The 143,721-nt window shown below is 34.7% G+C and overlaps 6 protein-coding genes, 3 long non-coding RNA genes and 1 pseudogene across 14 annotated transcripts; 7 read left to right on the forward strand and 3 right to left on the reverse strand.

The window, feature by feature from the left end:
• The first annotated feature begins 593 nt into the window (after positions 1-593).
• Positions 594-13,149, forward strand: LOC138328260 (uncharacterized). Of its 2 annotated transcripts, none has more exons than XM_069274988.1 (14): positions 594-661; positions 4,084-4,218; positions 4,856-4,935; positions 5,419-5,490; positions 5,871-6,030; positions 6,709-6,855; positions 7,356-7,429; positions 7,794-7,865; positions 9,413-9,515; positions 10,008-10,169; positions 10,469-10,501; positions 11,968-12,120; positions 12,740-12,777; positions 13,036-13,149. In XM_069274988.1, exons 2-13 carry the CDS (start codon positions 4,146-4,148, stop codon positions 12,775-12,777), a joined length of 1,167 nt encoding a protein of 388 aa, XP_069131089.1. In that variant the 5' UTR covers positions 594-661; positions 4,084-4,145; the 3' UTR covers positions 13,036-13,149. The 2 variants fall into 2 exon arrangements, with proteins under 2 accessions (XP_069131089.1, XP_069131080.1); XM_069274979.1 differs by lacking the exon at positions 594-661 and adding an exon at positions 1,877-1,986.
• A 2,856-nt stretch (positions 13,150-16,005) lies between these two features.
• LOC138326273 (uncharacterized) lies at positions 16,006-19,877 on the reverse strand (annotated as a pseudogene).
• Positions 19,878-22,620: 2,743 nt separating this feature from the next.
• On the forward strand, positions 22,621-28,405 carry LOC138310488 (uncharacterized). The gene is made up of 11 exons (XM_069251727.1): positions 22,621-22,805; positions 23,106-23,255; positions 23,563-23,642; positions 24,060-24,131; positions 24,631-25,111; positions 25,552-25,625; positions 25,984-26,055; positions 26,331-26,637; positions 27,491-27,652; positions 27,897-27,934; positions 28,332-28,405. Exons 1-10 carry the CDS (start codon positions 22,787-22,789, stop codon positions 27,932-27,934), a joined length of 1,455 nt encoding a protein of 484 aa, XP_069107828.1. The 5' UTR covers positions 22,621-22,786; the 3' UTR covers positions 28,332-28,405.
• A 1,158-nt stretch (positions 28,406-29,563) lies between these two features.
• Positions 29,564-42,410, forward strand: LOC138328270 (uncharacterized). 2 transcript variants are annotated; one of them, XM_069275009.1, is made up of 11 exons: positions 29,564-29,702; positions 33,600-33,746; positions 36,191-36,270; positions 37,059-37,130; positions 37,414-37,852; positions 38,802-38,875; positions 39,400-39,471; positions 39,640-39,823; positions 40,204-40,310; positions 40,741-40,849; positions 42,167-42,410. In XM_069275009.1, exons 2-11 carry the CDS (start codon positions 33,668-33,670, stop codon positions 42,388-42,390), a joined length of 1,440 nt encoding a protein of 479 aa, XP_069131110.1. In that variant the 5' UTR covers positions 29,564-29,702; positions 33,600-33,667; the 3' UTR covers positions 42,391-42,410. The 2 variants fall into 2 exon arrangements, with proteins under 2 accessions (XP_069131110.1, XP_069131101.1); XM_069275000.1 differs by lacking the exon at positions 29,564-29,702 and adding an exon at positions 32,494-32,634.
• A 6,053-nt stretch (positions 42,411-48,463) lies between these two features.
• LOC138328279 (mucin-2-like) lies at positions 48,464-55,948 on the forward strand. Its single transcript, XM_069275022.1, has 11 exons — positions 48,464-48,531; positions 48,941-49,099; positions 49,439-49,518; positions 49,811-49,882; positions 50,025-50,994; positions 51,889-51,962; positions 52,713-52,784; positions 53,265-53,487; positions 53,651-53,751; positions 54,593-54,704; positions 55,025-55,948. The coding sequence occupies exons 1-11, from the start codon at positions 48,516-48,518 to the stop codon at positions 55,264-55,266; spliced, it is 2,121 nt and encodes a 706-aa protein (XP_069131123.1). The 5' UTR covers positions 48,464-48,515; the 3' UTR covers positions 55,267-55,948.
• Positions 55,949-57,409: 1,461 nt separating this feature from the next.
• LOC138328288 (uncharacterized) lies at positions 57,410-68,986 on the forward strand. The gene is made up of 11 exons (XM_069275033.1): positions 57,410-57,498; positions 57,682-57,840; positions 58,133-58,212; positions 59,295-59,366; positions 59,548-59,911; positions 60,330-60,403; positions 61,303-61,374; positions 64,595-64,790; positions 67,114-67,214; positions 67,766-67,877; positions 68,713-68,986. Exons 1-11 carry the CDS (start codon positions 57,483-57,485, stop codon positions 68,949-68,951), a joined length of 1,485 nt encoding a protein of 494 aa, XP_069131134.1. The 5' UTR covers positions 57,410-57,482; the 3' UTR covers positions 68,952-68,986.
• Positions 68,987-82,368: 13,382 nt separating this feature from the next.
• LOC138328296 (uncharacterized) lies at positions 82,369-93,935 on the forward strand. Its single transcript, XR_011209182.1, has 3 exons — positions 82,369-82,598; positions 92,243-92,432; positions 93,712-93,935. It is a non-coding gene; the product is annotated as an uncharacterized lncRNA (long non-coding RNA).
• Positions 93,936-101,249: 7,314 nt separating this feature from the next.
• Positions 101,250-112,932, forward strand: LOC138328303 (uncharacterized). 4 transcript variants are annotated; one of them, XR_011209183.1, is made up of 6 exons: positions 101,250-101,431; positions 101,664-101,749; positions 104,669-106,425; positions 110,130-110,601; positions 111,601-111,715; positions 111,995-112,932. It is a non-coding gene; the product is annotated as an uncharacterized lncRNA (long non-coding RNA). The 4 variants fall into 4 exon arrangements; XR_011209184.1 differs by having other exon boundaries at positions 101,250-101,426; XR_011209185.1 differs by lacking the exon at positions 104,669-106,425 and having other exon boundaries at positions 101,255-101,431; positions 110,412-110,601.
• Positions 112,933-117,639: 4,707 nt separating this feature from the next.
• Positions 117,640-120,365, reverse strand: LOC138310496 (uncharacterized). The gene is made up of 2 exons (XM_069251740.1): positions 119,337-120,365; positions 117,640-119,253 (listed from the first exon to the last, which is right to left on the reverse strand). The coding sequence occupies exons 1-2, from the start codon at positions 119,570-119,572 to the stop codon at positions 118,626-118,628; spliced, it is 864 nt and encodes a 287-aa protein (XP_069107841.1). The 5' UTR covers positions 119,573-120,365; the 3' UTR covers positions 117,640-118,625.
• A 692-nt stretch (positions 120,366-121,057) lies between these two features.
• Positions 121,058-139,586, reverse strand: LOC138328316 (uncharacterized). The gene is made up of 3 exons (XR_011209189.1): positions 139,403-139,586; positions 134,874-135,002; positions 121,058-121,138 (listed from the first exon to the last, which is right to left on the reverse strand). It is a non-coding gene; the product is annotated as an uncharacterized lncRNA (long non-coding RNA).
• Positions 139,587-143,721: the final 4,135 nt, after the last annotated feature.

Genomic DNA, 143,721 nt, shown 5'->3' on the forward strand with positions numbered 1-143,721 from the left:
AATAAGATGTAGTGATATCTTCATCAGTAAAAAGGCACTAATGATTATTCAAAAGTCGTATTTTGATGAAGAAGCAATTGATTATCAAATTATTCTAATTGGGAAAATCTTTAGGATGAAATATTTCTCATTTAACGTTTTATTATTGTATAATTTTTCAATGTTGCTTCAACAATATACATTGTCGGACTATAAAAAAGCATGCGCATGGCAAGACCGTGCCGTCTGCTTCCCGCCAAATAATCATCAAGCCATTGTGATCAAGTTCGAGTCCGTTAAAGACTCGTTAAATCTAAAAATAACCAGTAAATTCCATTTCCTTTAAAACGAGTTACACAGATAATCATATACCACGCATAAAAAGTCACTAAGAACGACCACGTCTCACACATGTTCTGTATGACGACACTAGATTATTGATGACGTTGACAAATGATGACGTGGCACTGCGGAATAAGCAGTTCGGTCAAAGTTCAACGTGTTTGACAATCAGAATGCGTACAGAGTTTATACCACGTGTGGTATTATATAAATACTACCTGCATTACAGGGTGATAGTGCCTAGTGTCACCCCGATGATATCAATGTCACCCGAGGCGAAGCCGAGGTTGACAGTGATATTCCGAGGGGTGACACTAGGCACTGTTACCCTCTAATGCAGGTAGTATTTATTTTATTATACCAAAAGTCTAGAAACAAAACAAGTTTTCAAGTATTTGCAATCTATTAAAACATTGATTTTAGCAAAAGTCGAACAGTCACCGTCGGCAGTAGAATAGCATATCAGTTTCTACTCAGTAGCGCTAACTATCATTGCATTATAAAAAAAAGAATACTCACAATAAGCATATAGTGGAAATTCTTGTTGTCTTGTCTCCTGCGTTTGTTTTAATCTTAACGTTTTTGCAAATATCAATGAATTTTGGTTTCGTCCCGTCGTCGGTTTATAACATTAGCAACGTCACGAAGACGCTTGAAATCGCATGTCTTCCGTTCATCTAATCACCGACTGGTTCATAAAAACCAACATATACGGTAAGCGAAAAGAGATGAACGGAAAGCTCCGTCCTTAATATGTTTTTTTTTTATTGATAAACAGACAAATTTGGCAAAACTATTATTAAATAGCTCCAGATAAATTTTGAAGCGTCGCTTCAAAAAACAAAGATCTATAGCGTCGAAAAAAGAAACGAGTGCGCATCTTTTTCGGGAGGTTAATATTTTGCACTTGCTACGAACGTGTCTATTGTTTACTATTGTTCTAATGTTACCCGCCGTGTGATAGTGTAAAATACAAAATATCTCCCGACCAATCAGAATGCAGGATTCTCACTTGAGGTATAATAAAAACAAATTGTTAATTAACAGCAGCTTTGTTTATTTGATACACCAAGAGTTAAATAACACCGCCTATTGTGGTAGAAAAGAAGTTAAACAGTTTTGGCAAGAATGTTCGCATTCGTTATGTTTCTTGTGTATGAACATTAGATAATACTATATTAGCCAGTAGGGGTAGGATTATATGAAAAATATGAAATATTATCTAGGTTCATACTTTTCCCAAAAAACAATCGCAAAAAACCCACGTGATTGAAAAATTACAGTGGCTTATAATGAAGTTCTCTTTCCGTTGTTCATTGTAGAAATAATAATATGTGTAAACTCGCGATATCTATTATAGTTGATTTAACAAATTCCGGCAAAATCTTTATTTTTGGTATGTTTGTTTTATTTTACAGTTTTTCTTACTGTTTTTAACTGTTTTTACATACTATTTGATACTAATGATATTCAGTTAATTGTGGTCACGATGTCAGTTGACCAGATATAATATTATATCATAATGTATCGTGTATAAGTGACGTCAGTGATAAAGGCCTAATGCATATGTCGGTGTTCACACGAAGGATAACCACATAGTGTTGGAATTCTCCCTGATGATACGCCTGGAAATGTATACTAAAACACTAGTCCTTCTGGTTGTCCGTAAGTACACTATTCATGTATGTTCAAATAGTATGTATTGTTCATTCAAAATACAATCAAAATAAACGAACAAGATCATGTCATTTCGCTTTAGTAAAGTAAGTAGATGATAACAACCATGACTGAAATACGAACCATAGTATATCATCAACAACCACGCATGGTACAATTGTGTACAATACAATGCTAATTATCCGTCACTAAGGAAGCTGCTCAGTTTCAACCATATATGGTATGGTTTTGTTATCGTATTTGCTTACTCAGTCGTATGTTAAACTGCAGTATAAATATTGTACTAATGATTTTAATGAAAATTGCCCTAACAGGATGGATATCCTTGACATAAAGTTAATTATGCATTCACTTGTAAAAATTATATGGGTCCGGGCAAGATGTCCCGACATATTATCAAACTATCTCCACCTTTCGGTTGCTGGTTTAAATCCCATGTAGGACAGTTGCTAAGAACGGACCTCTTGTCGCTAGTTTTTCTCCGGGTACTCCTACCTTTATCAACCAAGAAACACGATATGTCCTGAAATGACCCTGGCGGTTAATAGGACGTTAAATTGATCAAGCCAAAAACGAAGTAATGCATATATGTTGGACAAAACTAGCGGTTTCAGGGGATGTTACAAGCGTTAACTGAAATAAAGACGACTCTCGTTTATGGACTTCCTTCCTACCTACCATCTATTAGAACCCCATCTTTAGATCTATTAAATCACCCACTTTCTCGGTTATAAAAAATTTATATGGTTTTGGCTAATCACCACAATGTAAAATCTAATAATGGATTGATATGAAAGGAAAGTAAAAAAAAGGAAGGAAAATAGGTAAGAATACTAAACATGCAATTTGAAATATTGAATTTGAGTAAAATCAGATTAACAAGGTGTACCTGTTTGCATTAAAAGCAGGTCAGCATTACCTTCATTTAAAACTTTGACCTACATGAACATCACGTACATTCCTTAACTGAGCCCTATCCATAGAATTTGAAGCTTAAATTTATATTTTAATCATGAGTTCACCTAAAAAGTAGTCTTACTAATTGAAGGCAACTTTGTTACATTTGGATTCTTGAATGTATCGCAAAAATGTCTTAATATTTAGCTGTGTTATATTGTATCGCGGTTTTAGTCCCAATGATACAACACATAATTATTATATGTATATTATATCGTATTGCCGATTTGGCATCGTCCTGTGACTATTGGTGCACTCGTAATTGATTGATTTTTTTAAATAAATTAACGTCCTGCTAACAGTCAGGGTCATCTACGGACGCTGTATGTGGTGTGTTGTGTGTATGAAGTGCGAGGTGCGTGTTCTGGGAGACTGCGGTATATTCTTGTTGTGTCTTCTTGTATAGAGGAACTCTTGACCTTTTTCGCTAATGACACCAATTATTTGTTACTTGATATTTCTATAATAAGTTAAAACCTCTGTAATTAGGATGAGGTTATGGTAGTTTAGTATGTTCTGTGATCAAATTAGAAATAATCCATTGGTTTCGATAGTACAATATACGTGGCTGTCAATTAATTTATACTCATTGAGTTGAAAGATAAAGGTTATATAAGGTAAATATAAATACTGTGGTCAGAGATCAGATAATTGGGTCATCAAAACAAAATCAGGGACATGTTATTTTACTCCATTTCATCTCTTAATATAATTATAATTATTTCTTCTAATTTCTTCCGCCACAAACATTCAAGGAGTTGTCTCAGAAGGTACTTAAATAATCAGTATGAAACTTAGCAGGCATTTTCCAAAGAGGGTGTGTATGCATAAGGACATACTTCAGATTTCGGTCTTCGGTTTAAATAGAAAAATCATTCATAGGGGTTTACAAAGATACAGAACAACATACAGATATTTCCGAAAGATATTAACGAATTGAAAGCCTCTGATTGGTAGAAATTTTTTTTGTAGAAAATAGAAAAATTGGTACATAAAGAATAAGAGAAACACTGAACACACGAACACAGTTGTGTAACGATCTGTTGCCATGGCAGCAAAACGTAAACCTCTGGTTGGTTACAAGTTTGATGTTTTAGATAAAGATTAAAATTGGTAATCTGTATTCAGTTATAACCGTTGTGGTTGGAGACACCTGCCATGATAAGGATGCTGCAGCATGTACGGCTTTGATGGGAACTGTCAAGGACATGTGTACCGAGCCTTGTATTGCCGACCTCTGTAGAGCTACATGTGGTCTTTGTCGTAAGTATATAAGTCTTAGTGGGATACCAGAACGTACAAAAAACGCCTTCTGTCATTTTACCGAATAACATTATTTACTCAGAAATTGTGTACTCCAGACAAAAATTTTTTTCGTGACTAATAAATTTTGCGATTTATATATCAAAACATGGTCACGAATATTAATTTTAGCCGATTCAAAAACAGAATGTAATTAACTTTTAATGATAATAAGGAATATATTTATAAGCCGAGAAAAACTTTACGAATTTAGCTTAATTACAAAAGCGAAAGTAAATCGCACCCGAAGGAAGGCTGGTTTACAGTAAGGTAAAACATCAGCCAGTGGAAGTCAACAGAACCAGGCAAAATATTGGACTCATACGATGGATCAACGCAACCGCATTTCTATGTTTCATTGGAGGATGCGAATATGACCTTTACATGAATCCAAGATTGGAAGCGGATATATAAATATATTGGCTTGTGTTTTTCTGTAATGCAATGGTTTGGAATAACCTTCTCCGCTTTGTAAAAGTAGGCATAGTACAAACACTATACTTTAGTGTGGGAATATAATGTTTACATATTATTAGAAAAAAACCCAGAGAGAAATAGATTTTTGAGATATTTTTTAAGACAATGAGTGTTATTTCAGCACTGACATGTTACACCTGCGCGGATGAACTTTATCCAGAGGAATGCAACAAATCTAGTCAGTGCAATAGTGTTCACGAGGTATGTCTAATGTACAACATTAAACTTCAAAAGTATAACTTTCAACAACCGAACACATTACATAAACTATACACGTATTTTAAGAAAACATATAAAATAAAAAAAAAAATGCTTTATTCTTCATTGAACAAGTCAGATATTTTCTTTGATGATAAATTGCTGTGAGACATATTTACTAAATTTAGGAATTACACAAGAAACGTTTCATTGCATAAGAATACTACAGTTTGTACCGATTTATCGCCACAATAAGAGCAGCAAGTTCGTATCATCATCTTGGTTTTTTTGACGTCACACAATAAGAGCAGCAAGTACGTATGGTCATCTTGTTTTGTTCTGAGAGGATGCCCATTTCCTACTACAACATTGCCACATCAACCAATGGTTTAATCATTGCCACATCAACCAATGGTTTAATCGAAATTTTACTCAATGCCAGCAGAATAATCTAATAAAAGACTGGTGGTGTTTTGTATATTTCAGTACTGTGTTTCCATACAAGAACTCAACAGCAATTTGATACCTTTGTTTCAATCTGGATGTGCCGATGTTGATGTGAGTATCCTACATTAAGTGTAGCTGTCCGATCTTGCTCTATTACACCATTAAATGAAATAAAACACCAGAACGAGTTAATCCAGTAAAAGTTGAAACATGAAGAAAAACGAGATTTATTTCAATAGTATACTCGACGAGCACGGTCACTTTTCATAATTCATGATTCAAGCATATATCGAACACTGGAGCTAAAACAGCTTTTATCTTCTTTATCTAAAATAATTAAATAAATGTTTATTATCGCTACTTTAAAATTGTAATATAAAGATTCGCTTTGAATTTCGCCACGTTATTCAATTAGTATAAGAAATTCCTTGTTATGGATTTTGGTTTCTTTATATGAAAAGCGACATATGAAGTGATTTTTTTATTTGCAGAGATGTTTGAGCATATTTGGCGAGATTAATACAAAGAGGACACTTCAAACTAGAGGCTACACTTTAAAAGGAGGATGTTGTGATCACAACAATTGTAACTACCACGATCCTTCGCTGAGACCAATCGACCCATCCCCAGGAACAATTACACGGCCTGTCTGTAAGCTTGATTCGGAAATTGAAATTCTGAACTTTGTTAAGGGTCGTACGTTGTTCCCTGTAGAGTATTAGTTTGAGACAAACATTTTAACAGAGATTTTTTTTTTGAAATAGTCACTTCTACTCCTTTTTTGGTCTCTCGGAGAGTCACACAACCTTATGGTCACCATTTGTGATTTTATTTAGGCCACAGAAGTTTGTGAATTTGAATCGATAGAGATTTAGATCGGAAATGTAAAATTGCTTACGGAAACATGATATATGACGTGCGAGGGACGACGACGAACAAAAGACGATTATGCACGTTAGACGACCTTAAATGACATTAAAAGAAAGAAATAAGACAAAATTCGTGTTAGTCATAACCTTCTTCTACAAGAGTTGGTAAGAATGGTTTGCCAAAATGTTTGAAACTATTGTGTTAAGGATGTGGAGAACATCGGAATGTTATCAGTATCCAACAACTGCTATGAATTAGAAACACAGTTTTGAGTTTTAGAAGCAACATGTTGGAACACTTTAGACCAACGATCACTACAGTCAATAACTTGATGTCTGACCTTTATTTAACCATGTATCCGGGAATTGTCCGTTGAACATTTATTTTTAATTAGTGTTATGAGAAAAAGTAAATACTGCATTCTTACTCAATTATATCTGGTTATTATTTTTATAACAGATCCTAACGGCGCTCTGAATCCTGATGTGTGTAGTGAACGCGATATTGATACTGATTTCTGTACAGCTATCATGAAGGCTGACCCAAATATCTGTAATAGCACGTGTGTTGCTAACAATCTTTGTGCAGCATCCTGTCAAACCTGTAGTACGTACATGTATATGAATTCTTTAACGCATTTTTTTTATTTATATTGTATATTGTTTGAAATAAATAAAATCGTGGATAATGCATAAATAATATATGAACTGTTATTGTATAATGATATCGAATGTTCTTTTGTGGCCGGTATACCTGAATTGTTTGTAACTATAGGAACCTGTTTTTCAGGTAAAATATTAATGAATCGGGATCGATTGTCCCGACCTTCTTGTTGACAAGACATTAAGAGAAGAAGCGTGTTATTTTACTAATGATCTTCTCAAGTGAGATTTTAGAATCTCGTTTAACATTCATACTTATCGGACAACCCAGATAATACTTTAGGCTTAGCGCTTTAAGCTTTCCATTATGAATAATAAGTCATAAAATGTATGCATTCTCAGCAGAGTCTATGATTCAAACCTATGTTGACTATGAAGTTATTGATAACTATTTCATTATTATATCGCCTTTTGGGTTTTTTATGTAAAACTTTTCTCTTACAGGAAAATGTTACAGCTGTCAAGGTGTTAAAAATAAAGATGACTGCTTAATTGGCGCGACATGCAGAAAAAACCAGGTATCGTATTGTAATTGATTTCAGAAGTAAAATACAACACCCGTATCAACACAATATCTTGGTATTGTTTCCATTTATCCGGTAATTAGGATAGGGTTAAAGATAAATAATCGAAGTGTATCTTCCTTATCCTAATGTATATAGCGTCTAATATACATGTACATTAGAGGATGGTTTAATAATCACTATCGTTGTTCTGACAATGCGTGTAACAAAATACCTTAAAAGAACACAAATATAAAAACCGCCAAAGAACAACAAGTGAATGTTAGGCCAAATCATACAATCATTTTTTGCATAATCTATTTGTAGAAGGAAGGGCAAGTTTTTTTATATAAAAATCCGTAATTGATATGTTTTGCAGGCTTGTGTTACCGTACAAAGTCTTGGTGCCAACTTTGAATTAGAATACCGATTGGGCTGTATGAATAGGACGGTTTGTATCAGGAATTCAATTTATCAAACAAAACATCCTCCTTACAATGCAATATAACATTGTTTTGGTAAATAATTCCTAATCATAACACACTTCTATACAAAGTGTTCCCTTTGTTTGATAAGGATACGATATGCCATACTCGATGGTGATCTGTTATTGGTTTGTCAATAATATAAAAGGCACGCTACATTTTCGAAAATTATTTTAAGAATAAGAAGAATATTAAATTACTCAATATATGTACTTTCTTAGCTATTTGATTAGAATTAATGAAATGTGAATTGTGAACGGGTCGTTTTATGGTTCCGGCCGTCTTACTATACTATACCGCGCTTAGATGACTATTACTGCGCATGACAGCAAAATGAATCTTCACTGTTCAAGCTGAAAATGCAAGTTAAAAAGCATGCGTTTGAAAAAAGCAAAAATAATGATTTTGGTTTTTTTTTGGAAAGCTGTTTCATGAGACATTCCCCAGTTATGACAGTGTCGTATCCAAGGAAGTGGCAGCCAGTGGTACTAGACACACGTGCGTCATTACATGCCCCGATATTGCAAATAACAATGTCAAACTGAAAATAAACACTGCACTCACCTGACAAGGTTTCATTGAAATAATACACGAATGTGTTGTCAGCTAAATCCCAAATAATATCCAAAACGAGCTAATGAAACACTTCAATATACATTAGGTTTTACAAGTACACCGACACGTGTGTGTCCTTGGTACAGTAGATGTCGCTTGTTCGGGACAGGTAGTCACGTGCACATGGCCAGTCGAGTACATCGATTACGACAACATACGTGGAGATATGTGGACGGTTTTTGGATCATTTGTGTGGAAATTTTATTTTGACAAACTTGTAAATGACAGCTTAGAGGATTTGATGTATTTTGTTGCCAAACAAGCCCTATATAAAAACAAAAATGGCTGACCTCGATAGGGGGTTGCCTCATAAACGATTCTTGAAATACAAGTGTGCTTATTTTTTTTAAATCTCAATTTAAAACTTTTTAACTTGCATTGTCAGCTTCAACAGATTACGCTAGAAATCTTTCATTTGTTTGGTGTAGTTATCTCATCTCAGGTCATCGATTTTTATAGATTTTTATTATGTTATCGTGATAAAGGAACCTTATAAATTTGTTTACGAAATGTAGTGGGTTAAATAGATTTCCAAATATTTTATTGACAAAAAGATGATAACATGCCCATAGGCTTATTCATTAATTATGTATATACTAAATGACACCATCAAATGGCCTTTTTCACACAAATCAAATTTATTTTGTTTTTGTGACTATTTGGAAGATGCATAAATAACAATACCCCGTTGTTGTATCACTAAAATAATTGTTTCTAAACATATATCGATATTGAAATTTTCGTAGGAGTAAATACAAACAGGTTAATAGAATATTTGTGGACGTAATATCTGTTGCGGTCCAAAAATGGATTAGTCCTCTACTTCATCATAACACATAATGACACAAAGCACTAAAATCAAATCAAATCATGGAAACTGTTTAACTGTTTTCTTTAGCAATGTGACCAACTCTTCGGCACATCGATTTCGGCACCCGCAGTCGGCAGGAGAAAGCGACAGATCCAAGGCAGTTGTTGTGATAGTGACTATTGCCAACATGGTTAGATTATTTGTTCGAAAATAATTCAATTTTTTCTTGTAACAAGACTTTTCAATGGCTTGAAAATAATATGATGTCATCTCAGAACAAAACGAATGACGTCATCGTTTGCAACATTGCTTTTTATTGCTTGGTATGACGGCGTAAAGATTTTATCGAAAAAAAGCCTCTGAAGAAAATTAAGAATTTCACGGGATTGTAATGAAATATAGAGACTAATTTGAATATATATTTTATGTTATGAAGCTATACTACAAAGTCATATTCTAAAAATAGTTTTCGGAATTTATTTAAAGTACTCTATGATTTAATGTACTCTGATTCATTCGTATTCAAACCTGCATAAAAGCGACTAAGGTCAATTTTGAAATGAAAACTAAGCTGAAAATTGTGTTCCGAATATCAATATTGAAATCGAGAAATCGATTAAATACTACCAAATACTTTCCCTTTCAACGTCTCGGTGTCGATGATTCGTCTATCTTATTACAGCTTTAATTACAACTTTGCCACCACCGACAACACCAACCACAACTCCAATGCCTACTAGCACAACAGCACCATCACAATCTACAATGGTGTCAACTGATATGTCTACTGGTGCTGCCTCTACAGAATCAACAACAGTGACCCCTACAATGAAAAGCACAATAGGTAAATTCCTTTTACGTTGGCTGTACACGATAATTGAATTTTCCTGGTACGGTCAATGTACATATTATAGCGCATATTAAACTAGCAACTTTACGCTAAAATATAATTGCGTTAATTACTATGATACAGCAGTTATCGTGCATGCTTATTCCAAATTGTGCTGAAATTGGACTGTTCAAAAAAGTACGTTTATATTTATTTGGGTATATTTCTACGATATTAAATATTATTATTATGTAGAAAAGTAATAATAATTGATATCTTAGCTTCGTTCACCCTTACCCCTTTGCCAATTACAGTTACTTCTGCAATGAATGCCACAACAGTTCCAGGTTTGTGCAATGTATATACTGCATGTTATACAGCAAGTAGTTTTAAACATTTGTTTCTCCTTTTCTTAATATTTAATTAATGAGAAGAGCGTTGAGAAAATTGAGAAAAAGTATAGCCGATTACCAGCATATTTTGTATATCATCTACTGCTACAATAATAGGTTCAGACCTTAGGTTCAAACAATTTTTTGCAATATTCTATGGAAAAAAACATAATGTACAAAATGATTTATTATATACATTATCAAATTGAATTAAACTGAATTGAACTGGAAAGAGATGTTTGCACAAGTGTAGTATGCTAATCAATATTTGTTTGTTGAAGTATTTTATATCAATTGGTACTTTTGGTATTGTCGCTGGTTTTGTAATATCATATATCCGTATTGATTTATAATATAATTATTCTTGTGTTTTGTCTCTGCAAATATTCCATTATCCTTGACAAAATTATTGAACCAATTTATTATTCAAAATCAAGGTTATGCATAATATCGAGTCTCAATTAGCTAGAAAAAACGTTTTCCTCTCTCTCTATAACTTAAATAGCTTACATTGGTGTTATACAGTGTAACATTATTTAACACATATCAATTAATTGAAAATGTTCTCATTGAAAGTTATCGGAACCTTTTGAAAACTTTAGATATTGTATTGGAACTTTTCGATGTTAATTCTCTTTAACGGCATTTGATTATATTTGTTTACTACTGGGTCCTTTTCTTTCCAGATTCCAGATAAAGATATCTTCGAAGGTTTCCCACTTTGAAAAATTACATCATACGTCCATTTAAAAGAAATTGTCAAATATAGAAGATGATCCTTCCAAGTCTTTTACCTTTTAACGACTTTAAAATCATATATGTTTTTTAACTTTTGAAATCGTTATTAAATTCCGTTAAATGTATGTATGCTGAATGAGACCTTTGTAAGAAAGGCAATATTGTTCAAGGAGTTTCAACCCTTGCAACTCCTATCAAAATTGTTTACTATTTTGCTTTTGTACACACATATACCTACACTGTTTATAATTATATGCAGCATTCAAATATTTTGCAAGCTGGGGAGAAATAAAACATGTTTGCGTTGAATAAAAAACAAACAAACAAACAAACAAAAGATGATAAAATAGATTAAAAAAATTACCTTAAAAGAATTAGTTTAAATACCTTTCCGTCCTATTAACAGCCAGGGTCTTTTAAGGACGTGCCGGTTTTAATGGTAGAGGAAAAAACCGGGGTACCCGGAGAAAACCAGCGGTCAGTACTTGGCAATAGCCCAACAGGGGTTTAACAAGCGACCCGGAGGTGGAAGGCTTAGAGTAGTGTGTCGGAACATCTTAACCACCCGGTCACAGCGGCAACTTAAAGGAGTATTATTAGTGTACATTATTTGCTTTGAATAATCTTGACATCACAATATATATTTTCATTTTAATCCCGTGAAATTTTTAAATTTATTTTAGCTGGTACAACGCTCCCCCCGTGCAAAGACTACGACAAATCGGGTTACTGTGCCAAATACGTTCCTTTAATCTGTAATACCGGGGACGCATTGTCTAAAAAGTTCGCCATTGCCAATTGTGCTTTAAGCTGCAACCTCTGCTCGGAATTTTATGGTAAATATATAGGAAGTAAAGTTGATAAGAGAAATTATGATGATATCACTTTATATATAAAACTCATTTATTTTCTTTGATACTATGATCAATAAAATATTGTTGACTTAACAAACACTAAGTATAATATGTTTACTTAAAATAGAAGAATTTTTAATACCCCTCTAATTACAAATCAACTAATAAAGTATCGTATATAATGTATATCTTCATAATATAAGACTCTTTCATACGTGGATATGAAGGATAGGGATATTCTACTCGATGGTCACAAAATGTTGCAAAACCCGAGACTTGCCTTCATATCCACACATGAAAGAGTAGTTTTCTCTCATACCTCGACGTTTTATTACAATTTTACTGCTATTAATTTCTGCCATTTTGAAATCAATTAAAAAAACCGCGACTGCTAGTGAAATCTCAATTTTTAAAAACATTGCGTGATATTTTCAACGCAAATCCCGTTGTTTGTGTCTTTTAAAGTAAATCCAGATTAATTTCAAAAAGAGACTGTTACTATTTAACACAATATATGCAAATTCCAACAAAAGCAAATCGATACATAAATAATTGATCAGTACCATATCAATCCCCCACTAATAATTCTCTCTAATTGCAGCTTTAGTAGCATCCGGAGAAATTATCATTAGTCCATAGGTAAGTGTATAGTAAGAAAACATTCAGAACACTTGTTTGCTTACTTTCAATCAAATAGTGTTGTTTTCTGATTAGTCACATGTATGATACATTTATATATTTGTTCAGACATTTTAAAGCCTACGTCTTAACTCAAATACACTATAAGAAGTAATAAAAAGTTTATTAAACACTTGTTAAACATTGAGAATGTTTAGTTGAACTTGTGGCATACTTAATCTAAAAATTTTAAGATCATGATTATTTTATTTGTTTTAGGTGACGTCTTCATCAGCTGATGTTAAAAATTAACGATCTGTATATATGTAACATAAAATCACTGTATAATGAAACACATGTAACTCCGTAATATTAAATTATGCTACAACCTCATTTAATCTTTTGTTATTTCACTTTATATTGCTCTAAATCGCATGTAATATCGTCAATAAATGTATAGCTTTAGCAAGGCTTCAAATTATTTTAATATTGGCATGCTATTAAAACAGATGAAGAGCAATGCGAAATTATGTGTTTATTGATGTTAGATGCTTTAATGAGTCAACAGTTTAAGTCAGTATCACATAAGGTTGAGTAAATAAAGCTTACAAAGCCTTTTTCACTTATTATTGACCATGTCTTTCGTTTATCTTTTCAATGGAATTGAATATACATTTTAGTTATAAGTAATTATTCATGCTTAACGCGCACCATTGCCTATGCTAGAACATGCAATGTATGTTACACTCCAATGCATGTCCAAATATGACAACCAATGCTTAAATAAACCAACTGGAATGAAGTATTAATACACGTATCATGGAACATGGCAGCTGTTTAACAAGGGCCAGTAGTTATCTACAATGTCTATGTTGTATGAATCAATACAAATAAAATCTATGCACACCTAAAACACCTCAACAAAAACATCTTACATGCATGCATATTTCTTTTCACGTCATAATGACGTGCATCAACTCCCATATACTCGCCTACAATATAACAATATAACAAAATTACCAAGGGCTCTTTAGTTCAAAGTAAAATACTCCGTACTTCAAAGGGAGATTACTCGTACATCAACAATCAAAAAGATGAATACTTTTTCTTCATGTGACCATTAACAAAGAAGATGATTATATTATGGTAGACTAATACCACACACATGTAATTTAAACACTAAAATAAAAATCCATTCATTCTTAGCCATATTTATATTTTATTTAAAACTATTAAGGTATTTAAAGACGTGTGTTTAAGTTTGAATTATCACATTAGAGCTGAATGGAAACAACACACTGTATTTTGAAACATAGACTGTAAAATATTATCAACTACAACATCGTATACTTTCTTAGAATAATTACCTAAAAACTAGAAGTACTTCTGAAAACAATACCCGTTATATCTGTTATAATTAATTAATATAGAGAGTAATGACTATGTTATAGATTCTATAGCTGGAGGTTGCAGTTATGTAAACTTTTGTGTAAATACTTAATGAAGTGTGTTGAAATAATTTTGCAATAAAATATATTTTATCTCATACTGTCAGGGATTTAGTGAAGTTTCTACAAGTTAATTCCATTTTTTCCAATTACGGTTAAATTTGTCTATGTATTTATTACCTTTACCACTACTTATATATTTCTGAATATCATAATTTTCCTTTATAATAGATTTTAATGATGCTACAGACAGGTTTTGTTGAAGACACCTAGATCTATAAATGTACTGTTTCATGATTAGTAAAATCAGATTATTAATTTATAACACATGTTTTTATTATTTGTTAACCCAAAGAGAAGTGTTTCTTTATTGAAGGAAAAATGAATAAGTAATGCACCATGTAAAAATTCAAAGTGTTCAAAAAAAAGTTGTACTTCGCTGCATTCCCAAAATAAATGTGTTATTGTTTCTATCTCTGTCTTACAAAAAAGCAGGGTGGATTTTCAGATAAACCAATTTTAAATAAATATGAGTTTGTTGTAAGGATATGTTGGTTGACTCTGTATTGCAGCCATTGCAGTTTTGAACTTGTAGTAACTCCAAGTTTCATCATTAATTTCAAATAATTTATTCCATTTTCTTTTGCCCGCGGACATAGTTTTATTTTGACAGAGTATACGGTAGAATTCTTTAGGTCCTTTTTTATGTTTAATACACATTTCTAAATTGTTTGGTATAATTGGATATGACAAATTGACAATGTCAAGTTGTTTGTGTGTTAGAATGTATTCAGCTCTGCTTATCTGCCAGCGATAGACTTTTCTTCATTTAGTCGATAGAAGAACGGTAAAAAGTAAGGATAGAGGAAAGAATAGACAGTATAGAGGAAAGGATAGATAACAAGATAGTTGTAGTATCTAAATGACATGAAAAGAGGTCAAATCGGTAGCGACAACCATACACAGCAGCATGAACTTAACTTCCGGAAGTAATGAAAAACTAAACTAAGACACATATTGGAGTAGTATTTCCGGAAACAATATTTATAATATCAAGCGATTTTAATTTCTGAGTTCAGAAGGGACTTATCCATACATTCACAACCACTCATGAGAAAGAATGCTAAGTTCACAGGTAAACAAAACTTATCTAAAAATTTCATATGCATACAAAACATATACTGTACACATTGCTCGACACGAAACAATTCTTCCGGAAATTACAAATTTAGTCGGGGCCGTCTTCACCCTCCGTGAACAAGTTCTCGGAAATTGCTGACGTCTCCCGATTGATCACAAAAGATGTAATGTAATAAAAAAAAATATCATTTCACGAAAGATTTGAATTTGTACATGGATTGTAGTGAATCTTTCTGATATTTCGATTAAATATACACTTTATATGTAATTTAATATTGATTCGATGCATTGTAGAGCGATTCATAGCGTAAATTGTATAAGCTTCTAGGCCAACTGTATCTTTTATACATGTGTATACGTATTACAATATACCGACGTACAAAACATTATGTAAGTGAATTTAGAAGTATTTCATAGAAGAACAATTGATTATCAAATATCGGTATTATACATCCATAAACACATGTTAAAAAGACTTACCTTTGATCAGAATATATTTAAATCTATAAAGTAAATATTACTCACTCGGTAACTTCCACAAACACAATGAGCACACTTTCACTCGCGAAATATACCATTTCAATGTAAATATAAACTGTATGAAAAAAGTAAGACTCGTCTCTTATAGTGTACTGGTCGAAAAGGCATTTTATGCCCAAAGTCACGAATGACCAGTGTAATTGAAATTGGCGTTATTTGTTAGATATGAGTCGGTAAGTTTAGTATCGTAAAACAGTCTCCTCTTTTTACCGTTCTTCAGCACAACGAAAAGCTTGCCATCGACGCTGTAGGATTTCTGAGCGCTTTCAAGTCTGAGAGCCTCACTCGGTCTTTGTTGGTTAGTTCTGGTTAATTTCTCCGAAACCGTCATCCCTGTGATCCTTAAGATCTGCCTGGCCTTAACGACCTCGTGCTTCTTCATCCGATGAGTGAATTTCACAATAACCGGTCTACTCTTGGAAGTGTTTAACTTTCCAAGTCTATGTGCTATATTAATGTCCTCAGGTCTGAGTGGCACTTTAAGCTTAGTGTTAGAAAATTCCACCGCACGTTTAACACATTCTTCAGTCGATTCCTTAACTGCAGGGTCCGGGAGTCAAAAAAATTCTTAAAGAAATCTTTCGGTCCTGTTGCTCAAGGTCATTAAGTTTAGATTCAAGTTCACAGATGGACTCCTCCGAGTCTCATTCTCTATGTTCAAGTAGGCTGACCTTTTTCTTCAGTTCTTCGTTTTCACACTCAAGATTATTGATTCTCAGTTTCAGGGAATTGACCAGTTCCTCATTCTGTCTCTGAATTTCTGTCTGGATATCATCTTTTAGTTTCGATACGATAGTGTCCATATACTCTTTCGTAACTGAACTAGTTTTTCAGCTAATTGTCCCTTTTTTCTACCACATTAACGTCAGCACGGTTGGATATTGCATGTTTTCCTCTGCGAGAATCCATATTTGTAGAAATGATGTATAAATAATATAGTCCAAGTCCAATATATACCTGTATAGGTACACCGCTTTATTATGTATTAATATATAACGAATGGAATGCCGCCGTGAGTGGTGGTCACTACCTGTAGTGTTAGTCCATTGTCATATAAAAAATGATCCAAATCATATTTTTTTTCGGCAGTTGACACAACTAGGGCGACATATAACAAACAAACTGATCTTCTTATGTCCTCCTGCCAAATGTTGAAAAGTATTGCTTCCAATATATAGGCAAAATATAAGAAAATATCGGAGCGTAATTTTCTCTGACCACTACGGGTGCATGTCACGTGACCCCCTATTAGAATATTCTTTATATTTTCTGTATCGAGGAAAATAAACCAAAGTATTAATAATTTAGAGTGTGCATACAAATTATGATGCTGAAATTCAAATATGAATGAGTTGGAAAGATATGCTTGAATAGCTAATATTGAAATATACTTATCAACTGTAAGTTTGATGTGCATGTTAAAGTAATTATTATGTATGCAATTTATTTCTTACTTTGTTTTGTTGGTGTGTATGTCTTTAATATGTTATGCGTGTACGCGAGTGTGCTTTTGTGCTAGTTAATTTTTGTTTACACAAATAGGCTTTTCCTCTTCAATACAGGTGTATCTCAGGTGAGTTTTGAAGGAAAAGAAATTAAAACAAAACTCAACAAGAAAGCTTTTACACACAGTGTTCCTCTGTAATAATTTCGATTAGAGAAATGCATTAGTAATACTTTTTGTGATAAATAAAACAAGTTTCATCAACACGTTTTGAAATGGTTGCTTGGTGTCTTCGGCAGCATGCTTCAGTGATATAGTACTATAAAAAGGGCAATAGTAATATACCGCAGTCTCCCAAAACACGCACCTCGCACACCATACACCCAACACACCGCATGCATGGGAGGCCGTCCTTAGATGACCATAGCTGTTTATAGGACGTTAAATAATCAAACAAACAAACAATCCTTAATACCGAGCGGTACGCTTTTGTTTGTTTGATTGATTAACGTCCTATTAACAGCTATGGTCATGTAAGGACGGCCTTCCATGTATGCTGTCTCTTGCGTGTATTTTGTGCGAGGTGCGTATTTTGGGAGTCTGCGGTATATTCATTTTGGGTATTCTTGTAAAGTGGATCTATTGCCCTTTTATAGTGCTATAGCACTGAAGCATGCCGCCGAAGACACCAATCAACACACCCCACCCGGTCACATTATACTGACAATGGGCGAACCAGTCGTCCCACTCCCTGTATGCTGAGCGCTAAGAAGGAGCAGAAATTACCACTTTTATAGACTTTGGTGTGTCTCGGCCAGGGGACAGAACCAAGAGCCTTCCTCACAGGAGTGAACGCTCAACTCAAGCCAAAAGTGAGGCGGTGCCAAGGAAGGCATTAGGAAAGATAAAGTCAGTTAGGAAGAAGAGAAAATATAAGATCCTAAATTTAGTCCCCTCTTACAATCATGCAATAGGGGCAGCAGGTACAATTCTTACGCCCTACCTGCAGGGCCAGGGCTAGATCGGTACGCTGAAGCAGAAACTACCATTTTTATAGAATACATATTGTATGGTGTGTCTCGGCCAGGGAACATATCTCAGAGCAATAAGCGAGTACTTACCATTGCTCAAAAGTGAGATGTTAAAATGAGGAAAGAAATTTAGGAAGAATAGGAAAGATTATATTCCAAATTTGGTCGCCGTTTCGAATAAATGATAGCAAATAGGGGAAGCAGGTACAACTCTGCCACTCTATCGATAGGCATCATTTATACCGAATCGTTTACATTAAAGTAATGAAAAAATATATAAAATATCGTGTTTTTATAGTTGCAAGATTTTACAGCCCTGAACAGGTTTTAGCTTTGAGGATGAATTCTTAAATGATCAGTATTGGATATAACGGACCTAAAAGGCCCTTATTTCCCCCAAATAGAAAGGAACTGTCTATTCATTTGACATTGGGTTCCGATTCGCCATTTCCGAAACTCATTTATTGTTATCTTGTGGTCATCGTTGAAAATGATTTGTTGCTTCAATCAATTGTCCCTGTGTATATGTTTCTATTGAATGATCCATGATGTAAGCTGACCGCATATCAAGTGTATATCCATTGTTTTATATTATGGTCTCCTGCAAGGTTTCAACATTTGTCTCTAAATGGTTCTATACAACAGAAACGTAATAACGTTATCTTCTGGCTTTTCTGGAAATCAACCTATTCATTTATGTAGTGCTTTACAGTAATCGGCTGTTCAGGAGTGTGTCATGTATGTACATTCTTATCTAAAAGACGAACTTCATATCTTGTGTTGGCTCTATTTCATTGACAGTAGTTTGAACTATTATTCTTGAGAGAGGGTAATTTTGTTTCATGAGGCCGTAAAAGCTCTTCATATTTCATTCATTGTTACTTAAGATTAATATGTATCAAATGTTGAAATAATCAAAAGATTGTTTAGATAAAAAAATACTAAACGAAGAGATGATAAAAAAGAAGTTCAAGTAGGATTTTACATAGTTCTTATAATTTTTTTTATGAAACTAAAGATTAAATTTGTAAAAGAAGATACATAGAAACGTTTAAGAAAGAACGATAGCTTGATGAATTGGCTGCTTGGGTATGATGTCAATCATTATGTCACACATCCTGTTGATAATGGTATACACAAACATCAGCTAGGTGACATGTATTGGCTCTAAGATTCATTCATATTGAAAGATAATGAAAATCAAGCTAAAAGACGCGTGCAGAGTTGCAGTGTTATATATAGAAGTGATATGGTTTCTTTTGAGTAACAATTACACGCAACACACCGCATGTTTATAGGACGTTATATAATCAAACAAACAAACAATCCTTAATACCGAGCGGTACGCTTTTGTTTGTTTGTTTGTTTGATTGATTAACGTCCTATTAACAGCTATGGTCATGTAAGGACGGCCTCCCATGTATGCGGTCAGTTGCGTGTATTATTGCCCAGGTACGATTCTTACGCCCTACCTGCAGGGCCAGGGCCAGAGCGGTACGCTGAAGCAGAATCTACCATTTTTATAGAATACATATTGTATGGAGTGTCTCGGCCAGGGAACATTTCTCAGGGCAATAAGCGAGTACTTATCATTGCTCAAAAGTGAGATGTTAAAATGAGGAAAGAAATTTAGGAAGAATAGGAAAGATTATATTCCGAATTTGGTCGCCATTTCGACTAAATATATCAAATAGGTGAAGCAGGTACAACTCTGCCACTCTATCGATAGGCATCATTTAAACCGAAACGTTTACATTAAAGTAATGAAAAAATATATAAAATATCGTGTTTTTATAGTTGCAAGATTTTACAGCCCTGAACAGGTTTTAGCTTTGAGGATGAATTCTTAAATGATCAGTATTGGATAAAACGGACCTAAAAGGCCCTTATTTCCCCCAAATATAAAGGAACTGTCTATTCATTTGACATTGGGTTCCGATTCGCCATTTCCGAAACTCATTCAATGTTATCTTGTGGTCATCGTTGAAAATGATTTGCTGCTTCAATCCATTGTCCCTGTGTATATGTTTCTATTGAATGATCCATGATGTAAGCTGACCGCATATCAAGTGTATTTCCATTGTTTTATATTATGGTCTCCTGCAAGGTTTCAACATTTGTCTCTAAATGGTTCTATACAACAGAAACGTAATAACGTTTCCTTCTGGCTTTTCTGGAAATCAACCTATTCATTTATGTAGTGCTTTACAGTAATCGGCTGTTCAGGAGTGTGTCGTGTATGTACATCCTTATTTAAAAGACGAACTTCATATCTTGTGTTGGCTCTATTTCATGGACAGTAGTTTGAACTATTATTCTTGAGAGAGGGTAATTTTGTTTCATGAGGCCGTAAAAGCTCTCCATATTTCATTCATTGTTACTTAAGATTAATATGTATAAAATGTTGAAATAATCAAAAGATTGTTTAGATAAAAAAATACTAAACGAAAAGATGATAAAAAAGAAGTTCAAGTAGGATTTTACGTAGCTCTTATGATTTTTTTTATGAAACTAAAGATTAAATTTGTAAAAGAAGATACATAGAAACGTTTAAGAAAGAACGATAGCTTGATGAGTTGCTGCTTGGGTATGATGTCAATCATTACGTCACACATCCTGTTGATATTGATATACACAAACAACAGCTAGGTGACATGTATTGGCTCTAAGATTCATTCATATTGAAAGATAATGAAAATCAAGCTAAAAGACGCGTGCAGAATTGCAGTGTTATATATAGAAGTGATATGGTTTCTATTGAGTAACAATTACACGCAACACACCGCATGTTTATAGGACGTTATATAATCAAACAAACAAACAATCCTTAATACCGAGCGGTACGCTTTTGTTTGTTTGATTGATTAACGTCCTATTAACAGCTATGGTCATGTAAAGACGGCCTCCCATGTATGCGGTCAGTTGCGTGTATTATTGCCCAGGTACGATTCTTACGCCCTACCTGCAGGGCCAGGGCCAGAGCGGTACGCTGAAGGAGAATCTACCATTTTTATAGAATACATATTGTATGGAGTGTCTCGGCCAGGGAACATTTCTCAGGGCAATAAGCGAGTACTTATCATTGCTCAAAAGTGAGATGGTAAAATGAGGAAAGAAATTTAGGAAGAATAGGAAAGATTATATTCCAAATTTGATCGCCATTTCGACTAAATTATATCAAATAGGTGAAGCAGGTACAACTCTGCCACTCTATCGATAGGCATCATTTAAACAGAAACGTTTACATTAAAGTAATGAAAAAATATATAAAATATCGTGTTTTTATAGTTGCAAGATTTTACAGCCCTGAACAGGTTTTAGCTTTGAGGATGAATTCTTAAATGATCAGTATTGGATATAACGGACCTAAAAGGCCCTTATTTCCCCCAAATATAAAGGAACTGTCTATTCATTTGACATTGGGTTCCGATTCGCCATTTCCGAAACTCATTCAATGTTATCTTGTGGTCATCGTTGAAAATAATTTGCTGTTTGAATCAATTGTCCCTTTGTATATGTTTCTATTGAATGATCCATTATGTAAGCTGACTGCATATCAAGTGTATATCCATTGTTTTATATTATGGTCTCCTGCAAGGTTTCAACATTTGTCTCTAAATGGTTCTATACAACAGAAACGTAATAACGTTTCCTTCTGGCTTTTCTGGAAATCAACCTATTCATTTATGTAGTGCTTTACGGTAATCGGCTGTTCAGGAGTGTGTCATGTATGTATATCCTTATCTAAAAGACGAACTTCATATCTTGTGTTTGCTCTATTTCATGGACAGTAGTTTGAACTATTATTCTTGAGAGAGGGTAATTTTGTTTCATGAGGCCGTAAAAGCTCTTCATATTTCATTCATTGTTACTTAAGATTAATATGTATAAAATGTTAAAATAATCAAAAGATTGTTTAGATAAAAAGATACTAAACGAAAAGATGATTAAAAAGAAGTTCAAGTAGGATTTTACATAGCTCTTATAATTTTTTATGAAACTAAAGATTAAATTTGTAAAAGAAGATACATCGAACCGTTTAAGAAAGAACGATAGCTTGATGAATTGGCTGCTTGGGTATGATGTCAATCCTTACGTCACACATCCTGTTGATAATGGTATACACAAACAACAGCTAGGTGACATGTATTGGCTCTAAGATTCATTCATATTGAAAGATAATAAAAATCAAGCTAAAAGACGTGTACAGAATTGCAGTGTTATATATAGAAGTGATATGGTTTCTATTGAGTAACAATTATCATTATTACCAAAGACTCAACATGTCCGTACTAGCCCTGAATTGATACTTACAGTATAGGTATAGATAACCTACTGACATTGTTCTATCCAAAATGCCTTATACACGACTCTCTGATAACACACGTGGGAATGTACCTGTTGGCCAGCAATGTTAAGTATCGAAGATGATCCTACTACTCTCAGGTATTTAAAAACTATTCTTTTCATATCAAACATTTAGTATAAAAAAATTGTAGTCCTCGCCTGAAGGACTTTCATTTGGACTTTTGTATGGGAATATGAACACGTTAAAAATATTTAGTGTAACGTTGGTATTCATTTTTGTTACAGAACCTGATACGTCATTTGAGAGACGTAGAACAACAGTAACTACTTGCATTCTCTCATTAAATAGCTCAAATGTCTTCATTTAATTCAATTAAAATTTTGAATGGGAAAACCTATGGAATAATCATTAACTTATCCATGATATTGACATTACAGTTGTTTTAGCACTTGCACCCTTATCAAGAGCTCAAGTGTGTGAAGATATTGATGAAACGATATGTAAAGAAATTTTTGCCCTAGACCCTACGTTTTGCTCAACTGCTTGTTTTTCTTCTTCCGTCTGTCCTAGAACCTGTGGAAAGTGTCGTACGTACTTTTTAATGTACATATATAACATTCTATCATAAAAGTTTTCCGAAGCAGCATAGTAAATAAAATTTTCTTTATGTATACTTCACTATAGTTTATTTTCTTCTATTTCTAAAACGTATTATTAATAAGTGAATTAGCTTATACATGTTTTAACAAAATGGATTAGATTCAAATAATTCTACACACATTTTATACAACTTAATATAAATATATATGTTACTTTAAAAAAACCACCAAAAAACAAATATAAGATTTGTTTTGATATTTATTTTTTTCATATGTAATTAAATATTTTTCATAGCTTTGAAATGTTACGATTGCCACGAGGTGAATGATCCGAAATCATGCAGCACCGTAACACAATGTCCGTCTCGCGACCATGTGAGTACACCCGTTTGAATAATACTTGTGATAAATAAATTGACATTTCACGAAAATTGACACTGGCGAAAAACACCGTTAAACGTTATATACGTATATTCGTTTCACAAGACTTTGTAAAAGGTCATTGTTGACTATTTATTATTTTCGTTTTATTTCAACATCTAAACTGTCATATTCAAATAATTGTAACAATATTCGCTTTATGTCAGTACTTTAGATAAAAACCTAACACCATGGTTAATGATTAATACGTTATAACAGTAAAACCACTTGATCATATTCAGACCAATAATTAATACTACAGGATAACTAAGCTAATTCTTAATAAAGTAATACCAAACATTTGTCATTGGTTGACTGAAAAGAAATGTAAAAATCAAACTAATCGATCTTTCGTTTTCTTTTCCGTCACAGTTTTGCATCACGACGCAATCATTCGACGATGACTTCAATGACAGATTCAAATTGGGATGTGCCTTAAATTCTGTAGGTTTAACTTAAACAGTAAGCATTCCTCAAATTAGTTATATTAATAACTGTAATCTATCAATGATAAATTGCGATTCAAATGTTGTGTCTTTAATTATTACTTCAATATAATTGTTTTATTCATTATTCTTCATAATCTTAGTCTATACCAAATAGTATTTACAAAATAACCACAGATTACTGATTATTATTATGCAGCTTATTGTGAAAAGGGGGTCATTTTCATGAATAGGCTGTATTCGACAATTTAAAACATAAAATTACATCTTTGAATAACAGTTATCTGCCTCTACGGATAGGTGTGGACTGTTACGCCATTAATTAAAAATGTTGTCGTTACATGTGAAAAATATATACATTACGCCTATAAACCTATATGACGTACCATTTCCAGCATGGCACGATAACTGTAACCTGCCAAGACGGAATTGATGAAAGCAATGTTGTCCTTCAAATTGTACATATGTCTCTAAAATCGTCCTCGTTCACAATACAGATATGTGCAGAGCATCTACAAACAAAAGGTCGCCGACAAACCCAAATCCAGACAGAGGTCATTCAACTGAAGGGTTCATGTTGTACACAAGATTTATGCAATCAAAATTTATTGAATATGTCAGCAACGCAGCCGTCGCAGCCAATCATAAGTACAAAACAACCGGCTTCAGTACAACCACTTGTGACAGCAGGCTTCAACACCACCTCCAGTCTAAGCACAGCTAATCCATCTATAGCTCCTAGTTCGAATCCCAGTCCGAGCGTCCCGGTTTCAATTGTTGCATCAGTTCAGCCAGTGACATCCGTTATGGTTGGCACGACATTAGCGGCGCTGTCTACTAGTTCTATAAGACGGAGATCAAGTATCTGTCATGACGTCACGACTGATATTTGTGGCCGTCTACAGAAGAACTTACCCAACATGTGTTCCAATGATTGCATTGCGAACGAAGTCTGCCCAAGAACATGCAGGAAATGCAGTAAGTAAGCTGTTTATGTTACACATTATTATTTGAAATACTGGTAGGTTGGTTGATTTCTTATAGTGCTATTTCACTGTAGCGTACAGTCAGAGAGAGAGAGACACACACAGAACTGGAAACATTATACTGACAACGGGTAACCAAGCTACCCTATTCCTTTTACTCTGAGCGCTAAGCAAGACAGTATTATTTCTATAGACTATGGTGTGTCTCACCATACACCAGATTAATGTCATGACGTCAATGGGGATTATATTCAACATAACACCAAGAATTTTATAACAATTGTTATCGTAGTATTGTTAAATTAAATGTATTTGTTGGCTGGTGACACGATAAAACAGCAGATATTAACACACGTTGTATTTTAGATAGATATATATATATATGTATATAAGATTTTCTCATATTTTTTTCTTTTAAATTTTGAAATACAGTTAGCTGCCTCGACTGCGCCCATGTGTCGGATCCAGCGAATTGCACACAGGAAACTGTTTGTGAGAGAGGAGAGGTAATATTGAGACAGCTGAAGGCCTGATGGATACACAATGGTTTTTCTGATATTCAACTGATATTGTTAAAACGTCAAAAAATGTCCAAAAATAGTTGGAACAAAACGTTTCCGAGCCAAAACGATTTGTTTTTTTACTAAAACGAAATTCATTTTGATTACCGGTACCTAAATATAAAAGGGAGATATACCAACGTTCACGCCCAATCATAGTATATTCTAAGCAGTTTTATACGATATAGCATTTAGATTTTTGTTAAGTGATAATTTAATTTTATACAATAGAACAATAACATTGTATAATTCAAAACAATCACTTTAATTATACTTTGTGATATGTGTTTTCTATGTATTTCAGCAATGTCTTTCAGTTGAGACGCTATCAGCAACTTTTGAACGTGGTTTCAAACTTGGATGCATAGACGAGAAAGTAAAAACCATAAGTTATTCATATTTGATTAATGTTACTGTAATTTGTCTATTACTAATGCTGATGTATATTGTTTAATTATCATAGCATGCGTTCTAGAATATCTTTATTGAAGAATATATATGAAGCACCTAGCAAATTTTCCAACGGTACATGTACCTGTTTTTCCTATAATTTGCGGAACAATGCTAATTACAACATGTATACAAGATAACAAGCAGAAGTACAGTATTTAGGTAATGGATTCGATGTGCTTTATTTAAACTCTTTTTAAGATCTGCTCAACATTTGGTCAAACTGCTCCAGGAACGTTTGGTAAGCGTCAGGGGTATGAACTTTTTGTTCATGGAGGATGTTGTAATCAAGAATTGTGTAACAAGCATTCACTACAGTCAACGTCAAACAAACCAGCTACCATACAGCCTTCGACTTCACAGCCCTCCACTACCTCTTTACCGACAACAAAAATGGCGACAGCTAAGCCACCGACGACTACCAGAACAGTTAGGATGTCGACGACAACAATGCGGCCGACAACTACTAGAATTACATTGTCGACTGCGAAACTTACACAACAGACAGGTAGATCGTTTCATGTTTATTTCCTTGATACCCAACACACATTTCTTTATTTATTTATTTATTCAATAATATAAATCGCCACAAACAAACATCCTAATGGTCAATAATACTATTATAACTCAGAACATAAACTTCTTCTTAGTTCAAATTCAAATAAAACGAGACAACATGCTTTGATTATCAAAAATACCTGAAATGCTAGACCGCATGGATTGCACAATAAATGTATAATGTTAGTATTTATCACGGTAATATGGTATTAATCATACACTTGTTATCATTTAAAAGTTTTAAAACTTTACCATATCTGTAACTATTAGGTATATTTAAAGAGCATCTTTAATATATTATGGTATTTGAAAATATACTTTTGAACGTCACATTCCCCAAGGCCATTTATGGGTTATTACAGTGAAGTTTGACTGGTGTACAGCACCGATGGATATTTGTGTTGTGTTTACTATTTGTGTTAATTTTCTTCTAAATATTTTGGGTCTTCATTTACTTTTAATCAATCTTTTAATAATTGCACATAATGACACATTTGCCCATAGCATCAAAGACAGGCACTAGTCTCGTAAATATGAAAACATCACTAAAACATTCTTGATATTTTTGACTCTGCTAGTTGTATGATCAAGATTTAAAACTAGGGGGAGATAATCTAGTATTAGAGCTCTGCTGAGAAAACCCTTTTTAATACTAAAAATTAAATTAAAATTATTTAATTGATTAAACAAAAAGATCCATTGGAGAGGAACAACAATAATGTTAGTCTGATTTTTTTCTCTGATATTTCTCATTTTAATTATACAACAATCATATACATATATTACTTGTTTCTTGATGATAGCTGCAGCTGTTGTGACAACGCTGTACCCTTGCAAAGATTACGACAATTCCGGTTACTGTACACAGTTCGGACCAATTATTTGCAAAACAACCGATCCAGCATCGAAAAAGTTTGCCCTATCTAACTGCGCTTTAACCTGTAATGAATGTGACGAGTTTTATGGTAAATATATTAAACGTAATAAACTGTTAAACAGCTTAATTAATTATTCATATTTTTTCAAGATGTATTTCCTTGATAAAGATAGGGTTAAATAGAAGTGAAAAACATGATACAGCTTGTAAAAGATATTGGGATAATGTACGTTTTTTTTTTAAAATTTTTATTCAGAATGCAATTTTTTATTCTGGAAAACACGACTCTCTTGTATAAAAATTCTGAAAAAAATACTTATTTTGTTTTATAGATTACTTAGCCCGAGGAGAAATAACTATTCAGCCTTAGGTAAGAATCGTGCATTGCGGTCCGAATAGAGAACTATTAATAATATTCATGAAATCAGTCATATTTAACGTTAAATGTTGTTTATTTAACGGTGATTGGTTGTTTGATTCCATTAACGTCCTATTAACAGCCAGGATCATTTAAAGACGACCTCCCGTGTATGGATGAAGTGCGCGCGTGGTTTCGGAGACTGCAGTATATCCGTGTTGCATATCTTTATTATATAGAAACTATTGAATTTTTATAATGATATCTCAAAGGAATACAAAAAATACTCATTATTACGTTCAGTCTAATAATATGACTTGTTTATAGAAATGGAACAGTTGCGGCAATTGTTTGTTAAAAAATGTTTATTATATCTATACTTTGAAATATATTTTCTGTTTACTTTCAGGATGTGTTTGCAGCGAATAATGAGAATTGTAATACTCCACGTATCATATTAAAGATAATATTGAATATTAATAATTTTGATATTTTATTTTATACATTGCATACTTTATTCATGAATGGTTCCATAGGAGTTATTGTGTATTTGTCTGTAGTTGAATGTGTTCCAATTACCCGATATATCGATCTTTGTTTCTCATTTAGATGATAAAAATAAGAAAATAGGATAACATGTTTAGCCACAGACTACTCTACCGCAAAGTTTAGTAAAACATTTACTGATAAGTTAAAAAATACATGTTACATTTTTTTTTTACAAAATAAATATTTATTTATAATAAACATCACAACAAAATACACATCTGTCCTCTCACAGAAGAGACTTATTCGTCGTTCACATTTTCAATTACACATATCCTCAATTACACTTCATAAATCAATGATAAATAATTCGTAAAATATTCGCTAAATGAACATTGCACACTATATATCACAGTCAGTGTTAATAAGAAGTATCAAAGAATGCACAGACAATAGTTGCACAAAGTTGGTTTTTCACTTAAATATTATTACTACCGTATATAACGCGCCCCATAGAACACATTCTTAGAGAAATTGCTCCATACAAGCATGGTTTACATAAAAGCGAAATCCAATGTTACCATGCAGTTATGGTAAACAAACTCGGCTAGTATTGTTGTATATAGTGACCAAGCCTAGCAAGTGTAAACAATGCATCTATGCTAACATAGCAAAGAATAAAAATTACCAGAATATATATTAATATAGCATAAGATAAAATAAAAACTGTATTCACTACAATTAAAAAGAATGAGTTAAGAATCCCAAAGTTATTTGATCAGGTTTTCTCTCTGATAAAAGTTTGAGTTGACCTCAAAGCATTTGGCAATTGGTTCCAATCCAGATATAGAGCTGATCTGAGTAAAACCTGGTTTATAAGACAGCTTATATAGACAACTCGTACACTTTTACATCTTTGTGTAGTTATGCTGCTTGGTCATTTGTCTGATGAAAGTGACAGGATACACACCACACAAGTCATCAAACCGTGACATATTCACTGATTGTTGAGTAATATCATTACATAAACAATACTTTCCAATAAAGAATCTGAATACGATAACATAAAGAAACATGATAAGTCGAAAACACTATCTACTAAGAAAAAAACAAACATCTGTTCGACTACATGAACATCTACACGTAACCATTAACGGCTGTGAAGGCCCGGCAGCGCCTTGTCTGGCTTTGGCACTATTTAAAACCATATTCTACAGTGATGTTGATATAACGTCTGTTTTGATTGGATTATTTTTTATGATCTAATACCCTTTGGATTTATAAAATAATTGAGGTAAGTCTAATATTAAGCCCGAAGTCTAAATTATCCAATGACCAGTCTAGCATTAATTAACGACGTTACCTTACCCTGCCAACCGTAAACGGTCATGAACACTTTATCAAATTCACAATATACAACTACTTCTGATCCAGTGCTTGGAGTAAATTGACATGCACACTTTGTCAAGTTATAAAGTGTACAGCTACTTAGTTAGGTAAGAGTAACTTGATTATTGATATGGGCCATCCTATCAAAGTGCAACGTTAGAGTTAATACCTTCACAGTTCAACTAATATTAAAGATTTACCCTCCACGTAACGTGTAGTCACCATAGAAAATGGCGAGGATAGTAACACGATTTGGAGTCTTTAGGTGTTTCCATTGTCTTTGAGTAAAATTGTGAAAATTTGAACAACAAAGCGAATGCTAACACCGACACAGATTATCAGTGATAGAGAGCTACATGTATATAGACACATATATCTCGATTGAGAACCAGGTCGTTTTTTAACAAACGTTTCGATCTTAACATTATCTATATATCTGTACACCATAATCATTCCATAGATAATTTATAGCTGACTTTATTTTCTCCTTATATCCGTTGAAATTACAACAGGAGTACACCATGATATTTCCGTTGACTGGCCATGATAACTATTGCCATCAATTGGCTCTTAACAATCGACGATATGAATCAAACCAAGTGTGATATAAATATCAGTTAGTGACAAAAATCGCCAGACTGTCATCCCTCTTTCCCTCTCTGAAGACTTTAAGAATAGGGCATTAAAGCGTCAATCCGGCTATACACTAAACCGTGGTCATTACTTAATTAATCTTGAGGCAAAAATACTTACCTCTTTTGGGGAATATAGAATTATGTAAGCGGTGCGGCTGACACATCAAAAGCTTTAAGTTTGTTGTGATCTGGGGCCGTGGTGGCCGAGTGGTTAAGATGTACCGACATATTACCACATGCCCTCCACCTCTGGGTCGCGAGTTCGAATCCCATGTGGGGCAGTTGCCAGGTACTGGCCGCTGGTCGGTGGTTTTTCTCCGGGCTCCGGCTTCCCTCCACCAACAAACCTGGCACGTCCTTAAATGACCCTGGCTGTTAATAGGGCGTTTAACTAATCAAACAAAACAAATTGTTGTGATCGGTAGGTTGATTTGGTTACACGTCCTATGAACAATAAAGATCCTTTAAGGACGGCCTCTGTACGCAATGTGTTGAATGTGTAAATGGCTGGACAGTCTGAGAGGTTTCGTTATACAGTAGACCCGCAATAATCCGGGCCACGGTAATCCCGATATTCGCAATCCGATCGGATATATTACGAAATGATTTGCATGTTTAACAATGTCATCCGACGGGTTGGCCTGAGGACGCAAGTGTACGGATTCCAATTTGGTCCAATGTATCTGTATCTTTGTAATAATGGAACTGAAGTGATATCTCACATACATACAAACATTTCTGTATCACACTAGTAAGATTGAAGTGATGTTAGCAGTGCACCTATTTCAAAGCAGAATTATTTAAAGTATTACATATACGTCAAGAATGGAATTACACGAGTTATCGCCCTTCTTCCTTCAATGAATGAGACCATGAGTTAATCATAGTACCTTATATGTTGTTAAATACGAAAAGTGATTATCAACAAACGTTATTTAATTTCGTCAATTATACAAAAACATTTTAACGGGCATGTTGAAAACATTAAAGATAATACATACGATGTATGAATGTACAGCCCGAAAACTAAATATTCCTTCCCCGCCGTAAAACACATTTTAACGGAACCAACGTTGATTTTAAACTCTTATGATCCCCGAAATAAGAAACTGATAATTACATAGCATTGCATCAATTTCACATCATCGATATTGTGGCTATTGAGGACAGAAACTACTGCCCAAAATTGCACAGACTGTTCTATTCAGCTGGAATTTATGGCCTCGTTTTCCTGTGCGCTGATAGTATTCTGATACATTATATCTTAAATCAATTAATAGCGTGACGCAGTAGAAGTCATCAGATTACAGAAACGGGTCTTTACTATCTTTATTTATATTTCACAGTATTAATGATATAGTAATAAAATAATATTGGGATATGAGTGTTTGTTGGGGTGAATAATGACATGACTTTTTATAATGTTTACAACTGGTACCGTTAGTACTGGGCAGGTACAGGTCAAAGTGTTCACTGGTAATTGTAATTTCGTTTACATAAACATTTAAAAAGCTCAGAGGAATTGGGTATAAATACAACAGATTGTGCCTACAGAGTCAGTTGCTGTTTCCATGTTACTGCGTTTGGAGGGGTTTCAAGAACACATATAATCTCTTCAATATTCGAAATTCATTTTGGGACTATTTTGTCAATGAAATTATTACACTACAATCTCAACCAGTCAGAAGCGACGTTACAAACGGCGACGCCATTTTTACTTTTATGGGCCGATAAAGTAAATTTTTAAGCCAATGAAAATGCTCGTTACGATCAAAATTGAAATATTCCAGAATGGACCAACATAGTCATATGCAAAACATAATAGAACTAGAGCACAAGGCTCAAATAGAATTAATATTACATCAATTAGAGAAACACTCGACTAACTAATCAGATACTATCTATAAGCCTTTCGTTTTAAAATATGAATTTTTTTTCTGAATATTTTTGGTTATACTTACATTATTCGTTTAAAATGTATGCTACTACCAGTATTAAATAGACACCATTAAAGCATAATAGGGCCTCGTACTAGAGACATTGACGACAACTCGATTGTGTATTGTATGTCAATAAAGATAACATAGCGACAGCGCTCGACTAAACTAGAACCATACTTTATCTGTGAATAAGGTAACATTTACCATCTGTTTGTGGATTCCATAACTCTTTTACAGACTGAAATGATTATACTGATTATAGGTAAGTTTAAAGTTTATATGCTATCATTTATACGTTGTTAGAACTTGTACCACATAATTTTTGTCAGAATAAAACACTTAAGGCAATTAACGTATGTTTATTTGATTATGTATATTTTATCGTTATAATCTCTTAAACTGTTTACGTAAATCTTTACATCTTGGATACAATTCCAATTGAATAACAGATGCATTTATTTTGAAAATAACTTTGCCCATCACTATCTATCTATTGAAAAATAATAAGATGAACAATTAAATTGAATCTGTTTAGACGAACATGAACTTCTTGTTTTTCATTCAGATTGAATTATCTATTAATTTTTAAAAATGAATTTTGCTCATCATAATTTATGGATAAATTGATTTCAAAATGTGCTATAAGTATCCTGTCTATGCTCTCTATGCTAGTCGGTTTAAAATTCCTGTGCCATAACCATTCTTCAACAAAAAGATGGGGAAATTTGCTTGAATTGCTGCCGAGAATTGGAAATTGTATTTTAGTGTCACTCATATCTGTTTGTGGGAGGATAAGTACGGTACGGGAATTTTAAACCTACAAGTACGGAGAAGACCCATATAACACATTACTGATTGTATTTTGAACAGACAGTGATATTTATAACAATAAAAATATTTGTTGTCGACAAAATATACGTTTGTCGCTGTCAATGTTTCGATGTAAAGTGTGAAAATTTTCTATTATGGTGACGTCACCATTGATACATTGACGTTGCGTAATGATTTTGAATCTCTAGATGAATCAGTGGAATCATACATGAAAATGTATTCTATAAAAATAAAAATCGTTATAAATATTGGAGCCACAATTGAAAAAAACCAACTTTTGTGTTATTCCTAATCACACCAATTTGACACTTAAATAAGTGAGACATCTATTTTCAAATAGCTAATTCACAACATATATCATTGATATATATATATATTTGTTTTTTCTTATATCAGCGTCCGTGTTGGTGACGGTGTCCCACGCCCAGACATGTGAGGATGTCAACTCCGCCATATGCCAAGACATGTTCTCCCTAGATCCAAACCTCTGTACCAAATCTTGTTTCTACTCCACCCTCTGTCCGCGTTTCTGTGGGAAATGCCGTACGTAAATGTATAACAATGTTTTGATATAATAAAATTACAAATATAATTCATTTCTATACTTTTTACGATATACGAAGCACACATATTAGATTAATTGATTTGGTAATGCAATAAACATTTTAGTTTCTAATGTTTCAGTTGTAATGTGATAACACATCACAAAGTTTACCTGAATTGTTTGAAAATCATTAGTTGAATAAGTAATGGTGTTTTGTTAAAAAGTATTATTATTATTACTAATCACATTCGATCGGATCGATTTTTTGCAAGTAGTTCTCTTTTCTGAAATAGAAAATGATGAAATTATTTAATCGACTACAGGAAAGACATATTAGCAAATTTTGTTTAAAACTTAGATCGGTATGTAGAACTCACAAAACATAGTGGTACTTAAAGGTAGGTTTCGCCCAATGAAATATAAAGACTACGAAATTGAAATTTATCCTATACATAGATATAATCTTCAGATCATTTTCTATGCATACAGCGAACGATATGGGTGGTCAGTTGCCTAGCTTGACCAGGAAAATACTCCTCTAAAAATAGAGCGAAGTCAAGCTTTACATAGAACATGACGTATTTTTTCCAAAACGAGGCCGCAGCAACAAACGGAAGCGTGCAACAAAATGTCAAATAGAAGTGACAGTCTTGCCACGGCATGTTTAGTTAAAAAAACAACAACAACAAATCGAAGTGCGAGGGACTGTTTATACATATCATATAATCTAAAACACTTCATGTTACTTACATACGCTCGCTAACTTTGTACACCAAATATACATGTAGTTAGTCTGCGGTTGTTTGTGCTCTGGCATATGTGTTGAAAGTTACACGAGTCCCAACAGATCCCGGCAAGTTCCACTTGAGATGTGGCTTCTGTTTCTTCTATTGCTACATGCCATCTCTGAATTCAATTCCCTATAGATATCCTAGGGTGCTACCGAATCCATTATAATTTCCTCCACTTTGTTGCCGATTCAGATATATTTTTTCATCTCACACACTTTCGTTCAGCCATTTTGTTTACTTTTAGTGCGTGACAATGCGCATGCGCCAAACTTCGACAACACAATCCATCGCAGCTTCATTTGCATATTATTTTGTCTGACGGACACCGTAATAAATCAAGGATTTCCTTCAATTTTGGATTCAAGACACATTTGTTCAATCTCAAACACATAAAGAAATTAAATTGAGATATTTTAATATGTTTTTTCATCTTTTCTTCCGCTTATCGAATTTCACAAAAAAATATTTATTTGGTTTGGCGAAACCTACCTTTAACATACCGTATTTATGTGAAAATATTATCAATTATCTGAATTTAATCGTTAAAGATAAACTGTATAGTATAATACTTACTAATGTTTTAGTCACTGCCGTATAGTAAAAACCAACACCAATTTAATGGCTTGCGATCTACTTTGAGAATTTACAATAACTTGCAGTTACAATGCCAACAAACCTAACGTGACGCTACCCAAATTGGTACACTTTTTGAAGAAATTGATAAAATTTTCTAATGTATGTTTTAATCCAGGTTTTTTTTTTAAACATTCCATAATTACCTGCCCCCAGTTTTAATTTTCCTGTTTTGTTTTCTTGTCAGCCGTGCATATATTTATAAATAGAGAGTTTTGCAGCATGTCCGGTCAAGCCTTGTGTGTCAGCAGGTTTGAGTACTCAAAATGGTACACCTCCAAGATTTGATTTGATAAATAAATGTCTAGACACGATAAAATGTTTTAATTCATTTAAGGAAAGTTTGAACAGATTTTATTTGATTTAAGTCACATATCTGTCAAATTATCCCATTCTAATATATATGGTGTTTTTAGGGTTGTCACGCGATGTCGTTTACCGGATTGGTTTTTTTTTTTTTTTTTTTTTTTTTTACAATTTCATTATTTTCATGTTTTGATAGAAATCATAAGCAACAGGAAAATAATATGATATATAAAAATTGCCACAGTTACTGTTAAGTACCTCAATTTTTGTTCAGGACAGTTATTGTAAGTTTAGATTGTAAACTAAAAATTCTGCTAATATATATTAAAAGTGTACCAATTTGGGTAGCGTACCAATTTGGGTAGTTTCACGTTAAACATTGTTCTTGCTTACCAATTTGGGTAGCGTACCAATTTGGGTAGTTTCACGTTAAACATTGTTCTTGCTTACCAATTTGGGTAGCGTACCAATTTGGGTAGTTTCACGTTAAACATTGTTCTTGCTTACCAATTTGGGTAGCGTACCAATTTGGGTAGTTTCACGTTAAACATTGTTCTTGCTTACCAATTTGGGTAGCGTACCAATTTGGGTAGCGTCACGTTAAACATTGTTCTTGCTTACCAATTTGGGTAGCGTACCAATTTGGGTAGTTTCACGTTAAACATTACACTTATTTTGAATGATATTGTAGTTTTACTTATTTTCTATCACAGCATTGAAATGCTACTCTTGTCATGAAGTTGATAATCCGGATCTTTGTTATACAACTGCCCAGTGTCCATCTGCTGACCACGTAAGCATTTATTTCATCAGAATCAAAAGTGTACTTCAATACTTATAACCCTAAACATCATTGTCCCATTAACCGTAAAAGAAAGAAATAGATTGGTGTTAATTTGATAATAACTTTTCCATTCATAGAACTATAATGAATAAAAGGAACCTCTTATATGTAATATGCATACATTATAAGTCTATATTGTGTGTGCATAAGATCAGAGAAACCATAAAGTCATCAATCATTGTCATATTGTCATGGCAACAAGGATACAATCTGTCCTAGTGAGATGTAAACACAAGTAGAAATTATAGATATTCAGGACTTTTGAAAACGTCAAAACCAAAAATAAGTTGTCAGTGGAAGCCAAGTGTACCATTCCGCATCATTCACACAAGTATATGTTACATCTTAATAGAATATACTTCTATAAGAACGTTGCAAAGTAAAATGTTTTACATATGCTTCATTGACAAAATATGATGTCCACTGGAAATTCATAAAAAATACATGAGGTCTACGGAATAACTGTTAATATTCGCGGGGGTTTTAATTTCACTAAACTCGAAGATTCATCCAGATTTGGGAAATTTAATACCTCGCAAAATGTATCAAAATCATATTTTTACATATTACAGTCTTTATAAATTACGCTTTGAAAGGCTATAACGATAACTTTCGAAAATAAACCCCCTCGAACAGTCTGCTTTAAATAAATAGTCATAGATATGTAACGGTTGACAGAAATTTAATGCACGGAAACCTTCAAATAAAAAAGGAATTTAAATGTTGTATATTTCAGTTTTTGCATCGTGACACAATCATTCAATGACGACTTTAAGGATGTGTACAAACTTGGCTGCGCCTTAAATACTGTAAGTATAATACATCATGATTTAAATGTAATTAGGAATATGTTGTCTAAGTGTTATTGTCTGTTTTCCAAGCTTTTGCAAGATGAAAAATTGAAATTAAAATTAGCATCTATGTCACGTTTATAATATGCAAATAAAAAGAAAAAAACGCCTAAAACATTAAATGATCGTCAAAATTATTGCGTATTTGTTGTAAAAGTTGAACTTGTATAACATATTTCTGGTTATAAGACAGATGTCTGATTGTTTTGCTGTGACTTAGGTAAAACGATATTGATTACAGGTGTGCACATCACATTTTGGTCCTGGGATAGGGAAACGATACAGCAGTCTTTCAGAACGTAGTGAACTCCAGGGATCATGTTGCGGAACAGATCTGTGTAACGTCAAAAATCGTAATGTAACGACACCAGTAGTTCCAGTAACGACTCTGCCACCAACAATGGCGCCCACTACTACAAAGTCATTGTCCGTATCTATTTACCCTGATATACCACGGGACTCACCTGATGATGACACAAATACGACAATGTCGCCAACATCTTCCCTTGCACCAATGACATCAGCGCCAATAGTCATGACGTCAGCGCCAGTTGTAACATCCGGTTTATGTCATGACATTGATGAGAGTATTTGTAACCGTCTAGAAACACATTTCCCTAACATGTGTTCTGTTGATTGTATCGCTAACGAAGTGTGCCCAAGGAAATGTGGAAAATGCAGTACGTATTAAATACATGTATTCCGTCTTTACAAATTAAAATGGTTAACTCCAATGAGGATAGGTATCGAGTGTGACGTCATTATTTCGTGAGTGCCATCCACATCGTTTTCTCCAAAAAGTATGACGTTACAGAAATACAGAATATCAATTATTGGCACACACGTTATATCTATTTTAAACAATACAGAAGAATAAATTCCTTTATTTTAGGTTTTTTTATGAAATCTAATAATTTAAACTCATGAAGTTATAAACCATGTACATACCAGTGCAAAAATTCTTTTAGTGAATTAAAATGAGATAAAAACGTTTTGAAATTATCATTATTAAAGTTACAGTGTGCCGTAACTGGGTGAACATTTTGACATGTTATTATTTTTCATTAATCTATTGAAAACCATCAGGTTTGATGGATTAAAATGTGAAAAGCACACAAAGCCACAGACGAAAATATATCACACCTTATAAATGTTAGTTACAACACAGAATGTTTGCATTGCTAACGTTCTTGCTTTTATGCTTTATGTATATTTCGGTGAAAATATCTGCAGAAGTCACTCTTCAATTGCTAATAACACTGTAAAAATGTGCAATGAAATTGTAGAAAATAACTAAGGTTAATAATCTGATCATATGTACTCATTTCACTGCATTAAGATGTAAATACAGCTGTATTATGATTTTTGGCAGTACTGCCAAAATTCAATTTGAGCTCTTATTTGTCTGTGTAAAATAAAAAACTTATGCATTGTAAGTATCGTTATTATTAAAATGTTGGTAATGTTTGGTGGTGAATAACATATTAAAAGCTCTATTTGTTTCGTGAGTATGAAAATTACGGCACATGAAAATTTAAAAGTTAACTATTTTTTATCGAAATTTCATGTTAACCTACACATATCTATATACTTAAACTGATTAGGCGATCATTTGTCTGATTTTCAAAGTGGGATGCTACCAGTGCAGTCACGTGACTAATCCGGAGGATTGTACAAGCAAGACTGTATGCGGAAAGGGGGAGGTAAGTCGTTTAGCTTGATAAGATGATGATACTTATAGTTCATTTCGAGTGGATATCACTTTTAGTCTGAGATATATTTCGAAATGGTTGACATGATAACCTGTAAAATAACACCATTACAGTAAAACACGGTTATAACGAATCCCTGCGAACCAATGGAATCACTTCGTCATGAGCATAGTTCGAGGAATGGAAATACTAACGTTACCATTTATTCGTTGAAAGGAGGTTCGTTGCAAACGAGTTTTGCTGGAGGTGTATGTATTAATTCCAGTATGTATTTACATGGACGTAGACTTATAAATCCGTGGTATTTATTACGAGGTCAATTTACCACCGCTAGGACGTTAATGGCTGCAGATGAAAATAATATACTGTAACATTAGTAGAATTTATTTAATAAGTATGAAATAAATATATCTACTTTCTCTACTTAATGTCTGTATAAAATCATTTTTCTGCATTAGCAATGCAAAAGAGAGACAAAAACAGAAGATATGTTACTCATAGATAGTCTTTTTCAGAAATGCTTTTCTGTAGAGACGATATCAGCGAATTTTGAACAGGGATTTAAACTTGGATGCATGGATGAAAGGGTAAGCTTCTCCTAACTTAACTTATACACTTTATTCTTGTATCCGCTTGTCAAGTATGCCATGTTCTAATGGGAAAGCTTAAAAATTGAACGTATTCATCAAATGACTTTAAATAGTTAAACCACAAAAATGATTACATTGATTTTGCTTCTCTTGAAAATCTTCAAGCTTTGCTCAACATTCGTTCACGCTGCCCCTGGAATTTTCGGAAAACGCCAAGGATTTGAATTGTCCCTACATGGTGGATGCTGCAAAGGCGAATTTTGTAATCACCATTCAATCTTGCCGTTCTCAAGTGCACCATCTACAGTCATTCCAACAGCTGCTCAAACAATCGTACATACCACAGCAGGTACGACGCGTGTCCACGTTATGAGAGAAGTAATATATTAATAATGACAGGGGATGACAATAGATTTCCCGAGTTGAATTTCATTCAAATTACATTATCATTACAAAAACACAAAATGATAAGACTTATAAAAGCCTTCTCTTCTCCTAACATACAATGACGAAACAAAAATTCAAATCAACGATCAAGTTTCTTAAGCTATCAAATCAAACAATTCTGCCATTTCCATACTTATTACATTGGAAGAAAAATGATAGGCGCTTTTACACTCATGACTACAGATACAATTTGGACTGTTGGTGAGATTTACACGAAATTAGAAAAAAACATTTCGACACCCGTGTTTGACACCTAAGATAATAACCTTTGCCTACTTTTAGGTCCTAGTTGTTCAAGTCACTACACCACATGTCCACCGGGATGGCGTCAGCATCATCGTTCATGCTACGCTCTTGGAACCCCGGCGATGAGCTGGAGCAGCGCAAAGGTAATATTCTAAATCTACACGCAACTGATGTCAATTCATTATTTAAGCATTGGTGTCACTAAATATGAGTATATCAATTACAAACTGTGCGAATCCGCATAGCATATTCCTAAACGTTTTCATTTAAGCATTGGTTGTCATATTTTGACTTGCATTTGGTGTGTAACATACTTTGGGTGTTCTAGCATAGCCAATGGTGCGCGTTAGCTCACCATGCTAGATATACTAGATAATACATGTACGTAATATTTTGCAAAAGGACTTTCATATTATATAATTTCAAAAATGTTCATGAATGGAGGTTAATTAATGAAGACATATTTATCATACTCCAAAACATCATATTCCAGTACCAGAATTTTGTATAGCAATTTTAATCAATCATAACTTCACTTACATTAAGTAAGTCAGTTACTTCGATGTTTGAAAGGCACAATGTGAGAAAAACTGCGGTGTGTTAGCTGATTTCTCCTCATCATCGGACGTCAATAGCGTTGTACAGGACCTCAGGCAGCATCTGTCTTCATTGAGCAGTACCGGTAATGTTACATAAGAAACCTTTTCAAATGTTCAAATTTAAGTGTAGAGGGGTTGCGGAAATATTATGTTATGTTTGAGCTTAAGTAATTTTGCATTTAAATTTTACATGAAAAATCACGTTTCATGGAATTCCGGTTAATATCAACTTGTTTCGCATTTCAAAAACAAACACATTGCTATCATTCCCTATAACATGGTCAGGTTTAAGTATATATCATGACGAACTATATATGTCTTGCTGATATCTTCACTATTTGTCTCCAAATATTCTTACGATATTCAATAACATTTAATAATTGCCTTTCCATAGTAAAATTGTTATCCTATTTATTTTTTTGATATATTTTACAGCCGCCAATTGTATTTTATTATAAAGATGTATGTGACAAAGCAGTAATTCCAACCGTGTGGACAATTTTTTTTCAAATTTTCGAGTCGATCTGCCCCTTTATCAAGACATACAAAACGAATACGATTACATAATAAGATATTTTTATTGTTAAATCCAGACAAGCAAACATTAACAATTATAGATACCGGGATAATTACAATAAGCGATATACGTATACGTATATGAATATGTTGTGGAAGGGGAGCGACCGTTCTTCATAAACTATTTTCTATTAAATTTGATTAAAATAGGTACATGTGTAATTAATAGTGAGTTTAATAGCTTGATTATTTGACAACATATATATAGATATAGGACGCTGTACCAAAACCTTTTTTACCTCAATTTACAAGCTACTCAACATATTACGTTCCAGCAGTATAGTTGGTTGTTATAACCAGGTTGTTATACCAAACCGTATACTAATGACTATACCAAACCGGAATGTTGTGCGTACCAAACACGTACACTATAGTCATAACCTGCTCACTAAATATCATCGATTATGGGACGAAGGACGCATTTACGATAAATTTGAAGTGGTAGATAGTTTTTGTTCTATCCTTATTCTTCATTCAACATCTTATCTTAATGAAATGCATCCGATATCTTGAGATATTTTCATATTTTCACGTATTTTTAAAAATTTTGTACGGGAATACGATCCAGGTACATGTTTGAATACAAAAAAAGGAGACTTTATTCTCATTTGCACATACAATTGTGGGACATCTTAAAATTTTAAGGTTCCACTGTTCTAATTTTTGATGGGTTTCGATAAACATATGAAATATCGAGTCGTTGATTGGAGCGATTTAGCACGTACCCCTCTCATGTTTTTGGGTACGATTTTTCCAGAAGTAGATACCAAACAACCGTTTATAAACAAAAGATTTAATATTCGATGTCTAAATATTTCTTTCAGCTAATTTGTATGTCTGGGTAGGTGCAAAACTGTCTCACTCCATATGGTCATGGTCCACCACCGGACAGACAGCTGACCATTCCTTACAGCACAACAATGGCTACCACAACGACTACTGTGGCTATATTATTCTAAGTTCTTCGCGGGCCTCTTACCTGCATCCTCAATTGTGCAGTAAGCATTACCTACCGTTGTGTGAGATTAAGAATGTACGAAGTGCCTAATAAAATGGTTTATTGCGGTGCTTGATTTTGTCTCTATTTCTATGTTACTATGTAATTGAAAAGACTTAATTGCAGGAACCCTTTTAGGCAGAATATATTTCATTGAAAAGAGAATGTTGGTTGATTATTCAGGGTGCACCACTTTCAAATGTTTAATGTGTGGGTTGGGCAATAAATGCAGTAGTAAAGTGAATGGATAAAGATTGTATTATTCTTTTAACCTGTTTCTGACAGGGGAGATAATCAAGATCACAATGTTATGAAACATTTGGTCAATTGTTAGTGCGATATTCTCTTCAAAATTAGCTATTATGCCTAATACCGTGGGAATAAATGGAGGCTTAGCAAAATAATGTTAACCAATCAGGCAATTAAAAACATCTAAACCCTGGTTTCGGTGGAATATCATAAATAGTGGTGTACTTTATTATAATTCAAACTATAGTATACATGAACTATATTAATGAAAGATTAAACTGAAGTTTTGGTAAAGAAAACACTATATAACCTCCGTGCAAAATAAACAAAGTACACCGAATGACAAGACTAAGCTACCAAAAAAAGAAATGAACAGAAACATAAAGGATCAGGGAGGGACTGGGTGACAAAATAAATAGCGTGCTGCTACCTCGAGCGATGTGTTGGAAGTGACGCTGACCGATGGTTTGAAACTTGACCATTGGCCAGTTGTCAGTGATAAGGATATTGATTGGTCAGACTACTCAAAACAAGCGAGAGCATTCGGAGTACCTCCAAAATCAGAGCAAGAAAGTCCCTTCGGTACTCCTCTAGCTCACGCTACCGATGCACCTTCCTGACCCATAATAACATATCTAAAAAACATTAATATTAACATGAATGACCGGACACTAAAACTTTACTTGACATGGACTGTAGCAAACGTTAACATTGTCGTCTATGGGAAATCATTTGGTACTGAGGTCTTTGTACAACATGGTGTCATTGAAAAACATGCAAATGGCTTTTCTTAAGGTTGCTTGATACTTATTTTTGTATTTCTCATATTTCTTAAATCTGAAGAAAAAAGGTTATAGCTCTACTTTTTGAGGTATTTCAGCTTGAAAAGCTGTGCCGATTTGCAAACCCAAATTATTAAACGATTAGATATTATCTTAAAAATATCATTTTCTGTAATATTTGGAAGAATATAGCATGAAATATATTCATATTTTGTCTCGAACTTGTAAAACTTGTCTCGAAAAATGTAGGCCATATTTGAATTAAAAACCGCAAAAAACTCCATTTCACACCAGGTCATATGCTTTTTGTGATATTACGCTTGGTTTATGTTTATTATTATAATTTTAACCATATTTTAATTTCCTACAGAAATCCGTTTGCGATTCTAGAAATCTGGAATTGTCGGTATGAACTAATCACTTTCAGAATTCATTTCCTGTATAAACGTTTTGATTTCAATTACATTTAGTACATATGTAAGATAGAAAACAGCTCAGCGATATCACCTAAATTTCTCTTTATTACTGACTTCAATTATCATATTTTCTACCAATCTTTGGATGTTAGAGTTATCTGCTCTTGTGGGAAGGTATTGGTAATTCTGTCATTAGTTTGCGACATAAAACTATATGGTATATTGTTTTCTTTGACAAATATAATGTTATCTTCATCATCACATGATGCACATGCACAATCAATACCTACCTGTGAGGGCAGATAACTCAGTAATTTGTATAAATGAAGCACTAACGGATTAAGTAAAAATATAGTAAGTGATCATATTACAACACTATAAGGTGAAGTTTAATTTTACATGGCTTTATCCTTGTTAAATGCCCTATTAACAGCCAGAGTCATTTAAGGTCATGCCAGGAAAGACGGAGTATCCAGAAAAAACACACTGACCAGCAGTCAGTACCTAGCAACTCCCACAATGGATTCTGGACTCGTGGACCAAAGGTGAAGGTCTTGCGAATAGAAACGAGAATACAATATCTGATTACATATTCCGGCTGATACACTTGCGCAAGTCCTAGAACTACGCTTGGAAATTATATTAGCAAATACATTTTGCTTTGGTCGATCTCAAAGAGAGATGAATCGGGTTTGTATAGAAACAAACTAAACGAACTGCAAAGCACTAGAATTTTGAAACATTAGATTTGTTTCAAGAGTATTTTAATTCGTGACCACATGAACTCTACTAACACGACATCTTATCGTTAAATAAATCAGTAAATTAAAATCTAATCTTATTTATACCTTCTTTTACATTGACGCTTAATAATATGCATATGCTATATAATAAATTTAATTCAATATAGCCAATAATGAAACATAACGAAGACAAAACAAATATATAATTTTATTAGTTAGTTGATAACTATGTATTGATGATTACATGATAGCAAAAAATATCACACGTTTCCTTAAAGTGACGTATACTAAATCATTAGATTTACATAGATTTCTTAAAATTTTTGACTTCCTACAAACGTTCTTATACCTGAAATTAGAAAGTTTTCAAAATTACAACATTTAATTTGAACTATTGGCAATGTTTATCAACGTTAAAATATCGCCAAACACAACAAGAAATTGTATCTGTCGGCATTGAATGTTTACAACGGAAAGAACCGAGTGCATCTTTGAGTTCGGAATCGAGGTCGCTGAAAATCTCATCCGGCTAATGGATATAGATGTAATAACACCACTATAAGAGGCCACTTATATTTTATCAGTTATATTAGCCGGATTCAGTGTAATAGCCAATACATACGTTAATTATGTATATATTTTACATGTATACAGGTGTACATGTACTTCATTAAACAAACATGTACATTTACTGTGTACACAGGTCTACAATGTATATGTAAGGTATATTTTTGCTCTGATACATAAAAAAACCCACATAAAACTTACATTGTAGATATATAGTTAGGCTGATTTTTTAAAGATGCTCCATTGCTGACAAATGGTATTTTTTCACTATCAAAAACAGGAGCAGACGATTTAGTGTTTTTCTTCAGTTACAAAAGTTACTTACTTTACACCATTACCACCATTGAAAAGTTTGAGCTTTTAATTTTACTTCAAGTAAAAAATATGAAACTTAACTAATTGCATCCCCAAAAAATGCCGTGGCACTATATCCTATATGGAAATTAAGTACTGATTGCGCATGCACCAAAAGCAAAAGAAAAATTTTTTATACTATTTTTTGTGTTAATTAGACATTTGTACACGATTAAACACCAGTTCTTGTTCAAATGATAAATATCATTTATGCTTTGTCGGCGTTGGAGCATCTTAAGTAAATCAGATGGAAAAAGGTTATATAACCAGTGACATGTAGGGGAATGTCAATTAGACGGATATACATTATAACTAGGGATATATATAGGGAATGTCCATTAGACGGATAGACATTATACCTAAGTTTATTTATTACATAATTTGTTTACACCAATTTATATTTGAGGAAATATTATACAAATATAATATTTGGCCTCGTGCAATATAACATTTGTTGATTACCATCACCTCGGGTTAAATATTATGAACTAGAGCACAGTAAACCATGAAATATTTGTTTTATTACATAATCACCAGTTTTTCAGTTGAATATTTTTTTATAAAACGAATACGACAATCACTTAACAAAATCATCAACACCGTACTGTACGGAAAAAAACCTTAATATCCTATTGAAGATTGACGTACAGCCCACTTACGTCACGTTGTAACTCCGGTTTGGATGTCTTATTGTCTGTTTTCTCATTATTAGACCTGCTTGCAGCCTTACTCGGTACAGTAAACGTCTACATGACGTGCTTGATTCGAGATCTATAAATCCAGAGCTAAATTGAGCGTGAACCTTTGTGACGTCATAATAACGTAACTTACTGTTACTCGCAATTCCTCGGAAGTTTTCTACAAAACTAGACAACAACAGCGAGGTGTTCCTAAAGCCGTGCAATATAACATCTCGAACCGTGCAATATAACGTTTCCATGGAAGCGTGCAATATAACTTCGAACCGTGCAATATAATATACAGTTATTGAATGGGTATGAGGGAAATAGCACTCTTATTGTCCCCCGGGACATAAACTATATCCCGAGGCGAAGCCGAGGGAAATAGTTGTGTCAAGGTAAACCCATTCAATAAGTGTTTTATTATACCGTTAAGAAAAATGCTATAACGTTCCTCATTCCATATCATCGATAGTGCCCAGTGATTTTTCTCTTACGAAGTCCTTTAAATAATAACAACTATTATCCCGACTGTTCAATAAAACCTTGTTAAACATGTATTGCACAGTTCGAAGTTATATTGCACGCTTCCATGGAAACGTTAATATTGCACGGTTCGAGATGTTATATTGCACGGCTTTAGGAACACCTCGCTGTTGTTGTCTAGTTTTGTAGAAAACTTCCGAGGAATCGCGCATAACAGTGAGTTACGTTATTATGACGTCACAAAGGTTCACGCTCAATTTCACGCTAGCTTTGTAGACGTTTATCAAGTAAAGGACGGACACGGCGAATGCATTAGATTAAAAGGCTGTATGCAGGTCTAATAATGTTAAAGAAGATAATAAGACATTCAAACCGGAGTTACAACGTGACGTACGGAGGTTATACGACAATCTTCGATAGGACTTGAAGCTTCTCCGTGCGTTACGGTACTGGTGATTTTGTTATAAGATTGTAGTATTCGTTTTATAAAATAGTCAATTAAAAATTAGTGATTATGTAATAAAATATAATATTTGTTGATTACCACCACCGAGGGGTAAATATTATGAACTAGAGCACAGTAACACATGAAATATTTGTATAATAGGGAATTTCCATTAGACGGATGGAGACTATAACTAGGTATTTATAGGGAATGCCCATTAGACGGATATACATGCATATTATAACTAGGGGTATATAAGGAATGTCCCTTAGACGGAAAAAGACTATAACTAGAGATATATAGGGAATGCCCATTAGACGGATAGACATTATAACTATAGAAATATAGGGAATGTAAATATTGATATAATGATAAAAGAAATACATGTACCTCATTAGTCCGTTAACATGCCTATATTATTAGTTTTTGTTTCCATTTTTTCCTTATTATAAAGTCTATACATTAGGCCATTAAAAAACTAATAATATTGGCAGGTTTAGCGGATTAGTACCTAATACCATGACAAATGAAAATAAAATAAGGGTAGAAGCAAGTATAAACCATATAATATAATGAAAACTCTTCTTTATAGCTGCAAAACCTTTACAATATATGAATATTTACACCTAGAAACTTTTCACAAAACTTATGCATATGTTTCAACGTTTATTAGATTTAACACAATAATCAGGAACTTGAAGTCGATAAATTGGTGTTTTCATTCGATAGCAGATATGTCCATCAGACAGATGAGATTTCCTTCGGTGAATGTTCCCACATCGCGCATGCACACAGGGATTGTTTACCTCGCCGAAAGATAATAATATGAAATAGTGACTAGGTCGTTTCTATTTGTTTTCATTTTTTTTCTCCTTTTTTGAACAAAATGATTACACAAACTTTTAAATTTTGTTATTAACACAAGTACACAACTTTTAAAATTATTTTAAGTTCTATAATACGTTTTATCTTTTATTACATGATTTTTTTAACGATTTAGTCCCTTTAATACAATGCTTCACGAGATGTTGAGGACTGTAAATTGTCGATAGTTGGTGGTAAAGCGTTATGAATGGAATCGTGATCACAGTAAAACTAAATATAGGTGTAAACATTTCCAAATTGTCCTACTTATTGAGAATTAAGATAACGACATCGACATAGAAACGCCTGCTACATGCTTGACAAAAATGAGGTCACTTGAGTTTTCTTGCCGATTTCTGCCAACATTGCTTTTTTAAAGTCATAAATTATCTTCCTGTCGAAAAGCTATACTGCGTAAGTGTTAAAACCATCCCTTTACACGTGCCAACGTCATTTATTATAATTATATAATTAATAAGGCAATTTTCTTCGTTTCAATAGCTGAACAAAGCTGATAACGATACGCGAAATGTCGTCTATCTTGGTTGTGGGTCAGTCCATGTAGATGGTAGATAAGCAAAAACTTTAGGATGTTGGTGATTACAGGTAAATATATAAAATGGACCCTGATTACTTTAAATGGGGATATTTACGCAAGAGGGATTTCACTAATTTCGCGATGGTTGATTGATCAAGAATATATCCCGTTCGTATTATGAGTAAATGTATTAACTGTGTCGCTAAAGCTTTGAAGATGTATCTATCGCAGAAATGACATCACAGCGAAGGATTGATGCAATAAAATATCAATGTTTACAGTATATGAAAGACATTGGGAAGAAAAACCACCCAGGGATGCCATCTCTTAATATCAGTTGATAATACATCATCTGTATGTATGATGATACATGTATTACGAAGCAAGCGGATATAATCATCAATGCAATTACCTGAAACGTCATTAACTTTCAGTTTTATATTTTGATTATGTGAATGTCTGTTTTTAATGTTTCAGTCCTTCTAGTAAGTCTGACTCTAAGTAGTGCTCAGAACAACGGGGTGTGTGAAGATGTCAATTCTCTCATCTGTCAGGATTTGTACAAACTGAACCCAAACATGTGCGAAAACGCGTGCTACTCTGTAGCTCTTTGTCCACGCTTCTGTGGAAAATGTCGTATGTATTCGTTTTCCCTTGGTATACAATGCTTTCATTACCATTCTTCACTCCGGCTATTAGTAGTATTAGTAGTATCCAGTAATTGTGGTATTTAACACATATATGCATCATAACTAAACTACAGTGTCAATATTCCCGTGCGGACCACCTTGGTTTCAGTAAACTGGATTCCCATTCGTGTACATGTAGGTATTGCTGTACCAAGTCTAGGCTGCATGCATTCACTTATAATGCAGATCATGGTTATCAATAGAGTAATGTGAGTCTCTCTGTTTCAAAATGTAGAAATATATCTTAGAAGTACATAATTGATTAACAATATTATCTGTGCTACAGCGTTGAAATGTTACCAGTGTCACGAGGTGTCCAGCCCAGACCAATGTTACACAACCGCGCAGTGTCCGTCATTTGATCACGTGAGTACACAAGCTCTGATCAGTATTAATTACCCATACAGCTCTTGATGTAAAATTGAGAATGCAACTATCATCAGAATTGTGTTATGGTGATATGAATTTTCTGTTGATAAAGAAAGTTTAAAAAGAGGAGATAAGACTATCATCTGCAAGCTGCAATTACATAATCAATTTACTAGTACCATAAGTTGAATGTGAAGTACTTTAACTGTAATTGCACCTCAACGACGAATAGCTGTATTTCACGCTTCATAACTTTAGGTCATTGATTCACTGTTTTGTTTGTGTCCAGTTCTGCATTACAAGTCAAACTTTTACTGATGACTTCAGGGAAGTGTTTAAGCTGGGTTGTGCTCCTAACTTTGTAAGTACCAAAAATACATGTATACTTTAATATACTGAACTGTGAGTTCAAAATCTTGTTCAACATACTTTAAGGTTTTGGTGGCAGCTGACTGCATATTCAATTGTTTACCCAATCTTCTTTTCTTATTTTACAAATGCAGATATGCACATCACATTTTGGTCCAGCAATAGGTCGACGAGAAGATAACATTGACCGACGAGGTACGTTACAAGGCTCCTGTTGTGATACGGACTTATGCAACATCAAGTCTCGTAACGTGTCTCAGAAGTCAATACTTCCAGCCATACCTGTACTCGGCGACGACGTCGTGCCGCCTGTTTCGTTTGATGACTTTGTCATAGATATCGATCCAACTACGCACAAAACTTCACCTATGGTTGCAACGTCGGCGCAGACAAATACTCAAGCTCCAGTTTCGACATCAGTTCCATTTGCCAAAGTTACATCAACTCCAATCACTGACATGCCTACAACTCTGACTGCAGCGCGGACAGATACTCCCACCGCAGCTACAGTAACTGATTTTGGCGTTCCTACCGCAGCTACAGACCGGACATATTATCTATCTATATCATCTGTAGCTCCAGGTTTGATAACTGATCCACCAAATGCAGCATGGACTTCAACTCCAGCTGTAACATCAGGTCTAATAACAGAGAGGCCTACAACACCAAGTGCAGCATGGACTTCAACTCCAGCTGTAACGTCAGGTCTAATAACAGAGAGGCCTACAACTCCAACTGCAGCATGGACTTCAAATCCAATTGAAACGTCAGGTCTAATAACAGAGAGGCCTACAACTCCAACTGCAGCATGGACTTCAACTCCAGTTGAAACGTCAGGTCTAATAACAGAGAGGCCTACAACTCCAAATGCAGCATGGACTTCAACTCCAGCTGTAACGTCAGGTCTAATAACTGAAAGGCCTACAACTCCAACTGCAGCGTGGACATCAACTTCAGCTGCCACCTCAGCTCCAGTGACTGTTGCCCCTGACTGTGATGACGTTGATGCGGATATCTGCTCTCGTCTAGATGCTGCATCCCCGGCTATGTGCACTGTTGATTGTATTGCAAACGAGGTCTGCCCTAGGAAATGTGGCAAATGCAGTAAGTTTACTTACATAATGCGTTTAAAATGAATAGCTTCAAAAGATGCTCAACCACCGACAGAGCATAAACGATACTCATTACTTAAACAATAACTGGTGTTTAATCCTGTGTATGTATATATATATATATATACATATGACTAATTAATACAAAAATAATATAAAATAAAATATGTTACTTTTGGTGCATGTGCAAATCAGTACTTCATTCCATATAGGGCCACGGGACACAATTAATCATTTTCAATATTTTTATCTTGAAGTATAATTAGAAGTTTAAGCTTTTCAATGGTAGTAATGGTGTAAAGAAAGCAATTTTTGTACTGACGAAAAATACTAATTCGTCTGCTCCTGTTTATTATTGAGAAAATAACAATTTGACAGCGGTGGAGCATATTTAATAAAAGTTTTAATTGGGTTGAATAAACAACTGATCACTTTCCTGTGAATATAACTTATAACTCATAACTATCTAATACATTTTTATCACAATAAGTTGATCTTTCAAACTTCATATGCATCAGATGAACTATACTTTCCTAGAACCTAGAGGGCCTGTGAGAGGGCTCACCTAGTTAATTCAGCAAATGCTACAAAACACAGTTTATATGATAAACACGTGTGTGGATTAGAATCATATACATGTACAACAGTTCATGTATTTGGTAGAAACAAAATGGTCAATGTATGTACAAATGTATGTAACAACGTAAATTCCTCCGTTTCTTTTTCGGAGCATCTGCCTATATGACGGTACAACGAAGTCAGATACACTCAAGGGATTACTGGGATATTAGCTAAAACAAAACTAAAAATACTTATTAAAGGGAAAATATTACATGATCTCTTTTTCTTGTTTCTCTGCGTAAGTATCACATGGTATGTTGTATAGTGGGTTGTTACCAGTGTAGTCACGTGCCAGCCGCCGAAACCTGTTCTCACAAAACCATCTGTGCCGCCGGAGAGGTAACATATTTCAAAACTCATTTTTATATCAACATCGAGAAAAATATAGCGATAAAATTATCCGGAATTCACTTTTGAGTATTACGCTATTAGAAGGATATATAAGGACGCAATGAGAATTCTACGTATGTAACTGTAATTTGACCTCGGATGTGACACAAGGGCATAGTTTGTGAAACTTGGGGACTATTTTCATAATTACTTGTTACCACCCTATAAAAGTGTCATCGATGCTGTGTGTTGTTATCGTTGTTTTGCAACGTCATTTCTGATTAGCTTTTTTTTCTCACTAAACATTTCCCGAAATTATAGGGTGTTGCAAAGTGCTAAATTTGACTTACATTATGAGGATCAATGAAGATTGTTTTATCCCTTCATGCTATATTCAGAGAACACATATTCTAGTTTGGGTCCAAATCGCGAAAATTTTGGCCCGCGAAAATAGCCGGTTATATGGAAGTTAAAGTAATGTAAACATTTATAAGACTTTAACATCAAAAAACATTATAATATCGCATTGGATTATGATTATCGCAGTGAGATTAGAATTTGTGCCCGTGCATGTACATGCCCCCTGCTCATTTGTCTTATGAAGACAACATCGCATTACTTTGAATTCATATTTCCAGAGAAAAACCAAAACATTATTTAGTGCAATATGGACAAAAAGTAAACAATTATCATGGAAATGATACAAATACTATGTATGTGATATTTAAATGACTGTTGTATTATTTTAAACTGTTTTAGCAATGTTTTACTGTTGAGACAATATCAGCTACTTTAGAAAGGGGATTCAGGATGGGATGCTTAAACGAAAAGGTAAGGAGTTTTTCTATTTAGGCATAAAGCATGAATATTATACAATACGTTTTCCTGATTTTCCAGTCTTGATAACCAATAACTGTATATACATTCTAAAACTTCTTTTATATTCAGGCAATTTCTTTTTAAACGATATCTACCATATGACAATTATTTTTTATTATCTAAATGTATTTGAAGTCGAATCTTAGCGCAAATGCGAAATGATAAATTATGATTTATTCCCAAAAATACTCATTTACAAAGTTAAGTTCTGTACATGAATTAGCGCTTCACAGGCAGCACGAAAAGCGCTAAAATAAGTATATTTACAGTATCCGTAAATGATAAGAGGGATGAGCAATAAGCAGGGTTCATTTCCTTAATACCCAAGGCCCGACTAATCAAAAGGTTATTACCTTATTGAATGAGTGGGCCCAGCCATCCAACTATATAAATCACAAGATCTTTATTGCGCTTGCCCAAACCTTGTTATAGCTTTGTTCATCCTTCGGTGAAGCAGCTCCAAACATCTTCGGAAAGCGTCAAGCATTCGAACTTTCACTTCGTGGTGGTTGTTGTAAAGGTGATTACTGTAACCACCACGCTCTACTACCGACAACCACTATGGCACCAACGACTACCACAACCCCAACAATAACAACACCACCACCACCAACAACAACAACTCAGCAACCGACAACACATAACCCTGACTACAGTATGTAAATTAATAAAATGTATTTTCAAGCAATCGCTATTTTTTGTCGACGTAAGTGTGACAATATTTCAAAATTTTCGTAGTATATCTTTGCATAAGTAATTAGTGTTTTTAGTAATCTGGGGTATTTTCTTCTCTTTCATCACAATGTGTATTTTTTCAGACTGCCCAAGTCGCCACACCAAATGTCCGACTGGATGGATCCCTTACCATTCATCATGCTATGCTTTGTCAGTGACGCCGAAGAGCTGGGCGGACGCCAAGGTAGAAACATTTCAAGTCAAGAAGTCAGTGAACTATTGTGAATCAAACACATGCAAACTAAAGCATTGCCTTCCATATTGGTGAAATGCTAAGAATCATTGTTGACAGAATTGACAAAACCAGTATTTTCTTAAAAATGACCAAACATCATTCATTAATATCAGAAAAGCAATATATGTACCACTTATCCCATAAATTTTGAAAATCGAAATATTCTGTTGTCACAATTTTGACGCTTCATACGAAACATTTGATTACTACTTAATATCTTGAAGCATAAAAGAAATAATGTTGCTCTTTCTAAAACTGACATGTCGTACGTACTATTTTGCCACATTGTTATTTTTTACCATTTTCTATCATTCGAAAGACTTTAACGTCATTAAAATGTGAAATTGAAAAACAAAATTATAAATCCATATGTACAGCAGAAATATATAATGGATATAAAAAAAATGTCGCACTGGCAGTTTAAGTGAACATTTTGTAGCAACTAAACTATTCTCTGCAACGCATCAGAAGCATTCATTTATAAAATGATCACGAAATATCCTGAGGTTGAACATTGTAACAAAATTTGTTAGTTTCAAAACCCGAATCCTACATTATTACTGATATAGAAAATATAGTATATTAATTTATTTTAATCTATTAATCAAACATGTCCATGGGAAAACCTTTTTAAGAAACCTACATACAAAATTCGCGACGGACATTTTGTTTGATTGCATAATTATCTTGAGTATTGGACACATATTTTCCTTATAAGTTATTGTATACATATGTTTATATCATGATGGTTAAAAGCAATCACTGATATCGGTTTTCACTCCACATACAGGCTACATGTGAACGTCTATGCAGTAACCTAGCGGATTTTAGTTCTAGCGCTGACTTACTTAGTGTCATTGCGGATGTCGGAAAGAAAGTGAACGCCCAGGTTGGAAGACTAAGTACGTATATTACCTAAATACTTTTTGTTTTTATTAACTCTTGTTTACACGCTAGACTCTTGACAATTTTTTTATTGAAACTCATTAAAATCTCTAATCTTTCTTTGTTTTTTTTCTGATGCATCTCTATTGGTGCAAATAATTTGAATGTTAATTTTATCTTGGTATGATCATCTCCAATCGGAAATGATTTAGCAAACCACTATTATTTTCTCCCCGAATACTAGGGTATTTCTTCACGGTGTTTCGCGAACTTTAATTAAGACCAGTAAGCGATATGAATATGTATTGCTTTAACTTTAAATCACATTAATTTATAGGAAGTACAATAGCATGGGTAGATGGTCAGGTGACAAACTATCATTGGGTCCTGGGAAATGGACAGGGAGTGGATAGTAGTCTCACGCATAACTTACGCAGGTCCGACAACTCCGAGTGTGGCTCAATAAATATTGGAACCTGGACACTGAGTCAACATACGGCGATTAGTCAGTACTTGGAACCATTGGACTGTCACACCCAACACATGCCATTATGTGAAATAGAACATGTTTATTCGTGAGACTTTAAATAAATTTACATTTCCGCACACGTAGTATTGAGTGAACATTGTTTGTTTAGAACGTAAGATAATTTAGTATATAGTTCAAGAAAAATATGTAACATCAATGGTTTTTTTTTATTTTTTTGTTTTTTTTATGTAAAACGTGTTTATGAAAACATGCTTATTTAGTTTCAAGACGGCGTTTTTTTAACTTGTCTTCACATATTCTGTTAACAACACAAAGTGTTCCAAAGACTAGAGTCTTCCCTGTGTATCACTTGTATTTTAATTACATGTACGTCAACAAAAGAAAAATAAACTCTCATCCACTCGGTTGCATAAAACATGACACTTGCAATTTTAGAAAATAAATCTGATCATAGGTATATCATTAATTACGCAGTAACGCTGAAATAAAAAAGGGGAAAACATAAACATAAAATCTAGTTTCTTTTTTACACTGTTTCTACTAACATAGTGTTTGACTAAACCAAACACAGCAACAAACATCTAGAATTGACAGCTTTGTGTGAAGTACATAATGTAAAACCAATCGTCAGTCTTCGGCTGTAGAAAGAGCGTGAGGTTAAGACGATGACTAATTGGGTTGCTTTTTGAAAAGAAAGTTTTGTTTAGGATGGACCTGTCTTGTCCGTCGATATTTAGAACAGAAAATACCACTTTTATACTCATATCTCAGAAAAAGGGGAGCATTATGTATTCATGTTCAACATGACACCCAAAGGAAGGGTTGAAATACTGTTTTTTGTTTGTAATTAAAAATAAGAACAATGACAAATGTGAACGTTTTGGAATTGTATGTACAATAATTATCTATTAGAATAAGATGTGTTCAGTTTCTAAATAATTACTAGTTTTTTTCAACTATTCGGTATTCTGCTTTTGCATATTATAGAGTTATCTGTCCGTGCGGATAGGTTTTGATTGTGCTGTCATGTGTTAATGAGCGTAACATCATCCTTTCAGAGAATACAAAATAACGACGTGACAAAGGATACCTATCCGCAAAGGCAGATAACTCCGTAATATGCAAATACAGATTATGCCAGTATATATATCACCTATAGATTACAGTAATTCTGCTTTACGTTAGTATTGCATTCAATTTGGAATTAAATGCAACGCATCTTTTATCGGGATACAACATTTTTTCACTTAAATTTGTTTTTAAAGGTAAATAGGACACCCAATCTTTGAAAGGACAGCCTCTAGACAAATAAAAAGCTGCCTATTCTTGTTTTGGAATTGATAAACTATACATTGTTTGATGATGTAGAAGTTGGGTTGTTTAGTTTTACGTCCTATCAGCAGTCAGGGTCACTAGGATGTACCAGGACTGATGGTGGATGAAAACATGAGTACCCTGAGATAATTTACCGACCAGCGGTCAGTACCAAATGGGATTTGAACTCTGAAACCAGGGTAGTAATATGTAAGTGCATTTTAACCACTCGGCCAGCGCGGTCCCATGTGGTGTAGTACTTAAAAAGTGAAATGAGATATCAATCTGTTGGATTACAAACCTCCATTGCGCTCTATGTTATAAAAACGATATGACCAAACCCATCTCTAATTCGATGAAAACCAAAGGTCAAAATTCTTGTTCTGTTGACTTTTACGCTTTTTGTTTTAAACTTAAACTCATAATGTGTATCAGGCAGAATCGCCTACAATTAACATTTCACAAACCTATCAAATTGCTATTGTCTTAGTTAGCTTGTGACAACAGGACTAAAATAAAAAATCATAATGCAATTAAGATTAAATTATGATATATTTAAAATGAGCCATTTGAGCAATTCTACACATAAGATGTTTTCACCGTTGACACAGGTTCGGTCTGCTTATAATGTCTGTAGCTAATTTTGCAATTTACAATGGCGGCGAGATAAACCACAGAAGAAAGGTGCGAACAGGTCAAGGTGATACTAACTACTCAAATTGGCATAAGTGCCGGCTTTACAGATTATCAATGCAACTTTCAATGCACTTTCATAATATTGTCACTTTGATTACGGAATTAGAAGAATACAGTGACAATATAATATAAATATAGGCAAATAAAGATGTAAATATAAAGTTTTTTTATAAGATGATTGCGATGCAATTATATATGCATGCCTCTGAATTCGCTATCAGACATCATGATATAACACGGCCTTTCCACAATCTCCTAATCGTGTCACTCCTGATAGATAAGCACGTACTTCAGCATGTTGAGGTTTTCAGGTAAATATAGCATTCAGTCAAACCTAACTTTTCGACAATTATATTTAAAAAAATGTCAATATGTCTATATGTATCAATAATTGATAACCATGTAAAGATATTAATGATAATTAATTTCAAGTTAAGTGATTTGATGTTTTTATTTCGACTTCCCACCATACGACATTCCGTTCCGTGTTTCAGTGTTTATTGTGTGTTTGGCCCTTGGCAGTGCTCAGACAGACGGAGTATGTGAAGATGTTAATTCCCCGATATGTCGGGACATACACAATCTCAATCCAAATATGTGCGACAATACATGCTACTCTGTAGCCCTCTGTCCACGCTTCTGCGGAAAATGCCGTATGTAGTCTATTTACAGTTGTTTGATATACAATCGTTAACATCTATGGTATTAACAGAAGTATTGTGCATAGTAACATAATATGTGTTAAATGTTTTTGTGGCGAGTTCCTATCCCATTGGAACACTCGTCATGCACTGACCGTATGCCGGAATCTTCGATGTTTGATGTTCAAAAAAGGAAAATTGGAAAATTGATGTGATAAAATTAGACTTTAATGCAATGTATTCGGCATGTTCACTTGTGATAACACTATCGTAATTTTCCTGATTCATTCATTCATTGTTACAGCTTTAAAATGTTACCAGTGTCACGAGGTGTCCAGCCCAGACCAGTGTACCACAGCTACCCAATGTCCATCGCTTGATCACGTGCGTGCATCTAGTATGACAAGTACCTTTGTTATATGACTTTGATTCGCCCAGACAGGTATTGACAAAATACAATGTCAACCTGAGACCGATGAACACCTGTTCAGAGGTTGACCTAGCAAATCCGGTAATCTGACAAGGAATTCCCGGTCTCTTCTACATTTTTGACCAATCAAAATATAGCATTGCCGATCATCGAGCAATAGCCATAATATAAGCAAACATGGCAAACAACATTGCCGGGTAGGATTAGGAAAAACATTTGACACATGTGAAGAAGCCTATCAGAAGTGCCAAAAGTACCTACTGAGGATACATGGATGAAGATTTTCTTGAATTTTTGTTTAAATCATAGTCGTTAAATGTTTCCTTCAAACTGGTTTTTTAAAGAGGCATCATTTCATACAACTCAAAATGACTTTTTGTAGGTTAATACGAGGAATTGTTAAACCTTTGAATTTCACGTTTCAAAGGTTTAACAATTCCTCGCATTAACCTACAAAAAGCCAATTTGTGTATAGTTTCTCTTATACATCTGATATTTCGGCGGTGGTCCAGGGGTTAAGATATCCTGACATATTTCCACAAGCCTATGTTCGATAGAAAATTCGAACTTGATGTGCCACCTTTTGAATTATATTCAACAAGACCTAAAATGCACATTTTACTAATGAGAGTATGTTAGAGTAACGTACTGTACCCAATTATGATCAATGGATATATGTTAAATTAGGCTTCTATGTGAATGACTGTTTGCTTAGGGAGGCTATATTTTATATTTGTATTGTAATAGTAGAACTCTTTCACTTTTATAGTTTTATATCACAAAAACATATCGCCAAAGACACTTAAAAATATATTACACCAATGCTATTACAATACCTATTTTACAAAACCTGTGAATAGTGCCCTTGTAACCACAGAACCAAAAATTTCGGCAAATCTCCAGCATTGCTGTTGATTAATTTAATCTAGCGATGGTGTTATAAATACATGTTTGGACCAAGCAGAAGCTGAATAAATTAAAGTTACGGATTAAAACAATATAATGACTGTCTTTATATATTTTATTGGCTGGCCAGTCCTGCATCACAACCCAGACTTTCACGGATGACTTCAAGGAAGTATTCAAACTCGGCTGCGCCCCAAGTTCGGTAAGTGGCGAAGCGTTTCATGCAAAGAGTTCTCCTTAGTTTGCTGATTGTAAAACAAGTTGAACGAATTTCGTGAATATATATTTTCCGTTCTCTACTTCATCGACATCTATATGCTCTATAAGTTTACATCATGACAACCTGTTTAGTTGCCAATTTTATGTTCTTACAATCTATGCAGATATGTACATCCCATTTCGGTACAGCCATAGGTCGGAGAGGAGAGGATAATGCCAGGCGGGGTACATTAGAAGGTTTATGTTGTGATTCCGACTTATGTAACGTTAAGTCGCATAACGCAACGGCTGTTGACAATGCTGATCCCTTGTTTCAAACAACAATACCGACCACAGTTCCAGTAACTGATGTCCCTACAACTGTGTCTGCAGCTGTTGTTCCAGTTATGACGTCAGCACCTGTTACGACACCTGTGTGTGATGACGTTGATGCGGATATCTGTTTGCGTTTAGCGCTCGAGTTTCCGGCCATGTGCACAATCGATTGTATTGCAAATGAAGTTTGTCCCAGGATATGTGGCAAATGCAGTAAGGCTTTTACAATCAGTTTAAGATTTAGCCAATAGAAAATGAACAACTAATTTTGAATCACGACTAAACGGATTACTTGATTTATTACTCTTCCCGTTAAAACAAACAAACTGGAATCTATGCGTCCGTTTGTGATGAACATTATCCGTAAAGAATATCAACACTTATATAATTATAATTATAGCAATCTCATTATTATGTATTTCCACTTTAAAATGATTAAGACTAACATTGTCATTTTCTAATTATAAAAAAATAATGATAATGTATCGGAAGTAATTTCCAGTTGTGTTAATATTTTAAATAACTGGAAAACAATATCATGGTATTACAATATTGCATTATTAAAACACGAGCGCAATTTGATCTTTTTTGATTGTGCCTTTGTTGATATGTTATATGTTACATTTCACAGTGGGTTGTTACCAGTGTAGTCACGTGCCGGCCGCCGAAACCTGTTCTGACAAAACCGTCTGTGCAGCAGGAGAGGTAACCATTTTTTGGAAATTGTTTTCGTATTCTTTCAGAATTTTTAATATACTAGTTTCGTCCCTATACAAAAATGTATTTTTGCATATTTAATAACTTCTATCAAACAAAATTGAACATATAATCTATTATTTTTGTTTAAAAAACAACAAAAGCGGCATTTTTTTATCGTGTGGTCAATAATTGCGTGTATTAGGAAAAAGTGAATTTTTAAATACAAACGCCGATCGACCAATGATTTCAAGTAGTGAGCAAAAATCCACTGGGCACGCAAAAAATAGAAGAATTGGAGGTAGACGGCTTGTCGGATAATATTACTCTTCCTTTCATATTTTTTTGATGTTCAGGCATAATTTGATTGTAAAAAATGCTACATGACTGAAATACCAAATGGGATGACGATACTATCAACAGAGGAGAATAATGAACGCATACCTATATAAAGTCTCAATTTAACTGTATAAAAATAAAACTATTAAGTACTAATTTCCTGCTTTTCACAGTGAAGCGCTAATTCATGTATAGCACCCAATTTTATAAAGGGAAATTTCCTGTATTGAAAAAGCGAGTTGCGCTAATCTATATCTGTGCTTATAAATCATAATTTGCTGTCTTTCGCATTTACGCCAAAATAAGTACGTTAACAATTTAATGCATGATTATGGTAAATTCCGTTAAAAGAAAAAGGAAGCCTAACGAACAAATATGATGGCTTTCCTTTATTTGAAAAATACAAAGGATATTTACGATAATTAACCACCGAAATAAATCATATTTTCCAGTTTTGACTTTGACTTTCCACTCAAGATTTGACTGTGCAAAAATACTACATTTTCGATAACGAAAAAAATTCATTCAAACTATTTGTAGAGAACAACATTTTTTTCCAATTGTTTTAGCAATGTTTTACTGTTGAGACTATTTCCGCCACGCTTGAAAGAGGATTCAGGATGGGATGTTTAAACGAAAAGGTAACAATGAATTCAAAATTAAATAAAGATAAACAGTATTGTCTTTTGCTATTCCGTCTTTGCACATTACAGATTTACCTTCCTTTCGGTAAGGTTTCGATTGTGACGTCATTATTTTGTGAGCAAACTTTATGTCGTTTTCTCAACAACGTATGACGTTACACTAACAAACACAATGGGTCTTACTTAATACAGTACCTACACGCAAGGGCAGATAACTCTGAAATATGCAAATACAGAATTACATCTGTCGTATAGAATATTGATGTAAAGCTTTGGCAAACAAATCATTTAAGTACGGAGAGATGTTATTATTATGAGTTTTGTTTCATATTGAGTTAATCTGTTAATTCCCAAATTCAGTTAACATGGGTATAACGAACCTTTGGGGAAACAACGAAATTACTTCGATATAAGCATAGTTCGTTATACACATTTCACAGACATATAGAAACCTCGACGTGGAATGATGAGTACTACATTATAAGCATGTGTTCGTTGTAAGCGTCTTCGTTATAAACGTGTTCAATGTAAGCGTTATGAACGTGTTCACTGTAAAGCGTTATAAACGTGTTCACTGTATAGCGTTATAAACGTGTTCACTGTATAGCGTTATAAACGTGTTCACTGTATAGCGTTATAAACGTGTTCACTGTAAAGCGTTATAAATGTGTTCACTGTATAGCGTTATAAACGTGTTCACTGTATAGCGTTATAAACGTGTTCACTGTAAAGCGTTATAAACGTGTTCACTGTAAAGCGTTATAAATGTGTTCACTGTATAGCGTTATAAACATGTTCACTGTATACCGTTATAAACGTGTTCACTGTAAAGCGTTATAAACGTTTCCACTGTAAAGCGTTATAAACGTGTTCACTGTATAGCGTTATAAACGTGTTCACTGTATAGCGTTATAAACGTGTTCACTGTAAAGCGTTATAAATGTGTTCACTGTATAGTGTTATAAACGTGTTCACTGTAAAGCGTTATAAACGTGTTCACTGTAAAGCGTTATAAATGTGTTCACTGTATAGCGTTATAAACGTGTTCACTATATAGCGTTATAAACGTGTTCACTTTATAGCGTTATAAACGTGTTCACTGTATAGCGTTATAAACGTATTCACTGTATAGCGTTATAAACGTGTTCACTGTATATCGTTATAAACGTGTTCACTGTAAAGCGTTATAAACGTGTTCACTGTATAGCGTTATAAACATGTTCACTGTAAAGCGTTATCAATGTGTTCACTGTATAGCGTTATAAACGTGTTCACTATATAGCGTTATAAACGTGATCACTTTATAGCGTTATAAACGTATTCACTGTATAGCGTTATAAACGTATTCACTGTATAGCGTTATAAACGTGTTCACTGTATATCGTTATAAACGTGTTCAATATATAGCGTTATAAACGTGTTCACTTTATAGCGTTATAAACGTGTTCACTGTATAGCGTTATAAACGTGTTCACTATATAGCGTTATAAACGTGTTCACTTTAAAGCGTTCTAAACGTGTTCACTGTATAGCGTTATAAACGTGTTCACTGTATATCGTTATAAACGTGTTCACTGTAAAGCGTTATAAACGTGTTCACTGTATAGCGTTATAAACATGTTCACTGTAAAGCGTTATAAATGTGTTCACTGTATAGCGTTATAAACGTGTTCACTATATAGCGTTATAAATGTGTTCACTGTATAGCGTTATAAACGTGTTCACTGTATAGCGTTATAAACGTATTCACTGTATAGCGTTATAAACGTGTTCACTGTATATCGTTATAAACGTGTTCACTGTATAGCGTTATAAACGTGTTCACTGTAAAGCGTTATAAACGTATTCACTGTATAGCGTTATAAACGTGTTCACTGTAAAGCGTTATAAACGTGTTCACTGTAAAGCGTTATAAGCGTGTTCCATGTATAGCGTTATAAACGTGTTCACTGTATAGCGTTATAAACGTGTTCACTATATAGCGTTATGAACGTGTTCACTGTAAAGCGTTATAAATGTGTTCACTATATAGCGTTATAAACATGTTCACTTTATAGCGTTATAAACGTGTTCACTGTATAGCGTAATAAACGTATTCACTGTATAGCGTTATAAACGTGTTCACTGTATATCGTTATAAACGTATTCACTGTAAAGCGTTATAAACGTGTTCACTGTATAGCGTTATAAACGTGTTCACTGTATAGCGTTATAAACGTGTTCACTGTAAAGCGTTATAAATGTGTTCACTGTATAGTGTTATAAACGTGATCACTGTAAAGCGTTATAAACGTGTTCACTGTAAAGCGTTATAAATGTGTTCACTGTATAGCGTTATAAACGTGTTCACTATATAGCGTTATAAACGTGTTCACTTTATAGCGTTATAAACGTGTTCACTGTATAGCGTTATAAACGTATTCACTGTATAGCGTTATAAACGTGTTCACTTTATATCGTTATAAACGTGTTCACTGTAAAGCGTTATAAACGTGTTCACTGTATAGCGTTATAAACATGTTCACTGTAAAGCTTTATAAATGTGTTCACTGTATAGCGTTATAAACGTGTTCACTATATAGCGTTATAAACGTGTTCACTTTATAGCGTTATAAACGTGTTCACTGTATAGGGTTATAAACGTATTCACTGTATAGCGTTATAAACGTGTTCACTGTATAGCGTTATAAACGTGTTCACTGTAAAGCGTTATAAACGTGTTCACTGTATAGCGTTATAAACATGTTCACTGTAAAGCGTTATAAACGTGTTCACTGTATAGCGTTATAAACATGTTTACTGTAAAGCGTTATAAACGTGTTCACTGTAAAGCGTTATAAACGTATTCACTGTATAGCGTTATAAACGTGTTCACTGTAAAGCGTTATAAACGTGTTCACTGTAAAGCGTTATAAACGTGTTCCATGTATAGCGTTATAAACGTGTTCACTGTATAGCGTTATAAACGTGTTCACTGTATAGCGTTATAAACGTGTTCACTGTAAAGCGTTATAAACGTTTTCACTGTAAAGCGTTATAAATGTGTTCACTGTATAGCGTTATAAACGTGTTCACTGTATAGCGTTGTCTTGCCCTCATATGAGCTAACCTTTACTACATTTTCTCTTCTATGTGTAATGTAAGAATATATTTATTACATACCTTCTTCTTGGATGGTGATTTTCATTACGATATAGATAATATTGATTTATTTTAGTTGTGTTCATCCTTCGGTGAAGCAGCCCCAAACATCTTCGGAAAGCGTCAAGCATTCGAACTTTCACTTCGTGGTGGTTGTTGTAAAGGTGATTACTGTAATCACCACGCTCTACTCCCGACAACCACTATGGCACCAACGACTACCACAACCCAAACAACAACAACAACAACTCTACCACCGACAACACAGAAACGTAAGTAGATCACTCTCCCAAAACACTCAGCGCACACTACATACACGCTACATACAGCATACATGGCTGTCCTTACATGACCCTAAGCTGTTAATAAGAGGGCGTAAATATAATAAACTAAACCAAACCAAAGAAAATGGACTAATTCGATTGGTCAATCATAATTTACGTGGTTTACTATTAAACATAATGACGATTGAATAAACAGCTGATAATACTTTTACCAAAAATGACCCTCTTCGTCCATTTTGAAAAGTAAAGGTACGTTTCTTAAATGGGTATTCCTTATAACTGTAGTCAAAACTTTTGTTAAATAAAGAATCTCGGCCTTTTGAAATTTAAACGTGCCTTGAAATGCATGGCCCTTACGTGAATAACAAAATTTAAAAGTTAGGAGAAGTAAATTATTCGTTTAATTGAATTATTTTGTGGCTGTCCGCCACTATGTGGTTAGCCCTGCCCACATTTTGATGGGAAATGTATAGATTGCGCATGCGTGACCGTTTGAAAAACAAATTGACGGTTTAATGCATTAGACCTATACCATAGTAAATAATTTTGAATATGCCGAGACCAATGTTCCACATATGAACGAATACACCTTTAAGTCTATATGATATCCGTTTCATTCTAAATCTCGACGTTTTATTTGATTACCCTCAATAGGCCCCGCTTTTTGTATGCTGCTTTGATACAGATCTTACAGCCAATACAGAACACGTGCATCGTCAACAAATAACACAAAGTTTTATTCTGTTAAAAAATACTGGTCAGTTTTTTATGTTATAATATGAAATATCAAATCTGTTACAGTAGATATACAACACACATGCTCATCTCGCTTTCCAACACTTCTGAGTCCGACATTTTGTTTGTTTTGATCCGCTCTGTCAACGTACCATGTAACTCTCTCTGCGCATGCGTTTGTTATGAAACACCACCGCCAAGGTGGCGGCTCAACGAAGAATGACAGCTCGAAAGCATATTTTCGGGCGTCGCTAAGAAAGTGTTCTGATGCTTAATATTGTTTCTAATAAGTATACATCATATAAAACTGACTTCGTCAGTAAGAAAAAAAAATGAACGATCCGTAATCTTTTAATTTTAAGGAATACCCCTTTAACATCCCCCGGAATGACAAATTATCCTTGTTCAGTTAAATAACCTGAATGATGAGGATGCTCACAGAAGCCACATGACATGACGAAACGGACATTGGTGAAGATAGTTAACGGATTCGGTATTCGTTAATGGAATCCTCAATACGTACATGTATGTACCCAATAACGGATCGTTAGGTGACTTGATTCACCTCATGGGTGACACTATGACATTGTGTCCAACGGTTTCCTATAAACTACTCAGCTTTCACGTTATTTCCAACATTCGCTAATAAATAAAGGAGTAGATATGATAGGACCAGTGTTTGGCCTTAATTTTTCAGGCCGAAAAATATTAACTCTGATCCACATCAATTTCACATCAATAGATACTCTCATACTTGCCATTCATCAAAACATAACTTTTTATAACCATGTACACGATGTGCTCCACCTATGACGTCATCAAATTGATAATTTTCCTCTTCTCGCCAAATTTTGCTAGAAATTCCTCATCTTTAGGTTAGAAAAGGTTTGAAATGGATTTGGCCGCCACCTTGGAGCAAATGTATATTTTGCATGGATTTGCGTAAATACACGATACACAACGTGTGAAAATCTCTTTCTGCTCCACGAAGGTGGCCACATTCATTTTTAAAGAAAACCACTCAAAAAGTATGATTTTTCAAGGATTGTTGTGAAAAATGGCGGGAAACTGCATGTTGATTACGTCATAGTGAACATAATTGGCACATGCGGGATATTTTCGGGATGTTATGTGTAAACAAATGTATTCAACTGTTATATGGCAAAATATGTTGTTCTTTACTGGATAATTAATTTTGCGGCCATATTCGAGTCTTAACGTACCTTCTCCTTTGTGATCGATAAACGAAACTATAATATAATGAATTTCTTATCAAAGTGACGACAAAAGGAATCAACGATTGCCGAGATTTAACATTAAAATATTGACAAGACATGATCATGACTGAATTTCGTCTTATTACGTTAACAACATATAAGAGGAAAGTAAATGATGCAATCACAATTTATCTGTTTATACATTGTATATGAACGTTATTTCAGATTTACTTTCCTGTTTTGTTCTTGGTTTTGTACGTGTAAGCATGAATAAATTTATCCATATATTTGGGAATACTGTTTGTCTCTAAAAGGTCTTGACATATTTAGTATTGCTGTATATTTCATTATATCCATAGACTGTCCTAGCCGATACGCCAGCTGTCCTGCAGGCTGGATCCATTATCAAACATCATGCTATGCGTTATCCTTGACACCTCTGAGCTGGACGGACGCAAAGGTAACATAATATAATACTATGGTTTCCCATCGTTTTACAATGTACGAAATATCATCTTCCCATGACATCATGCAAATTGAACATTTTCAATAAAACATCCTTAGAATGATTCGCTATTACAACTATACAGTGTTTATTATCAACAAGGACTCAAAGTATTCTGCTTTAAGTACATGCTTAATCTACTTCTCAATGTTAAAATGTAATATACAACTCTTACAGGTAGTAACATGCGTAATTCATTAGGGAAATCAAAAACTTGACGGGTAAATATAAAACTACCAACCTTTCCCCCCCAATTAAATATGCTCAACTTGTTTTCATTAATGTAACATTAAGGCCTTCCATCTCAAGCCATATCAAACAATAAAAATACAAAACATGACGGTGTGACCACCGGACACAAGAAAAGAAATATATTGTTTTATATGTTTAATATCTAACAATCTTATATTACGCATTATGTTTGATATCCAAAAAAGGAAATAAAGATAAAAAAACTATAAACAAAGCGATTTTTGTAAGTCCGTGTATAATTAAACTCCCTGCAGGCTAAATGTGAGGACATGTGTGCTACTCTGGCAGATTTTCAAGACGATAACGACTTAGTTAGAGTACTCCAGGACGTCGCATTGCATGCCTATAGCCAGGCAGGTAGACTAAGTACGTACTTTCTTTTCAACAATCAATTAAAAAACATTTATGTAATACATTGTGCATTGCTGTTCATGATATTTTGCTGACAACAATACCATACGCACATATCACATATGCCTTGATGTGGTACGTTAAAGCTGGCAGTGCAAGTTAAAGATATACATTTGAGATTTTCTTTGCTCTGCTTAGTGTTATCTTCAACTGACAAACCCTTTTTATAAAGCACTGGATTTGACACACATGCGTCAATCGAAAAAAAACTGCACTGCACACACAAAGTTTCATGGAAGTAATAATATCAGCTAGATCACTCTTTCGGTGCACGTGGTCAGTCGAATGCATCAGGTACGATGCATGTATGTGGACGGACTATGATTTGGATTTGTAATCATTACTGTGGAAATTTTAATTTGAGAAACATCTAAATGACAGCTCAGAGGAGTTGACATGTTTTCTTGCTAAAACAAGCCCCTTACAGCTTTACAGGTCAGTGTTTTGTTTGTACTAATAATCAGTAGGTAATATAATAAAAAATATGTGCATGTATTGACTAAGTTCACGTGTGCCGCATCACGCGCTTTATATGAGGGTCGGTGAGCGCGTCAGAATACAGGTAGAGAGAAAAACAAAAAGGGCTTTCCTCAACCGGGGAATGTCTCATAAACGACTCTTGAAATACAAGTGTATTTTTCTTTAATTTGAGTTCATTTTTTTAACATTGTCAGTATTAAATTGAAACAGTAGCCCATGTCCAGTTCGTACCGTATCAAAAATACTCGAATGAGACTTAAACTTGTCTACATGTATATGTTTAATAATAAATGTTGTTTGTTGTTTACAGCAAGTACGATTGCGTGGGTGGATGGTCACGTGTCACACCAGAGATGGATAATGAGCAATGGACAAGTAGCAGACCATGACCTTTCCCATAACCTTCACATCATAGACACCGGCAAATGTGCGTCGGTTCACTTGGGGTTAAGGGTACTGGGTCACCATACAACGACAAGTCATTACCTGGAACCATCAGATTGCCATACCCAGCACATGCCCTTATGTGAAATAGAACATGTACATTAGTGGGCAATGTTGAATAAATAAAAACGTTCAGTGACTCAATTTTTTCAATTAATGCATAATTAAATATAATGTGTTGTCAATTTATTGGACTATTTCGTACACAAACGTCTCCAAGTGCGGTCAGTTAAAAACGATAGGAAATAGTCTTTTGCATTTAGATGTGAAGACAACAAAATATATAGTTTTTACCCTCTTGAATATTATTCTACTAACATTTGAAGTCTAATCTGATGATACAGTTTCCCTTTTGCAGCTTGATGCAAATGATAGCTGTTTTTATTTTTCGAAATAACAGATCTTTTATATTTGTCAATAATCTTAAACGAAACTAACATTGGAAGAGCATATCTGAGATTTTCTATTTACTGGAAATCAAGGATGATCGTTTATATTTTGAAATTTGGCAGTCGTTATATAAAGTAAAATCAATGTCCGTTGGTTTAGCTAAATCATAAACTTGATACATTGATCATGGAGCTTGTTACTGATAGAAATACCTTGTAATCATAGTAAAAGTAAATTCTAATACTATCGAGACCAGACAAAAGATAATTCATACAGAGAGCAACCAACTAATTGCTTTTCCATAGACCACAGTGTTAACGTTATGGCATCTACTTCTAATACTATTGAATTCTGATGAGCCACCATGTTCTATACTTAAAGTATACGCTCTCATATAACAATAGATAGAAAAAAAAGAGGGGGTCCTTCTGCTCAAACTCTCACCAGGGTAGCCATTTTGAAATAGGGTGCATTTGACACTGAACAATCATGAAATTCTAATGTTTTTACCTATTAATTATCAATATTGATATTTTTAACTTAAATTTCAATCTGAATTTCCAAATTCATATCATGGTTATCTAGGAATAATTACCTGTCAGAAAACAGTTTTACTTTGGAAATTCATAATTAACCAGCTAATCAGCGGCCGGGTCAGAATTCTATCCTGGGCTCAATCTTGAATACACAGGGGCCATTTCGAAGGTCTTTTTTTCATTTAATTGGTTGTTCCCTACAAGTGGACACCAATGTATAACGCAATGCGAAAAAAAAATTATACAAAAATACCAGTAAGCAATTCTCATATGTCTGCAATGTTGGTGACACATACCGTAATTCCTCCATATATCGTATTGTTTCTCCTTGTTATACTGGCTATCTTGCTAATTTTGTAGTGCTACACTACATCGCACGAGACATATAACACTAATAAATGGCGCCACATGACCCTTGTCCTTAATGCTGAACATAAAGACATAAACCGTAATCGGAACGGTTTTTGATTTTTACAGCTTCCCCAGTTTGATATTTTGTAAAGTCATAAAGTTAGTAGTACTATTATTAGCAATAAATGGACAAGTTAAAACAGTTGAATTACTGTAAACAAACTTTCTCTTGTGGATCATACACTTTACAATTTCTATTTTTTTAAACAAGTTCGCGAAGAAAAACTTTTTTTAATGCAAATATATATTTCAATAAAAGCGAGATTCGTATGCATTCGCAAAGATAAACGTTCGCGAATTTACTGTGATTGCAAAATTTGCGGAAGTAAAAATCACTATATCAATATTCTACATGGCTAACGGCGATGTGTTGTTTTACACATTTACGTCCAATTAACAGCTAGGGCAATTTATAAACGATAAATGCGAATAAAAAACAACAATAGGTAGGCTTACTAAAGAATATTAATTTGCATATACAAAGCAAAAGACAATAGAATCAAAAATACAATGTATAAACTTTCAAAGAATAATCATCGAAAAAGGGGGCTATTGTGGGACTAACAAAAAGCGAACGCCCACTTTATGGAAGGAAGATGGTGACTAATTTGTTTTGTAAAAACAAGTCCTAATAAAAAGTTCAAAATCAAATTTGGCTGACTGATGAGCGGGGGTTTCACATCCCACAAAATAATAGACAAATCATCAGGCGATTAGTCCGGAAAGGGACAAAGATAAATAACTCTAACAAATCCATACTTGGGAACCAAGGGTCATCACTCTTAAAACCACACGTACCACAATACGAAAATCTAGTAATTTTTCTATATGATTAAGATACATCAATTCAGCTAAATACTTAGCTGCCTTTTTGAATATACACTCTGGCGCAAGAATAACACAATGATAAATGTGGATGCAAAAGGTTAGCCCTAATTAGACTGACTAAGATTGTTTTTATTTACATATTCGAAACAAAAACAAAAGACAATAGAATCAAAACTACACTGTACAAGCTATATAAAGGTGTTAATTTTGTTTACAAAAAGCTCCACAAAGACGTGTCTTCTCCACACACGACTACGGACGGCCCCCTATATAAAATGTGTGATTGTCGGTGTATTTTGGGAGGATGCAGTATGTTTGTGTTGTTTCTCTTTAACCCATAAATACCTTATTCTGATGTTATAATAATAATTGTAAAAGATGCTCCTCCGCTGACAAATGGTATTTTTTCACTATCAAAAACAGGAGAAGACGATTTAGTACTTTTCTTCAGTTACAAAAGTTACTTACTTTACACCATTACCAACATTGAAAAGTATGAGCTTCTAATTTTACTTCAAGTTAAAAATATGAAAAATAATTAATTGCATTCCGAAAAAATTCCGTGGCACTATATCCTATATGGAATGAAGTTCTGATTGCGCATGCACCAAAGGCAAACTAAATTATTTCATATTACTTTTGGTGTTAATTAGACATATATATATATACGACAATAAACTTTTCTATGTCCTTATTCAAACGAGGTGCATTAACAAATTACGAACCAATTGATACCACGCCCCTATCAGTATTTACTGAGACCAAGCGGTATAAAATACATATTAATCACAAACTTCTTGTAACTATCGGATTATCTTGTCACGATCATGTTAATATATCAAAGGATGATTCTGGGGAAAATTGGATATACGTCGCAATTCAAAGGCGATATATTCATACAAAACTATTCCATTGATACCACGCCCCTAAGGGGCCGCGGTGGCCGATTGGTTAAGATTTACCTATATATTACCACATGCCCTCCACCTCTGTGTCGCGAGTTCCAATCCCATGCGGGGCAGTTGCCAGGTACTGACCGCTGGTCGGTGGTTTTTCTCCGGGTACTCCGGCTTTCCTCCACCAGCGAACCTGGCACGTCCTTAAATGACCCTGGCTGTTAATAGGACGTTAAACTAATCAAACCAAAACAAACCACGTCCCTATTATCATCTAATAAGATCAGGCGGTATGAAAAAGAAGTCTTAGGATAACACAAGATAAAGCAGTGACCTTGATATAGAAACTGTCTCCTTGTAGATTAAGAGCAGAGGAAGAGTCAAGGTAATTAGTACTTGGGATACAGAATCGATCCAGAAGTAGATGTCCAATGGGAAGGAAAGTTATTGTACAGTTCCCGACACGTGGACAAGGAAACTGACTAACACCATCGATGGCTCTCTGCTGATCCTCATTGTATGGTTGAAAGAACAACACATCAACTTGTATCTCTATACATTGTGTCTTGTTCTTCGTAAACCCTGGAACGATCATGTGGTTACTAATATCGTAGACAAGCTCTGGGTAGGCCATACTCTGATAGAATTCTATAATGACTCTCGTGTTCAAGTCTTTCACTTTGTCATCATCAGTTAAAATTGGATACACAAACCTGTAGTTAATAAGGCTCACGTTCGGTTTGTAGATTCGTCTGCATATACCACCAATGCGTACAAATCCAATTCCACAACCTTTCCATTTGGGCATTTTATATGCATAAGCCTGAGGGCACTTCAAATTGGATGTAAACTTTTTGGGATGAGTTGAAGAGTATCTCCAAAAAGAATCTTTTATCGGATATGTAGGAAATGTAAGAACCACAGGGACAGGAACTAAACACGTCAGCATGTCCAGAGAGCACATGAAAAACGCACTGGTTTTCTTGTATGAAATATTCAAACGATTGGGCAAAAGTTAAATTTACACCTAGAAATTTCCGTAAGCCCTTTTCAACGTCACATTGCTCAGAGTTAACTATAATAGGTACGGTATTGTAGTCTAGTCGATCGTGACAGATCGCGCAGAATTTATTTCTAAACGTCAAATGTAAACCTGATCTGTTAACAGGCGAAATAACAGGTAATAACTCATCAAATGTATCGTGTCGTGGACTTCCACACATTTCCTTAGTAAATGTATTTTTCCATCTCTCAGGACATTTGGTGATGATAACATGTAATGCATCTACATACGTATCACACCCAATACTATCATAGAAATCATGTTGTTCATTTTCAATCCTTGGGTAACAGTAATCTTTGTAACATACCATTTCACCACCTAAATACGTATAGAACGACATGTGAACAGAAATGTTAGATACATTACGAAATCCATAATCAAGTGCCAGGTCAACATCAGGCAGGTACTTGAAGTTACATTTGCACAAATCAAATGCTTCTTGGAGTATAATCATTTCAATTTCGTCAGGACGAGCAAAAAAGACGTCTGTATGGATAATTATAGACCTTTCGTCATTATCTGCAAGGTTTCTGTCAAAACGACGCAGTCTGTGTTCCATTATTCATAAATAGTAAACACCAAACTTTTCAAATATTCTATAAAGTTTGCTGGAAGCCTTATATATCGCCATTCGCATCATGTTTATACTTTGCAAATAACCACCAACATATGGATCGAATGAAGATACAAACGTAAACTGTTCTAAACATCTGTTGAAGGCTAAAGTCTGTCGACAGGAGCCATTCAGCCTTCTAAATCCGAACTGACATTCTTCATTTTGTCCATTTATATCCAACTTCCTGCTACAGTTTAATGTAGGTAGGTGATTGATTCTTGCATCAATGTCGTAAACAAATTGAAACAGGATAATTTTCTTTTTATCTAGATGAGCACAGCTGCAACGATTAGCAATGTTGTTAATATCATATGGAATATATTTTTCACAATGATTGAGTAGGTATAGGGCGGTGCTATTTAAAATGTACTCTTCGGCTAGACTTTGTAACATACCAACATGACAATATGGATGACTCATGTAGTATACAGAATTCCGAAATGTCAACTGGGAATGGCAAAAGCCACAGAACTTATTGCGAAATGTTACTGTCAATCCAAAATATTCTACAGTCATAGGTATAGTCTGCTCTGGTTTGTCAGAAGGCTCCTCACAAAGGTGGCCTGTTGTACTGTTAGTCCAGTCGTCCGGGCATAGTGCGACAACCAGATGAGACGAGAATAAATTTGGAACACATGAGAAGTATTTATGTGAGATAATGGCAGAGGTTCGGTTGTTTGAAGTGGTAATATCATTAGCGCAACATGCCGGATCCTGATCACAGTAACCATCACAAGAACAGTTGCAATTTTCGAATGAATACTGTTAGAAGCATTCATCATTAGTAAAACATGAAATTGTTTGCAAAATGAGGCAAATAAGTAGCAAAACACTATACAAAGAATATTCTGTTAAACACGTTGGAGATATTTTTCCTTCCCGTGTGGTCACAAAACAAATCTCTGGTTATATGCTATTATATAGATATAGTCATCGTTATGTAGTATTTAGAATGATGTGAACCACAAAAACGTTTTGTTCGCACGGAAATTGTTTTTGCTTCACAAAGGCAGTAAATATTGGTGAAAGAACGCCACAAACATAATTTCCTATCCGCTTCTATATGGTATCGTCATCAATAAAGTGAATTTCGCTGGAATCTGCGTTATTGAAGATGTATTATTTGATTCGTAAAATTTTATTATTTGAACAACAAAAACAGATTAAAAAAATGATGTGTCCTATAGAAGGGGTTTTATAAACCCCATATATGTAGAATATCGTATATGCTTATAATTCAGTATTGACACACCAACAGCGCACTTAATTAGTTATGTTCAAACCATCTCGATTCGTATTGGTTAACACCTGACATTTGACATTGGGCTATATTCTAATAGCGCAAGCTCATTTTTTGACAAATGTCAATAAATTGAAATGTCATGATTGTTTGATTGATTGATTGAATTATCTTCTTATTTTACTGATAGTGCAATTTTTTAAAACCCCTTTCACACAGTTGCAACACGATTCTGACACGGACAACAACGGTCTGTCTATAGATAATCGCGGTAACTGCACGGACGTATGATGATAACGGAATGTGCCAGGTGTATCAGTATTACGGTTTGTGCCGTTCTAATCCCGGTTAGCTCAAGAAGAAATCCGGTGTTGATACGGATGCACGGTCCATACAGGGTGATGGTGGATTGTCACGGACTGTCACGGATTGATAGTCTGTGTTGAACCGGCGCCTCATTCGTGAATGTGTGAAGTGGGTTTTAGGGACGGTCTCCTCTAAATGTAATGCGTTCGTGTTAATGTCGGTATATTTTGGAAGACCACGGTATGTTCATGCTGTGTCTGTTTGCAGTTGTGGAAACTATAACCCATTAACAATGCACCATAAAAATATAATGAAAAACATTTCTCGTTAAACGCGATGACTATCTCGTCCAAACGCGTCAGATAGCACATTATAAAGAGATACAAAAGAATCATCTCGTTTCAATGAGCTAGCTATATATATATAGGTTTCTGGTTTTTACGTGTTCATTATCTCGTTTTTTACGCGTTTGTGATCTCGTTTTAATGCGTTAGTTATCTCGTTTTAACGCGTTAATTATCTCTTTTTCAGGAAATTATTATTGCTAATTATCACGTTTTATCGTGTCAATTATCTTGTTAAAACGCGTTAGTTATCTCGTTTAAACACGTCTCGTTTTAAACAGATAATTATCCCGTTAAAGCAATATAACTAATGTGTCAAAACGAGATAAATAACGAAAAAGTAGCGGGCCGAGGCTAGAGCGTCCCTCGACCAGAAATTGCTTTTACCCATATCATTATTCTTGTTGAAAATATCATCTGCCGACGATTTTGCATTTTAAGTCCGAACGAATTTCCCATATTTTACATATATCGGGGTTTATTGATACAATAATTCACTTATATGATATATAAGATATCGTTCAATATTTCAACTTTAGGAATTGTAATAAATATTGTTCAGACATATACAATATATTTATATTGGGTAAAAACGAATTTTACTTAAAACGAAAAAAATCGCTTTCTGACTTACCGAGTAAATATAAATGGTGATTATGTATAGATCAAATATGTAACGAAAAAATTGGGAAAATTTTAACATACTTAAAGTCTTTTTTGATGTTATCATTCAAACAAGGCGCAAAACACAATTCCAACCCATTGATACCATGTCCCTAGCAGTATCTATCAAAACCAAGCGGTATGAAATAAAAGTCTGTAAATACAGTGATCCTGATCACAGTAACCATCACAAGAACAGTTGCAATTTTCGAATGAAAACTGTTGGAAGCATTCATCATTAGTAAAACATGAAATTGTTTGCAAAAAGAGGCAAAAAAATATCAAACCAATATACAAAACATGTCTTGTGGAACACGTTGCAAACATTTTTTTCTTTTGTGTGTTGACAAAACAAATCTCTGGCAATATAGTTTTATATAGATCTATTTATCGTTATGTAGTAATGGTAATGGTGTGAACCACAAAAGGCACAATAGCAGTAAATATAGGTGACAGAATGCGACAAACATAATTTCCTATCCGCTTATAAACGGTATCTATATCAATAAAGTGGAATTAGCTGGAACTTGTTTTATTGAGTATTTATAACTTGATTAGTAATGTGATATGTGATAAAAACAAAAATATCAAACATTTGATCTCATGAAATGGGTCATGAAAAAGTGGTTTTACAATCAACGTAGAACTTGAATATCATATATGTTTACTATTCAGTATGGACACACAAACAAGGCATCTAATTGGCTATGTCCGACCTCTCTCGATTCGTGATTCGTATTGGTTGAAGCATGACCTTTGGTATTGGATAACTTTCTAATAACACAAGGTCTCTTTTTCTTGTCAAATGTTAATCACCAAAGACAAACATTCACGATACAAATTTTGTGTTGTTTAGGAAAATAAAACAAGTAGTTTGAATACCACGATTGTTTGTTTGCCGCATGTTTTAGTGTATGGGTGTCTTTTTGTTTTGGGAGGCTGTGGCATATTCGTTTTGTATAATCATGTAAAAGTGAAACTTCTGAATTTTTATTGTGATATCTAACTGAAGCCTGCGGCCAAGCACACCGACAAGCGCACCCCATCCGGTCACATTATATTGACAACGGGTAAACCTGTCGTCTCACTCCCTTGCTGCTGAGCGCTGGGTAGGAGTACACATTACCTCATTTACAGACTATGGTGCGTCTCGACCCGGGAATAGTACTTTCATCACAATGGCGAGCGCTCAACCTAAGATCTAAAGTAAATCGGTGGCAGTGGAGACGTTATAAAAAACGGCTATTTTGGAAGAAGGGGACACGACAAATATCTGTCGATGAATCACAATGATCAAACGTTAACTCTTAAATAATACCTGAAAATGATAATGTCACTGGTCGACTATTTGTATGTGAACAGCCATATATTTATAGGCAGACAAAATAAGGCAAACCCAAAAGCATGATAGGTCGATGTAAGGTTATGACTGGATAGAAATAATCGTGGCATGAATGCAATGAGCATCAGAGAAAAAAAATCACTTAAGAGTAAACTTCAGAAATGTTCCTTACTGCGACATTGGAGATACCGTCATATCCCACCCGTAGTTCTTGGGTTTAATACGCAGACAGTGACCATCGACCGGGGCCTTGTGCAGTGATCCAAGAAGTTCCTTTGACATTACCGCAAATGACGACAAATAGTAAAGTGCCAGGCTGTCGGAATCAACAAGTTGACTTACATGTGAAACCAGCTGTTTTAAAACGAGACGTTGTCTCCCTTTGACTGTGTTGTAAATATGATTATGTTAGCGTTATTGTTGGAATGGTTTAAATTGCATTGCTAAACATAAAACAGTATAATTAATAGAATGAACTAAAATCAATCCTTTTTGTTACAGCATAGCTGTTTCTCACCACATGTTGGTTCCAGAGCATGTGTAAAAATTATTATGTAAATAATATAAAAATGAGAGAACGCGTTGTGATTTAAACTATCCATATAGCGAATAAAATATGTATTTTAATTTCTTACTGAATGAAGATTGGTTGTTATTTATTCATTTAGTTTGAATGTAACACATCTTTTTGTACTATGGTTCATGAATACAAATATATGTTAAATCAATTCTGTTAAATTTTATGGGATACGTTAGTTGTTATACAATCGAATGTCAAATTTCTTTTTAAAATTTGAAAAAAACACTGAAATTAGAGATAAAGACTACTATGATGCCCTGCTGTCGCCATTCCATGATCATATGAAGTGATTAAATTTGTGTTTTCACTGAAATGTGTAAGCAATTCTTTATTATCTTTTATTTGACACAGGGAATCTGCTCACATCGCTAAAAGTGTTTTAATTATTCAACGTATTGCTTTTTTACCCTTTATTGACAGTTTTTCTATAATCACTCATCTATCATTTCATTTCAAGAAAACATTTCAATATTACAAATAAATAACAAAATTTGGTCGTAAACATTTCCCTCAAAAAGAAAATTCACAATCCAAGATCCAAGGGTGTCGTTTGAGAAATGGTGGAATTAGCCACACGTACCGTTCGTTGATAACCACACTATGTCAAGGGAGAAGTTAGGAAGGATTAAAAGGATGAAATCCCAAATTGAGTTGCTTTTTATGATCAGCAGGTACAATTCTTATGTAAGTACATGTACAGTTTCTAGAAAAAAAAGCAAGCAGAGTATTATGGAATATTTATGCAACTTGCTTAAAGGTGAAGAACAATTTTGATAACCGACTGCATCATGTCACCATAAAGCGACTTATTCATATCTCTTCAACCACATTTAGGCCTATATTGTGCTTGTATTTTCGGTCAAAGTTTCCATCGTGATCAATTGGTTAAAACTGCATATTGTTGTCTTTTTTAAGTTGTTGATTTTGTGAATACCTCTACAGCAACAGAATGTACAGATGTCGTCTTTGGGATCGAGTGACAACAAAGGTGTAATATACATTAAAGATTTATCTTCACATTTTCAAATATTTAAATCTAACAAATGATCTCTCATTTTCGTACATCTAAAAAGTCGACGCGATTATCTGTGTTGCTTCTGTTTGCGCTCGCACAAATGTATTCGAAATCTTGATATTTCACGTTACGGTGTGCTTGTTTGGTGTCTTCGCTGGCATGTTTCAGTTGGGTGGAGTATAAAAGGGCAAGAGTTCCTCTATTACAAAAAAAAAAAAAAAAAAAAAGAAAGAAAGAAAAACATGCAAATCACACTCCGTCATTAACCGATCCTAGCTGTTAATAGGACGTTACTTTAACCAAACAAAAAACTTCACATTATCTTTAAAATTGTAGAATCGTACACAAAATTTTATCGCTCTGAATGTGACTATATTGACTATTCAACTGCTTGGGACGATTTTAATATAAACATTCAGATGCAGATGCTATGAACATTTTTTCCTTGCTGCGAAAACTACATACCTTCTGGACGCGTGTGTGTGTTGAAACGATAATTGTGATATAGATAAAATAAAAAAAATGATGCACAAAAGCTGTGATGAAAGACCTTTGTTAATCTTATTTGTGGAAATAAATTTGTTAAAATGTTTGAATTAAAATCATGACAAAGGTACGTGTAAAGTACCTTCCAAATGGTAGATTTATGTGTGTATGTGTGTCTGAAATGAAAGCGTTGTGTGCCTCGTCAACATTCATGTGATTGGTCGAATTGTAAAAATTAAAATGTTTGTAACAGTTGTAAGGTATAATGGTAAACAAAAGTCATACACAACTGACGAGCTTAGTGGGAATGAGAACTGCGATGTATCAGTATACAAATGTAGATTAATGACAGGATTTTTAAAACAAACAGAAATTTCACTTGTGCGATCACACTTTAAGAACTAGATGAAGCTCTAGTAATTGTATTTTGTAATCAAGTATTGAAAAACTTCCTGATAAATTTCCGAGTAGTCTAAATATAGTGCCCTGGTAAATTTCCATAATATGATCCACCCTTTATGATATGTCCCAGTGGTGTGGTATTGTGATTTAAATTAACACATCACCATTTTGTTATTTAAGGTACTCAAGGATAGCGATTATTCTTAAGGGGTTCGAGAGCGAAGAGTTTACGTATGTAAAATAGGCAATCAGTATTTATCAATATTAATACTATGCAATAAGGCTTGCATTTATAATATGAATAAAAAAGGGATTTTAGTCTTTGTGTACGCAGGATAAAATTTGTTAATCTAAATATAGTGCCTTTTATGTCATATAACATACAGATATATTCCCCAGCGTAAGTTTTCATGTCAATTTGCAAAATAAGATTCATCTCTTTTACAAAGTGGTCATATGGTAGTGATTAACTTCAAATGACAATAATTATATCGTCAACTTCTTCATTCTTAAGGGGTTCGAGAGCGAAGAGTTTACATATGTTATAGAAACAGAAGCCATTTTTTTCCGAAAAATATTAATGAAAACAAATCAAAGTAAAAATGTTGTGAGAAACAAGTTTGGCGTAACATTCATTCTGGACAAATGGGCGAAATTATTTAAATGGCTAGCGTAAACAAAAGGTTTTTTTGTTTCTACGTAATTAGATCGACTGGTTAAAGTAGGTTACACTTTAAACGGGCCCTATACGACTAATACGCTAGATCTGGAATGAATTCACGCACATAAAGACATTCAGTAGAGAACAAACCGGTAATCCATGTACATGTAGGTATATATCTATATATACCGGTAATCATTTGATCGTATTTCAATTTAAAAAACCGTTATTTGTTCAAGCTGGTTCTCCGAAGTATTATGACAGCACATGTATACACGTATAACTGAATTTATTAACTGAGACACATACCATAATAATATATTTGTCGTTGTGAATTTAAATCTCGTATTGGAGTAAATATGTGGTAATGTTTTAAAAGGTAGAAATCAATACAGAAATACAAAGAAAAAAACAAAAACTATGATTTAAAGGCAGAATCGATAATAATGTTAACAGATCTATTATGTCTAAATAATTACATTTATCATATGGAATAAAATGGGATTTGTCTATGTATACGTATGATTACATTCAACAGTCTGAATATCGTGCCCTTATATGTTAATAAACATATTTATTATTGATGAAAACCTGTCATGTGTCTCTACACGAATATACTATATCTATGTTCAATGCAAAGATATTGTGGATATCAAACTCATTCCTGTTTTAAAAAAACAAATACACACAAGGGAAAACACTTGTAATCCATATAAGTTTATATATATTTGTGTGTAATCATTCGATCGTATTTTAATTTTAAAAATGCCATAGTATATTCAATGCTGGGACGGGAGTAATAAAAAAACAACAATATATATATATATATATATATATATATATATATATATATGATTTAAATGCAGTTGCAAATCGATACTTATGCTAAAGATTTAATTATCTAAATAATTACATTTATCTTCTATGTAGAACGAAACAGATTTTGTCTATGTATGATAACATTAAAAAACATACATACATACATATTATTACCCATCGTAAATGTTTACTTCAATTATCCATTATAAAACGGCAAACATGGTAGTGGTTTTGATTAACATAATAATATTGATTGAAAATTATGATCATAATTTTCTTATATAAAGTGTTCAACATATGTTGATATGACAAATGGTGATAATTGTTATGCCATTTTGATTATAAAATGCATTTATTACCATACTGATGAAAATCAGTCAGATATTTGTACAAGCCCATACTATCTTTGTGCTCAATGTAAAAATGCTTTGAACAATAGGATGGACATCAAACCTATTCACGGTTTTACAAAATTTATCTAAATGACTACCGTAAACAAAACGATTTTTCGTTTCTAATTCGATCGACTGGTTAAATTATGTTAGATTTTAAAAGGACGCTATAAGAGGTTGGATTTGGCTTTAATTCAAGCGCTCAAGCACACAAGAACAGAACTCGCTCGCAATGCATGTAGGTATATACAAAGTCTATACCATAAAGGTAATCATTCGATCGTATATGGATTTAACAAACATTGTTTGGTCAGGTTGGTACCCCAAAGGTGTATGGAAGTACATGTCTACACATGAAGCTAAGGACATAAATAAGGTTGGTTGTTTTAATATACGTCATATGAACATTTACTGGTACATATATTTCTGACATTGTGAATTCAACGCTGGGACAGGAGTCAATGAAATCTGGTAATTTCTAAAACGGATAACACTATGTATTCTTAATGGATTGCGTTTATTTTACTTTGTATGTTTATTTGCTATCTATAAATGGATAAGTTGTGCTATATATATACACATGTTACCATTTTGTAACAATACGTAGACTTTTCTGTTATTATAGTAGTATTTGTAATCCTTCGAATGTATTTTTATACAGAAGTGGACACAAGATAATTGCTGTTGGAGTTGAGTCTTTGTGTTTACTGACCATTTTAGTGCCTTCGCCAAGGACAATTATAATGGATAAACGCAATAGAGGTAGGTACAAATTAATGGTATATTCATTGTGAAAATCATATTTATATACATGTCGAGCTAAAAACAGATAATTTCAGTCATATGTAATTTAATGAATTCACCAGCTAATATCTTTAAGTTCCTATTTTTATATTGTTTAGTTGGTCAATTAGTTTTATTTGCATATACTGCATATGCATAATTTTCTAAAAATCATAGTCTTCAAAATGCTTGAACCACATGTGTTTTACAACAAGTGTTCAAATCATTTTTTGAAACAGTTTACGCGGCGTTGGAAAGGGCGCCCGCCATTTACATTTACAAGCTTTACGAAAGGTACTGATTGTATTGTTTAATTTCTAACTCGTAACAAGTTTATAGTGAGGCAAGGTATGGAAATTTGATTCCACAAATACTTGTGATTATTTAGTTCTTTGATATGAAATTGCTTAATGTCTGTTAGAATGCTATGGACTTCGTTCTGCGGTTCTCGTAACAACATTTCGAAAGCGTGGTTTACTTTTACGAATGTATTTTATTGTAATGTTTTAATTTACTGATTACATACATACATATGTATCTGGTTATACATCCATATGCTTCAACAAGGTAACAAAATTACCCCTCTTGAGGAAAACCATGACATTACTCTAGAAAGCAATGATCAAAATGACACGGATACACATTCGAGGGTAAAACGTACATTTAAGTTATACATTATCACATTGCAAGGCTACTTTACAACGCTCAGCATTTTGATATCGCAAACTGTTTTTAACTCTCGTTTCATTGGAATGTATATAACATTCCAATGCTACAACATAAACGTCATAACAACAACTAGAATTAGATAAAGAAGCAAAAAAAACGACTGTTCTTGTTAGAAAGATTATGGTAATGTAACCATACTGCCAATAATACACTCTTCACTGATCATGTTTGTGGATAATCAGGGAACGGGCCTAATCACATGTCATATAACCGAATGGTTTGTAATGATATATATTGGCATATATGCTTATGTTATTATACATTTATCACTCTAGTAAGTTGAATCATATGAATACAAATAATTTACTATGCATTCAATGTATATGTTTATGTGAAGTGCGATGTGTGTGTTTTGGGAGACTGGTATAGTCGTGTTGTCTTCTTTTTCCGTTTGGCCTGTTGTACTCTGAAAACACTTCCTACATGCTTCCTTCATTCTGGATAGACAGAGTATAATGATGACCAGCTACTGATGCTGTTTTTTGTGTAATCAAATTTAGTTTTTAATAACATTAATGCAATGTTATCCTTATAAACAATATACTTTATATTATACAACTAATTACATTACTGCATAAATATAGTTAGATATTGATAGGATGAAATACATAAGTATATTCAATGTATGTTTATGATAATTATCAGTACCATTTTTATGATTTTATTTAAAGTAGTATCTGCTTCTTTTCTATCTAACAAAAGTATGCTTTATTCAGTACACTGTCCAACATACAATGTACTTCGTCCTTTCATTTTAATAATTTCTGTCCTATTATGGGATCAAAAATGGAAAATAAAATTAATTGATTTACAGCTAGTAGCCAAAGAGTGGAATAAAAAGCAAGCGGACACCAGCTTTGACATGTGTTTAATCACGACTTAAATTAGAATCTGAAAACATCCCAAATGGGAATACAACATATGGCGACGAGGATGGGATCCCTATTTGTTTAAGGGACACATTTTGAAATGGCGGCGTCTATCAATGCGGATATCGGAGGGATTCCCCAGTTTGAGTGTCATGGTGAACCAACGTCAATCGGGGCAAGATGGAAAAAATGGCGTAGGGCATTTGAACTGTTCGTGACAGGTAAAGGGGTTACAGATCCTGAACAGAAGCAAGCGTTATTATCGCATTGCGGAGGAATGCAGATGCAAGACATATTTTACACGTTCCCTAATGTAACTCCAGGGACCACACAAACTGTTTATTCGGTGGCGTTAGATCAGCTAGACCAGTATTTCACCCCCCAAGTCAATGTTCCTTTTGAGAGACATTTATTCAGAAATATTTCACAGCAGCCCTCAGAGACAATTGATCAATTAATAACACGATTGCGTCAAAAAGCGGAGTTCTGTGATTTTATTGATGTTAACGAGCAAATCCGGGATCAGGTAATAGAAAAATGTTTATCTCACAATCTAAGGCGGAAATTACTTGAAAAAGGGAGAAATCTGACTTTAGACCAATTACAGGCGGTAGCTAGAGCGATGGAAACTAGTGAAAAACAGGCCGTTAGTATTGAAGGTACTACACCACGTGGTGAGCAGGTCAATCGAGTGCACCAAACTAGCAAGCGTCGGGGTGATCCTGATCGCCAAACCGGAAGCAATGTTATCGTTGTGGAAGTAATGCACACTTGCAGAAGTCTGACTCATGTTCTGCGAAGGATAAGGAATGTTTCAAGTGTCACAAGATAGGACATTTCTCAAAAATGTGCAAGACTAAACCCGAAGCGTACCAGGGAACACCAAAACACAAAGGAAAGACACCAAGCAAACAAAAGGTACGTTTAGTTGAAACAAGTGATGATGACTATGCTTTTTCAATTGGTGACGATTGTAAACAACCCACAGTTCCAGTCAGCATTGGAGGGATACATGACGTGCCTATGATTATTGACTCTGGTTCCAGCTGTAACGTTATAAATAAACAGCTATGGGAAAATTTGAAAACCAAACATGTAGACTGTGTGTCGAGAAAATCTGAAAAGAAACTCTACGTGTACGGAAGTGAGAAATCCATGGACGTAATGGGATGTTTCGTGGCACAAGTCTCAGTGGGTAACAACGGTAGGTCTATAAGCGCAGAATTCACCGTAGTGAAAGAGAAAGGTCAAGCCCTGCTGGGTTACAAGACGGCAACTGAACTGGGTGTATTGAAAATTGGTGTCAATAATGTAAACACGGTACAACAATTAGTGCCTGATGAACTTGTACAGAAATACAAATCGTGCTTCAGTGGCCTTGGGAAACTGAAATCTTTTCAACTAAACATTTCTATTGATGAGACAGTTAAACCAGTAGCACAGAATATGCGGAGGATACCGTTTGCACTCGGAGATAAACTGGAAGCCAAACTTGAGGAACTTGAGAAACTTGATGTGATTGAGAAAGCTGAAGGCCCCACTCCCTGGGTTTCTCCAGTCGTAGTTGTTCCGAAAAGTCAGTCTGATATTCGTCTGTGTGTTGATATGAGAAGAGCAAATGAGGCGATCATCAGAGAACGACACCCTATACCTACAGTAGAAGAGGTACTGTATGATTTGAACAAAAGTACAGTGTTCAGTAAGTTGGACATTAAGTGGGCATTCCATCAACTTGAACTTAGTGAAGCGTCCAGGTTGATTACTACATTTGTTACTCACCAAGGGCTGTATCGCTATAAGAGACTCATGTTTGGGATTTCTTGTGCACCTGAAATGTACCAACGTGTCATTCAGCAGGCTCTACATGGATGTGCTGGGGTACGCAATATCTTTGATGATATTGTACATGCTCCTACAGTTGAGGAACACGATGCAAGATTAGAGGCTCTACTCCAGACAATTCAGGAAAAAGGTTTGACCTTGAATAGAGACAAATGTGAGTTCCGTATGACATAGTTGATGTTTATGGGACATTTGTTATCAGCCAGAGGAATTGGTCCAGACGAGGAAAAGGTCAGAGCAGTGATTGAGACTAGACAGCCAAACAGTCCAGCCGAGGTAAGAAGTTTTCTCGGACTAGTGAACTATGTGGGAAGGTTTATCCCTGATTTGTCTACAGTGGCTGAACCACTTAGTAGGCTCACCAAGAAAAGTGAACCATTTGTATGGCAAAGCGCACAGGAAACTGCGTTTAGAGAGTTGAAAGCTAGATTAGCTAATACCAAGACCTTGGGGTACTTTGACCGTAAAGCCAAGACTATCTTAGTCACCGATGCCAGTCCTGTCGAATTGGGCGCTGTCCTTGTGCAGGAAATAAATGGTGAGCATCGCGTTATATGCTACATCAGTAAGAGCTTGACTAACACAGAGCGTAGATATTCTCAGACGGAACGAGAAGCTCTCGGAATAGTTTGGGCATGTGAGCGGCTACACATGTACTTGTATGGTACAGAATTTGAACTACACACAGACCATAAACCACTGGAATGCATTTATTCTGCTACATCTGCTGTCAAGGCAAGTGCTCGTATACACCGTTGGGTTCTGAGACTTCAACCCTACCATTACACTGTGAAGTACATACCTGGGTCCAAAAACATAGCAGATAGTTTGTCAAGGCTGATTAGCGACAAGTCCAAGGGATACAACTCTGGTAACCTTGAGGATAGTTTCACAGCAGGTGATGATGATGAATATGTGAGATTTGTGGCCAAGACTGCAACACCTAGAGCTATGACTACTCGTGAAATAGAGGAAGCGTCTGCAGTAGATCCGGAATTGATCGATGTGAGGAAATGTTTACAGAACAATCAGTGGTACAAGTTGGAGAACAAACACTATCTACCTATCAAAGATGAGCTGTGTGTTATAGGAAAACTCGTATTGCGCGGCACCAGGATTTTAATTCCAACCAGTCTGTCCAATAAGATACTAGAGATCGCGCATGAGGGACACCCTGGTGTAGTTTGTATGAAACGACTTCTCCGTACTAAGGTATGGTGGCCAGGAATAGACAAAGATGTGGAAAGATTTTGTAAAACATGTCATGCATGTCAAGTAGTTGGTATGCCTCAAGCACCTGAACCAATGAAACCAACAGAACTACCTACTGGCCCATGGCAACACGTATCAGCAGATCTCATGTCGCTCCCATCTGGAGATTACTTATTTGTGGTTGTAGACTATTACAGTCGATATTATGAGGTCCACACCATGAGGACCGACAACTACGGAAAGGATCATCCGGAGCTTGAAACAAATATTCATGATTCATGGATTACCAGTCTCTATAAGTGGTTAAGATGTCCCGACATATTACCACAAGCCCTCCACCTCTGGGAAGCGGGTTCGAATCCCATGTGGGGCAGTTGCCAGGTACTGACCGTTGGCCGGTGGTTTTTTTCTCCGGGTACTCCGGCTTTCCTCCACCAACAAACCTGGCACGTCCTTACATGACCCTGGCTGTTAATAGGACGTAAAAAATAAACAAACCAAACCAAACAAACTCTATAACTACAGACAACGGACCACAATTTGTCAGTGGATTGTTTGCTGATTACCTGCAGAACAGGGGATTGAGCACAGAAGAGTTACGCCCCTTTGGCCGCAAGCTAATGGGGAGGTAGAGAGGCAAAATCGGTCTCTACTAAAAAGAGTAAGGACAGCCCAGATAGAGAAAAGAGACTGGAGAGAGGAGATAGACAAATATTTGATGTGTTACAGAACAACACCTCATTCTGTTACTGGTGTGAGTCCAGCTGAACTGTTATTCAAACGCAAGTTGAGGACACGTTTACCAGGAATTGAGGAGTATCCAGGAGAGGATATCGATGTACGCGATCACGACAGTGAACAAAAAGGAAAAAGGAATATATATGCGGACAGAACGAGAAATGCGAAAGTTAGAAGTGATGTTAACACTGGAGACACTGTTCTTCTAAAGCAGGAGAGACAAAAATAAACTAACTCCAACATTTGAGGAGGAACCATATAAAGTTGTTACCAGGTCAGGTAACATGGTAGTTGTCGGAAACGATGATGTACAATACCGTAGAAACATTACAAAAGTGAAAAGGTACCATGAGCGCGAGAAGGATGTTGGTGAGAGTCAAGAGCAGCCCAATATTCATAGGGAATACAACGCGACAGAGATGCGCGCTCCAATTGAGATTGAGAATCGGGCAACATCGCGCCAAGACTGTGTAATACCCGGCGATGATTGTGCAACACCTCGCGATGATCGTGCAACACCTCGCGAAGATCGTGCAACACCTCGCGAAGATCGTGCAGCACCCTATGAGCGCCCAGTGAGGTCTACAAGACTTCCGTCGAGGTTCAAAGACTTTGAAGAGACCATAACATGAACTTGGTTAAAAGTTATTAATCTTACTCGATACATTTACACGTATATTAGTATTGTGTTGCTAAAAGCAGTGTTATATTTTCAGTTTGTTTTCAAAGACTGTTTAAAAATAAGTTTTGAAGTTTTAGGTGTTCAAGGTTAATGGTTCATAACCAATATGAGAATTGTGAAGGGTGAAGTTATTTTTCTGGAAAAGGAGGGATGTAGTGTTTGTATCATTTGATAACAATTCATAAATGCTCCCTCGGTATACTTGAAATATAGCATGCTCCCTGAGCATGCGCAAAGAGTGTAATAAAAGCAAGCGGACACCAGCTTTGTGACATTTGTTTAATCACGACTGATTAGAATCTGAAAACATCTCAAATTGGAATCTTAATTTCATGGTTATGAAAATTGTATACATTTTCAACCATTCAATAGCTTCAACGTGAAGTGTAGAGCTTTATTTAGGTTCTGTAATGATCTGGTTAAGATGATAGCAGATTAGGGTCATATGAGCTTGGTGACGTGTGACGGGGATTAATTAGATCATATTCAATGAAAGGTATATTCTGTAAGTTATGTATCTTCTGGATTTTCTATATTTAAAGCAAGTGTTTAAGCTATTTAAGTTTATTTTATGAGATAATCTCAAGCTATATTCTAATTTTTAATTAATTAGGACTTAAAAACGTTAAATAAAAACGTCAATTTTCACCCTTTGACCTTTGACCTCTGAAATAACCATGAGCGCTAAAACATCGGATATTCTGAATAGCATACAATATGCAGCTGATCCTAATGTATCTTCATGCAAAATATTTTGCTTATCACTGAGTGGCCGTTAATCGGCCCAAAGTGATACCCCTCCTTTCTCCACCATTTCAAAGCTTTAGAGTTATGTTTAGCACTTGATTTGTATTTTGTCACAATCAATTTCAGACGTTTACATCCTAGGGAACATGCATAAATTAGTTCAGATTCAATTAATAGTATCGTTTGTCAACTAAGTATGACCCATCATCTGGATTTTCCATGTTCAAAGCAAGTGTTTAAGCTATTTAAGTTTGTTTAAAGAGAAAAATTAAGCAACACCTGTATTGCAAGTATGATGTTAGAATTGTGCATGTTGCCTCATTGCATATCAGAAAAAAGACAACTTAATCTGGAATCTCAATTCTAGTGGCTACCTAGATTAAAATATATTGGATCTCAGTCTCAAACATCATTGAGAAGTTTTTAATCTTTCCTTCCACTACAAACCAGTTATTGTGAAGATGATACTCTCTGATGGTTGGCCCTGCAGATTGGACACTAGTATCTACTGCCCCTTTTGCATTATCGTAAGAGGCGACTAAATTAAAGATATTATAATTTTTTTTCTTCTTCCTAACTTACTTTCCTGTTCCTAACGTCTCCCTTGACACCGCCTCACTGAGGATATTCTGTTGAGCGATCGTCCCTGTGAAATAGGCTCTGGGTTTAGTCCCCTGGACGAGACATACTCAAGTCTATAAAAGTTGAAGTTTCTGCTCCTGTATCGCGCTCAGCATACCAGAAGTTGGACGACTGGTTCGCCAGCAGCTGTCAGTATAATATGACTTGATGGGGTATGTTGCAATTGTCTTCGGTTGCATGCTTCGGTGATATAGCAGTCTCCCAAAATACGCACCTGACATTTCACACACGCAAGACACCACATAAACGGGAGACCGTCCTTTCAAGACCCTGGCTGTTAATAGGACGTTAGTATAATAAACCAAACTCTTATAGTGAACACTAGATATCAAATACATGATATTGTTTGCTAAAGCGATGTTAGAAAAGTTCCATATTTAGTCGCCTTTTACGATCATGCAATGGGGCATAATTCTAACAAAATTATTGGAATGTAGATTCTGCTTGAGATTATCTCTTAAAAACTTTCAGTTGCTAATGGAAAATCCAGAAATACATAGTTGACAGAAGATATCTTTCATTGAATATCACCTAACTCACCCCCATCAGCCAGCTCATGTGACCTTAATATGTAATCACCTTAAGCAAGATCATGACAATATCCAAATAAAGCTCTAAACGTCACTCTTAAGCTATGAAATGGTTGAGAAAGTATTTTCATCCTGGTGACAACGAAATTAAGATTCCAAATTTAGTCGCCTTTAACACTGTTGCATTGGAGTAGCATGCATACTTTTAACAGCCTATCTTCAATGAAAATGTTGCTTGAAATTAGCTCATAAAATTTTAAAACCTTTTCAAACATGGGAAAACAGTGGATGCTTAGTTGACAGATGATACCATCAATTGAATATGACCTAATTTATGAACGTGAGCTAGCCAATATGACCCTACGTATACGATGTAATCATCTTAAGCAGGACTAGTCAAGCTACACATACAGTACTAAAACCAATCTCAAGCTTTAAAATAGAGGAAAAATCTTAGTTTTCAGCAAAAGTATTTAAGTTTCTAATGCTAAAATAGAACAGATACTTAATTAAGTCACTTTGTCCTACTTTATGATCTTTTTCATCAGCTTTCTGAATTGAACTTCACAAATAAAGATTTGCAGGCAAAAACTGAAAAAAATCACTATTCTAACATTTGATTAATTAGGACTTAGTTAGTACTTAAAGAATAAAAATGTAAATTTTCCTCACTCTTTGACCTCTGAAATAACCAGGAGCCCATGGGATATCACTTTTGGCCGTTTTACGGCCATTCAGTAATAAACAAAATATTTTGCATGAAGATACATTAGGGTCAGCTGCATATTGTATTGTATTCAGAACAACCAAATTATGTGGGGTTTTCGTGATTAGGAAGGCTGCAGTATGTTCGTGTTATACTTTTTTTGTAATAGTCGAAAAGTTTGTGTGCTCTATTTATAGTGCTATCTCACTGAAGCATACGACCCGATAACAAGCGCATCCCACTTGGTCACATTATACTGATAATAAACAAACCAGTCGTCTTACTCCCTTTCTGATATGAATTATGCTTGTCCATAATGTAATTGATTTGGAACGGATCCACATAGTTCTAACTCAGAATCAGAGCCAATCATCATGGCTGTTAATATCTAAATAAACCAAACCAAAGCTATCCAAATCAAGGGAGATATGAGGAACAGGAATTTCATCAGTGAAAAAAGATGCTAATCGAAACTTTTTCATCTTTATATAATTAATATATAAGGCGGTAATTGAAATTGGTTTGTTGATTGATTAGGTTTACCGTTATATTAACAGCTAATGTCATTTAAGTACGGTCTGGCATCTCTTGTATACAATGTGTTGTGGTATGTGAATATCTATGTTTTGGGATGGTGCGGTATATTGGGGTATTGTGATTTCTTGTGATAGCGAGAGTATAGCTATGTTTATAGTGCTATCCAAATGGCGCATGTCGCCAGAGACATCAAATAATACCTGTCAAATTATACTGACAATGGCAAACCAGTCAACCTACATCCTTTATGCTGAGCAGGAGTAGAAACTGCAGAACTTGGCTTTTCTCATAGAAAAATTGTTGTTTATTTTGTATATATTTAATATATTTTGACAGATGGTTTATGTTGTTGACGATTCCTTTGACATTTCGACATTAATTGTTTTCAGATGGCAATCCCGTGGACATGGGTAGATATATTTACCCCCACTTCTTTGATGGTTGAATTGATTCGCGTGTCAACGTTCCGACATGTATCGACCAGGTTCTGGGTGTTGGATCTTGCAAGGTGGTACTTTGTGGACCATGACGGTGCTTCCTTCGAATGTGTTGTTTGTGGAAGAATGGAGGAATATAGAGGTATTTATAGCTGTCTGTTTTAATTATGTGAATTAATGCTAATTGTTGTAAAGGACCATCTCTCTCGGGTTTCAATGTTTCTATACTTCAAAACCAGGAGACACGAAAGTTCTGAATTTTCCTCAACCAGTCACTTCAGTGAACTTTAAAAAAATCAACTTATAGAATAAAATTTTCTCCCGTACATCACAGGGATATCTCGTGGTTGCTAGGGAAAGATAACTCTAATCTAATTCAGGAGATGTAAGACAGCTTACACGCGCTAGACAATTACGCAACGTTATCAAAACATGCGGCATAGCCGCGACGTGCATTGTAGATGCCGTAATAAACTCTGACGCATTACGTCGTTCAAGTAATTATAATGAAAAAGCTAGAAAGCAACTTAAATTTCACATTTTTAAAATACATATTGAAGAAAAGAAATCTTACATGGTTATGTCAAGTGGATAGGATATCACCACCTTCATAAAGGATTTTGGCCGTCAACCCTAGGTAAGGCTCGGGTTGACCTGCCAAAGTCTTTTACTAGGATTGGGATATACCTGGCCACTTGACAGACCCATATAAAATTGAGTCTTTTCTCCTTCTGGAGGATAATTGTATTATGATAAACCGTATTTTATTTCAATATTAGTAAATAAATAACAAAATGTTTCCATGTAAGGATTCACAAAAATGGTATTAATGTTTCTACATTTATATAACACTATAGTGACACTAAATTGAATAATAATAAGATCTAGCGTTGAACATTAACAAATATATGATAGGTGTTTCATCATTTTAGTTCCTACCACACCCCTGAAATAGAAATTTAATGACTGGACAGGGTGAACATCAAGTGACTGACCAATATACAATACCGAAAAAATATATCCATATAAAAAGCTTATGTTATTCGTAAAAAATACAACCTTTAATTTTATATAAACTTTAATTGTGGCGTTTATGGATAACACAAAAGAAATGCTTAACTGTATGCAGCACTCCTTAATTGATATAATTGGTGCTAGCATAATAGGAGTACACAAATGAGGTAGAATACATTTGTCATTTTGCACCCAAAACCAAACAGCCGATCTAAACATAGTTAAAAAAAACTGTAAAAGTGGTCTAAACGAGTATCATGAACAACAGAAATATCTATGATAAAAATGATCGGCCAATGTTTTGAAAGATACCATATGCACTGAAACTTTGAAACTATGGAACCAATTTGGCTTCATCATAATACATGTTTTTCTTGATATATAGCATATTATTATTTGTGTTTCAGAAAGTAGATTCTCTGAGAGCGAACTAGAGTGTATTCATCATACAGGTTGTGTAGCAAGAACACAAGGGGTCCGCCAACGTCATTGATTCATGGGTAAGTGACCTGAATCGCTCTGGTGAGAACAATTTTATCAAAACGAAAGTAATAAAGTAGCATGTTAGCATGCTTATATAACAATATGAAGATATACAACTGAGTAATTATCAAGAAACCAGAAACCAATCTTATTTAAGATTTGTATTAAGTAGAGATGAACGGACACTTTTAGTCTAATACCATTCCTCATAATACATGTATAAATAATTCCCTGCTTTGATTTGATATGCACTGTATTACACAAGCAAGAACATTAACAATGACTTTGGTAGTGTCAGAAAACAATATTCTATGTCCTTATTGTTCTAGGTAATGTGTTCATTGAATGAGACGGGAGGCATCATTTGGATACTGCTGGTGTAGACATGGGACACTCACTGAAAATAATTACTAGAAGTCAACACGGCATTTGCAATATTTGAAATGTTCAGACATTTTATCTTTAAAGAAATTTTGTCAAGAATGTTATTTGAAATAAATGATATTTCATCTTTTTCTCCCAAAGCTGACTAAGGACAGTTTTAACGTTTAATAGTAAGTTAATTATCATTAATGAAATATAGGTGTTAGGTTACGTATTGTATTCATAGATTAAATTTTATATTGTTATAATCGTGCAGATATACATTATTACTGAAAAACAGTTTCTTGATAGGACATTTTAGAGTTATTAAATAGTTTGAACATCAATACATACCTAAAACTGTACATGTAAACATGTGTGCTAAGAGAACAATGTGCTAATAAAAACATGTTTTGGTCCCAACAATAGTAACTTTTTGTTTTTACTTAAAATATACATATGTAACAAAATGACAACGACAAAAATACATATAATATGATAAACATATGTAATTTGATAGTAACCGCCATGCTTAGGGCTGGCTTGTATAAACTAATCGAATATAACACTGTCCTCACGCACAAGCGCTCTCGTTCCACATAAACTAATTATGACTTAATTTCTAGACTGGCGATAATTATTCCAATGTTACATTTTCAAGTGGAAATTAAAAGGACTTGAAAGGATAATTTTGTTTATCTGACAGATGTCATTGAATATATATATGTATATTTGATAAGTATTTTCATGTTTTCAATATCAGGCAACTATTAGGAGCAAAACATGTAATCTTATTTTTCAAAACATCATCGGCTATGATACAAGTACAATAAAAGGGAGATAACTTCAATGATTAATATGAATGTTTGATATCCTGTATTTTTAAGAGGCTTAGTTATGAATAACTTTTAAAGACATGAAGATATTTGTTAGTTTGTTTAGTGAGACGTATTGTTAGACAAAACACTTTAATTGAATTTACAATTGCTTCAATGTTTGTTATAAGGACATTACAATATTTTACTCAATAAAATATATTTAAAAAAAGAACACACAAAAATATATTGACACTTTTCAGTATTATATTTGGTATACCAATACCTCAATCAAACTATCTAGATTTATGTTTTGTGCTTTCCTAGATACAAAACATATATATATAATATTAGACTTCATATAACATTTTTATAATAAGATCATTATTTATAAGTCAACTATATTAGTATTTTCATAATTTTTTCTTTTTATTTTTACCATACTAGAAAAATGTTCTATGATTTCAATTTTCTATTACAGATATAAATAATAGGTTGTTTTTCAATAATTAAAAAAAGTTATTATTTATAGCACGTATACGGTTTTGTAGCCGATATTGAAGCCATTGCATTTTTAAATCTTTTACAGTTTGGAAAAGAAAAAACATTGAGTTTGTTTTTCCAGTTTTTATTTCTAAAGACAACTTTGGTTTTCCATTTCTAATTTGACGTCATAAACATTTTTCTATTACACATAACTACATTGTAAATGTCTTCACATCACTTTATACTCTAAAATAAATCAATACATTTATGATAATGTATGAATGGCCTAATTTATTTAACACCTTTCAGTCGAGCACTAGCCCCTGTGAGGACGGTACTGGGTTCTGTCCCCTGACCAAAACACCATAATTCATTTAAGTTTCTGCAACTGCTTTGCGCTCCATTTAAAGGGGGCTTGACAACTGATTTGCCCGTTGTCACTATAATGTGACCGGGTTAAGTGGTTATTCGGTGACTTTGGTTTTAAGCTTCAGTCAGATAGCACTATAAAAGGCAAGAGTTCCACTATTGCAAGGAGACACAACACGAATAAATCACAGACTCCTAAAACATAGACATTCACACACCGCAACACATACACTGACTACAATGAAAGCCGTCCTGAGATCACCATGGAAGTGAAACCTAACAAATCAAACTAAAGTCACTAATTACAAGAATGCATTATCTTTAGATTACAAAACATGTTTGGGGGTTGCACTGAAATAGCAAAGAAAGAGGTATCAATTTAAGACAAAACAAAGTACCAGTCACAAAGGTATATATGGACCATCAACAAAATCAAGAAGGATACCAAGCTCAGATCTGTAAGGTCAGTATTAAAATCTGTATTTATGTATAGATTATTACAAATTTTAAAATAAATTAAGAGAAATTCGAAGATAGACATATTGCATCACATTTGTCTGCGAGGAACTTTGAACGTACAAAAACAAAATCATATTACCAAAATTGAATGTGAAAGTCTTGAAATGCGCTGAAGTGGAGAGAAAGAACGAAGATATTAGAAAAATGCCATGGCTCCACAGGACCGCTGCTTAAGCCACCTTACGAACTTATCAATGAATTATCAGAATCGTTCTGATAATTTTTTCGAGTTTCACAGAAACAAAGAACAAAGCAATACCTATGAATCGAAACAGATCGCAAGAGAAGAGTTCGTCCTCAAATAGCTGAACAAAGAAAGTTGAGCCAAAAACCGTAAAACCAAAGACAATCAGAAGAGGTTTTTCAAGACAAGTTGATGACTGCAGAAATTGCCCTTATTGTCGTCTAAGACTGCACAGGGACACGTTTAAAAACAATATGTCTGGATGAGATTTTAGGACGTAAGAAAATATTATACGTATAAGGTATATCGGTAGAGAGATTGGTCTGGACTTAAATTCAATAGTACTTACTTTCTATACATGTATTTTCTGTAGAGTTCTCTGTTACCATACAGTTGACCATATAGATTGTGTATACCTTAGATACCGAAAATGCCTGTCGTCATCTGTTTCATTAACATGATCAATTTTGTATCATGATTTCTCGAGAGTTGGATAATAATGCTCATTCGGAAAAGTTTATAATCAATAGATATGGGACAAAAAAGTAATTTCAACCGTGTGGACAAAAATTGTCAAATTTTCAAGGCGATCTTCCACTTTATCAAGACACACAAAACGAACACGTTTGATGGGATCCCTTGTCATCTGGAAAATCCTGTTGATATTACTTCTTCGACTCTAATTTATAGATATAAATAGATAATTTAGTATCACAAAATTATTCAAGAACACTTGAAGGTACTGACATAATAGGAGACCCTTGCATCAGAATATGAGGTAAATGGGGTGTCTTATTGACGAGTGGGCGATACCTTAAGGAGTGTCTTTGCGAAGAGGACTTAACTACTTATGTCACCCTTATAATAAGATATTTAAAGTTTTTTAAACGTTTTGACCCCTAAGACTATTGCCTTGATGAATTATTGACAGTCAATGTCATTCTTTGAACAAACTCATCCTTTCATCCAAGCAAACTACATACCCAATATCAGGTCTCTATAGGACACTGGGCTACAAGTTTGAATCCTATGTAGGGGAGTTGGCAGGTACTAACCACTGGTGTGTGGTTTTTCACTGATACTAGGGTCTCCGGCTCCAGCTTTTCTCGACAATCTCCTTAAATGACCCTGGCTATGAATAGGACAATCATATAATAACTTACCGGAGTATCCGGATACAACACAGCTGACCTAGCTAACAGCAATGTACACAATATCGATAGTGTCAATTGAATATACAGTAACTGCAATTTTTGCACTTTACGCTTATCGAAACCCCGATTGGGGTGATCGAGTGGTGTAGTGGTTACGCAACTCCCCTTTAACCTAGCCGACCGGAGTTCGATTCAGTACATGTACAGACGTGGAAAGGTAAGGTGTCACCTGCCCGATCACTTGGGTTTTCTCTGAGTATTCCGGGCCATTGGAAGTGATTTGTATTAGGTGTTTAACTTGGTGTGAAATTGACGTAAAATGAAAAAATTAAAATAAACAATTTTAAAAACCAAAATAGTGTCTATGCTTGAACTTGACGTGAAAAACAAAAATCCACATCTTGTCATTGTATATTTTTAAAAGGTACATTTTGATTGTTTTTTCTCTCTAACAAGGAAGAAGAGGAGTTATTGCCAAAGAATAGAAGAATTCCTGCTACTTGTAGAAAAACTTCATCAATATTTGTTAGGGTTTTTTTTCCCCAAAAAAAAAAAAAAAAATTCAATAGACATATAAATAACATTATGTTCCTTTCACAGAAGGACTTGCACACAAATGTGATGTCATAGTTGTACTTTGACATAATCAGTAACTATGACATCAGTATGTACCTATGGCATCACAAATACGCAATGGCATCACAAAAACAGCAGAAATTCTCCTTAGACTGTTGTTCTGCAATAGATAAATCAAATCTGATATATTTTCAATAGTGACAGAACATCAACGATTTTTAGGGATTACCATCACTAGTTCTTTAGGGAAATTATTCAATAACATTCTAAACAACAGACTCGACAACTTTTTACAAGAAAATAACACTATTAATCCCTGCCAAATAGGGTTCACAAAAAAGCCAGGACAACTGACCAAATACTGTAAAGTCAGCAAGCAACACATCTATGCATGTTTTGTTGATTTTCGCAAAGCATTTGACAGCGTTATACATAGTGGACTTAAATTAAAACTACTGAACCTCGGTCTCAGTAACAACTTCTACACTCTAATTAAAAAGATGTATATACATAGTAAGTCACGAGTGAAGGTAGGCAACATTTTAACCGACTCCTTCTCTTGTAAACTAGGTGTCCGACAGGGAGATAATTTGAGTCCTAACCTGTTCAAAATATTTCTAAATGATCTACCTAAATATTTGGAAGACTCTCAAGATCCAGTCTACCTTCAGTCTTCACCTCTTAATTGTCTGATGTACGCAGATGATGTTGTCCTTCTTTCAGCCTCAGCTGCAGGCCTCCAGAAGAAACTCGATCTTTTAAATTCATACTGCACAGACTGGTGTCTTAATGTGAATGTTCAAAAAACCAAAGTGGTTGTATTCAATCATTCGGGTCGTCTGATCAAATTACCTTTTTCATTCCAGAACAATACAATTGAATGTGTCCACACTTATAAATACTTAGGATTGATCTTCTCTGCCTCTGGCACTTTTTCAGCAGCCAGAAAAGAATGTTGTAATAAAGCCCGGAAAGCATACTTCAAACTCCGTAAAGACTTCTTATCATTTAATCCTTCAGTAAAAACAAGTCTGAATGTGTTCGACCATACAATCAATCCGATTTTGCTATACGGTTCTGAAATTTGGGGCTGTTTTGATACGAATGCACCAAGATTTAAAAGAAAATCGCCCACTCTAGATGATATCTACAACAATTGGGAAAGCGAGCTTCTGCATTTAAAACTTTGCAAATTTCTCCTTGGTGTACACAAAAAAAGTACGAACTTCGCTGTACGATCGGAACTTGGACGCTTTCCGATCCATTTTAATATAATCAAGGGGATGGGCATGTACTGGTATCATCTTGAACATACAGCGCACCAATTTCCCCTGCTACATGAGGCTGTATTATGCTCTAAATTATTATGTGAAAACGGTAAATCTTCATGGTTCAGTTGTATCAATTCTATCTTTTCAATGACTAACACAAATAAGAGCATAATCAATAAATCTGAATATCAATTCAAACGCATTCTTATTAAAAGTCTTCGTGAACATTATATTAAAATGTGGCACACAACACGCAGTATGTTGAAGGATAGCAAGCTCTCAACTTATTGTCATTTAAAAAGTAATTTTGGTACAGAACAGTATCTCTCATCTCTATCCAATTTCAATTCGAGACGATCTCTCATCAAACTCCGCATTTCCGCGCATAGACTGATGATAGAAGCTGGACGTTATTTTAAGATCCCTCGGGACGAAAGGCATTGTAAAAATTGTAATGACGGACACATAGAGGCCGAAGTCCATTTTCTATTTGCCTGTGATAAATATAGAGCACAACGTCAGAAATTAATCAATGTATGCCATGACGTATGTCCAAATTTTTTACACTTAGATTCACTTAACCAATTTATATGGCTCATGAACAACGAAAACATGAGTATCCTCGTGCCTCTGTCTGATTTTATTTCACAGAACCTTCGTCGGTAATTATATAACTCAATTTCCCACTGAAACGACACAGCCACTTCTCGTTGTCGCTAACAGTTAGGAAGCTAACTATCAAATTGTATACATTTTAACTATCTATCTACTGTTGGTTGTATATCTACTATCATATAACCTTTATAGTTATCTAGTTATGAATCTCTAGTCATATTAGTGCGTTTTCACTTTAAAAGTTGTCCTGTATGATATCTACTTTATGTAATCATAAATGTTTTGTATGTAAATGCCCCGTGCGGGACCTTGATTGGCTAATAAACATTGTCTATTGTCTATTGTCTATATGTTAATGTCATCTACATCACGAATATATTTATATTTTGTTTCCTATTTCAAAGTAAAACATAATTTAGGTTCGAGTGAACGTTTGGATTTCCCGCTTCAACCATCTAACCTGTGATAAAAAATAGTCCCGACAAAAAATTTTAATTCAGAAAAAAAAATCACTATTTTTCAATAGCTTCAGACATCAGAAAGAATGTTTTAATAATTTCAAAGTAAACTGGATCATTCAACTAAAATATCATTTATTTCCAGCGCGGACTAACTTGGTGTCAGTAAACAGGACTCTCATTCATGCATATAGGAATTACTACACAAAGTATAGGCTGCATTTATTGAATCGTGCATATCATGTTTATCATTAAAATAAAAGGAGTCTATGTGGCAAAAATGTCTGTATATAATCGATATGTGATCCTTCCTAAAGTGTATTAACATTTCGTTATGTATATATACGAATTTTATCAAACACATTGTATTGTCAATTTAAGTATAGACCTTCTGTTTATCGATTTGTAGATAAATACAGAAGGACAGGAACACGTATAGAACAAGGACATTGATTGTTTAGAAGCGAAAAACATGATTAAATTTTAATCCACATGAATTAGTTATGCTCGTTTGATCAATAATCGATTCGCTATGACATTGTTATTTCAAAAGATTTAAATACATGGATGTTTGAACAATCGTATATGAATATCGACAAATATATATTTAACATGCGCAATTTACCCGTAGATATTTGGCAGAGCCCCAAAACAGTATTGGTTTTTGGAACCTTGGACATATGTGCAATACAGTTATTACTTACAATTATACCTCTTGATCACGAGTATAGGTTATTTTAAATCGATTCACGAGTCATGTAAAATGTATATCGTATGGTGCGTTTTTGATTTGTCATCGTTATACTCTCCGCAGTTTAAAACAGTGAAGGTACAGTGAGTATTTATCATTCAATTGCTTTTATTCATACTAACAAATTATATTTTGTATACAATCGACTTTTAAATGAATATATATGTTAATTATGAAAACTACCTGATTATTTACGTTTAAAATTATGTAAAATATGTTTTCAGCGCTGACGCTTGGAAAGAATATAATTGTTTTTTATAAACCATTCTGTATGTACAGTCTGAGTAAATGATTTCATGATTTCTACATGAACAGACAGACAAGAATGAGGTGCCCTGTGGATTTAATGATTACAATGAATGTCATTGGCTATACCGGGAAAATGAAATTGGATAAGGGAGGTAGGTAATGATTTTTTCTTTTAAAGATTATGTTTAATTTAAAGAAATAAAGTTAAAATAGAGATCCATCACAAAGAAAAAATATTATCATAAATATTACAACATACGAGTTGTAACTTCCTTTACATTATAGGTGAAATCGATATTATTTTCCATTGACCTAAATCGCACTGAAGCAAAGAGAACCATAGACGATAGATTTGTTTGTATTCAATGTCTGTAATCTCGTTTAAGAACGAGAATTCGGACCTATTTCAATATGGCAGCGTCCATGAAAATTAACTTCCTGCTTTATTTTTCAATGATTCGGGATTTTTCGGGAAGTGCAACAATTAAAAATTCTGAATGTGTAAGCGATTGCTTTCACTAATAAGATAGTGAACTTAAAATAAATATTACACTTAAAATAATATAAATTAAAATCGCGTTGTTCATATAAATAATGAAAATAGTATAACGCCATCTAGCGTCTCTTTGTGTTTTGTCTTCCGGCGTTTTACATCAACTTTGAAGGTAAGATGTAGCCCTATCTGTATGATACTTTCACGGGCTCAATATCTGCAAGTTGATTGTCCAGAAGGGAGAAAATGTCAACAAGTGTCTAATTAGGATTCAGTGGGCAGGGGGTCGGTTATATACCTTATTCGTCATGGAATGCAGTATAGAGAGCAACCAACTAAATGATTTTACATAGACCACATTGTTAAACTGTGTTAAAGTTTTGTACTGTATTATTAAAACAAAGAAATATTAGTTAGGTATTGTGTTCTATAATTAAAGTCTAGGTTCTCATATAACACTAGATAGAAAAAAAAGTTTGGGTCCTTCTGCTCAAACTCCAACCAGGGTAGCTTTATTGAAATCAGGCGCATTTTGCACTGAAATATCCGGAAATTCTAATGTTTTTACCTATTCATTATCAAAATTGATATTTTGAACCTAAATCTCAATATGCATTTCCAAATTGATATTATGGTTATCTAGGAATAATTACCTGTCAGAAAACATTTTTTACTTTTGAAATTCATAATTAGCCAGCCAATCAGCGGCCGGGTTAAAATTCTATCCTGGGCTCAATCTTGTATACACAGGCGCCATTTCGAAGGTCTTTTTTTTATTTAGTTGGTTGATCCCAGTAGGGTAGGCGGAAACATATAGAAATGAAAGTTGAATTAGGATAGTTGATTCCTAATCTCCTTTGAAGTGATCAAGAAGGATTATCACTATGTTTATTCAGCATTATAGTAAAATGATAGGAGGGGACTAAGTCCATGTATCTATTCCTATAGAAATTCCATTGGGATTGACATATATGGTTGTGGATTCGTCTTCCCCACTGATCTCTTTGTTAATTTACATTTACAAGAGTGATGTACAGTCAGTATTTCACCGCTACCCCTGCCAACCTTTTAAACCAACAACGTCATATTATTATTTAACTTTCCAAAACCCATCACCTGAGTTATTATACAGAATGACACAAAGACATATAAACACTGTAGATTAGCCCATCGGGCTCTTGACATCAGTCAGTGATTCTATCAATTTGACCTTTAATTTATGAAGATAATTTGATTCAATCACACCTTTGAAATCATAATTTGTTTAGACTTGAGTCATTTTGACTCATTTTGTTCCCATCCCTCTGGGGTCTGAGGGTCAGTCAAGATCAATATGATATGATAAATTGCTATCTATTCTAGGCTATTAATTATGACCAACTTTTTATCTATGGAAATTGAACAAATAATGCTCATAAAAATGTTTTCTCAATATATAAACTATAATAGTAAATTTAACCCCCTTCCCAAGGGAAAATATGAGTCCATAGGGCCAAAGAATTCACATATTTTGTATAGGGACTTAAGACCATTCAACCCATGAAGAGAATATTGATTGTACCAAAGTTGTAAAGTAAAAAAAAAGATTTTTGAAAAGACCTGTAATAACTACCACTGATTTTTTTATTTTCTTTTTTTCCCCTTCATTTTTTACTTGGCTCTCAGCAAACGCTTTTTTAATTTATAATTTATTCATTTACCTTAAATAATCTTTTTTGTATATATTTTTTTCAAAGTTTTTTTTGCAAACATACATAATATAGCATATACAAACGTACAAATTTCATTCCTTACAAATAAAATGCATGTAATTCGTTTTACAATGAAAAACATTGAATTTAAATTAATGATAGGAACAAAAAATGAATAGTCCGCTATAAACCTTAATTTGTATCACAATTATAATACATTAGTATTTCCCATTTAATATTACTCTCACACACATTTACACTCACAGACTCATACCATGACAAGACACTATAGACACATACATATTCAACCATTGTTCATAAAACCAAAGACACTTACACATAGGACACCCGCACGTGACAACAAACAAATAGAGAAGAAGAAGGAGTTGAAAGAATGGAAAAAGATGGGGCGGTGTAGTTAAAGAAAAGGGAATTATGGAGAGGTGGTAAAAAAAAAAAAAAAGGGGGGGGGGGGTGTAGGGGTGCTAGGAGCGATAGGGGGGCTGGGTTAGCGAGAAAAATGTTTTACAGATTATAGGATAAATATTTTATATTATCAAAAGGTTTGAAATTATTTTGCATTGACAAAATATATATATATGTATATATATTATAGTTAACTTTAATGTGCTAGCTCTACCAGAGTCATCCATTTTTCCGTTCGTAAATAAAGATCTACTGATTACATTGGCTATTAGATGTAGTTTTTGAATATTATAGTATTCTTGATTTCCCTGCTTGCTACGTATGGATTTAATCTTTTCTGGAGACATATGCACTTGTATATATTGTGTAGTACTTAATCAAAGTGAGAATAATATTGCCTATTTTGTTTGAAATCCGGTTGTGATTTTGTGAAAATAAACCAAATTCTTTCTTTATTACAGGAAAATGGAATAATTAATGGATCAAAGAGTATTTCCAAACTTTGTAAAAATTCTACTTCGTGACATTTCCACATAATGTGAATTATTGTTTCTTGTTCATGTTTGCAAAGAGGACAGAGAGGCGAGGCAGACAATCCTATTTTAAACATGGAAGAATGTGTGGTCAAGATATGATGTATTAATCTATATTGGAACCACTGAATCTTAGAATTTCCCGTTACTATAAAGGGAATTGTAGAATTGTATAAACCCATTTCAAATGATTTAACTGAACTAAGTCTTCCCATCCCCCCTGTAGGAGTATTACTTTTTTCATTATATTGTACAGATTCCTAGCTTGAGCCTTTTACATTACTCATAAAATATTCGATATCAGTAGGAATAAAAGGATATTCTATTTGACATTTTTTTCCGAATAGGCTTTATTCAGATATTCTCTGAAAAGTAAGTGTATCAACTATCCTTCATTTAGTCATTTACTACAGTAATGTTTTTCCTGAACCAAGTCTTATAAAAACATTTTTACCGCCAATAGTCAAATTAGTATTATTTTATAGCACAGAGGGAATTTCCTGATGTTCTTTTTCTGTGTTTTTATTATACCATACTTCAGAATAAACCATGTCCACGCTAGAAAAAACAACAGAATTTATTTTAACACAATTTTTACAAAGCTGTACAAAATTAGGTCCACAGTGTGAAAACATATATAAATCAATGTAACTGTATTTTTTGCCATTTTCCTTTCATGACTCTCTTTTCCCTGTCAGTTTTACTGTTTCACAAAAAAAATATAAAAAATAGTGTTTAGATTTTTTATAAACTGATTATCAGGATTTGGTAATATTATAAATAAATTATTAAACTTTTGTATCAATATTATCAGGAAAATCCGGAGTCACAACTCTCCTTCTCTAAGTCTTAATAAGTGATTTTATCAAAATTCAGTATTGGAATTTCAGATAGATTAACACTCAAGTCTTTTCCAAGAAATGTAAATTTACTCTTACCCCATTGAAAATTTAACCCAGGTAAAAGTTTTTAATAAATATTTTGTTTCCTATCTTGACTACCTGTGTCTTATCAATATTTAATTTTAACCCTGAGATTCTAGCAAATATATATAATTCTTCAATTGATTCTTTCAACAAAAGACGGAGATTTTTTTAAAATCTAAAACCGGTAAAATTGTTATCTTAGGATAAAACTGTTGGGTGGGCTATGTTTTTAGAAACTTCAAGCAAATGCTACGAGTTTGTCGCAATTCATTATTAAGTAGCATTATAGTCCAAATAATTACAAAATATATTTGGTGTAAAGGAACAATTTGAAAATGATATTGCTAAAAATATGCCTCAAAATTTGGCTTTTCTGGTTTCAAGACTGTAAAAAAGTTTGCCAAATTCTTAGAGCCACACATATTCGGTCAAAATTTGCAGAAATATATACTTTTGAAAATATCATATCGTTTTACGAAATAGAATATCAATTTGATATAGTTTTGGACCAAAAAAGGAACCCTGGTGTACACCTTGGAAGGACAATATTAGATGATTCCAAGCACTGGCCCCTGGTGCCTTTTGAATGTTTTAGATATCTTACAGTTTCTCTGTCATTATACTATAAAATGCACATGGGTTTCGTTAAATTGGTTCATGGGCAAAATTCAAAAACTATAACAGGTCCTTTTTGACCCCTTTTGGCCACTGGGGGTTCGCGAGGACCACTTTGGATAACTTGTTGAAACGTTATCTCAGGCTAATAATTTTCATTTCAACAAATTTTATTGACAAAGATGTTACAAGTCAAATGGATTAAATAACAGGCAAAGCCTATATAAATTCTCTCCAATGGTGGCAAAAGTAATAGTTTAAACTTACATCAATTATAGATATTATATTTAAGTTTTGAAATGAAATTTTACAACAGATAAAGGGAGATAACTCTTTTGCATACTCCATTCACACAACACACATAATACAAATACAGCTATTATTTTAATACAAGAACATGTTATATTACTAATTAGACCAAATGTTACTCAGATATTGACAGACAATGACCAACAGTCCATGTGTATATATATATACACTTGTCATTGCTCTCAATACTGTTAAATTTCCTGAAAATAATTGAAAATATACATGTATATTCTTTTAATAAGATAAGTGTATGCTGTATATAGAATAAAACAAAGTAACCGTATTAAAACAACCATGCTCAACAAAATACTCCAAGTATATCTTTATCAGAGGATAATTAGAGTAGAATTTATACAACGTTATTCAAATGTTGTTTTTTTTTTTTTTTAAAGAGAATCTTTAAATTTCAAAAGCTTATTTCAAAAACTTATGTCAAAAACTTATGTCATGGCTAATTTAAATCATATAGAGATTAAAACGTCTAGATTTACCTATATATAGGTGAACATCGTGAAGTAACTGTCTGTTTATAGTTTTATCACAGTCAGGACAGCCTTGAAGAAGAATATTGATATCAATATGGTTATGATTTGCATAACTACTAATGGAGGTGAACAGGGAAAGTCTATGTTGGTCATATAAAGGACATTCGAGAAAATAGTGGGATATAGTTTCATTTTCAAAAGAACAAGCACAAGATGTATCATCAGATAGATGGTCAGTATATAGGTGGGAATTAAGATTACTACACAAATTTCTAAGTTGACAAAGAATAATATTAGCTCTTCTATCACCTTCTGTTTTAAAAATTTGGGTTGATTCAATTACAACTGGGACATCTTTATTAAGTTGGTGTTTAAAGGCTGAGAGAGAAGGAGAGTTAAAGAGATTGTTATCAGAAGTGTTTATAGTGCGACACATTAGTGGGATGAAACTATCAAAATAATTATTAGTTCTGCATATTGGTGGATTAAATATTCTTGTTTGTCTGAGAGCATAGCCATTATTGTTTTGATTGTTAATGTTATTGAAAGGATTTAGGATATCTTGTAAGTATTGTGGTGATAGGCCATGCATTATTTTGTACATCATTATTAGTTTGTGTTTGTGTCTTCTTACTGATAGTGTTTCCCATCCAAGTTCTGTATAAAGTTTATTGTGAGATGTTCCAGACCTAAGTCCTGTAATAATTCTGGCTGCTTCTAATTGGACAGATTCTAAAAGGTCTTTTGATTGTTGTGTGCAATTATCCCATATTATATCTGCGTATTCTAAGATTGGCCTAATAAATGCTGTGTAAATTTTAATTAATGACTGACGATTTACTTTATTTTTAATGTAACGAAGAATGTTTAATCTACTGTATGCTTTTTCATATATGTTAAGGATATGTTGTTTCCATGATGCATCGTCCTTAAGTGTAAGCCCTAGGTGTTTGTGTTCAGATGTGTCAGTAATTTGATTGTTTTGGAAGTTTATTGGGGGGCTGTTTTTGTTATGTTTTCTGGAAAATAGTACTGATTTAGTTTTGTTAGGGTTAAATTTGATGCCCCATGTTTTTGCCCATTCACTAATGTTAGAGAGGTCAGTTGTTAGTGCTTGAGTTGCTTGTGCTGGGTTTTCATCTATAATTACGTACAAGGAGGTGTCATCTGCAAAAAGTTTGATATTAGTTGAAAGATTATCAGTGATATCGTTGATGTAGAGGAGGAAAAGAAGAGGCCCGAGTACTGATCCCTGGGGTACCCCAGCATTTACAACCTTGAACTGTGAATAGTAGCCTTCTGTGGTCACTCTTTGTAATCTATCAGATAGGTAATTGTCGAACCATAGAAGTAAATTTCCATTTATTCCATACATCTGGAGTTTATGTAAAAGACCTTTATGCCATACTCTGTCAAAAGCTTTACTTATATCACAAAAAATAAATCGAAGTTCCTTACCCTGGTCCATATTGCTAACAATTTCATTATAAATAAACAATAGTTGATTAACAGTGGAATCACCTGGTATGAAGCCAGACTGATGCTTAGATAATATAGAGTTGTCCATAAGATAGTTGTAGAGATATTTAAATACTATTTTTTCCATTATTTTACTGAAACAAGAGGTTATCGAGATAGGTCTATAATTTTGAACATCATTAGATGACCCATTCCCTTTATATATAGCATTTACATTTGATTGTTTCCAACTAATTGGAATTATTCCTGAATCCAGAGTTTTATTAAATAGAAGACTGAGAGGGAGAATAAGTGAGTTACACAAATGTTTTACTATTTTAGGAACTATACCCGTCTGGTCCAGGGGGTTTATTTACATTAAGATTACTAATTTGGTCAGATACATCTTGTTGAGTGATTTGAATATTAGTAAGTGAGTAAGGTATATAGGGCTGTGCTAACTGAGGTAATTCAAGGTTTGGTGAAGATGTAGAAATATTACTAAAATGATTATTCAGGATTTCTGCTTTATCAATAGGATGATTGATGGTTTGATTATCAGATTCAAGAGGTGGAATAGAAGAGGATGTATTAGTGAAGTTAGTAATATATTTTGCTATCTTCCACCATTTGTCTGGAGGGACTGAGTTTTCATTTAGACAATTTTCAAGCCTTTTGATGTAGTTTTTTTAGCCACACGGATCAAGTGGATTGTTTCATTCCTAAGATAACGAAATCGTTCCCAGTAGTGGGGGGTATTAATTATTTTAGCTTTTCTATGTATTCTATTGCGTTGTCTCATTTTTAATCTGATGGTATTATTCATCCAGGGCTTATCATTTGGGCGCACAGTAATAATTTTGGTCGGAATGAAACTGTTGACTTGTTCGGTGATTGAGTCTATAATAAATGAGTTAAATGTGTCTGGGTCTTGAAGTGTTGATAAGTTCAACCAGTCAATATTAAGGAGAGCATTATTCATACTTTCAAAATCAGCTTCGTCATATTTTAATATAGTTTTTTTTATAAGTCACCTGTTTAAAAACAGTAAGAGAAATTTGAGCATGAACTGATGAATGGTCACTACAGAATGGTGGTGATACAAAAGTATTAGTTATTAGGTTGGGGTTGTTTGTAAGGATAATATCAATGGAAGTGGCACTATCAGGTGTTATTCTTGTAGGTTCATTGATAAGGCTAGCAAGGTTATGTTTAATAAGGAGTCTTGATAAATGATCATTTAGTGGTAAATTTAGCATATCAACATTAATATCACCTGTAAGTATATAACATCTAGTAAAGTATCGGTAGCTCTAGTTAATGTATCGTCAAGTTTACCCCAGTAATCAATATTACTATCAGGTCTATATATACAGCCAAGGAAAAATTTATGATTATTTATTAGAACCTTTAACCAGAGTAACTCAACATCATCTCTTTCCAAATACCTTCTTCTCTTCAACACGACAGTATTTTTATAATAAACAATAACCCCACCCCCCGGCCCAGTTGTTCTATCCTTTCTGTAAGGAGCGACATTAAATGGTTGCATTTGAATGTCATTATCAGATATCATAGGATTTAATAATTTAATAGGCTAATAATTCTAAACAAGGTTAACTCAATGCCTGTTGAAATGAAACAAATAATGCTCCAAAATATGCTTTCACGTGCTTATATAAACTATAGTTATTTTGACCTCTTCGCAGGGTAATATCTGCAACCTCAAGGCCATGAAATTCTCAATTTTGTAAAGGACCTTAAAAGACCCTTCTGTCTTTAAATAGTACTTTATTTTGATTCAATCATGAGTTCATTTGACATCTATTTTTAATTGTTTACGATTCCTCTGATATTTCGTCGTTGGGTTTGTTTCAGATGCCAGACCCTTGTACATGGGTAGAAATATTTACTCTAACTTCTTTGAGGGTTGAATTAATTCGCGTGTCAACGTTCCGATATGTATCGACCAGGTTCTGGGTGTTGGACCTTGCAAGGTGGTACTTTGTGGATCATGATGGTGCTTACTTCGAATGTGTTGTTTGTGGAAGAATGGGTCAATATAGAGGTAATTATAGCTGTCTGTTTAAATGATGTGAATTTAATGCAAATTCGTGTAAATGACCTTATATTTCGGGTTTCAACGTTTTGTATTGCGAAACAAGGCGACCCCCCAAAAAAATTGTGACCGCCTTTAAAAGATAATCATCTGACCTATTGGTGATTTAACCTGAACTAGTTACTAACATGAACTATAAAAATACAATTTAAAGCATAAAAATGTCCTTTCTCATTTTGGAGGACAATTGTTTGAAAATATAAAAAAAATAGTATTCGTTTGAACCGTATTTCAATTTTAATACATAAATAACAAAATATTGCAATGAAAGTATTCAGAAAAATAATATAAAACATTTATTAACAAACATCCAGCATATTTATATGTATACTTACATACCATTATTATAAATATTTCATGACTGGGTGAACAACAAGTGACTGACCAATTAATATTTCTCTTATAAGAGTACTGATTACTGTGTTTCTGATAAACTTTAATTCTGTTGTTGATGCATACAAACATAAGAAATGCTAAAATACATGCAACACCCAAACATTGATATTATTGATTCTGGCAAAATAGGATAACCAAAAGGAGTTAGTGTAGATGTTTGATTTTACACCCGAGACCAAAAAAATATGATTTTAACAAAAAACTGAAATAATGATTAATTTACATGAATATCTCCATATCTCGTATGACTAAATTGTGATCCTTTTAAAAAATTTACAAACTTTGTGCGGATATCAGATCTAAACCTATTTCAAGAAAACCCATTCATATCAGAACATTAAACATTGTTTTCATAACAACCAATAGTTGTACGTATGAAGACGTATACGGTAGATATGGGGTAAAAACATTCGGCCAATGCTTTAAAAGATGAAATATATCATATACACTTGGGTTTTGAATCAATTGACCCAAATATTGTGGCTTCATAACACATGATTTTTTGTTGTTGTTTTTGTCTGATGTATAATATATTATTATGTTGTGTTTCAGAGTGTAGATTCTCTGATAGCGAACTGCGTTGTATCCACCATAGACGTTGTCTAGAAAGAACACAGGGGGTCCGCCAACGTCGCTAATTCATGAGATAGTGACATGGAACGTTCTGGTAGGAACAGATCCGATTTTATAAAACAAAAACGAAAATAAAAAGAAGCATGATGTCATGCGTATATAACAATATAAAGATACAAATAAACTGCGTATATATCTTGAAATTAATCTGATGTGAATTTTAATTTAATGAATGATTATTATAGTCTAATACCATTCCACATTATACATGCATAACTTATTACCTGCTAAGATTTGTTATATTACACACCCATAAACATGTACCATGATTTTGGTTATGTCAGAACAACATTCTTTGCTCCTATTGTTCTAGGTAATGTGCTCAGTGAATGTGACGAGCGCATCGTTCGAGTACTGCTGGTGTAGAAATGGGACGTTCACTGAAAATAATTACTGGATGACAAAATGGCATTTGCAATATCCGAAGTGTTCAGAAATTTCCTTTGCATTTACTATTTCATCAAGAATGCTAAACTGTATTTAAAAATACTAACTTATCAATGTCTCCTAAAACTGACTTGGTGCACTTTTCGATGTTAAATCATAGTTAATTATCATGAATGAAATTTATAAATAGTATTGTGTGTTCATATATTAGATCTTATATTGTTAGAGTCGTGCAGATGGACATATAACTGTAACACAATCATCTTGATAGGGAAATTTAGAGCTTTAACGAGCTATAAAAATGGTTTAAATAAAAACACAACTTGAATTGTACAAGAAAGTATGTGTGTTATGAAAAAAATGTGCAAATGAAAATAGCTTCTTATTCGGTCTCGATTTTAACTCTTTGTTTTACTTGATCTATTTGAGATTTGTATGTTTGGTGATCTATTAAAGGTATGCATTATTTTCCAAAGTACATAATTTGTAATTTTCTAAGCTTGCAAAAGTGTATATAAGATGTACAAATACATATTTTAACATCTATAACTTGATGATTAGGACGTGATTGTGTCAACTCAGTGAACAATATTGTCACGCGTTGGAGGTCGCTCGCTCCACATGCAAAAGATTTGAATAAATATAATTATGACTTAACTTTATCAAAGTTGATCAAAATTATTCCAATCTTATTGAAAGGATCATATGGCTTATCTGACAGATTGAATGTACATATATTTGGATACAATGTATATCTTATATATCTCAATATAAGGCAACTACTAGCAGAAGAATGTAATCTGATTTTTCAAAACACCATCAGTTATATATATACTAAGTACATATTAAAAGGACATAACTTCAATGGTGAAAAATAGTATTTGGTATCCTGTTTTTAAGAGGCCTAGATTTAAAAAAGGAAATGAAGATTTTTGTTAGTAAGTGTGCTTAGTTAGACGTACACTATTGTTCAAAACACAGCAATTGAATACTACATTGATTCAATGTTTGTGATAAGGAGAATAAACTATTTTTTGTAAACAAAGAATAACTTACACAAAATGACACTTTTCAACATCATATATGGTATAAAAAACCTCAAACAAACTATCCAGATTCATGATTGTGGTGTTTTCATCGAAACAGAATACGTATATACAAATTAGACTTCTATATAACGAATAATAAGATAGTTATTCATACAACTTTCTTTTTATTTTGCCAATACCAGAAATATGTTCGATGGTTTCAATTTTTTTAATTCATTTATTACAGAGAAAAAAATCGTTGTTATATAAAAAAAACTTGTTGTAGTCAATATTGAAACCATTGCATTTTAAATATTTGACAATTTGAAAAGATATTTAGTATATTTTCAAAGTCAGATTAAAGACCTAAAGACAGCGTGTTGTTTCCATTTCTGAGTGACCAAACATTTTTCAATTAAACAAAACTACATGTCTTTACATCCCTTAATACTCTAAAATGAATTATGTAAATATGATCAGCTGATTGATTTAACACCTGTTAATTGAGCGCTCGCCCCTGTGAGGAATAATGGGCGAGGAGAAATAGGTTCCCATGTACCCTCCTGGCAGTCTTTTGAAACAGGTTTTTTACTACCGGTATGATGTCTAGTTTCATTTTTTGCTTGCTGCCATTGACAACTGATGTCCCATGGGGGTCCTATGGCGGCCATATTGGATTTCAGTTACAAAAAATGGTCACACTTTCGCATATACGCACATGCATAAAGAACCAGAAAACACACAGAGACAAATAAACACATTTTTAATATGATTGAAACATGCTGAATACGATAAAGTCACAGTTTTGTGAAATGGCGGGAAAATAATGAATTTTTCAGCTTTTTTCATTAAAAAATCAATAAATGCCACAATTTTCATCACAAGAAAATAAATTGAATGATAAACCACCTTCTGACAGTCATTTCGAATTGAAGTAACGCTTGTGTAAACATGTGTACTATGAGAAGATAGATCGCATATTTAAGGTGGAAAAAGGAGAAGAATCCCCCCCCACCGAAAAGATAAAAAATGAAAAGAACTGCTATATTAAAACTCCATTTATTCAGGCAAAACACTTTGCAACAGTTATTCTGAATTGAACTCTTGGCTCTTGTCTAAACATATGTGCATTATAAAAGGATAAATTTAGAATAATTATCATAATAAATATGTATTATAATAACATTAAAACTCCATTTATTCAGGCAAAACACTTTGCAACAGTTATTCTGAATTGAACTCTTGGCTCTTGTCTAAACATATACATATAAACATATAAATTTAGAATATTTATCATAATAAATATGTGTAATAGTACACTGTAATTACAATAATTACATATTCCTGGATCCAGTTAACATCCAAAGGCTAGTTCACATGTTTTATCCATGATCAGACAGTTCCCAATTACAACTATAACGTGGTCAACACGGTAATAATACAGATACTTGTAGTGAAAACAACTGGAAAATATAGAATATGTTTCATAAATTATCGACCCGTGCCATAACAAAAAGTACCACTGAGTTCGAAGTATTCTCCTTGAATGTTATGTCCTGAAGACACGATAGTATTGCACTGCTCATTACAACAAAACAAAATCCTTTCGGGCTCACGACTGCTGCTTTGGTTTTCGTCAAGCTGCTGCAAGTTGTCGTGGGGTCACTGCGTTCCGGTGGAATAGATGTCCACATATATTTCGACAATTCCCTCATGTTCCATCTAGTCCGAGAATCTTTGGTGCAGAACAACCTTCTGGTCATGAAACTTTAGTTTAGTGAGACGTATTGTTAGGCAAAACACTTAAATGATTCTCAATTGATTCAATTTTTGTGATTAGGAGATTAAAATTTTTTAATAAATAAAATATATTTTTAAAAAAAAGAAAGAAAAAAAGAACGCACACAAATATTATTGACACTTTTCAGTATAATATTTGGTATACCAATACCTCAATCAAACTATCCAGATTAATGTTTTGTGCTTTACAGCACATATACGTAAAGTATTAAACTTCATATAAAGAATAATAAGATAATTATTTATAAGTCAACAATACTAGTATTTTTGTAAATTTTTCTTTTCATTTTTACCATATTAGAAACATGTTCTATGGTTTCATTTTCTCTATCACAGATATAACCACTATTTTAAAATCTTTTACAGTTTGGACATAATTACATTGTACATGTCTTCACATCTCTTAAAACTCTAAAATAAAGCAATACATTAATCAACATGTTTACAAACATATTTGTTTATACATGATTATATTCTAGAAAGTTCTATAACCTAGACTAATGATATGACCTTTATAGGATGTATTGATAAAAAAAGCTATAGGAGTTATCTCCCTTATCTCATAACTACATGTATTTAGTGTCATACATAACACAAGAAAAAAAATTATTGAAAAAAAACCCTGTAGCGGTCATTTCGAATTGAACTAACCTTTGTCTAAACATATGTGTACTATGAAAATATAGATCACATGACTGAGGCGGAAAAAAGATAGGGAAACATCCCCCCCAACATAACCGTTCATAGAGAAAAATCACATAATTAAAAAAATTACATATTCCCGGATCAAGTTAACATCCAAAGGCCACTTCACATGTTTTTCCATGATTCAGACAGTTCCCAATTATAACTAGAACGTGATTAGTACCGTAATAATCCATGTTTTGTTTTATTGAATACAACTGAAAAACAAAAAATAGAAATCAAAAAGTTCCATCGCGTTCGAATTATTCTCAATCACATTCTTTAATAGTCATCATCGTCGTCCATATCAACCTCAAAGTCGACCTCATCGACCTCATCGTCCTCACTATTACTATCATCCTCGATTTCCTCATCAGTAGCCAGAAGGTCGACGAGAGATGGCGGAAAGATTGGACCACAAGACCAGACCGGTTCCAATGTCCCATCCTGGTTTTTTTTCCCAACCCTGGTTCATGTCGTATGGTTTCGGTTTCCAGAAGATGGGTTCGGCCGAGCGTTTGTAACATGCCACCCTGTAATTTACACGCTGAATATGTGGGGTAAGTGAATCTTTGCAGGGTGGTAAACGAGCGAAGTCTATTTTTGACTTACTGTTCAAGGCTTCATCTTCTCCAACCATTTTCATGAGTATTTTGGTCCTGACCTGATTTACTCTTCCCTCGCGTCCCTGATTGTACATCATACATGTGAAGGCCTCGAGATTCTCTTCAACTTCATGACTCACCTCCCAGTCGTTACCAAGCTGACTAAAACAGGAACAGCAATGTGATAAGATAAAATTGAAAGTTTAGCCTGAAATGTGAGTTGAATGTCATCTGAAAACAAACACATTTACATGGAGTAACATAATATATTATCAACAAACCTGAAGACTTTCTGGAATTTGGGATTCTTTTGCTTTTTAAGGTGACTTTGTATACCCTTGAAGGAACTGGTACAATCCTCGCCGCTGACATAGTATCCGAGCAACGGTACGGTTGTCCAAGGGATGCTGCTAATTCAGAGACATTAACAAGCTGACGGTATTTACCGGTTCCCGTATCGAGGTAGATGTCCAGGTTGATCTTGTCAGCGTGATGCAGCATGATGAAGAATATGTCACTATCGGGTGTCCTAACTACTGCTGACTTGAATCCAAGCATCACGGCATGGTGTAGATACAGTATCACGCGACTATCAGTTTCCTCCTGGTCCGATCGAAGATTATGGATTTCGTTGACGTCGATCTGAAGTGGAAAAATATAAGACAGTTTAGTTACACGGTTTACCAATCATCATTAATTTATTTTTCCTAGAACAAAATTAAAACAAATCCTTACTACCTCTCCTTCCGTTGATGTCAGACTATAAACTAATCCTTCTACGATAATAATAGCCGTCCCACACTTCGCCAATCGAGATGTAGCGTCGTTGCTTTTCCAGGTCCTCAGCAAGAGCTGGCAGAATTGACGCTTGTTATCGTCGTTTCCCAAGAATAGTTTGAAGTCCTGTGGCTTTCTCGTTGACGGCCCTTGTACAATAAACTTTTCGGACGAGCCGCGTCTTAGTCTCCTGGTCTTTGATGGAGTCGGGTTGGTAGGAGTCGGTCGAAAAGATAAAGTGTTTTCTGGCCACCATCTGATCCAAGAGCTGCAAGCAAATGGCTCCAAATGTTGGCGCAAGGTTTGTGAGAGCATGGAAAAGAGCGTTCCCATCTTGGATGAATAGTGCATCTTTGGGATAAGATATCTCTTCCATCTTGTCATCCAGAATGAATGCATCATCGCGGCCTTGTTAGTTTTGGTGAAGAAACCATCAGGGGTACACAGTGCGTGTGGAACAGGTGATAGAGAGTAGCGCATAAGTTCGTCTAGGTCAAGTGGTTCCTCCTGCGTCTGTGACTTCACAAGTAACTGGAATGCTAGGTTGCTCTGTTCCTGGTACTGGATCAGCCTCAAAACAAACACAGATGTTAGTTTAAGTTGTAAAATGAATGTAATGAATATTATATTTTTCCTAAAATATGTGAATGACTTAGTACTTATATTACCTTCCCAGCTGTAGAGGTTAACTTCACTATCTTGTTGTTTGCCTCCATTGTCAAGAGTTTGCTTTTCTTGATGGGGTCGAAGTAGCTTGTATCACATCCGCCTTTAATGCGATCTCTGATAAAGTTCACCTTAGCATTATGCCCAACAATCTCGGCGTTCAGAACATCGACTTCAACTTTCTCGGGTACAGGGGCACCGGACGCGAGCGAGTATAGGCGGTCCTTGTCAACCATTTGAAAGAGATTAGTGAAACTCTGTATGGCAGTAATTGTGCGCTTGACGGCGTCTTCACTCTTCTGAATCTGTGCTTGGTCTAGGTCATGATGCTGTCCCGACTTCGGACTCTCGGGATCGTCGATGAGTCCACACATCTCCAAAAGGGCTTGATAGTACTCTGCCTGGGCAGAGGTCGTTCGACACCAACGCTGATAGGCCGGAAAATTGTTGAAGATACCAAACGAGCCTCCTGTTGAGACAAATTTTCATAGTGATGTTTTTATTAATAGTAATAATGAAACATAGCATTCGCTGATCTGATGTACTTTGCCTACCTGAAGACTTAGCAAACCGCATGAAAGTTTCCTCCATTGTCTTGTCAACAGCGCTGAGGGCTCCTGGGATAAGGGATCGGTCGACAGCGATGGCGCCTTTCCTGATGAGATCTGTGACTCCAGGATGTGTCACTTCCAGGTTAGTGAGGAAAATCTCGAACCAGGTCAAATACCTGAATTAAGAAGTGAACGTAATTTATACAAATACAGAAAGTACATAAATATCAAAATAATTGACAACATTTTCCTTTCGATGCTACCTGGAATAGTTGTGTCCGTCGTATGCGAAGAATAAGGGTGCCATGTCTCCGTTGCACTTGTGGAAAAGGGTCAGGTTGTTTGTTTTCACTGAGAGAAGAAGCATAAACACCAGTCTACTATGATCCATGACTGATAACCAGAAAACTGCCGTCTTGCCGAGATGTCCCTGTTCGCACCTTGTCCTAATACTCAAACAAACGACTAATGACATTGTGTGTGGACTCATCCCGAAGTGCTAGGTCGAGATTTTCTTGATCACATGACGAGATAAGATTCAGGAGCGCCTCAGGGGTGAGCTGGATTTCTTCCTCCTGGATGAAGCGTTCCAACAAGAGACGCTCAAGGGATTCACAGACAGTTTTCAGACAAAATAGAGCTTTGGCATATGCTTTTCCACTTAACACGCTCTTCAGACATCCACTCGTGACCAACTGGGCCTCCAGGAGAATTTCTGAGTACCCTGAACCGCGACACTTATGATTAGTTAGCATCCCCATATAGTTCATGGCAGTGTAGAATTGGCCAATGAGGACCAGATGATTGCTGTATCTGTCCGGAAATTTCCAGAGTAGTGGGAGCGCTTTCATACAAACACCTAGGTCAAATGTGTTGATTGTGTATGTTTGTCCAACTTCTGCTGATGCTTCCTCGGATTTCCGCAGTAGTTCTTGCACAACTTCGTATTGTGTGATGGGCTGATTAATTGGTACATAATAGTTTATGGTGGATTTCCTTTGAGGAGGAACACCGGTGCATGATATGAAACCCCCAAGGCCTGGAATCGTTTGCTTGTCTTGACTGGACATCGCCCTGAAATAATGAAAATAGGACCTGTAGTGTTAAGGACATTTTAAAACTAATTACTGTCACTTTCGTGAGCGGAACAACCTTACCTGCTGAGCATCCAGATATAGTAAACATGAAGACCTTTCTTGAATGCGTCGTTATTTTCCACAGGAGTTGTGAATGATGCCTCTGCTGGAAACTTTGGGCCCACTCTTATACCCAAGTTCATTGCCGGGAGAGTCTCTGTTGTGTCCGATGTAAGGCTCTGTTCTTTGGTCCTGTTGAAGGTTGGTAGAGTCCTATGGTGGCTTACATCTACGTCGGGTTTTGTCTCCTGGATCATGATGCCGCCCGCACTGTTGATAATGTTAGATCCATGTACATTTGTTGTTATCTTGTTCAGATTATCCCATTCACTATGGAAAACTTCGTTTGCATCTCCTGTTACTATAGATGGTGTGATGTATGTCGAAACTGCGTCGGTAGCTTTAGCGACGGCCGTCTCAAGTTCCAGTCCAAAGTCATACGATTCACAGTGGCCAAGTCTCTGGAGAATGGTGGTCAGACCTTTGCTGCGATACAAATGACGGATAGTGGCGCAAAGCAGAATGTGTTTAGGGAGTTTCCATTCGCTATCCGTGGCTATTCTACAGATATCTTGGCCTATGGATTGAACATATCGATGAGCCCTTTTATGCTGACAGGATTCGGAACCGGTCAAAACTAAGGAATCTTATGAGTTCATCGGGTAACAGGTTTTCTCCTTGATGTCTCATATCATCTGCAGTCGATGGCCACGGAAGAGCTTCTGAATCCATGAATGCCTCTCTGATGATACAACAGAGGGAAGTAGCAGACACCTTCATATAATCAGACGTTCCAACTTGATAGGCACATGCCATGGCATCTTGCAGTGTGATACTAGTGTTGTAGACCAGAAAGAAGGAAAATGATCCTCTGTTTTTCAGTGTTACTTTAGAAAAGGCTAAGAAATTCCCAAGAGTTTTATCCTTTTGTAATTTGTTCATAAGTTTTCGGCTCTATATCCAGGACTTGGTTCGTTCTGATTTTGCATCTCGAGAACATACATGTCACGCAGTGAACTGAGTTTCAAAACTTGGCAGTCATTTATAATTTCTTTTTGTCCGTACTCTTTGATAACTCCGTAAGCGTTTCTATGCGCGTTCCTGTTTTTAATATATTCTGCATCTACACTTTCTACACGGGAATGGTGATAGTACTCCAAGTTGAATGCATTACGACATGCATCATGATATCGAGCCTCTTTGGCAAACAAGTCCTCCCCCTTGATTTTACGGACAAGATCTTCTTTTCCAAGGACGTTAGCCATATGTTCAATGCGTTTCCATGCAGGCTCTTTGTTTTTCCATGTTTAAAATCTGATGGTCCTGGTGGTTTTTCCGTGTATTTTAATTTCAAACTTGTCACAGAAAATGCATTCTTTGGAGAAAAGGCTACCAGTGCTTGATGTAGATTTTTGATTCCGGAGCGAATATGCCTGTGATGCAGAAGGTTGATCTAATACACTTGATTTCAGTCGATCTAACTTCGATGTGAAATGTAAATAACAGTTCCGGTGATAGCCATTGTTATCTAAATCGACACCATCCAGTGTTTCCGGTAAAAGATCACAGATAGCCTCCATACGACCAGGCGAACCAACATCCTCCTTCAGTCTTCGATCACGAATGCCAAGTAAATGACGTAGTTGTTCGTTGGGATCGCGCTTCGCAGATTGGAATGATATAAAATGTCCACTAGATCCAGTTTCACGGTGCAAAACACAAAGTTCAGCAGGCGATTCCGATTTGCTTGAATGGCGAACCCGTTTTCTCTTTGCCGTCCTCTTCAGAGCGTCTCACATTTATCATTCAGATCAGACTTCTGTCTAAACAGAATAAAATTGAACAATTATTCAAAAGTATCGTGCTGGAAGGATCAGTATCAACCAGTTCATTAATTAAAAAAGATATATGTATATTTGATTTTTTTTTTTTTTGCTGGGGGGGGGGGGGTTCCCTATCTATTTTCTACCTCAGTCATGTGATCTATATTTTCATAGTACACATATGTTTAGACAAAGGTTAGTTCAATTCGAAATGACCGCTACAGGTTTTTTTTTCAATAATTTTTTTTTCTTGTGGTGAAAATTATGTAGCTTATCGATTTTTTCAGTGAAAAAAGCTGAAAAATTCATGATTTTTTCGCCATTTCACAAAATTGAGAAGACGTAAAGTCATAATTATGATTTTATTGTATTCAGCATGTTTCAATCATGTTAAAAAATGTGTTTATTTGTCTTTTTGTGTTGTCTGGATCTATATATGCGCGTATATGCGAAGGTGTGATTTTGGCCATCTTTGATGACTGAAATCCAAGATGGCCGCCATATGAACCCCATGGGACATTAGTTGTCAATGGCAACAAGCATAAAATGAAACTAGACATCATACCGGTCCTAAAAACCATGTTTCGAAAAACTGCCAGAGGGGTACATGGGAACCTGTTTCTCCTCCCCCACTAATGTACATATAAAGTAAATGTGATAAAGATTTGATTACTATGAAATTCAAACTTTATGAACAGGAGTGTATGTAAACTGTCTTGTTTGTCATAATGTAAGTGTGTAAGTATAAGGTGGTCTGTAAATGGGTATGTGTGTGATACAATTACAAGATGTTTATACATGTGAGAAAGAATTGGACGATGTACGTGTCGGTAACTGTAGGAGCTTGTGTGATTTATTTATCTATTCATCAGATATAAAACAATTACAAAACGATGCTTGTGAAATCTGTATTTGTGAGTAGGATATGGAAATATAAATTGAGCAAAACAGATGCGAAGGTGGAAACATTCAATCACATTTGTCTGCGAGGAACATTTAACGTACTGTAACACAATCATATTACCAATGTAAAGGTCTTGAAATGCGCTAAAGTGGAGAGGAGGAGCGATTAGGCCTATATATGAAATAAATAAAAACAATAATGCAATACCTATGCGTTATAACTAAAAAGTCCGTCCTCAAATAATCGTAGCTGAACAAAGAACGTTTAGTTAAGCACTGTAAAACCAAAGGCAATCTCACTACTTTAACTGAAGACTTTTTTCAATACGAGTTGATGACTGAAGAAGTTGACTTTATTGTCTATGATTGCACAGGGACACGTTTCTAAGTGTGGATGACGTTTTAGGTCTTAAGAAAATATCATATAAGGTATATCGATTGAGAGATTGTTCTGGGTTCATATGGAATGAAACTTACTTTCTATACAAATTTTAACTGTAGAGTTATCTGCTATCATGCGATAACACAGTTACTAAATGCTTATTGTGAGTATTCTGTTTTATATTGCAATAGTTATAAGCGATACGGAAACTGCTATGTTATTTTAACTTACTGCCAACGATCAGTTTTAAACTTTTGCTAAAAAGGTAAAGTGTTTCAATCACAGGGACCTGGCACGAAAAATTTTAACCAACAGTATACATATATATATGTTATAGTATCAAGGGTATGAACTCGGCGGTCGAGAAAAACGGACCTATTTTTTTAAAACCGTGATTATTTTAATAAATGGGTTCTATACAACATTGACGGATATCTTACCTTAAAGAAAAATAATTTATCTTTCCATTGAGTGCTTGATGAACAAAATTGGCCAAGTATTGACGAAGTTATGGCTTGATGAATCGGGAAATTTACGAAAATTATGCTAGGTAGACATTTCCCTGTCCGGTCGAAATATCGTCTCGGCTTTAATGGGCTCCTCAAAAACCAAGCCATAATTTCACAAAATCTACGCTTGTGGTGGTAAACAGTACCCATAACTGTGTTCATCCAAAATCTCCTTTGGAGGTGTCATGACCCGTACTTTGTAGAAACTCCATTAAAACATCGTGTAGCTCACTTACTTCCCCCAAGGATGTTTGTGGCCAAATTTGGTTACATTCCATTCAGAACTCTATGACTAGTAGCGATTTAAAGGATTTATCTCTATTTCCCCTATTGGGCCCCGCCCCTCTTGCCCCTGGGGGATCAGAGCCAAAATTTATACAAGTTCTGTTCCCCTTCCCACAAGGATGTTTGTGGCTAATTTTGGTTACAATCCATGCAGAACTCTAGGACAAGTAGCGTTTTAAAGGATTTACCTCTATTTCCCCTATTGGGCCCCGCCCCTCCTGCCCCCGGGGGGGTCAGAGCCAAAATATATACAAGTTCTGTTCCCCCTCCCCAAAGGATGTTTGTGGCCAAATTTGGTTACAATCCATGCAGAACTCTAGGACAAGTAGCGATTTATAGGATTTACCTCTATTTCCCCTATTGGGCCCCGCCCCTCCTGCCCCCGGGGGACCAGAGCCAAAATTTATACAAGTTCTATTCCCCTTCCCCCAAGGATGTTTGTGGCCAAATTTGGTTACAATCCATATAGAACTCTAGGACAAGTAGCGATTTATAGGATTTACCTCTATTTCCCCTATTGGGGCCCGCCCCTCCTGCCCCCGGGGGACCAGAGCCAAAATTTATACAAGTTCTATTCCCCTTCCCCCAAGGATGTTTGTGGCCAAATTTGGTTACAATCCTTATAGAACTCTAGGACAAGTAGCGATTTATAGGATTTACCTCTATTACCCCTATTGGGCCCTGCCCCTCCTGCTTGGGGGATCAGAGCCAAAATTTATACAAGTTCTGTTCCCCTTCCCCCAAGGATGTTTGTGGCCAAATTTGGTTACAATCCATGCAGAACTCTAGGACAAGTAGCGATTTATAGGATTTACCTCTATTACCCCTATTGGGCCCTGCCCCTCCTGCTTGGGGGATCAGAGCCAAAATTTTACAGTTCTTTTTTTCCTTCCCCAAAGGATGTTTGTGGCCAAATTTGGTTACAATCCATGCAGAACTCTAGGACAAGTAGCGATTTATAGGATTTACCTCTATTTCCCCTATTGGGCCCCGCCCCTCCTGCCCCCGGGGGATCAGAGCCAAAATTTATACAAGTTCTGTTCCCCCTCCCCCAAGGATGCTTGTGGCCAAATTTGGTTACATTCCATGGAGAACTCTATGACTAATAGTGATTTAAAGGAAATGTTGACGGACAGACGGACGACGGACGGACGACGGACGGACAATGGACGACGGACGCCGCGCCATGACATAAGCTCACCGGCCCTTCGGTAGTAAGTATGAAGTGACTTTCAATCTCAACTTTTATTCTACATGAATGACTTTGATAACAGCGTTTGGAGTTTGAAATTTTGATAAAATAAATGTTGACTTATTTTGACAAATGAAGCATGCTGTCATCACAACAAAAATACATACATTGAATGTGCATTGAAGTTACATAGATTGGGCCCAATGAACCAAACCTACTACCTGGTGATCTATACTAAAATCCAAAGGTTGTGTTTTAAACATTTTAGCCTTTTCTGTGACTTTAATTGGAGATCAAAGGTCAAACTGATAGCTATCGTCCAATCACAAGCTACAGGCTCAAAATCAGGTTTATAGGACTCTTTCTTACTTTTAATGAATTTATTTTAAATTTTTGCTTATTTGGTCTCTGTGATCTTGTCTATCTTGACATCCATGCATGTTACAAGCCTACATCAGGTCTTTAGGCCTGTTAGATACTGACAAAAAATTGTTAGAATGATTTTTGCCCATATTACTGTGCCAAATATCAATTCTTGACCTAAATAAATTACATTAAGTCAGTGAATATGATTATTTTGATCTTGGATGAAGGTCAAGCTCACCTATTTGAAGAAATTTAGTAGCTCTTAATCCCAGGAATCTAAAAGCTTAATTTCAGGTCTCTAGGCCACTAAGTCAAGGTCATTTGTTTAAACAAAGTTGTTAGACCTTTATCCAACAAGAGCTGTTGGAGAACAGCAAAGCTCGCCTATTCAGAAGAAGTTGATGTTCAAGTATTTACTATTTAAACATGAAATATGACAAATTAACAGACTCAAAAAACCCCTAAAGGGCCCCCAATTGGTTGTATTATTACGTTCAGCATCCATACACATTAGGAAAATAAAATCATAAACATTTATGATGACTTTTAAACATGGAAATATGACAAATTAACAGACTCAAAAAAAAACCTAAAGGGCCCCAAATTGGTTGTATTATCACGTTCAGCATCCATACACATTAGGAAAATAAAATCATAAACATTTATGATGACTTAAGCTTAAACAATAGACAAAATAGAAACTTGCTCAAAAACTTTAACATGGAAATATGACAAATTAACAGACTCAAAAAAAACCTAAAGGGCCCCAAATTGGTTGTATTATCACGTTCAGCATCCATACACATTAGGAAAATAAAATCATAAACATTTATGATGACTTAAGCTTAAACAATTGACGAAGCAGAAACTTGCTCAAAAACTTTAACGTGAAATGGGACGCCAACGCTGACGCCAACGCCGACGCCGACGCCGGGGTGACAACAATAGCTCCCCCTATTCTTCGAATAGGCGAGCTAAAAATATGATTGTCATTCCCTGATGATGTTTCACACCAAATATGGATGAAATCAACCGAAGGACGAAGGAGGAGTGGGATTTTAATGCTTAAAAGAAGAACATTTGCCCTTTTGGTGCCCCACCCCTCAGCCCATAGGGGTCGAACCAAGCTCATTTATATAAAATATGATTGTCCTTCCCCAATAATTTTTCACACCAAATATGGATGAAATCCCCAAGGATGAAGGAGGAGTAGAATTTTAAAGCTAGAATTAAGAAAATTTGCCCTTTTGGGGCTCAACCCCTCAGCCCCTAGGGGTCAGACCAGGCTCATTTATAAACAAGAGACCCAGAGGGCCTGTATCGCTCACCTGGTTTGTAATGCCAAGTAATGTTCTAAATACAGGTTCATTGTTTCTTTTCTGAAGGAATTCGAATATTTACCTCTAATTCACCTACGGGGCCCTACCATCCTGCCCCCGGGGGGTCAGAGCCAACATTTATAGAAGTTCTGTTCCCCTTCCCCAATGGATGTTTGTGGCCAAATTTGGTCACAATCCATGAAGAACTCTAGGACAAGTAGCGATTTATAGGATTTACCTCTATTTCCCCTATTGGGCTCCACCCCTCCTGCCCCCGGGGGGTCAGAGCAAACATTTAAAGAAGTTCTGTTCCCCTTCCCCCAAGGATGTTTGTGGCCAAATTTGGTCACAATCCATGCAGAACTCTAGGACAAGTAGCGATTTATAGGATTAACCTCTATTTCCCCTATTGGGCCCCGCCCCTCCTGCCCCCAGGGGGTCAGAGCCAAACTTTATACAAGTTCTGTTCCCCTTCCCCCAAGGATGTTTGTGGCCAAATTTGGTTACAATCCATGCAGAACTCTAGGACAAGTAGCGATTTATAGGACTTACCTCTATTTCCCCTATTGGGCCCCGCCCCTCCTGCCCCGGGGGGTCAGAGCCAAAATTAATACAAGTTCTGTTCCCTTCCCCAAGAATGTTTGTGGCCAAATTTGGTTACAATCCATGCAGAACTCTAGGACAAGTAGCGATTTATAGGATTTACCTCTATTTCCCGTATTGGGCCCCGCCCCTCCTGCCCCGGGGGGGGGGGGGGTCAGAGCCAAACTTTATACAAGTTCTGTTCCCCTTCCCCCAAGGATGTTTGTGGCCAAATTTTTGGTTACAATCCATGCAGAACTCTAGGACAAGTAGCGATTTATAGGATTTACCTCTATTTCGCCTATTGGGCCCCGCCCCTCCTGCCCCGGGGGGTCAGAGCCAAAATTTATACAAGTTCTGTTCCCCTTCCCCCAAGGATGTTTGTGGCCAAATTTGGTTACAATCCATGCAGAACTCTAGGACAAGTAGCGATTTATAGGATTTACCTCTATTTTCCCTATTGGGCCCCGCCCCTCATGCCCTCGGGGGTCAGAGCCTAACTTTATACAAGTTCTGTTCCCCTACCCCCAAGGATGTTTGTGGCCAAATTTGGTTACAATCCATGCAGAACTCTAGGACAAGTAGCGATTTATAGAATTTACCTCTATTTCCCCTATTGGGCCCCCGCCCCTCCTGCCCCCGGGGAGTCAGAGCCAAACTTTATACAAGTTCTGTTCCCCTTCCCCCAAGGATGTTTGTGGCCAAAGGACCTTTGGTTACAATCCATGCAGAACTCTAGGACAAGTAGCGATTTATAGGATTTACCTCTATTTCCCCTATTGGGCCCCCGCCCCTCATGCTCCCGGGGGTCAGAGCCTAACTTTATACAAGTTCTGTTCCCCTACACCCAAGGATGTTTGCGGCCAAATTTGGTTACAATCCATGCAGAACTCTAGGACAAGTAGCGATTTATAGGATTTACCTCTATTTCCCCTATTGGGCCCCGTCCCTCCTGCCCCCGGGGGGTCAGAACCAAACTTTATACAAGTTCTGTTCCCCTTCCCCCAAGGATGTTTGTGGCCAAATTTTGGTCACAATCCATGCAGAACTCTAGGACAAGTAGCGATTTATAGGATTTACCTCTATTTCCCCTATTGGGCCCCGCCCCTCTCCTGCCCCCGGGGGGTCAGAACCAAACTTTATACAAGTTCTGTTCCGCTTCCCCCAAGGATGTTTGTGGCCAAATTTGGTAACAATCCATGCAGAACTCTAGGACAATTAGCGATTTATAGGATTTACCTCTATTTCCCCTAATTGCCCCTCCTGCCCCCAGGGGGTCAGAGCCAAACTTTATACAAGTTCTGTTCCCCTTTCCCCAAGGATGGCCAAATTTGGTTACAATCCATGCAGAACTCTATGACTAGTAGCGATTTGTTGACGGACGGACGGACGACGGACGACGGACGACGGACGACGGACGCTGCGCCATGACATAAGCTCACCGGCCCTTTGGGCCAGGTGAGCTAAAAACCATGTTTCGAAAAACTGCCAGAGGGGTACATGGGAACCTGTTTCTCCTCCCCCACTACTATATGGTACTCACATGTGAATCATTTACTCAGTTTAGTTTTCACTGTTCAACATGGAGGACCATAAATATGCAGCTCTGTATACAGATTTGAACACATAGTCCAGTAAAAATACGAAAAATAGATGCCTAACCTCTAAATAATTGCAACAGAATTTGTTTTCTGCTTTTTATGTTGGAGGATCTTACTATTTTACCATGAAAAAAAGTCCTTAAAAAACATATGTTCGGAAAGTCGTTTTTTCAACACCCGAAAAATAAGAAAATATATAGAAATTACACTTTTGACCACTTTTAAAGTACAATATCTGCTATTTTTGCAATACTTGAAATATGAATTCGGGTATATAGTAAGACAAACTTTAGGTTAGTACAAATCAGTTGAATGATACAATAATTTCAGTCAATCTAAGAAATAAAGAAGGATGAAAACGGCTCAAAACCTTTTGAATTTAGCTAGCATTACCGTTTTTGTTCTTTTTAGATACAAACATTTATAAAATCTTACCCTGAACTATATCAGTTTATGCTTTATGCCTTAAAGAATTACATTTTCTTTGATATTAATGCATGATCGATAATATATTGGCTAGAAAAAACCTAAATATTAACATGTCAAGTTGACTGATCGTGCCAATTTGAAGTGTTTTTATACTTAGATTTTTGGCAAAACACCCAATTTGGTAGTTAATATTTCAGAAAATAAAAAAGCAAATGCTTCCATATATGCTATATCCTTTTTTGCATATTTTGTACTTGTTATTTTTATCATTTGTTGTAAAAACGGTATAAATATGCACATCTTATTTAGTAGTAAAAACTTCCTTCACGTTAATTTGGCTAATACCAAAATATGTCAAAGTCCATAAATCTGCAATACAAAAATCTTAATTTTTCGAATATGCTTTATTCGTTTGTCATAAAATTTTGCCAGTAAATAAATCAGAACTGTGATGATTTTCAGCAAAAAAATTGAACTTGAACTTTTATCTTATTCCTTTATCTCGTTGAAAATTATATAACCCCCATCCAGTTACATTATGGAAAAATGAAAAACTGACCTACATGTATGCAAATATTTGATCAAAAAGAAACTTCAATCTCATTTTATAAAGAGCGCTCCATTATGGTGGTAATATCTGCCAAAGGATTTTGCAATCTGATTAGTCACAGAATAGATATTCACATTTTTGACATTTCAACTTAAGGACTTAGCCAATTAGAGATGTTTAGTCAAATTGGCACTAAATGAGGATTTGATCGACCTCGCGTCTTTTATATTTGGTGATATCTTGATATAGTAGTCTATTTTGGGTGAGTATAGCCTACATAGAATCTGAATTAATAACTATCTAAACACTTGAGACGGTACTTACTGAATAATTCTTGAATGAAAAAGACATTATTCAATTTGGACTTCAAAATGTCCTTGGAAAAGGCCAAAAGACCAACTTTGAGCAACCATATTATCACAGGTAGTGAAAGTAAAATGTTTTACTTTAAAAATATTCCACCAAAATGAGTATCAATGGTATTGTTGATAATAACAATTTTTTATCTGAACAATCCAACAAAAGTATAGTTGGCTGTTGCAAGGACATAATTATTCAAATCATGCTGTCATACTTTTTCCCTGTGTTGATTTCAACTTTTGTTTTTGGCAATCTGTACTGCCCTTATAACGTTCTTGTCAAACATTATTTTTTTAGTATCTCATAATAACCATGTAAGTTTATATTTGGCTTCAAAGTTGACAAATTATGCAAATATCCATATTTTTCTGATTTTTTAGGGGTCAAGAAAAACACTTTCCCAAATTTTTTATTTGTGGCGACTTTTCTTCCTGTATAAAACAAAGTCAGATCTGTATGAAAAACAAAGAAAAAATTCTGTTGCAATTATTTTGGGGTAAAACCCTATCTTTACTGGACTAACAATAGTGATGATTTTTGTATATATATTTCAAGTGATTTGGGCAAACATCTTTTCCCATGCAGCACAGGCCTTAGAGGGAGCTAATCAAAATTTAGAGAGAAAAAAAAAACAAGAAAATATTCCCCAATATTTTGGATCATAATACTACAAGTACATATACACAACAAGAGGCCCAGAGGGCCTGTATCGCTCACCTGGTTTGTAATGCCAAGTAATGTTCTGAATACAGGTTCATTGTTTCTTTTCTGAAGGAATTTTAATATTAACCTCTAAATCCCCTATTAGGCCCCACCCCTCCTGCCCCTGGGGGATCAGAGCCAAAATTTATACAAGTTCTGTTCCCCTTCCCCCAAGGATGTATTTGTGGCCAAATTTGGTTACATTTCCATTCAGAAACTCTACGACAAGTAGCGATTTAAAGGATTTACCTCTATTTCCCCTATTGGGCCCCCGCCCCTCCTGCCCCCGGGGGGCCAGAGCCAAAATTTATACAAGTTCTGTTCCCCTTCCCCCAAGGATGTTTGTGGCCAAATTTGGGTACATTCCATTCACAACTCTTTGACTAGTAGCGATTTAAAGGATTTACCTCTATTTCCCCTATTGGGCCCCGCCCCTCCTGCCCCTGGGGGATCAGAGCCAAAATTTATACAAGTACTGTTCCCCTTCCCCCAAGGATGTTTGTGGCTGATTTGGTTACATTCCATGCCAAACTTCTATGACAAGTAGCGATTTAAAGGATTTACCTCTATTTCCCCTATTGGGCCCCGCCCCTCCTGCCCCCGGGGGATCAGAGCCAAAATTTATACAAGTTCTGTTCCCCTTCCCCCAAGGATGTTTGTGGTCAAATTTGGTTACATTTCATTCAGAACTCTACGACAAGTAGCGATTTAAAGGATTTACCTCTATTTCCCCTATTGGGCCCCCGCCCCTCCTGCCCCCGGGGGGTCAGAGCCAAAATTTATACAAGTTCTGTTCCCCTTCCCCCAAGGATGTTTGTGGCCAAATTTGGGTACATTCCATTCACAACTCTATGACTAGTAGCGATTTAAAGGATTTACCTCTATTTCCCCTATTGGGCCCCGCCCCTCCTGCCCCTGGGGATCAGAGCCAAAATTTATACAAGTACTGTTCCCCTTCCCCAAAGGATGTTTGTGGCTGATTTTGGTTACATTCCATGCCAAACTCTAGGACAAGTAGCGATTTAAAGGATTTACCTCTATTTCCCCTATTGGGCCCCGCCCCTCCTGCCCCTGGGGGATCAGAGCCAAAATTTATACAAGTTCTGTTCCCCTTCCCCCAAGGATGTTTGTGGCCAAATTTGGTTACATTTCATTCAGAACTCTACGACAAGTAGCGATTTAAAGGATTTACCTCTATTTCCCCTATTGGGCCCCGCCCCTCCTGCCCCCGGGGGGCAGAGCCAAAATTTATACAAGTTCTGTTCCCCTTCCCCCTAGGATGTTTGTGGCCAAATTTGGTTACAATCCATGCAGGACTCTATGACTAGTAGCGATTTAAAGGATTTACCTCTATTTCCCCTATTGGGCCCCGCCCCTCCTGCCCTCGGGGGGTCAGAGCCAAAATTTATACAAGTTCTGTTCCCCTTCCCCCAAGGATGTTTGTGGCTGATTTTGGTTACAATCCATGCCAAACTCTAGGACTAGTAGCAATTTAAAGGATTTACCTCTATATCCCCTATTGGGCCCCGCCCCTCCTGCCCCTGGGGGGTCAGAGCCAAAATTTATACAAGTTCTGTTCCCCCTCCCCCAAGGATGTTTGTGGCCAAATTTGGTTCCAATCCATGCAGAACTCTATGACTAGTAGCGATTTAAAGGATTTACCTCTATTTCCCCTATTGGGCCCCGCCCCTCCTGCCCCTGGGGGATCAGAGCCAAAATTTATACAAGTTCTGTTCCCCTTCCCCCAAGGATGTTTGTGGCTGATTTTGGTTACAATCCATGCCAAACTCTAGGACAAGTAGCGATTTAAAGGATTTACCTCTATTTCCCCTATTGGGCCCCGCCCCTCCTGCCCCTGGGGGGTTAGAGCCAAAATTTATACAAGTTCTGTTCCCCCTCCCCCAAGGATGTTTGTGGCCAAATTTGGTTACAATCCATGCAGAACTCTAGGACAAGTAGCGATTTATAGGAAATGTTGACGGACGGACGGACGGACGGACGGACGACGGACGACGGACGACGGACGACGGACGCCGCGCCATGACATGACATAAGCTCACCGGCCCTTCGGGCCAGGTGAGCTAAAAAAGTGAAATCATGTGGCAAAAGAGTGTTTTTGAAAGTATTCCTTGTATAATTTGTTTTCATTGTAAAAGATGCCATTTTTATGGAATATGAAGTGATTTGGATATACGAAATAAGGAAAAATCATGTCAAGAATCTGTAATTTCATTTTGGCATTTCAGCATTATCTCATGGAATTTAATCTTAATATTGTCAATCCTGGATCCTGTTCACCAGTCTTTACATTCACTTTTAGCTGTGGAATTGTCACACGGTTTATGACAGGTTCCTATTCGGACATTTGTAATGTTATTTATTTGTTTTAATCTACTCGAACATACTTAATATTCTATGTTTAGAAGTAAAATACAAAGCTTCATTTTGAAAATAATAGCCGTTTCTTTATTGTGATGTATTGCTTTAACGTATTTAACTGTGTTTCTTTAAGCTAATCCTTCTTAGCAGTTCTCAATACCGGTAACGCTTGCGTCAGTTAATTAGCGACGATTGTATATCACGTTTAGACTAAGTGCTGTTTACATGTTTGTTCCTGTATATTTGGTATATTATCATTTTGTATTACTTGTATATTCATTTTAGGCCTAGGTTTTGAAGTGTAGAGTTGGATATTTCTCCGCTCCGCACCCGACTGTAATAAATCAGTATATAGAAAATATCATCTTTGGAGCTGTAGCACTGTGATAGTATAGTCACCTTTTTCCGTGGAATAGTTCACAAACTATTTCACAGCAAAAGGTAACTACATGTATTCCATCGTAGAAGGTGATAATAGTAGACTTTGCTCCAACTATACCTCAAGCTATTACAGTACATGACATCACAGCCATTTTTTTAAACCAAATAAAGCTCTAAATGAATTAATGGAAGTTTTGATGTTGGATGATCATATGATCTTAACAAGAGGCCCATGGGCTTTAACAGTCATCTGACTATTGGCACAAAGCAACACCTTAAAGAAAATAGTTATGAGAAACAATTAAAGCAATATAACAAAAGAACTCTTTTAATAGAAGAAGTTCAGGATCTGATATATTTGATAAATTAGACCATGAATGAAGGTCTCTTGATCCTCACCATGCTACAAGTCCAATATCCATTCTCTAGCCTCTAAGTTATTTACAAAAGTCCTTTAAAGATTTTAGCCTATTTGATCCCAGTGATCTTGAATGAAGATCAAGATCTTTCCATTGAACAAACTTGGTAGCCTTTCATCCCAGCATGTCACAGGCCCAATATTAGTACCCTGGGCCTTTTGGTACTTGAGAAGAAGTCGTTTAAAGATTTTAGCCTTTTGACCCCCGTGACTTTGAATGAGAATCAAGGTCATTCATTTAAACAAACTTGGTAGCCCTTCATTCCAGCATGTCACTGGCCAAATATCAGGTCTGTAGGCCTCTTGGTTTTTCACAAGAAGTTGTTTAAAGATTTTAGCCTATCTGACCCCTGTGACCTTGAAAAGAGATCAAGGTCATTCATTTGAACAAACTTATTAGCCCTTCATCCCAGCATGTCACAAGCCCAATATGAGTACACTTGGCCTTTTGGTTCTTGAGAAGTCGTTATAAGATTTTAGCCTTTTTAACCCCTGTGACCTTGAATGAATGTCAAGGTCATTCATTTGAACAAATTTCGTAGCCATTCATCCCAGCATGTCACAGGCCAAATATCAGGTCTGTAGGCCTCTTGGTTTTTCACAAGAAGTTGTTTAAAGATTTTAGCCTATCTGACCCCTGTGACCTTGAAAAGAGATCAAGGTCATTCATTTGAACAAACTTATTAGCCCTTCATCCCAGCATGTCACAAGCCCAATATGAGTACACTTGGCCTTTTGGTTCTTGAGAAGTCGTTATAAGATTTTAGCCTTTTTAACCCCTGTGACCTTGAATGAATGTCAAGGTCATTCATTTGAACAAATTTTCGTAGCCATTCATCCCAGCATGTCACAGGCCAAATATCAGGTCTGTAGGCCTCTTGGTTTTTCACAAGAAGTTGTTTAAAGATTTTAGCCTATTTGACCGCTGTGACCTTGAATGGAGATCAAGGTCATTCATTTGAACAAACTTATTAGCCCTTCATCCCATCATATGTCACAAGCCCAATATGAGTACCCTGGGCCTTTTGGTTCTTGATAAGAAGTTGTTTAAAGACTTTTGCCTTTTTGACCCCTGTGATCTTGAATGGAGATCAAGGTCATTCATTTGAACATTCATCCTCGGTTGTTGAGAAAAAATCGTTTGAATGAAAAGTCTACGCATGGCGGACAGCTGATGGCGCACGACAACAGATGAAGCATGGTGACAATAGGTCATCCTGACCCTTTAGATGACCTAGAAATCATAGAAATCCTTTAACTAATCCAAAATTTTAATTCATCAAATATTTTTACTCTGTATTCTTGTCAAATATAGCATGTTGGTTTTAAAAATACCAAACGAAGACATTTTTAGAGAAAGCTCGGATATTTAGTTACCTCAAATATATCGGGTCGATTTTCCAACACTGATATAGCTACAGCAGCAGATTCCAGCGTAGAGAGAGCAGAGTCTGTGGGCTGTGTCCGGATCACATACTTACTGATAGGGTTGTCATTTATCTGTACCTACAATATCGACAGACAGATCGTTAATTAGATAATTTATTTGTACCTACAATATCAGACATATTGTTCATTAGATAATTTATCTGTACCTACAATATCAGACATATTGTTCATTAGATAATTTATCTGTACCTATAATATCAGAAAGATCGTTAATAAGATAATTTATCTGTACCTACAATATCAGAAAGATCGTTAATTAGATCATTTGTCTGTACGTATAATATCAGACATATCGTTAAAGAAGCTCCACCGCTGACAAATAGTATTTTTTCACTATCAAAAACAGCAGCAGACGATTTAGTACTTTTCTTCAGTTACAAAAGTTACTTACTTTACACAATTACCGCCCTTGAAAAGTTTGAGCTTCTAATTTTGCTTCAAGTTAAAAATATAAGAAAATAATTAATTGCATCCCGAAAAAATTCCGTGGCACTATATACTATATGAAATGAAGTACTGATTGCGCATGACCCAAAGGCAAAATAAATTGTTTTATATTATTTTTTGTGTTAATTAGACTTATGTATATACGATTAAACACCTATTATTGTTCAAATAATGAATATCATTTATATTGTGTCGGCGATGGAGCATCTTTAATTAAATAATTTATCTGTACCTACCATATCAAACACATCGTTAATTAGATCATTTATCTGTACCTATAATATCATACAGATCGTTAATTAGATCATTAGACAGATCATTAATAAGATCATTTATCTGTACCTATAATATCAGAAAGATCGTTAATTAGATCATTTATCTGTACCTACAATATCAGACAGATCCTTAATTAGATCATTTATCTGTACCTAAAATATCAGAAAGATCGTTAATAAGATAATTCATCTGTACCTACAATATCAGAAAGATCGTTAATTAGATCATTTGTCTGTACCTACAATATCAGAAAGATCGTTAATTAGATCATTTGTCTGTACCTACAATATCAGAAAGATCGTTAATTAGATCATTTATCTGTACCTACAATATCAGACAGATCCTTAATTAGATCATTTATCTGTACCTATAATATCATACAGATCGTTAATTAGATCATTAGACAGATCATTAATAAGATCATTTATCTGTACCTATAATATCAGAAAGATCGTTAATTAGATCATTTATCTGTACCTACAATATCAGACAGATCCTTAATTAGATCATTTATCTGTACCTATAATATCAGAAAGATCGTTAATTAGATCATTTATCTGTACCTACAATATCTGGCAGATCCTTAATTAGATCATTTATCTGTACCTAAAATATCAGAAAGATCGTCAATAAGATAATTTATCTGTACCTATAATATCAGACAGATCGTTAATTAGGTAATTTATCTGTACCTACAATATCAGAAAGATCGTTAATTAGATCATTTGTCTGTACCTATAATATCAGACATATCGTTAATTAAATAATTTATCTGTACCTACCATATCAAACACATCGTTAATTAGATCATTTATCTGTACCTATAATATCATACAGATTGTTAATTAGATCATTAGACAGATCGTTAATTAGATCATTTATCTGTACCTACAATATCAGACAGATCATTATTTAGATCATTTATCTGTACCTACAATATCAGAAAGATCGTTAATAAGATAATTTATCTGTACCTACAATATCAGAAAGATCGTTAATAAGATAATTTATCTGTACCTACAATATCAGACAGATCGTTAATTAGATCATTTATCTGTACCTACAATATCAGAAAGATCGTTAATAAGATCATTTATCTGTACCTAAAATATCAGAAAGATCGTTAATAAGATAATTTATCTGTACCTACAATATCAGACAGATCCTTAATTAGATCATTTATCTGTACCTAAAATATCAGAAAGATCGTTAATAAGATAATTTATCTGTACCTACAATATCAGACAGATCCTTAATTAGATCATTTATCACACTTTTGTCTTTGATAATGAACGTTTTGCCCATGCGATACTGGTGCTGTCCGCGCCGTCATATCAGCGCCCGGGCTGATATCACATTATGACGTCATAATTTGATATCAGCCCGGGCTGATATCAGTTATCAGCCCGGGCTGATATCAGTTATCGGCCCGGGCTGATATCAGTTATCGGCCCGGGCTGATATCACGTCATCCGGAGTTTTCAGTCCGGATTTTAGAGTTGCCGCTTCGATTCAGTTTCCTACAGACGATAAGCTGAATAACGGATACAATTTTCAATATCAAAATAGCTCTCGGGTAAACGTATTGAGAAAGATATCAGAAATCAGAAATAGTCTGTTTCGTGATGATTTTACTGGAGATAAATGTCTTAACTAAGATCAGGTTGAAATGAGTTTTGTCCACAGTGCCGGAAACAAAGCATCGCAATTCACATAATTATAACACAAAAAGAATGTATTCGGTATAAATAAATCAACGACATGCGTTCGTCAACAAGAAGAGACACAGGAATAAATTAGACAGTTTAATACATGTACATGCAGTTTTCCCGTCGAATTCATGATTCCTATTTCTTGTCCGTCGTAAAACCGATCATTCTGAAATGAACCAGCTTTGCTGGAATTTGTTGAACATTATCATTTTAAAGTGATAGTTAACATTCACTAGGATCTTGTTAATTTTCCTAAAAAATGTATGTTTCAGCTCGTCCATTGAACCGGGGATTATGTATTTGTCAAAAAACCTATACTGTGTACATGTACATGTAATGAAGTTTTTCCACTGTTTCAACATTAAATTGGCCTACAATATGACCAGTGGAATATCGGTCACTGATCAATACGTTTTTATACATGTTTTTAAATTGTTAAAATTTCTTTCTCCTTTTTTTCAAAATGTGTGATAAAAAGTTTATGATATGTCAATTTTGATATCGCACCCTTTATCAGCCCTTGACCTGATATCAGCCCTCGGGCCTGCGGCCCTTGGGCTGATATGGCGGTCACGAGCTGATAAAGGGTGCGATATCAAAATTGACATATAATAACCTCTAATTATCTGTACCTACAATATCAGACAGACAGATCGTTAATTAGATCATTTATCTGTACCTACAATATCAGACAGACAGATCGTTAATTAGATCATTTATCTGTACCTACAATATCAGACAGACAGATCGTTAATTAGATCATTTATCTGTACCTACAATATCAGAAAGATCGTTAATTAGATCATTTATCTGTGTCTGCAATATCAGACAGACAGATCGTTAATTAGATCATTTATCTGTACCTACAATATCAGACAGATCATTATTTAGATCATTTATCTGTACCTACAATATCAGAAAGATCGTTAATTAGATCATTTATCTGTACCTACAATATCAGACAGACAGATCGTTAATTAGATCATTTATCTGTACCTACAATATCAGACAGACAGATCGTTAATTAGATCATTTATCTGTACCTACAATGTCAGACAGACAGATCGTTAATTAGATCATTTATCTGTACCTACAATATCAGACAGACAGATCGTTAATTAGATCATTTATCTGTACCTACAATATCAGACAGACAGATCGTTAATTAGATCATTTATCTGTACCTACAATATCAGACAGATCGTTATTTAGATCATTTATCTGTACCTACAATATCAGACAGACAGATCGTTAATTAGATCATTTATCTGTACCTACAATATCAGACAGACAGATCATTAATTAGATCATTAATCTGTACCTGGAAAACAGAATCAGATTTAGATTGTGTTTCTTTGTATTACAAACAACATTTTGAGATTTTGAGATTGTATGTTTTACATACAACCTTTTAAGATTGTATGTGTTTCTCTGTATTTCATACAACCTTTTAAGATTGTATGGGGTTCTTTGTATTACATACAACCTTTTAAGATTGTATGTGTGACTTTGTATTACACAAAACCTTTTAAGATTGTATATGGTTCTTTGTATTACATACAACATTTTAAGATTGTATGTGTTTCTCTGTATTACGTAAAACCTTTAAAGATTATATGTGGTTCTTTGTATTATATACAACATTTTAAGATTGTATGTGTGTCTTTGTATTACATACAACCTTTTAAGATTGTATGTGTTTCTCTGTATTACATACGACCTTTTAAGATTGTATATGGTTCTTTGTATTACCTACAACATTTTAAGATTGTATATGTTTCTTTGTATTACATAAATCTTTTTTTATTTTAAAATTAATAAAGATAAGCTATACATCTTTGACATAATATGAGAATATTTTGCAGTATTTATATAGACCCAGTCTGGTATCTTACACTTATATGTATATATGTTTTATACATGTACAATGTACATAATACAATTTATTGAAGTGAAATGAGTAGCAGATTTAATTCTAAGGCCCTGTTATGGACAGTTAAGATAGTAAAAGATTTATCACACCTTTCTTGGGTAGGACAGTATTTTGTTTGCACAATAAATATTCTTTGCCTGTGCCCAGGTGCCGTCCAATATCACCAGGTTATAAGTGTGGTATTGGAGGGGAAGATTCTGGATGTCTGTAGCATCATCTCCAGGGTAAAGGAGGAGAGTGTTGGCAGCTTTCAGAATCTCATTAACTTCAGGATACCTAAAACACCAAAATATTTACTTCTTTATTTCCAAATCACTGGTGCCAACGATCCACTCCACACATGGGTGTTGACTGTCATCATGAGTAATGGCACTGGTGATAATAACTGCTACAGTACTGAATGCGTCTAACATTCCCTCAAACGCGTTCCAGATTCGTTTGCGTTTCTTTTCGTTTAGTTTTGTTTGCGTTTTGTTTGGTCGACCGTTTTTCGTTTGCGTTTCGCGTTTTCGTTCGTTTGTGTTTTGATTCGTTTGAGCTTTCGTTCTTTTGCATTTGCGTGCGTTTGCGTTCCAATTCATTTACTGGATTTTATTCATTGATATTGGATAAGGAATGGTTGACTGTGCATGTGTTGGCTAATTAACTAAAAGTGGAGTCCATTGACGGTGTAGGCCAATAAATTTACATGTTCTAGACATTATAGCAAACATACACAAATAAAATTTTAAAAAAAAATTCCTTTTGTATCAAGACATTAATTAAATTTGGTACATGTAACGTACACACATTGTTTAATAGTAAGGATCATTTGTATACCTTTCTGCTCCAGGTTGATAGGTACATTGTACATGTGCACTTGTTAAACACACCCGCAGGGCTCGATAAAGTGGAATGAAGGGTTACAGACAGGTGTGAACTCACACCACAGGACGTCGTACTGCTGGTCATAATAACTCACTGGTGCATACATTATAAAATCAAAGTACTCAAAGTACTGCAAATACAACGCAGCATGCAGATACAGAAAAATTAGAATGAAATTAAATGAATTTGATGAATTCAGTACTGCCATCAAGTCCTGTTGATTATATGACATTTGATACACCACTCTGGTTTTGTGAAAAAAATAATTAATTCTTGATGAATATTTGACCAATCCGTATAAAAACATCAAGCTGTTAGGCAGATGCACCATTCTCCAGAAAACAGATACTGTAGGTCCTGGAAAATTAAGTTTGATTGAAGGCTTTTTGCATATCTATCAGCAGTCTAATGTCTGGTGGTAGGGTGACCGACTTTGATATCAATTATTTCAAGAATATTCAACTAATGTATATAATTTGTTTGAAATTCTTCTTAATAAAAAATTCCTACATAAATTAAACAATTTCAAAATAAAGAAAGCATTTAAGTCTTATATTCATCAAAAATGAGTTTTTGTCCTACACTCTTGACTTTTGTGTTGCACAGTTATGTATGTATTGTGAAACCATGCACACATGAGGGCAGCCTTATCAATAATCATTTTAAAACATAACTATAATGTACACAGAAAGAAACTCAGATAAGTTTACTTTTAACTCTGAGATCTAGATCTGTAAGCCTTAAGTAATTCCAATTTGTATTGTCATTAACAGTGTTTATGTAAGTTGGACATAGGAGTGTGTACACATGTAGAGTAGGTGTGTGTATATTCTACACAGAGGCTGTGTGAATTCCACTAATCAGAAAGCAGGCTTCCCATGACTGCATACACACAAATGCAGTAATGGGAATGCCACATTTTGATTGGTCCGAAGGAGGAGTCACAACCAGATGTTGATTGTATGTACATGTATACAGATGTAGACACAGTTAGGGAGTATGTGTGTGTATATTATACAGAGGCTGTGTCAATTCCACCAATCATAAGGCAAGCTTCCCATGACAGCATACTGCAGTAAAGGGAATGCAACATTTTGATTGGCCAAAAGGAATATTGTTCAATAAATAGGGATTTTATGAATGGAAGTTTATGAATGGAATGGTTTAAGAGGTCACCACTAGATGTCATTATAGGGCATGTCCTACTCAGTTCTACACATCATGGTAAACCGGATAGCATTAATACAAACGCTAGTCGCATTGTATTAAAAATCATATTCGACTCAGCACTGTAAGCATTGGATCACATTATTTTCTAGTGATACACACACTATTTTGATAATAAAATAACACAATTAATAATATCTCAACCATCGCTTAATATAGTATTTAAAATGAATATTTTTTTTTACATATTTTATGAAAAATTAAGAACGGACCAAAGTCAATAGATATTAAATCATAATTGACGTATATATATACATAATCGTACAACATGAACTGACAGTTGATACATTCAACTGTATTTCTGTATTTATACACGTATTCCTCAATGATATGATTGATCATTGTATTTTTGGTATGCGTGCACGTTGTGACTTAATACCTAGGTCATGCTTGAATGCCATTCTGCGTACATTAGATCTAGTGCTCAGGCACCCGGACTGATATTGTATAATGTTTTTTAATTCTGTTTCTCTTACGCAAGGCTGGGTGATTTTATAAATATTTATTAGAACCATAGCAAATACAGTCTATGGTCACTTGGGTTAGGAAGCGATAGTACAATGTATATGTATACTTATATAATTAGGACCTAGGATGATGTGAAATACTTAGGACCTAGGATGACTTATTTCACAATTGAATCATCTTTTTATCTCTCTTACCCAATCCTGACGATAAGTTTATTAAACAATTGAACTCAGTTCTTTTTAATTTTTTGTGGAATAGCAACTGCGATAAAATCAAGAGGGAAATTATTACAAGAGGATATCTAGAGGGTGGCTTGAAAATGATTAACCTACGGGCATATATTGATGCACTTAAAATAAGTTGGATAAGGAGAATCTATAGAACAGAATGTAAGTGGTGTACTATTCTGAAAACTAAAGTTAATTTTAATCTATTAGCCAATTGTGGCAGTGATTATTTAAACTTAATCATGAAAAGGATAAAAAATGTCTCTTGGACTGATGTTCTGAAAGCTTGGTATAATTTAAGAAGTAAATTGTTTAAATCTAATAAGTATAAATTCAATGTGTTAAAATCAACCTATATGGTATAATGAAAATATAAAATTAGGGAACAAAACTATTTTTATCAAAGACTTTTTAATAAAGGAATAATGTATATACAGGATTTGATTAAGATAACACTATTGAATCATTCTTCTCTTTTAACGAATTTTGTGAAATTCATGGTAGAATTTGTAATTTTCTCGAATTTCATGGATTATCTTGAACATTTAAAAACTACCTTAATTACACCCTTTTCCTAATAGTAATACACAAGTTATTTTTCCATCAAACACCATTACATTTGGAAATAATTCTGAAAAGGACTCGTGGATCTGCAAGATTTCTTATAAATTCTTATTCAAAATGAAACGGAATATTACTGGCCAAGAGAAAATGGGGTGAATTATTTGATTATGACCAGGAGACATGGAAAAAAGATTTATAATACTCCATTTCGAATTACTCATATACTAAATTGCAGTGGCTACAATACAGAATTTCACACCACATCTTAACAACAAATTCTTATCTTTGTAAAGTAGGTCTCTCTAATAATCCTCACTGTGTGTTCTGCTCTGTAGAAAGGGAGACAATCACTCATATTTTTTGGGAATGTACCGAAGTACAAGCTTTTTTAACTGATTTTGAGTGTCTACTGGATATCCTTTACTTACCATTCTCTATCAATAAAGAAACAATGCTTTTGGACTTTTTAGACAAAATGGTATATACAACAGGATGACAAAAATCGCCATGCTGTTACAGAAACATATCGCAATTCGGAAAAGTTTAAGCTTATTATAGAGTATATTATATTTTTGAATGGTAAATGTTAGATGAAAATCAGTAACCACTGGGCTTAACCTTGTCGTTTGTTTTTGTTTCATATAACGTTTACCATCTTCGACGTTTTTATTCTATGTTATTTACGTTACAATCACTTAAAATATTTTTGTTTGGAATAATTAATGGTTGTTGACGTTAATTATTTTGAACACAATTGGTTTAAGATGCACGCTTCTAGTGTCCAAAAACCATTATCCACCCTCCCAGCCTGCCTATGTGCTCTCTCTCTTTCATCCGTTCACAGTCCCCCTACCGCTCACGCCATCTACTTTCTTGCGCTTTCCTCTAGTCTCCCAGTCTATATTAAAACTCTCAGGTATCTTATACATTAAGTATCTCTCCGCAAATCTTATTTATGAATGTGTTGCAGATCAAATGGAAGTCTTGTTTGATACTTGTATTATGTCCACTTCACATTGTATAAGATATGTATAGTATTGATTGAAATGCCTTTT

This window comes from Argopecten irradians, chromosome 1 (genome assembly GCF_041381155.1).
Source record: "Argopecten irradians isolate NY chromosome 1, Ai_NY, whole genome shotgun sequence".
NCBI classification, from domain to species: domain Eukaryota; kingdom Metazoa; phylum Mollusca; class Bivalvia; order Pectinida; family Pectinidae; genus Argopecten; species Argopecten irradians.

Coding starts and splice junctions, on each gene's coding strand:
- LOC138328270 (XM_069275000.1), top strand. Junction 37,131..37,413: donor TTGGCTGCGCCTTAAATACT/GTAAGTATAATA, acceptor TATTGATTACAG/GTGTGCACATCACATTTTGG. Junction 38,876..39,399: donor CTGTATGCGGAAAGGGGGAG/GTAAGTCGTTTA, acceptor AGTCTTTTTCAG/AAATGCTTTTCTGTAGAGAC.
- LOC138310496 (XM_069251740.1), bottom strand. CDS start 119,572: ATGATCCAGGAGACAAAACCCGACGTAGATGTAAGCCACCATAGGACT. Junction 119,254..119,336: donor TATATCTGGATGCTCAGCAG/GTAAGGTTGTTC, acceptor TCATTATTTCAG/GGCGATGTCCAGTCAAGACA.
- LOC138310488 (XM_069251727.1), top strand. Junction 23,256..23,562: donor TAGAACCTGTGGAAAGTGTC/GTACGTACTTTT, acceptor TATTTTTCATAG/CTTTGAAATGTTACGATTGC. Junction 23,643..24,059: donor AATGTCCGTCTCGCGACCAT/GTGAGTACACCC, acceptor TTTCCGTCACAG/TTTTGCATCACGACGCAATC.
- LOC138328260 (XM_069274979.1), top strand. CDS start 1,938: ATGATACGCCTGGAAATGTATACTAAAACACTAGTCCTTCTGGTTGTC. Junction 6,856..7,355: donor AGCATCCTGTCAAACCTGTA/GTACGTACATGT, acceptor TTTCTCTTACAG/GAAAATGTTACAGCTGTCAA. Junction 12,121..12,739: donor CCTCTGCTCGGAATTTTATG/GTAAATATATAG, acceptor CTCTAATTGCAG/CTTTAGTAGCATCCGGAGAA.
- LOC138328279 (XM_069275022.1), top strand. Junction 50,995..51,888: donor TAGGAAATGTGGCAAATGCA/GTAAGTTTACTT, acceptor TATGTTGTATAG/TGGGTTGTTACCAGTGTAGT. Junction 53,752..54,592: donor AGAGCTGGGCGGACGCCAAG/GTAGAAACATTT, acceptor CTCCACATACAG/GCTACATGTGAACGTCTATG.
- LOC138328288 (XM_069275033.1), top strand. Junction 57,841..58,132: donor ACGCTTCTGCGGAAAATGCC/GTATGTAGTCTA, acceptor TCATTGTTACAG/CTTTAAAATGTTACCAGTGT. Junction 60,404..61,302: donor CCGTCTGTGCAGCAGGAGAG/GTAACCATTTTT, acceptor CAATTGTTTTAG/CAATGTTTTACTGTTGAGAC.